Genomic DNA, 111958 nt, shown 5'->3' with positions numbered 1-111958 from the left:
TAGTTTTAACTGGGTCCCAGAGCAAGGAGCAGTTCTGCAGCAGGTTTAGGGCACTGGATTAGCAGCCCTGTCACTTGGGTTATATCTGGCAGAGGTCATGGTACTAGAGGTATCTGGGTATTTGAGGATGCTAATGGAGACTCTGGCAAACTCCTATAAGAGAATCACAGCAGAGACCCTTAGGGTTTTGAAGTGAGGCCGTGTAATCTACAGCAGAAAATTCTGAACCATTCAAAAAACAACTCCTTGGAGGGATGAGGCTATGATTGGGTCCAACAGCATTGGTTTGTGGTAGACAGAATAATGACTCCTCCAAAGATGTTCACATCCCAATCCCTGGAACCTGCAAATAGGTTATTTTACATGGCAAAAGGAGCTTTGTAGATTTGATTACATTAAGGATCTTGAGATGGGAAAATTATCCTGGATTATCTGAGTAAGCCTGATGTGATGACAAGAGCCCTTACAAGAGGGAAGCAGAGGGGTCCGAGTCAAGGAAGGAGCAGTGATGATGGAAGCGGGAGTTATAAGCAGAGAGAGAGGAGAATTGAAGATGCTACACTGCTGGCCTAAAGATGGAGAAAGTGGCCATGAACCAAGAAATGCAGGAGTCCTCTAAAGCTATAAAGGAAAGGAAATAGATCATTCTCTAGAGCCCCTGGAAGGAGTACAGGTTGGCTGTCCCTAGATTTTAGACCAGTGAAACTGATTTCTGACCTCTGGAATGATCAGTTGATACATTTGCATTGTTTTTAGCCACAAAGTATGTGGTAATTTGTTACAGCAAGAACAGGCAATGAATACAAGCCTTTCTCACCAAGGCTCGCAGACATTCAGCCTGCTGAATGTCCAACCTGTTGGTAACAGAGATTGGCACTGTGTCCATGATACAATATCAATTCTCGGTAGGAACTACCTGTCACTTGATGGCAAATTGACTGCATCTACCTGACTAGGATTATCCTGTTTTCTGAATGTAGGTTTGCTTTTACTGTCTGCAGAGTTTCATCCAGCACCATTCTCTGTGGACTCACTGACGTGTGATCTACTGAAATAAGATCCTGCATAGCACTGCCTCAGACCAAGGGTCCCATTTTATAGGAAAGGTTATCAGTGAAAACATGACTGCTGGATTCACTGTTCCTATGACATACTCCACCCTGATGGAGTGACGACATGCTCTTAAAGGAGAGGACACCTTGCAACATTGGGTGTTATGCTCCAGGATGCACTATTCTTCTTAAACCAATGGTCGCTATATGGTTGTGTCTCCAACAGATAGAATACATAGGCCCCAAAATCAAGGGCTGAAAGTAGGAGTGGCCTCAGTAATCCCCTGAATGCTTCCCATTTCTACAACTTTAGAGTCTGTGGGTCTAGAGATACTGGGTCCTAGAGGGGAGAAAATGAGTCCCACTAAACTTTAAGCTACAGCTGTTACCAAGTCACTTTAGATTCCTTATGCCAGTTAACTTGAAGGCAAATAAAAGAGTTATCATACAGACAGGAGTAGCTGGCCCTAATCATCATGGCATGAGAGAGCTACTGCAAAGTAATCATGATGCAGGTAAATATTTGGCACTCAGGTGACCTGATGGATCGTCTCTTGGTATTCTCATATCAAGGTTTAACTGTAAGTCGAAAAGAACAGCAAACACAGTCCAATAAGGGCATGGTAACCCTCAGAACCTCATACCCCTTGGTGAGGGTCTAGCCATTCTACTGGGCAACCCAGAAGGGTCAGCCTAGAATGAAGGGCTCTGGAATGGTTGGTAGAGTAGGGAGATGATGAGAATCAGCTATACAGTCTTGGGACCAAATGCATAAGTGGGGGCTGTGGCTTGTCCCACTATCCCTTTTTTTATTTATGGCTCCAGGAATTGTGACAACAGAATTCAGAAGAAACTGTATCTGAATGGAGCAAATTTAATGTGAGAACAAGTGAATCTGAGCAATGCAAGGGGTGAACTGTCATAAATACTGTGGTGCTTGCCCAGATTTGTGTCATGGGGCCATAACATCATCTCTCAGCTGCTGTAAATGTTGGCTGCTGTAGCATATGCATTCTTTCGCACTTAGCTTTTGTCCACTCATCACTCTTATGGTTATATTCTTGCATATGGTTGTAAGTAGCTGTAATGTAGTCCATTTTTTTGTTTTTACTGCTCTATAGCATTCAATTACATGAATATACCACAATTTGCTCATTCCATGCTTCTATTGATGGATCTTTGAATTGGTTACAGTTTTTGGCTGCTGCAAATAATGTTGCTATGAATATTCTTTTACCTGTATGAATACACACACATATATTTTTGTTGGGTTTCTATCTAGGAGTGAAATTATTAGATCAGAGGGCACACAAATGTTCTAGATAATAGATAATGTTAAACAGTTTTCCAAAGTAGTTTGTGTCCTGTTAGGAACTATTTCACAATTCTTCTATATTATCTTCTGTACTGTTTACCTTTTAACTTTATATCAGTAATCAATTTGGAATTAATTTTCGTGTAAGTCATGAGGCAGCAGTCAAGTTTACGTTTTTTTCCATGTGGAAATCAATTAACATTTGATTTAAAACACTATTTAAAAGATTTTCCTTTCCCCAACGTTCTCCAATATGGTATCATGCAATGTTTTGTTTGTTTGATTTTTCTCCGTAAAAGAGCTTTAGTTCTAAGCAAGTAATTAAACACTTATTTGGTTGAACCTCTTATGATATTGGTATTATTATCCACATTTTACTATGAGGAAACTGAGGCATATGGAAATTAATTTAGTGAACAGGCTCTTCTGTACAAAGATTCACCTCATAATGCCTTAAACAAGATAGACATTATTTTATTTATTTATTTTAGTGGGTAATAGGATGGAGGTAGGTGGCCCAGGGCTGCTAGATATGAAAATAAATAAAATTTAAGAGCTATTGGAATCCCCCAAACACTTTTAGCTTTGAGAGAGATATGAGTGTGATCTGAGTCAAATATGGTTACAATTTCTGCTCTTAGATTATAGATTAACTAGCTTTCTTATTTTTCTTGTTTAGTTCATTGGCTAGAGAGAATTAAACACCAAACACTTTAAGCCTCGAGAGAGACATAACTGTGATCTGAGTCAAATGTTGTTACAATTTCTGTTCTTAGATTATAGATTAACTCACTTTCTTATTTTTCTAGTTCAGTTCAATGGCTAGAGAGAATTAAACATCAGGAACAAAACCTTCTGCCTTCTTAATTAATGACTCATAATAGATTAATTTTTCTTTTGTTGTCCTGGTTTGCCTAGATCAGACGACAGAAAACCCATGGTTATTACACCATCTGTAAGAATGTGTTAAGTGTACCCTTCCCAGAAAGAAACACTGCCTATAAGCAAATTGCTATATGTGCCAACCTTGTATGAATAATGTAATTCTGCTAAAATCTCCTCTGTCTCTGCCTACAGAAATGAAATCTTAACTTCCTTATTTTCGAACACCAACTCTATTCCTTTGGAGATGGTGTTTCTGGGTGGTCCATCTTCCCATTTGGGCTTGAAGAAACTCTCTTTACGTTAGATCTTGATTATTTTAGGTTGACATAGGGAACTTCTGCCATCCTCAGTTGGTGTCCATTTCTGGATCCAGCATGGTTGCTTCAGTTCCCATGCTCATGTTCTTATCGCAGAGGGAAGAAAAGAAGATCACGAAAATGCACGCCTTTTATTTAATGAATGTTACTTGGAAATTGCACACTTCCACTCATATACTTTTGGCCAAAATCAGTTATACAGCCACACTCACATCCAGAGGAGCCTGGGAAATGGGAGTCTTTACTTTAGGTGACTAATGGTGTCTTTGGGTTCTCTATTACTAAAGAAAAAAAGGAGAGAACGGATGCTGGAACTGCTAGCCACAGGCATGTACTTGGTTGCAGCACATCAGAGATTCAAACAAAAGTCTATGAACTCCAAGCTGTACTGTACAGCCCTTGGCACCCAGCTGGACCACAACAGTTTGCCCCTTGAAAACATTCTTGGGATACATTCCTGTCAGGATTTCATTTCTAGATATCTCTCCAGGAATATAGGGGTGCATGTGTTTGTGTGTGTGTCTCCTTTTATTAGAAAACAAAATAACTTAGTGTATTTCTTTTTCTTGCTGTAGCTATCAGAAACCCTGAGCTAAATTTAAAGACATTGCTCTTGTTAGTGAAAAAGTTTCTAAACCTGTTTTACTCCTTCCTCCACTGACTTCACTTAGCAGTTTCTTTCTTTCTCTATGACCTTCTTTTCCAGACCCTTGCTTCCTTCCTCTCTCTTTCCTTCTCATGCCTCTTTGTGCCTCTCTGTCTCTTCCATTCTCAAAAGCTCTGGTGCCCTGTTGTTTCCTCTCCATATCCCCACTGCCCATATTTTGACAAAGAATAAGCCAAGGAGGGGATGGAAATAGGGTGGGGAAGAGGATGAAGACAATTAGTGAGTCAAAAATGTCCCTTTCACATATTCATTTTTTAAAACTTTTATTATTAGTTTTTATTACACAAGTAATACATGTTCATTGTAGAAAAATTAGAAAACACAGAAAAGCAAAAAGAAAAAATAATCACCCATAATCCCACTACCCATAACTACTATTAACATTTTAGTTTATGTCCTCCTAGCTTTCTTATGCATATATATACATACATAGATATATTTATATATAATTTTCTTTTTTACAAATATTGTGTCATACTATACATACTGTTTTATAACATGTGTTTTTCATTTAATATATATTGTGAACATCATTGTTTATTCCCTGAAAAATTATACAGATACTACATGCTCATTGTGGAAAAATTAGAAGTTACAGATATGCAAAAAGAAAATAAATATATTGCTCCAAATCTCACCTCCCAGAGATAAATGCTGTTACACTTTGGCAAGTATCCTTTCAGACTCTTTAATGCACACATGCATGCATATATTTTTAAAAAGGGATCGTACTATAAATATTCCTCTATAACTTCCTTTTTCATCTAACAATATATCTTGTACATTTCAATAAATACACATATGGTGCTTATTCTTAATTGGTACGCAGTATTACATTGAAAGGATGTACCATATTTAACCAACCCTATAAAGTAGGCTTATTTACATTTTTCTACTTATCCAAATAATGCTGCTATAAACATCCTTTCTTGCATATACTTTTTGAATAATGAATAAATGCATCTTAGCTCATTTTATTTTCTGACCCATTTAAAGGAGAATTTCCCTAAAGTGGAATTACTAGGCATGCAGGAAAAATACATTACCAAAATATTTTTTCAGAAAGGTGGAATCAATTTACATTCCTGTTGACTCTGTAAGATAATGTTTATTTCTATACTTCCTTTTTGTCCCTGGGAACTTTAATTCTTTATACCCTTTGCCTTTCTGACATATAAAAAGGAGTATATAATATTAACTTGCATTTTTTATTACTAGTGTATTAAAACAGTTTAACACTTTCATATTTATTATTAGTAGGTTATTTTAGTTTATTGTGCATTGCCAGTTTGTGTCCTTGGTCTAATTTTCTGGTGGAAAGTTTGATTCTCCTTGAATGAGAAAATAACATTCATTCATTCATTCATTATTCACTCATTCATTCATTATTCACTCATTCAGTAAGTATGTTTTCAGCATTTGCTTTGTGTCTGGCACTGTGTTATGTGTTATGGATGCAACAATAAGCAAAATAGACATGGTTGCTGCCTTCTTATACTTCCAATTTAATAGGGGTAAACAGGCAATTAAACAAGCAATAATGAAAACATTCAATAAGGAAAGAATGAAATGGAAACATTTGGTTGAGAAGGGAGTTGTGGATCATGGAAATGTCCCCAAAGTAGTGATGTTTAAGCTTTTAATATGTATTTGAGATCTATATTTTTTGTTGCCTATATTGTTTTCTCAATTTGGTTTGTTATTTTTCACTATATAGGAGTTTAGCAGTTTTAATAAGTCAAATTCCATTCATCCTTTCTTTCTGTTTTTTTCCTTTAGTGTCACTCAAAGAAAGACTTCTTTCACACTCAAATTATATAAATATCCACTCATGTTGCCTGCTAGTCTTGTTGTATGTTTATTTATGTGCTTGAATATGTCAACTTTTATTTCATCTGGAATTTATTTTGATAAAAATTATGAGGTATAGATCTAATATTTCTCTCAAGAAATGGCTAACCAGTTATCCCAATATAAATTAATAATCCAAACTTTTCTGATCGATCTGAAATGTCATTTTTATAATATACTCAATTCTTTTATATTCTTAGGTCTATTATGGTCTATATATTTAATTGTAATAATTTATCCTGAGGCCAATAGTATCACAGCTTTTTCTCACCCTACCTATGGTTACCTGAAAGTTGAGCATTTTGTATTTGGTGACATTCCTAAGACAAAGAAATGATAGACATTGCTTGGGTATGTGTGGGTAAGGTGGGAAGTTTGGCTGGATTATATCCATAATCCTTTCAATGTTGACACTTTCAGAGTTTTAAATTCCAGATGGGATCATTGTTAATCTGGTCCATTTGTTTGCTGTTTAAAACAAAGTAGATGCTTTTACATTCTCTGTCTTTATTTCCCCTCACTCTGAAGCGTAGCTTTCAGTAGGTGGCAGTATTGCCAAACACTCAGTATCCCAGCTGGTTTCGTAGAAGCACAGAGAAGCAAAATGGTCTGGCAATTTTAGAATTTCCCCCAAGAGCTTTAATTCATTAGAGGAGGCATCAGGACTATGCTACTTCTAAAACATTCTTTGTACCCCTGAATAATGGCATAACCAGAGGTTTTCAGTGAATCTGCTCCTAGATGCGTGCAAAACATTAGTGGACAGAATTTTTGTTGTTGTTGTTGTTGCTGTTTTTGTTTTGTTTTGTGTTTTTAAGTGACACCTTGGTTTTGTGGGCATTTCTTATCTTACCCAAAAGTGCCTTTGGGCCCAGCCACTGACTGATTTAAAACCCAGAAATGTGGTTTTAAACAATGTGCTCGTGGTGGAATTCAGGTGATTTTTATTTTCTATTTGGTAGTATTTTTCAGATTTTCCACAAAGAACATGTATTGTCTTTGTAATCTGAAAAAAAAAAAAATCAACACAGGATATTAAAGATATGGTGGGAAAATGGGTGAATGTATGCCACAAAAGTTTACATCCTTTTCTGTTTCAAGCATGTGGGTATGTGTGACAAAATGAGTTCAATGTTCTCTTCTTAACCCTAAAGATCGGCTCAGTGTTATTGCTAATCTGAAAGCAAATTACCAGCAGGAAGCCAAGACAGTAGAACTTTATCGCTTGGAACCACACCTGAGAAAATCCTTTGGTAGGTGAGAGGAGAGGGGGGCAGCTCCTAAGGGATGCATTGGCCTGTCTAATGGGAGACAGTGAATTACCTACTGTAACCATGGGCCAGTGTAGGTTACCAGGATTTTGAGCACTAAACTTAATTTTAGGGTATGTTACTGAAAGAGGGTCTTTAGATCTTGGAGTTTATCTGCGGGAACTACAAAACTGATCAAAGGCTGGAAAACAGGCACTATGAATAAAATATACGGTAGTTGAATATATTACCTTAAATATGCAAAGTCTGGCTAGGTAATTAGACAAATTCCCATCTCCATGAATAGCTACTACAGTCTTTTTAGACATGGAGGTGAGACCTGAATTTATTAACAGTCTTCAGTTGTACAAAGGACAATTGCACAGAAGGTAAGTGTTACTTTCGCACTGAGACTAAGGCGAGAATGAACACAAGTTAACCAAGCAGAAGTTATTCAGGTCAGGCATTTAGAAGAACGTGCTGAACAACAAGATTGGGCTTATCAGTTAATAGCTTTGCATGGATTAGTAGGAACTAGACTGAAGCTAGAGTTCAATATAGTTGAAGTATAGGAGAGGGGATAGGCAGGTGCTGAGAGCTGCCAAACCAGGCTACTTCAACATTTCAAAAACAATGGATCTTAAGTGAAATGCCCTTAGGTGGTGAAAATGAATTACATTCAGGAAGGGATATTAAGCTTAAATCAAGGTTTGCAGACCAGGTAAGTCTGGGTTGCTTGTTTTCCCAGGGAGTATTCACCCAAAGAGTCTTTAAATAGCTGAATTGTTTTACAAATATTTGATTCAGAAAATTGTGATTTTCTCGTATAGCTTTCCGTGGCTACTTCTTTTTTGAAGCCAGGTATACCTATAACCATGCATTAATTACTGGTTCATTGGAACACGACTCTAGATTCAAAGAATAAGGCCAAAAACCAGCTGGTATGATCTAAATAGAGACCTGTATAACGTTCTCTTCCAACCCTTTAATTCTTTCACTTTCAATCAAAAGAGCTAGAAGACAATTCCAAGTATAATTTCCACATTGGATATTAGGGTGAACTATATGAAATTGCCATTTTGTAGGTCAAAACAGTCAAATATAGGAAATTTCATATAATTCAACCTAATACAGTAATTATTACAGTAGTTCATCTGTACCTCTCTTCACATTCACTAAAGCGAAAGGCCTTAATATATTTAGTTTTTAGGTAAAAATATTGGTATACATATAAACGCCTGTGCACATAAGTATTGGGAAAGAACAGGGTTGGGATTAAAGTTGTGTCTTTAATAAACCACTTATTGACATCTAGCTCATCCTCCTATTGTACTAGACACTGGTGCCTCCTGTCTGACTTGAAGGTTTTTCAGACTATGGAAAACAAGAAAAGAAATGCAAAGACTTGATCTCTCAGCCCATGGGAAATTCTGTCTGGGAAATGGGCCAAAGGAAGAACAGGGGACGGTATAACAAAATTTGTACCATGTTACAAGTTTAGTGAAGGAAGACCACAACAAAGCTGTGAGCAGAAAAACAAAGCATGTGGCTTCCTCCTTTCTAAAATATAGTATTGCTTAATGTGTCCTGCTTTCAAGAGTCTAAGCGTAAGACAAGACACCAACTACACATTGGAAAAGTCTTATCTGCATAGTCATCTAAAATGAGACAAGCTTAGCTTAACTAAAAAACTTTATTAACAATGTAAAATGTTAAATATTTTTATGATCTGAGCTAATTCCAGCATGCCCTATAAGATTTAACACTATGCTGATGTGCAGACACCATGCTTCAGATTTCAATTAGAACAAAATGTAATAATATTTGATTTTACATTTGAGGGTAATTGTATATGTTACTACGCCATTTCCTAACTGGATTACTTCATTCTCCAAGAAGCTAAAAAAGACATCATTGGATCAAAAGGAAATTAGTTGCCCATATGCATTTGTACGAAGGTATTAGGATTATTGTGTATATACAAAATTTTAGTACTTTTCGTATGTGGTTTTTCTTGCATTGTAAATTAAGATACTTTCATGTTGAAGCTCTTAAATGCCGACAGAATGGAAGACTAAATGTAAATGAGTGCCGAGAAAGCAATAGGTGAGGTGGTATATGTTTGCTTATAATATTATTTCTAATGATATTGATAGGTTGGATTTTTGAACACAGTTTTTCAGTTTTAAATAGATTTCTATGTTTAAAGACTTCTTTCATATATGATACATTTTAACATGAGATCAGCAAGAGCTATGGATATACTATTATATGTGAAATATTTTTCCTCTGTATAATACATTTAAAAAAATCTTTAAATAATTTAAAAATCATAATTCTTGCATCTGTCATGGCATGGTTTGGAGCAGACATGCACAATGTCAGCTTTAAAATTTCCTTTTAAAAACAGCTTGCTTTTTGAATCTGTTCTTTTTTTTCTCGACGGCAGCTGCTTTCAAGTGTAAAATCATTTAAAAGGGCAAGGGGAGGCAGATAAAAGTAATAAGGAAGCATAGAAAACATAGTCAAAAACCAGTAACCGTGTGGTTCCGCTGTCTGGAGGTCCTCAGGTTTTGTGATTTTTTTTTCAGATGTTCTCAGTGGGTTTCCAGGAGGAGCCACCTAGCTTGAGACGAGACAACACAGCCCAAAGAACCTTCTCTTCCGTCTTCTCACCAGGGGGTAGGGAGTTAGATTCAGAAGGCTGCTGTCATCTGTGATGGGACATAATGTGCACATGAGTGAGGTGTAGACACAACAACCTGCTTTTTAGGAAGTGGCTTTAAAAATCCACCATCCTCCTAATCAGGATTTCTCAACCTCAGCACTGTTGGCATTTTGGACCAGGTAATTCTTGGTTGTGGGGTACTGTCCTGAGCACTGTGGGATGGTTAGTAGCATCCCTCACTTCATCAGATGCCAGTAGCACTGTATGACAATTTGTGACAACCAAAAATATCCCCAACTATGACCAAATGTTCCTTGGTGGGGGGGAGGTAAAATAGTTCAAGGCTGAGAACCACTGCTTAAAATTGAATTGAAACTACTTAAAGGCAGTCTTTCAGCTGGGAAATGTATACACCTTATTTGAAAGAACCCATGCTTATGAGTAAGGTTGACTTCTTTTCTAAACCTGCCTCGGGTATTTGCCAGTTCTGTGACTTTGAACATGTAACTGAAGCTTGCTAAGCTGTCTGTAAAATAGAGTTTAATAAAACTTAGCCCAGGTGAAGATTACATGAAATAATCTATGAAAAAGATTTAGCTATGATGAGTAGCTGACTGTCTAGCATAGAGGAAGCATTTAGTTAAAATAGCTATTATTAACTATTTTCCTTTCCATTGGATCATTATCATGCCTTCATTCATCAACTTCATGTCTTTTCATGTTTCAACTATTTCCTATTGAGTCTTTTCTCAGCACTTTCTGTAGATTTCTTTACACAAGAGCATTCAGAGAAGACTGCCAGCTGTTGAATTAATAAGTTTTGGTTTGAAATTTTTAGGATGATGACAAGTAGAGGAAGAAATAAACCAGTAAACCTAATCTGGTTTAAAGAGTTGTGTTTTTTAAAAAAGTGCAAACCAAAAGAGAAGGTGGGTAGAAATACCCTGTTGAAGCAGAACTGGCCAAGGTGGGTCCCAGAGGCAAAGGACTATGAGGGGATAATCTAGAATTTTCCAACTAGGGCAGTGCTAGGACATGTTCAGACTGGAGCTAAGAACAACAAAATGGTTGATTGACGTTGGTGACTGATATGTACCTGAGCTCTGCCAAGACTAGTTGCACTTTCCTTCCAGAGTGGGGCTAAGGAGTTCCCTCCTTTCCCCGTCCTAACCTTAAAGGGGATGGAAGCTTGGCAAAGGGCACAGAAGCAGAAGTTAGATGAAGAGAGAGCTAAAGTGAAAATGTGCCCCACCTCAATCGAACTGATTCATAGAAGGGGGCTTGTTTTTCCTGATTACTGAGCCCAGGTGCTATAAACCAAAATAAAATTGTAAGCCCCACAACCACCTGAATGGACCCCTCCTCTCAGCCAACTGCATTCCAAAGTTAACTTGAAAAACTAGTTCAGGCCATGTTGGGAAGAGGCAGTTGAACATTCTTCATTATATCATCCTCCCTTTTGGAATTCAGACAAAGCTGACTAGAGTTAACATCAACACGGAGACCTTAAGACTGATAGAACAGACTCTTTCGTTCTGATAAGAAACATTTATAATCTATTTTCACTGAAACCTGCTACCTGGAGGCTTCATCTACATGATAAAACCTTGGTCTCCACAACCCCCTATCATAATAACCGAGACATTTCTTTCTATTGATTCCAGGTCTTCAGATAATAACTCAAGCAACTGCCAATCAGAAAATCTTTGAATCTGCCTATGACTTAGAAGCCCTGCTTCCAGCTGTCCTGCGTTTCCAGACCAAACTGATATCCATCTTATGTGTATCGATTAATGTCTTATGTCTTCCTAAACCTATAAAACCAAGTTGTAGGCTGACCACCTTGGGCACATGTTCTGAGGATCTCTTGAGGCTGTGTCATAGGCATGTACCATTTCTTGGCAAATTAAATTTCTAAATTGACTGAGACTTGTCTCAGATACTTTTTGGTTTACAATGCTCAAGAAACTGTTGAGAGCAAAAATAGATCCTGGCTTTCCAGTCCTCTTACATAAAGTGTCATCTGAGTGCCTGGGCTTCTCCTCTCCTTCCCAAAGGCTCTAATGTGTCACACTTATTTGTAAATTAGTATCACCCACCAAGGTTGACAGTGTTCCTTGGAATGTTGCACTATGTTATATATTTAGATAGAGCTAGAGTAGCAAGTCCAAGCCAGAGAAGAAAACAGGCGCCCCCGCTGGGCATATCAAATGAATCAAACATAGTCCACCCTCCCAGTCTCCAGAGATTAAAATCCTCTCTTAAAGCTCGTATTCTGTTAACATGGAGAAAAACAGGACTAAATTGTCCTTTCCATAGTGAAAAATAATTTACTGTAATCCGAATGTCAACATTATGAGAGTTAAAAAGAGGGTATCTTTCTTTTAAAGTTAACTTGCTCCCAAATAGTTAAGAAACTGAAAACAATGTTAGATACTAAACATTAGCCTCAGTTTTCAGGAGAACATCTCAGAGATAAACCATGAAATATTTGGAGCAGAAAGAAATAACTAATTTTCTCATCATTTTTAGGACTCTTACTTCTTTAACCATGAATTGATCCAGGTACTTAACCTAGTTGGATATGGCAAAGATATAGCAGATTCTGAGGGGTAAAGAATTTTACCTTTCAGTACCTCTTTGGACTCTAACTCCACTTTCTGAAACTCAAATTCACCTGGAATTCAATGCTTCCCTAAAACAGAGTCACCAAAAGTATAAAGATGTTTATGGGAAAGAAAGATCTTCATAGTGCTGTTTATTTAAGAGTTGGAAGATCTGTTTTCTAAATTCTGGTATCTCCTTCCCTTTCCCCAAGTACTTACCCAATTTGGGGAGGGACTGAAATGGTCTTTATATGTTACAGTATGCAACTCTGACGTGTTTTGCTCCTCTTACATGAGGAAATGTCTACCACAATGCTGTATTTACAAAGGAAAATGTGTACGTGTATGTTGTGGTCATATATTTAGTTCCACTGTCTTGTTTTTGTATATATTAAAAGCAAGTAGGTAATATACACAGATATTATGAAATTTGTATCAAGATTGATACTTATATCTGTGATGCATTCACTACAATGGATTAAAAAACCCCAAAAACCTTTCAATAGCACAGCTTTTTGTGCTATTGAAATTCTTCTCACTCAGGCTTCTTTCTATCTATCTATCTATCTATCTATCTATCATCTATCTATCTATCTGTATTGAGATATACATATATATAGCAAATATACACATATTATGTACACATACATACACACATATACATATATATGTATGTGTACTATATATCTCTCTCACAAGGGAATAAATTGTTAGGATTGATGAGAAAGTGCTCAGACATTAAGCAAAGGGGAGGCTGCCTATTAAGGACAACTGCTGGTTTGGGTCATCTTTGCTGCACATTTGTGAGACCTTTGCCTTGCTTAGCTCTTGTCTGACCATCACCTAAGGCTGAGGTAATAGAAAAGCTAAAAAATTATTGGCAGAAATTCAGAGCAGCTTTCTACACCATGGGGAGCTGACACCTGCAGTAAATGCTGAAATTTACCAAGAAGTAAGTATTCCTGGGATGGTTTGAAGTGAATTCAGCTCCAAGGAAATGTGTCTCTCTACATTGATTGAAATCCTGTCTCTGAAGGCCTATCTCAGTAGCTCTGGGGTGGGGCCAGAGAATCAGCATTTCTCACAAGTTCCCAGACATTGCTGCTAGTCCGAAAACCACCCTTTGAGAATCACTGAGTAAACAGAAGGGCTGCAAGAATGTAAGCAAAAGGGAATGTTTCCCCAGTCATTCTAAATTTTCTGGAATAATGCACTTGAACTTGTTGGAAACTCTTTGATTTTTATTGCAAATTTTTATTTAGATGTGGCTTATAATTAAGACTTTTACAGCATTTTTTCTCCAAAGTACTCACTCTCAGAAAACTATAACCTAAGACAGTTTTAAATGTGAAAATGAAAGGTGGAAAGGGAAGCAGAGTAAGTAAAGCATAGGAGAAAGTGAAAAAAAAAAAGAGGGAGAGTAGGAAATTTGGCCACCATTAAGTTCAAACCTCAGTCATTCAATGTTTAATTATTTTAGATTTATTAAAAATTTTTATTTATTTTTGGAGAGACAGGGTTTCATTATGTTGCCCAGACTGGTCTCAAACTCTTGGCCTCAAGCAATACCCCCACCTCAGCCTCCCAAAGTGCTGGGATTATAGGAATGAGCCACCATGCCCAGCCTCAATGTTTAGTTCTTGAATGCTGCTGAAGCCAGGGACACTGCAATTCCCCCAAACCACTTCTCTATTGCTCAAATTTATTTTGCTAATAAAAGATTTCTTATATAGGTGATGAGAAATGTTTCTACTACACTGCAGTTACAAATTTCTATTCCAGGGAAAAAAAGAGAGAGACCCTCAGCTAAGCCAGTGGTTCTCAAACATTAGCTGCATCAGCATCATCTTAGGGCTTGTTAAAGCACAAATTGCTGACTTCAACTCCAGAGTTTCTCAGTCAGTAGCTCTGGGGTGGGGCCAGAGAATCAGCATTTCTTACAAGTTCCCAGATATTGCTGCTGTTCATAAGAGCACACTTTGAGAACCACTGGAATAACAGAAAGCCTGCTAAGTTCAAGGCTCTACCTTGGGTACTGAGGATAATACCAAGATGGGTCCTAATAGAAAGATAGTCCCTGGCCTCAAGGACCTTTCCTTGAGTAACAATGAGGCTTCGTGAAAAATGCCCTAAAAAAGAGTGAACAGTCCAGTCTGGCTGGAATGAAGGGTTTATGAAGGAGGAGACAGTCCAAAACAGAGCTACTTAGAATTCCCTAACGATGCTTGTAACTTTCTTTTGCCTGCTGCCTTTGCACTTGCCACCTCTCGTTTCAGAAAAGTCCTCCCTCCTTAGACAATTGGCAAGCCCTCCTTCAAAGATTAGCTTAAACATTTTTTTTTTCCTGCAGTCTTTTCTGACTGCTCCAGGCTTCTGCATTCCTTCACATTCCCATTGCTTCTATAAACAATTGCTGCAGCTCTTGGCACATCATCTGCATCCAATCCCATCTTCCCACCGCTCTGTAATAAAGTCTTAATGAATTTACCCTGGCTGCCCCAGCTCATCATCTGCCATTCACTTCCCCTCCTCCTTAGCCAGGCTTCCATGCCCAAAATTCCAAGAAAGCTGCTTGTGCCAACACCACAAGTGAACACCTTGTCATTAAATCCTGTGGACACTTCCAATTCATATTTAGCTTCACCACTGGCCATTCCTTCTTTGTAACCTTCTTTGATTTATTTAATCATGCTCTTGTAATTTTCATCTCAGTCCCCTTTGTAGACTGATCTTGTTTCCTCTCAAACCTTCCCTTTTGGTATTCCAGGACTCGTCTGTGCACACTGTTGGTAGGGCTTCAATTCCCACTACGCTGATGATGCTCAGATCTGTGTTTCAGTCCTCTCAGATCACATGTCTCACTGAGCACTGCTCCAGAAGGTTCCCCCCATGTCCAAAAGTTATTCTCTGGCTTTACTACTGCTCCTCTGCTCTAACTTGGTGACCAACATTGTCATTTGCTTCATTTTCCAAGTCTGAACTTGGGTTTCTTCCTTGATTCTGCTTCTCCTTATGCACCACATCCAATTGTCCCTGTCCTCCTTTCCAACCTCCTGACTTTAGGTGAGATCTTAAGCATTTCTCACCTGGATGACCATACCTGCCTCCTCATGGAATCCTTCCAGTGGCTCCAAACCTCTTAACATGGCCTAAGGGGGCCTTAATGATACAGCTCTTGTCTCTCTCTTAAGCCTCTTGTCTAGAGACTTTCCCAACTACTTAAGTCCTTGTAGTTATCAAAATCCTCTCCTCTTTCATCTCCCCATATGCCTTCACACATCCAGAATCTTCGGCCTAGACTATGTTTTTTCTATTTCTTTGGCTAAGTGCTACTCATCCTAAAAATTCTCAGCACAGACACCTTCTAAAAAGCAATCTCTAATAATCCCCCATTTTGAATTCAAGCCTGGGCTAGGCGAGAATCTAATATACCTTGTAGCAACCCATGTCTAACTGTTACGGCATTATTATATTGTGAGCACTAATTTCTGTGTCTTTCCAATTGTGTGTGTGTGTGTGTGTGTGTGTGTCTGTATGTCTGTCTGTCTGTCTGTCTGTCTATCTGCATATGTAATAGTTGTTTTCAGCCCAACCCTGAAGGCTCTACCAGAATCTGTGCGAGAGGAGGCATATGGCATTTGGAAAAGTTTCCTAGGTGATTCCCATCCAAGTTTTGCCTGTTGAAAGGGACAGGTTTTAGTGGAGGAGAGACATCCTCAGCACCTAGCACAGAATTTGACACATCATTGGTGACCATTATATGTTGGATGACAATGGGGACAAAGGCTGCTGGGGTGAGAGGTCTGTTCTTCCTTCAGTAGATAGTGAGTAGACATAGCTCAACGTAATAGAGTAATGCATTAAGAAATCAGATTGGTTTACATATGTCACACTGAATCTTGGACAAGAGATTGCAGAAATTGCAAAGGATATGGGGCTACTGGTAAAACTGCCCAGAATAACTTTCAGACAGCAACTAGAAACATAGAAAGTCTTTATGAGGCTCTTGGGGGAAGGACCTAAAAGGTCATCTCTATGCTAGATGGTGGCATAACTGCCCAGTGTTGTTCAGCCAGATATCTGAGAACTCTTCTGCCTCACACAGCCAGGTTCGGTTCTGGATGTGGGGGTCCTGATTGGAGGAGGATGCCATGAGTTTGGGAGAACTATCTCTAGGCCCACGTTAGTCTGGAGTAGTATTGTTCACAGGAGGGGACTCATTCTAGCCCAGGTCAATTCCTGACTTACCTACTTCCAGACTGATTCTCGTGCATGGCATCAACGACCGAATTCTATGCAAGAATGAACATACCGACACCTCCTACAGCATTCACTAAATCAGAATTTTGGAAGAGGTGAAACTGTCTTTCAGGCTTAATTTATTTCTGCTGATTTGTTTTGTTTGATAACAGCATGCATTTAGAAGATGCTTGTCCTTCACTTTCCAATCTCCTTTTAGCCTCTGTCAGTAACCTTGCAGGCTCCCCACAGGTGGTTCCATTTGTAATCCATTTGACACAGTGAGACTATCATAATTAATGAAGCTCCCTACAGCACTGCCAGTGACCTAGAATGTAGGACAGGAGGGGTGCTGAAGCAGTGGAAAGAACAGCGGGCTGAGGGCCAGGAGACCTGGCCCTTGTCTGCAGCCCACGGTGCAACTCAGCAGTGCAAGGGTGGCTTGCTCTTCTTTTGTGCATCTCTTTGCCTCCAGTCTGAAACTGGATGGATAGGAAAGAAAAGGCTGTCTAAAAATGAAGGCATAATCACTAACCATTAAAATTCCTGCCCTTGGCCACCTTCCTTTCTTCTCCACTGAAAGTTGATTTAAAGTAAACTTAAACTGTTGTGGAGCCGAGTTTTGACTGTAGTAGAAAGGGGAGAAGATATGATTAAATCTTTAAATGCTGAAATAAACATGGAACAGTTTTGGAGTTGAGGGCCGAGTTAGAGCCTAAAGAAGAGTGGACTCAGTCAGCAGCATTTTCATGTGGTCAGGGGTTGAGATAGGAAAGATGGGGACCAGGAGTGGTATCTTTTCCCTTTTTTTTTCTGATTTAAAGACCCATGTAAATGGAATGAAAAGAGAAAGGAAATAAGAAGGCAGAAAGAAAACAGATGGCTTTCTATAATGGTTTTCATCCTGTTAGAATCATGTTTTGACAATAAGGTCCTACAGAAAAGAACTGGAATACTTTTTTCCACATTTTACCCTGCACCATTTCCTGTACGTATTAGTCCTGTATAATAAATAAACCACCTGAAAAGAATTCCAGAAAGGAATTGGGGAAACCTGTATGGTCTATCTCAGTCTATGTAGCAAGAAGAATCTATATGATTTGTTCTTTAAAATGGTGCCATATGCATCTGTCAAAATGTTCCCAGAGAGACTCTTCAGGTCCCCTCTGGATCCTCCACTGGTCAGCTCAGTAGGCTGTGAGGTCATGTTAAACACATAGAGAACAGAGATGTATTGTTTCATGCTAAGGATTCCCATTTCTTCCCTCAGTGAAGAAACTCAAATTTCTCACAATCCTTTACATTAGTTATTTTTGATTATTAAAATCCTACTGCACCACCTCCTTCTGAATAAGTCCTTGTACCTCCTTTCTAGCTTTTTCCTTTTTGTTCCCCAGATAGACCCAAGGTTCAAGTCCTAAGTATAATTTATTTTGATGACTATTCCCTTTTCACTCATGTTTTCACTCACAGTATCAACCTTTGATTATTATTATTACATTTAAAAATGTAATTAAAATTAATTATTTTTGTGTATGATGATACAAAGTCACATAAAATATTTATGTGATATTCTTTATGATTATAAATGACTAAATAAAACAAAATTACTGTCTTTCTATTAACACACAGTCAAAAACTGCTGTATGAACGATCACTAAATGGGGAGGGAATGTTTAGGATGATGTGATTTAAAATATAGATTACATGGCACCCATGAAATTCAGACTGGGGGACCCTGGGCAGCCATCCTCTTGGAAAGCTGAATGTGAGGGAGGGTGAGAGGCCAGGGTGCTACTGATGAAGGAGGCTTGCCAAACCTATTAAGACACTGAGGACAGCTTCAGACATGAGCTGCGGATCTAAAGTCCTGGGGCCAGTGTTTTGAATTGCAGGCTCAAGACCAGCCTCACATGTACACTACACATGATCTGTTGCAGAGTGAGTGGTAGCAGGGATTCCTCTATTTGATGGTGATTTGGGGTTCTCTTGAGCAAAGCTGGGTTGACCAGCTTGTAAATAATATTAACAGTGACAACAACAATAATAATAACAAAGTGTTTGTCAAGTGTTTGCTCTCTAAGTTTGGTAGTAGGCCTATGACACATTGCTTCAATTAATCCCCACAACAGACTTCTAAAGGAGGTGATACTATTATCCCCTTTGCAGGGCTGAGGAAATACATTTGCAGAAGTTAAACAATTTGTTCCCAGGGTGCAAAGCTGGTAGGTGGCAGAGCCAGCATTTGAACCCAAGCCTATCCTTAATTCAAAGCCCTTGTTCTAAACACTGTGCTTATTTCTGGCAACAATCTTCCATGTAGTGGTCAGAGCAGTCTCTCATCACTACAGCATATTTGCTACTTTCTCAAAACACTACACCTGTGACTCAAGCCAGTTGGCCTTGGCGACCAGGCCCTTCAGGGTCTGTTCCGAGTTATCTGATGTGCTGGAGCCCCTGCTTCTTATTTTCTGACCTCCGCCCCTGTGCAGCTCAGGCCACACTACTCTTCAGCCTCTTCATCTGGTGTTCTCACTTCCACCCCTCCACCTTCTGCTGAGCTGCTCCTGGAGCCAAGAGGAGCCTCCAGCTCCACTGCCAAATCCTCCTCCTCCTCCTCCTCCTCCTCGCTTCAAGGCAAGCAGCACCCTGTCTTCCCTCCCATCAGGCTTTGCTCAGTGAAAACAAGAGGAGTTTCTTTCTTGCCTCCTAGAAGCCTTTCTCCACCTCTATGTACAACCCTCTGAAGTTGATACTTTAACTATGGCTGCTCCAGCCATGTATACTTAATGTAAGCCCTTATTATTGGTCCTTTGTACACATTGTCAGTCTCTGGGGCTGCAAAGGTAGGTGCAGATTTAACCAACATCGATTGTGACAGGTGTTATTCTACTATGTCCCAGGCTCCAGATACTGAGGATACAATAGTTTAAAAGGCATGCAGAGGACTTTCCTGCATTCTAGTGAACATCTCCCTCTCATTTCTGCGTTAGGGCGTATACTCCCATAGGATAGACCTGGAGACAGATTGCCTGAATTCACATCCCCGTTTTCCTACTTACAGTCTGTGTGACCTTGGCCAAGTTAGCTAACATCTCTGTGTGCCAGTTTCTAGTAAATTGGGAAACACTAATAGCATTTCCCTCAAAGTTATTTAGAATTAAATAAGTGAATATGGTTAACACATGCAAAGTATTTTGAATAGTGGCATGCTGTAAGTTCTCAATATATGTTAATTTTTTGGATTACTTTTTAAAGATAATTACGCAAGTGGATGGCAGAGATCTTCCTTTGAAGGTGTTCTTAAGTCTCTTGCTGTGCCTGGCGTGGTGCTTTCCACAGTGAGCAACAGGACCAGTGGAGGAAGAGTTTGTTTTAAGGTCAGAATGTATCTCAGGCCCCCTCAGAGCATACTGTGTTCACCAGAGAGTCTCTAGTCTCATTTTGGTATCTTCTTGAGGAAAGACAAATGAATGCTCAATGCCTTCTACTGTTTGTGTGAGACATATGCTTTAATTTCCAAGAAACGATTCCCAAGGTTATCCCATTAAAAACATCCTCTGCCTCAAAGAGAAGTGACAAGACTCACCTTGATTTTTCAGTGGTAAAGGCATAGTTTCCCTGAGTTTGCTTAAAAGGTTTTTCATTTCTCGCATGTCTCTGTAAAATTGATAAAAAGACAGAATAATCAGCTGTAAATTTTCAAAAGGAAATCTCAAACAATCTGTTCTATGAGACAACTGAAGGATGAGAGTCTGTGTCTAATTGCGCTAGCTCTAGTTTCCAGTAGGCAAATATTGAATTTATTTTGCTTTTACAAGAAAAAAAATCTGAGATAGGTTGGCTCAGGAAACAATGAGAGCTACTCTGCCAAACATTTCTACAGGGCATTCTCCTGCAGAAGCCCTTGTCTCTGCCTCCAGTTGAACCTGGCTAAGATCAGAAAAGAGCCATTGGTCATGAGGACAGTGCTTTAGATTTACAGAGAGGCCAAGGATGTACAACTGGAACAACAGGGTTACCCAGAGCAAACTTGAGGCTGGGTGATGGTGCTATCAAGACTTTATGGTCAGAGGACTATAGTGGCTGTGTACGTTCACTTGCTGTTATTTGCTTGTTTGTTAAAATTTGTATAAATGTAAGGAGTACAGGTGTAGTTTTGTTACTTTGACATATTGCACAGTGGTAAAGTCTATGCCTTTAGGGCATCCATCACCCCAATAATGTACATTTTACCCACTGAGTATTTTCTCATCCCCTACACCTTCCCACCCTTCTGAGTCTCTGATGTCTATCATTCCACACCCCATGTCCATGTGTACCCACCATTTAGCTCCCACTTATAAGTGAGAACATGCGCTATTTGGTTTTCTAAGTTGTTTCACGAAGACAATGGCCTCCAATTCCATCTTCTGCTTGGTTTTAATAGTCCCTTGTTACCATGATTGGAATTCAGTATAACTCAGGTATTAAGCATTCACCAGGGCTAACACTTATTATATTGACTTGGAATAATGAGAGAGTAACAAATTCTAAAACTTCCAGAGAAGAGCTCCTTACAATGGATGAAACAGAAAGGGGCGCAGTATGGGAACAAGAGGGAAAATAGCCCTACCTGGGGACAGCTGGACCTTCCTCTAGCACTGACCATCCTTCCACACTTCCTGACTTCAGCACACAGCATGCAATGCCACTGCATACATCAAATATCTTCCCTCATCTCAGTGCATACATGGTCATAAAACCCCAGAACTGTAAAGCAGGAAGCCATCTTAGGAGGCTTCTAGTCTAAGGTAGGGGAGAACCAATCTTTTGAAACCCTTGGGACAATGGTCCCTATACACGTCTAGGTAGTTGTGTATTGGAGAAAGTGCTCTTGAAACCCCAGGACATAGTGGCAGCTTTCATTTAAAATAGCCAGGAACATAATTTGGTACAAAAAGCAGATGTATCTTTTAATGAACTGAGGATAGGCAAGCACTGGTAGGCACCATGGGTTTAGGAAAGTTTTGTGGGGAAAGATCATCCTAAAGTTGAAGAAATTCTATCCACTTATTTTTCTTCTCTTATCTGAGGAAAGACAGTCACCATTTAATTTTAGGTATGAAACCTCTCAGTCCACTTCACAAAACACCCCTGTTCTGTTGAGCATGGTTTGAGGACCATTTTCTTAGGGTAATTCTGAAGACCTCATGGGAGCTCCTTTTCAAGTATTGACTGATAGGTGAAGAGGAACTCAAGTCTCCGTAATAATTGATTGGAAAAGGAAAGGAAAGCAACCTTGAGGATCTGCAGAAATATGCCTGTAAAAACATTCCGAATCCACTCCCATGGGTGTGAGGTGTGAGGAAGTGTCTGTGGTCTGCATGCTGATCAAGTGAGAGAGGAGGGCGGGAGAAAGGAAGCGGGGCCCCATCTCCACAAGTGCAAGGCACAGTCTGTTTTCATGTAAGATCTCAAGGACAGGTGGAATGGGTGAGAAAGGGCTAGGAATGCAACATGGGGATTGAGGCAAGGTCTCCTCTAATAAAGCACCAGTTCTCAACCTTGGTGGCTGCAGAGGAGAATCACCTTAAGCTCAGGTCTCAGCCCAAGAGAGCCTGATTCAGCTGGCTTATAGTGGGGCCCAGCCATCAGTATTTAAAAAATTCCCTCCTGATGACTTAACTGTGCAACCTAGTTTGAGACCCATGATCTCTCAAGGCAGGCAGCCGGGGAGAACGGAGTTAGCCACATCCTGGACCAGGTCCACTGTGTCTACCCCCATCTCCTTTGACCAGAATCTGGGCTTTCAGGCTAAACGGAAACATTGCCAACGTTGTGGGCCATAACTATCCTACTGTTAACTGCCATCCCTTCTTATAAGCTTATAAGGCTTGAATATAGCTGCTGTCTAAGGTTTGCAAAGGAAATGGCTTCACTGATGGTTTATGCCCTGATATGGCATTTCAGCAGATATTTTTTTCCCTGGGAACAGAGCTAAGAATTTTCTATTTTATAAATTAAGATAAATCACTCCCTCATCATTTGTCTATAGTGCTATCAAACTGTGCCAAACAGCTTTATTGTTTGAATTGTTGCATTTCCAAGCTTATACAAAATCCAAGTTTTATTAATAGCGCATAATTACCACATGCTCCAATTTTCTATAAACACAGAAATTCGGTAATTAGCTTTAGAATTATGTTACAATCTGAAAGTAGAACCACAATGGCTATAAATGCCATTGTGTGTTACATTTCTAAAAATAAAAAAAAATAAAATGTTCATTATGTTGTCAGTGACTCAACCTCATACACACAGAACACTCAGTGGAATTGCCCAGTATTCATTCAGCTACTTGGTGCCAGCTCTGGGGACATTAGTAGCAAAGGGCACAGATATCAGTGTAAAGGCAAATAAACAAGAGGCTTATCTTTCTGCCTCACAGAATGTCATTTTTAGCATCTAGATGGGACATGGTATTTATTATAATAACATTATTATTACTCCTTTTTCCTAAATAAAATAAAATCACTGTAGAGTCTCTTCTTGTCAAGAAAGAAACTGCCTCTCTAGAAGTGAGCTACTGAAGTTAAGAAAATGCATTAACTTGCTTTGACCACTGAGGGGCCATCAGCCACCTTATGGAGAGAAAGAGAAGGGGGCCCTGGGAGAAGCCTTTTGTGAACTGGACAGAATGCTCAGCCCCCAAATGGCAGCTAAGCAGGCTGTTCCATATACCTGAAACCCGAGACTTTACTGGAGGCATCTTTGTGTAATTTTGGATTTTCTCCCTTAAACAAATGAGAATTTTGGGCACCAGCCCAGTAGGTGAACTATGACAGCATGTAGACTTTCTCCCCTCCAAGGCAGCACACTGTTCTCATTTTCCACGGAGATGCAATGTGTTAGAGGGGGAGAAGCAGAGGCCTGGAGCCTGTGCCTACTGTGGGTGCTGCTAGTGTTCTTCTGCAGCATTTGGACTGCTTACCCTCTCTTGTCTTAGTTTTCTTGTCTGCAGATTAGGCAGTCTCCAGGGTCCCTGCCAGCACTATGCTCCTCTGGCAGACCAAAGAAAGCTGTTTCTGAATCTGAACTAGAAAACCTCATCTCTCTGTGGCCCCTAAGAACATTAACGGGAGGAGGATTGGCAGTCTATTCAGGGTAACTTCCCACTTACCTTTCAGTGTTCTCAATGTCTGTGGAAACCTGCCAGGAATGTTGCTGACTATCTATGGGGGATGATGAGGAGTCTTCTAGGGCAGGTGTTTCAGCACTCTCCTCAATTTTGCAATCCAAACTCTTGGTTCCCCCGCCAGGTTCCTTTCCTAAGGGAGGGAGGGTGTTGGTAAAGATAAGAGAAATAAGAAATCATAAATGCAGGCTCTATATGCAGGGGATGTCAGTGCAAAGGTTGGTTATGCTTTGAGTCAAATGTTCCATTAACCCTAATAGCTTTCTGAGTAATAAAATAATTAGATATATACATGTATGAGTGTGTGTGTTTGTGTGTATAGCATGTTTTCACAACATTCCGGGAAAGACAGCTTGAGGTCAATGGAACCTAAAGATCAAGATAAAATTAAAGCCCCTGTCTTTGATAGAGTATTGGTGTTTTATAACGCATTCTTAGTAAATTAGATTAAGTTAGCTCAGGAGGAGGGATTTAGCTTGTGAAACCTACTGGCTTTTGGTGCAGGTAAAAGGGCTGGGAGCAGGTGACACCCAGCAGAAAGAATGAGAGCTCCTGCTGTTTTCTCTGATTCTAGACACTGGCCCTCTCAGCATGCAGCAGGGATCATGCAGCTGCCTTCCAATTCCTTGGCTCTCCAGCCTCATCCAACACATCCTTCTATGAGGAGAGAGCCCGACCTTGATCCAGACTTACACCACTAAGACCATAAAGCACCATCAACTCAAATGTGAACACCATGTACTAGGTAGCCGTCCACAGCAATACACTGCCTACCCACGAAGACTTGTCTTTACCATGATTGATCTCAAGTGAATATGAAAGAGATCAAATGAAGAGACTAAGAGGCAGAAATGAAGTCCACAGGCAAACAGCCCGTAACAAATAAATCAGTACTTTCTGGAAACAAATCTCCAAATTGGTTCAGCCATAAATTTATATGAAATTAAATGGGAGGTTATGGTGTATGGCCTAGGCATAATCTCTTAATGTCTTTTATTCTTTCTTGAAAATTTGTGCCTCCACAGAGGGGTATCCTGGTACCATGGAAATGATCAATGAGGCCTGAAACTGGGTTTTAAACCTGGCTTAGTCATGTGTTCATTCATTCACTCACTCATTCATTCATTTATTTACAAATATATCTTGAGTGTCAGCTACCAGCAAAGGGATTGCTGCTAGAGATATGGAGGTGAAAGAAAACTCCAGCATTGTAAGTCTCATGGAGCTTACAGTGCTGGAGTTAAACAATGAAAACATTATACAAATAATTACAAAGCTGTTGTATAACATTATGTAGTCTGGAAAAAAGGATAGCTATTATATATAGTGTTTTTGCCTCCTTTATCCAGTTTTATTTTTATCATGTAGATATAACTCCAGACAAGTTAAGTGATTGTTACAGCCTTTATCATTGAATATTCATAAGGTAGTGGCTATATCACCTTATCTTTTAGCTCAGTTTCCCTAATCCTACTGTGATTGCTTTGCATTAACAAGAAAACTAACAAAAAACAAAACCTACAAACTTGTGAAGAGGATGCCTGCTCATGGTAAAATCTAACAGGAAGTTTTTTCCTTGGATTTCTGCTGGAGGGAAGTAGCAAAAATCTCATCCCTGAAGTTTCTAACCCATGTGGTAACAATACTAGGAGAAAGAGCGAAGCAATTTAATTGGTTGTATGCCTTTCACCAACCTACAGTAGAAATCGACCTCTGAACATTCAGCCAGAGCACATGCACACATTTACTGATGAGAAACTTTGATCTTTTCCTGTGTACTTTATGTACGTTGATCCTGGGTGATGGGACTTGCCTGAGGAATTGTTTCTCCAATTTTATGGTATGCTCTTGGGGGGAAATTAATTAAGCACATAATTTAGCACATTACCATTTCACAGTTGGAGGGCATTGACCTCTTAAAAGCATTTGCATTTTGCCTCTTGGCAGAGTGCAGCAAGTGCAGTCAGTCTACCAGCCATGTATCTCTAGGCAGGGTCAGCCTTAGGATGTTAGTCTGAGCAGGGGTAGCTGAGATGAGGGGAAGCAGCAAAATGAGGGCTCCCCCAAAAACAGGTCTCCGCTTTTCAAAATCTGAAGGCTTCTATTACACTCCTGTGTATTGGAAATGTCTTGGTGAATGGAGTATGCTTTGAGCATCAAAGAGGGGGAGGGGAAGAAGATTCATCAGAATTCTCTGGCTTATGGGCTTTGTCTAGCTTTGGGGCCATATTATTCCCTGTCCTGAGGTCCAGACTATAGAGCCTGAAGCTTTTATTCCAATGAGGAAAAGGGAGGACACCAGGAAACGTGATGTTCCTTGTTGGAGTCCTCTCTCCACCTCCCTCATATTACACCTTTTACATGCAAAGCCGTAAATGGAATTTGGTTGACAACACCTTTGATTATACTTAATACCTGTGATTATTCTGCTACTTACAAGACAAATGCCCTTCCATAACTTTTTCAAACTAAAACATCATTTTAAAGATTTCAAAGATCTTGAAACAGCCTTATGGGCTTGTAAAGGCAGGTAATAACCTACTTTTCCTATTTTTGGTGACGTTTAGGTCTAACTCTGCTAATGTAGCTGAACCAGAATGGAAACCATGAATGTTGGCCCTCACTTTAGGGCTTTCTGTCAGCTTACAAAATCCCTGCAGAAGTTTGATATAGTATCTTCTTTAGCTAACATGTCTTAAAAGACAGAAAAGATCAATATGAATTTAAGGGGTTTTCAATTCCAGAATGTATGTGGTGTCAAGTTTACTCTGCAAGTGAATTATAATTGCTCTCATTTACCTGTAGTACCGACTTTATGCTAGGATTCTTCTCCATGACAAGACATGTTGCCTTCTTAGAAAAGTCCACTATCAGAAATGATCTTGCTTATGTATTTGCTTACTAGTTTATTGTTTGCCATCCCCAGTCCCACACTCATCTCTCATCTCCAAACTTCATAGGTAAACTCTGTAAGGCCAATAATTTTATCTGTTTTCTTCAATTCTATAAGCCTACTACCGAAGACCAAGGCTTATGCATAGTAGTATCTCAATAGATATAGCATTAAAAAATGTAATTATACTATATATGTTGTTATACAACTTACTTTGCTACTGTAGTCAGGCTTAGAGATATTTTCCTGTTAGTGCATTTTAATTTATGGAATGCTTTCTAATGGATGGGCAGTATTCCATAATAAGGAAGCTAGGTTGTAATTGTTCTCTTTTTCCACAGTATGTCAATATTTATGTAAAACAGATACTTTGAGGCAGAATATTGAGACAAAGTATATGTATGCACCTTTTAAAATTTAATATATATTGCCAAATTGGCCTCTGAAAAGGCTATGCTAATTTATACTTTACGTCCACCAGTGGTAATCCAGGGGGCCCATTTCCCCACCCCTTTCCTAGCACTTCATATTATCAACATTTAATTTTTGCTAATTTAATGGGGAGAAATAGAATCTCATTTCCCTTTTGTTTTTAGTTTTCATTTCCTTTATTACTACTGAGGTTAAACTTCTTTTCTTTTTTTTGTTTTCTACTTTCTTTTTAAAAAAACTTTTAAGTTCAGGGGTATAGGTGCAGGTTTGTTACGCAGGTAAGCATTTATTTTCCTATTTTAATTGACTACTTGTGTTTCTTCCTTACATTTTCCCGTTTAAACAATGGGTTGAGTTTCTTATTGGTTTGTAGGGGTTCTCTTCATAGAATGGACATTGAACATTTGCTATATATACTGCTTATATCTTTTACTCTATTATGTCTTTGAATTTTGTTTATAATGTGTTTTGTGAAAAGTTAAATTTGTATAGTCAAAGCTGTTCATCTTTTATGTCTTTTGGTATTATGCCTTGACTATATTTTCTTCTAATACTCGCACAGTTTTGAAATATTCAGTTCTATAATTTACTTTTATATATGGTATGATATAATAATCTAAATTTTTAGCTCAAATGAAGAGCCAATTGCCCCAACAGCATCTAGTGACTTTTCTATTGACTTTGCTCTTTCTAATATATTAAGTTCCCATATAAATGTGAGTTTATTTCTGGATATACTATTTTATTTTATATTTATTTGTTTATCCTGTGGCAGTTCCATGATATCTTAATTATTATGTTTTTAGTATTCAGTACAGAAAGTTCTCCTTCATTGTACTTTTCCCACTGACATTTTTGAATTTTGAAATTTTTGAATCCACTGCAAATGAAACTATAAATTACTATCATGTAAGACTTTGACCTTTATTAAAGCGTGAATCATTGATTACTTTTTAAGTGTTGTCTAGGTTTAATGGTTTATTTAAAATTATTTCTTTTTATGTTAATTTTGATAATTCATTTGTCCTAGAAAATAATCCACTGAATACATTTTTAATAGTATAAAGTTGAATGCAGTTTTCTCTTGGAACTGTTTCATACCCTAATGCTATTTATTTATGGCTCCTGATTTCTTTGAATACCACTTTTTCTTGGATGTCAAACATGTCTTCCTCTTTTTTGAATTCAGTTTTCATTTTTGGGAGCATATCCTTGACTAATTGTTTCAGAGGAGATCTGTGGAATGCTAAATTCATTAGTTTTTACATGACCACAAATACATTTTCTTCTCTCTCTCTCTCTCTCCCTCTTGGTACTTACACTTAGATTCTAGTTGGCTGGCTATATAAATTCATGTTCAAACTAAGTTTTTCTAATAACTGGTATGACTCTGTTCTCTTCTCTTTTATCTGTACCTAGGGATGCACCAATGTTTTTAAACTTTGATTAAATATGATGCAATATAATTTGATTCTATACTATTATTTAATGTATTGTCTATATTTAAATTTCCCCAATGGTTTCAATAAATACTTTATCATTTCTCTTTAAATTGAGGGATACATTTAAGGACTATGCACTGCATTTACTTGTTGTGTTTTTTTAGTTTTCTTTTTTTTTGAGACAGGGTCTCATTCTGTTGCCCAGGCTAGAGTGCAGTGATGATAATAGCTCACTGCAGCCTTGAACTCCTGGGCTTATGTGATCCTCTCTCCTTAGCCTCCCAATAGCTGGGACTATAGGAATACAACACCATGCCTGGCTAATTTGTTTTTATTTTTTGTAGAGATGGGGTCTTACTATGTTGCCCAAACTGATCCTGACCTCAAGCACTTCTCCCACCTCAACCTCCCAAAGTGCTGGAATTACAGGCATAAGCCACTGTGCATGGCCTGTCATGTTTCTTTATTTTCTTTTAATCTAGAACAGCATCCTTGCCTTTTTCATTTTTACTGTCATGAATACTTTTGAATGAAGAGTTCAGGTCAATTGTTTTATATAGTGTCCTTCCACTTGGATTTGTCTGATGGGTCCCACATGCCTAGATTCAGAATAAACATTTTTTGGCAAGAATATTATAAGGGTGATACTGTGTCCTTAGTGCATCATACCAGAAAGAACGTGAGTCAGTTTGTCTTATTCATGATGCTAAGTATTATCAATTGTTTGTTTAATGTGGTTTCTGTCAGCTTGTACAAGGTGCATAGTAGATGCACCCCTTTTCCCCTCTGTAACTTTTTTCTTTTTTGAGACAGAGTCTGTCTCTGTTGCCCAGTCTGAAGTGCAATGTTGTGATCTCAGCTCACTGCAACCTCTGTGTCCCAGGTTCAAGCAATTCTTGTGTCTCACCCACCCAAGTAGCTGGGATTACAGGTGTGTAGCACCATGCCTGGAAAATTTTTTGTATTTGTGGGAGAAACATGATTTGGCCATGTTGGCCATGCTGGTCTGAACTCCTGGCCCTAAGTGATCCGCCCACCTTGGCCTTCCAAAGTGCTGGGATTATAGGTATGAGCCACCGTACCCACCTATCCCTCAGTAACTATTAAGTAATCTACCAAGTGATTCATTGAGATAGTCTAATATTTTAACTTTAGATATTTCTTTTTTTTTTTAGGGTTGGGGAATGGTTTTCTATTTTTCTTGATTACTGATTTCTCTCAATTCTCTCTGTTCTTTCAGAACTGCTATTTTATATTGGAGTCTCTGGCTCATCTTTCCCATTTTTTAAGTATTCTCCATACTCAGATGATCTTTTGGGCTGAATTCTGGGGAATACCTTGACTTCATCTTTCATTTCACCATTTTAGGCTCTCAGTATTTCCATTATAATAATGTTAAGAACTGTGAAAGGTCTGAGATTTTACCTTACTTGCAAATTAGCCTATTGTAGTTTCATGGATACTGGAAGAAGACATGAGATTTCTCGGTCAGATACAAAGGTAGTTTATTACTCACAGAAAGCAGTAGCCAGAGGATTAGCATTTGTGCTGGTTTTTTGAGTCCTAATTCCCACAGTGAGGAGCAAAAGGGCCAAACAGTACCTGCACACACAGTGGGCTGCGTGACAGGAGGGCAGAACCCTGAGCTCAGGGATTCTGTGTGTTTTATAAGCGTGTCTGCTCTTTGCTGAAGAGGGAAACATTTTCACTGTACTGAATAGTAAGTATGCCTTGCTCTGGAAGAAACACTGTCTCTGTTTTCCAAGGCATTTCCTAAATAAACATCCTTGAGAAGATAGGGTAAAACAAAGGGCAGTCAGTGCCCCAGTTTGCAAGATGTGCAGAATGTGAGAGACGAGTGGAGAACTGTCTCCCAACACTAATTAACCCATCTATTTTTATTTGATTGATCATATTTTTACTTCCAACAAATCTGGCTGCTTCCTTTATGTTGCAGACAAAAATTGTTTTAAGAATATGCAGACTCATAAATCTCTTTGCATATATTGATCACATATATTTTAAATTTTTTATCACTTTGAAAATGTGTTCTTCAAGTATTAGTCATTTATTGTATTTGGTATCTCCTTTTTACAGTGTTTGTTTTTCTTAAAAATCTTGCATTCCTGAATGTCTATTCAAATTTGTTTTTCAGGACCTCTGTCTGTCTGTTAATAACAGTTTCCTCCTTCTGGTGATGATGGAGAAGGGGCAGGGTGTGTGGCTGGACAATATGTGTCAAAAGCATTTCTTATGGGTGTGAGGGTTTCCCATCTCCAGTGGATACCTGGGTACCCGCCTGTTTTTGGCCCTGTGCCTGCTCTAAGTTTCCTGTTTACCACTCCTATTCCGGTGAGATATACTGAGCAATTTAGTCTGGAAAAAGCACTGTAGTCATGTGCTCACTGTCTTTTTCTTCTGCAGCTGTCCTTGTGGAGGCTCAGATTTATTTTATACTCTTTTCTGCTTTGCTGCCCAGTCCTGGCCCTCACACAAGATGTCCTCCTGGGGCAAGCACTGATGGTCTGTGCTGCTCAGTGTGGGGTAGCCCAGCTTTTCCGTAATGCGATTTTGAACATGAAATTTCCTGACAGCAGTTCCAGCAATCTTTCCCATGATTTGTATTTGTTGACTCTGAGTTTGAAGAATCTCTGGAATTGATCTCATTTTCACAGAAAATTTCTCCTGCTTGAATTTCTTCTTGAGTTTCTTATCTGCTAGGGGGTTTCCTCTGTTTTATTTTCACCAATCTAATCCCAATTGCTTTCTAGCTTTGACAGATTCCTCAAAATTTCTAGTTTGTTGAAGTCATCCTTCCTTGTTTTTCAGGGTTGTGGGAGACTGTTTTGTGTTTGTCATCCTCTATTTTCTTTTCCTCTTACTATTAGAAATGACAGAGCTATGGCCAATGGACTCTGATCAGGAGTGATGTATGCCTCTTCCAGACTGGCCCCTGAAAGTCCTCCTATAGGATCCCCCAGGTTTTCCTTGTTTTCCCCTTGACCATTTGATGAATGCAGAGAATGGAAACAGCAACACTGCTCACTCTACCCAGCTCTGGCATTGGACTATGCCATCGGTGAATAATGAATTTTTATTGCTCTAATCCATTGAGATTTGGTGTTATCTCATACAATAGTTACCCTACCCTGACAAATACAGGAACTAATATGGATTTATTCCTTTCATTACATGTTTTTCCATTATTTCAGTGGATTTTCACCAGGAAGGAAAATATATGCATAAGTTCAGCCCAACATCTCTGGATAAACTTTTCCTCTAATTATACTCTCCTTCTTTTGACAATAGACACAGAATTAAAGCAATTCATTCATTTAGTCAATAACCATTAATTGAAACTTTACTCTGCTCGAGGCACTCTGCTAAGTGCTAGGGATACAAAGGTGAACATACTTATGGTGATCAAAGTCTAGAGAGGACAATAGGGAAGAAACCAGGCAATCAACTCTCAATGTAATGTGTGCCATTATTAGAGTCATGGAAATGCTTGAGGGACACATTGAGTGGGCATTGGTCAGGCTTGGAGGGTCAGGAAAATCTTTCTGAAGAAAGTTATGGCCTTCATAAGTTATCTAAGTTAAGACCCAAAGAAAGTATAGGGATGGGCCAAGTGAAAGGGACAGGGGTAGGGTGAGGTAGGATGGGTCATATGTCCAAGGCAGAGGACAAAACTGGAAGGAACTTGCAAGTTGATGTTCCTCAAAGTAGTTCAAGATGATTCAAGTGGGTAGGGCAGGGTATAAGGGCAGGTGAGGTGGGGATTACTGGTGAGATATGAGACTGGAGAGGTTTTCAGGGTCAGTTCATAGATATTCTTCTGAGCCACATTACGGAGTCAGCAGAGCCATCCAAACCTGGAAAGTGGCCAATTTGAGTTCTTGATCCCCAGCATCACCCCCTTTGACAGGTTATCCTCAGAATTCAGTACTTGTTGTCACATATCAGGTGGGCTCCTTGCCCTCTTCCTGGAAAAGAGGTCAACATGTGTTTCCAAATGGTGACTTCAAGTCAATGTTTTGCTTTGCCCAAGGGAGTTGTTGTACATTTAAAATCATTTCTTATTATGAAATGAAAAACTCTGTCCCCTGAAAAATCAATTTCAGGCCTCAGTGAACAAATATTTGCTCAGGAGGGGATGGGGTAGGGGAGGAAGATAACCCTTAGAGCACCTTAAAATCATACATGCTGGTTACATCACTGTTTAGAACTAGGACATGAAAAACTTGGCCACTTTCCTTAGAGTCTTGAAAAGCTTTTAGCCTTCAGCTCCTTGGGGATTTCTATGTATTTTTAGCTTGTTTATGGATAATATAATAGGCATGTTTGAGGAAAAGTTAAGGGAAACCACCCATGAAGCACATAACAAATTGAAAGGCTGGTTATTCTTATATTCGTGAGAAATTGCCGGTCATTCACGAGAAACAAAAACACATCTGACTGTGGGGCAGTGTCAAGGGTGCAGTAGAGCACTCTCAGCTTTAGGAGTCCTTGGCACAGGCACCAGAGGAGTGGGCTGGGAGTCCTTTATCACACCCACTCTAGAGACCTCTTTCCTTCTCATCTCTTATTTCTCTCATCTTTTCTCCTCCACTTGTGTTTTCCCCATTCCTCTTTTCTTTCCCCCTTCCATTCCTTCTTGCTTTCCTGCCTGTCTTCAGTTTGCCAGTGACAATGGGAGGCACTGCCATAGTATCTTTTTGGATGTCCTTAGTTTGGTCTCTATTGTCCAGTAAAGTAAATTTATCCATTTGAGTAAATGTCTCCAGGAATCAAAACAAAATAAACCAGTCTTCTCTGGGATAATACTGTATCAGTGCCCTATCACTTCCTTGGTGGCAGGAGTAAATTTCCTACATGCTTTGTGCTCCTGACACATTACCTGCACACTATGCACAGAACAGGCTTGCAGGGCAGTTTTCATACTGACTGAATGTGAACAACAAAATGAACATGGCGTATATCAGATTCATGAATGCTTATGAATCCAAATAGTTATACTAACTCTCATGCATTTTCATAACTGCTAGGTGCTTGTTAACACCATGCACTGTGAAAAGGACTGGGGAAATGTAGGCTGTTTTTTAAATAATCCACTTTTACTCTCTTGTGTTTCTAAAAAGCATGGAACTTAAATGGAAATAAATTATATTAATTCAGTTAGTCATTTACCCATATGAAAAAGTAGTTTCAAAGGTTTTTCCACACTATGGTAAGAAGATATTCTTAGGGTCGTAAAACACATGGCAAAAAATAATAATTATACCATACCCGGAGCTCCATGCTTCCCATGCACTGGGAGATAAACATTTTCCAATTCAGAAGAGATACAAAACTATCCCCTTCTCCTCCTGCCCTTTGGCCTCCTCTGCGCTCCTTGTGGCACTGCTGTCCCATCATGGCCCCCAGAGTAGCAGCCTTCATGGTAGTGCCAAGTAGCTGTGTAAGAAGCACAGAGCCCCCTTGGAACACAGGAGGAGAGCAAACAATAGAAGATACATTCAAAGGATATCCTTATGGGGCTCTGACTGCTCCCTTTCCAGCCCCTAACACAGTGAGAGCAGCACAGTGTCTAAGATGTATTCACACTATAGTTAATTAATTCAGACTTTTCCATACTGGGTGTCATGGCTAACTTGTATGCCTTTTGGATCACATAAATGTTTCATTTTATTTATTTACTTTTACTGTACATAATAGTTTCTTAGAATTAAACTTTTTCACCCATGGTAATATATTTTGTAAATAAGATGATATATGGAGTTAAAATTCTCTCCAGTCTTGAAAGTACCTCTCCGAACTAAGTGTTATTTTGGTAAGAAACTAAATACACAATTTATTTTAGTTATTAAGCATGGTTTTGAAATATGCTCACTAATCATTAAATAAGATAAAATTCAGCTAACTGTGCTACTCTCCTTTATTTCTCCACTTGATACGTCTTCCTGCCCTTCTCCAATGTAGCTTAGTAAGAATGGTCTAGTGCAGTGGAACAACCACAAACTTTGTAGTGAGACAAATGTGCTATGTGGCCTCAGGCAACTTACCTCATTGAGCTTTGAGTTCCTCATGTGTAAAATGGGGAAAATATACTTGAGGATAAAATGATGCATATGCATAATGCACCTGGCGAGTAGAAGGTACACAGTAAGTGGAAGCTATGATCATTGCTATTATCCTATTCTTCAGCCAACATCTACATTGACTAAAGGTGACAAATAATGTCCTACTCACTGGTATGTGAAGACCTGGAGATAGAGTAGAAGAAGGCTTTAGATTACCCTTGGGTTTCAGAAGTAAGTTATGTTTATATTCTTCAAACAGTACATGCCTGTTCTGGTCATTTGTAACACGAATGTTCATGAAATTGTTTCCTTCTTGTCCTTCAGGTCTCAGGTTAAATTTTATCTCCTTAGAGAACTTTGATCACCCCTTCCAAAGTAGCTACCCAGTCACTTTCTATTACATCATCATCCATTCTATTTCAATTATTTTCATTGCACTTATTAGTATTTGGAACTTTTAGAAAAGTTGTTTATTTCTGTTCTTTCTTTCCCACTCCTCTCTTTCTTCTCCCCCCACCCCCACCTCTGCTCTGTCTGTCTCTCTTTCTCCTCTCTCCCTTTGCCTTAGAATATATATTTCATAAGAAACAGAAACCTCTTCAGTCTTTCACCCAGGCTGGAGTGCAGTGGCATCATCGTGGCTCACTGCAACCTCTGCCTCCTGGGCTCAAGAAGTTCTCCTGCCTCAGCATCCTGAGTAGGTGGGATTACAGGCACCCGCCACCACACCTGGCTAATTTTTGTATTTTTACTAGAGACGGGGGTTTCACCACGTTGGACAGGCTGGTCTGGAACTCCTGACCTCAAGGGATCTGCCTGCCTCGGCCTCCTAAACTACTGTGATTACAGGAGTGAGCCACTGCGCCTGGCCTACCTCTTCAGTCTTAATCATTGCAGTCTCTTACCACTCAGAACAGTGCCTTACATATGATAGATAATAAATATTTCTTCAAATAATGAACACATGTTTCCACTTAGAATTTGAATCATGTCTAAGATTTATTCAGCTTTATTTCTTCTAATCCATTGTTCTATTTTAGTATCAATTGCCTCATTCCATTAGGAAATAAGGCAGCTATATTCTATTTCTGTCTTTATGTTGCTGGCTTCTTTTGTTGAAGTGTGGATCATCTCTTTTACATTTCTTAATATGATGCTGAATACATTGGAGTTTTTACTGCTCATATTTTATTCTTGTCTTGAGTTCATCCTGTATTTTGCTGGAAGATGGCTCATTAATTTCTTATTAGTGCATCTTGAGCTCTTAGCTCCCAGCAGCTTCTGAATTGAGATTTTTCAACTTTTAACATTGCTCTATTATTTCCCTTTTGTGATTACATCTCTTCTGCATATTTTTATCTCTGTATTTACCATGGTAGCACATTTTAGGGGAAAGAACCCATCTTATCTTTGGGAGAGGAGGGAGGATGGTATACCCTCAAACGGCCTGGGGACAATTTTGCAGTAAGCTATGGCAGAGAGGACAAGCAGAGTCAAAGGGGACCACTGACAGAGCAAGGTAAAATGAGAACAAAGATAGAAAGGGCAGGTTCACATGTGGAGGGAAGCTGGACTGGAGTGTTCTGTCATTTCTGCTCTTTTCAGAATGGGGCTGTTGCCACAACTGATTGAATGGGGAAAAGAAAGCAAGAGAGAGGAAAGCCATGGTCAAAATGGCAGGATCATTCAATTCCCTTAGAAACCGGGCTCCACTTTCTGCCAATGAAGTGAATGAAACCTGCAATCTCTTTTCATCTGGTGGCAGAAAACAGGCATTAATAGTCAATGTGATACATAGACTCAGTAATGGGAAAAGATTTCCTACCTAACTAACTGTGAAGAAGTGAGAACAACTATTTTTCACCATAAACATAGAAATTAGACTTTGTCAAGTAATGCTTCAATCTACAACTTAAAGTGTTAGAATATGAAACTACAAGATGACTAAAATTATTCCCATCTGTCACCTTCTTAAAACAAACAAAGTTTTTCAGAACCACTCTCTACCTGATATAACTCAGTAGCGTTTATTATATGTAGATTTTACCTCACATTACTGTAATGTACTTTCATTTTGTTGGCCATAAAAAAAGAAAATCACTTTAGTAATGTTTTTCTTCATTTCTTTGGCAACAGGATCATCTTGCAAAGTAAAAAAGATTTCCAAGTAGATTGTACCAATCAGACTTATGAGACAGCAAAAATTCAGAAGCATGGTGCATGAAATAAACATGAAAATCCATTGACGATTTTGCTAAGGACTAGAAAGATAGTTATAAGTTGCTTAATTGGGAGAGAAGGAAAATCTTCATTACTAAATTCAGGCTCACTACAGGAGCTTTAAAGTTATTTGAGGCTTGTTTTTCCCAGAAAGAAACTATATTCTTAACCCCTGCAGTGGCCTTGTGTGCCCCTTCTCTCCAAAGAGTAAACTCATGTCATGACTACTCAATACAGTAGTACAACTAAGTGAGATACACAATTCTATCTGAACTTCTGGTGGCAGCCAGGGAGGTGGATAGACATAAAAACAAATTAAATGTATAGATAAATGTGAAACAGTTTGGTTTCAGTATCTCATTCTAATCAAAAATTGACTAGAGACTCTCATATAGAGCCAAGTTAGTGACTCAGTTGCAATCCCCCCCTTTTTTTTTCTTGATGGAAAAGAAATGCTGAAGAAGAAGGGAATGGCAAACTTTTAGTACTCACACAGAGGGAAAATAGTGTAGCTTGCATAAGGGATTAAAATACCAGTTTTTATTTTGTTTATATTTTGAGATGGGGTCTTGCTGTGTCACCTAGGCTGGTGTGCAGTGGTGTGATCTTGGCTTGCTACAGTCTCTGTGTCCCACCTCAAGCAATCCTCCCACCTCAGCCTCCCAAGTAGCTGGGATTACAGGTACGTACCAACACACCTGGCTAATTCTTGTATTTTTTGTAGAGACAGGGTCTCACCATGTTGCCCAGGCTGGTCTCAAATTCCTGGGCTCAAGTGATCCTCCTGCCTCAGCCTCCCAAAGTGCTAGGATTGCAGGTATGATCCACCACACCTGGCCTCCAGTTTCTATTATAGCATTACAAGAAACAAACCAGATAGAGATTCTATGCAGAAAGAGATTTCAAGTGTTACAGATTAGAATGTGAGCCATAATTCCCCTAAAACTCAGGGAACTTTTATTTCTCAAAGGAAGGCATTTAGTGAGGTCAGCCAGACAGACTCAATCCCTAGCCTGAGGCCACACCAGAGGTACCACTGTTTGGTTATGAGTATATTATCTTGTAAAAACTAGTCTGGCATCTTAAATCTCAGTAAAAAGTCTTCTTTCCATTGGGAAAATGGTCATTTTTGCTAAGATATGACATATAAAATTAAATAAATATATGTATATTTATATTTTATATACCTATTTATATGGATTTATATCAGTACTGGGGGAAGGGGACTAATTTCTTGATCCATGCTTTCTCCTGCTACCTCCACCACCTTGCCTGAAATTTGGAATCACCTACATCTCAATTATTAATGCACTGCTCATTTTGAGACTATACATATTTTTCCTTAATCATGCATCTTGACTCAGGGCCTTAAGTCATATTAGCATAGCCTTCCTTCCCATTCCTTCCCCATTTCTTGTTTTTATGAAGATGAAGCATTTGTCTGCCTTTCTCTCCAGTGGTAGTAAGTTTTCTCACTTCTTATTGGTAGTAAGGCTACTTGACTCCTTTCTGTCTACTTTTATGAGTAGGTGCTCCAAGCTTCAAGGGTTCCAAGATACATGTTATGTCTCTTAATTTGTCTGACTCTTCTGTTATAGTTTAATACTCTTGGGTTGTGGTCTATGGACCTATCTCTACCTCAACTCATTTCTGGCTATTCGTGGTCACTGGAACCAAGTATTCTTATTCTTTTAACCACGGCCTCCCAAAGAGTCATATACTTGTGTATTAACTAGAGGTTCCTGGGCAGACAGGTTGCTCTACAGTTTCCAATGATATCAAAGAATGAACAAAACCTAGTGGCACCAGCTGACATTTTCTGTGCCATCTTGATGGTGAGAATATGAATTAGCACACAATACAAACAAGCCAGGAGTCCAAAGTATTAAGATAGTATTAATCCCTTAGGTGTAATAAAGAGATTAATGGTGAGAAGAAATCAAAAGGATGTATCATACAAATATGTAACTAAAAAATTAAGAAATGATTTATTTAATGTAATCATCCCTCCCCCAAAGCTAATATTTTATTTGTCCTTCCAGAAATTTTCAAGAAATTTGTCTAGTGTATATTTTCATGCATATGTTTGCTAGCACTTTATTTTCTCTGGTTTAATGATATTTTCTTTCATGCTTATTGCTAGTGACTTATCTCCACCTTCAATATTTTTGTTTTGTTTTGTTTTCTTTTCTTTTCTTTTTTTGAGATGGAGTCTTGCTCTGTTGCCCAGGCTGGAGTGCAGTGGTATGGTCTCAGCTCACTGCAACCTCCACCTCCTGGGTTCAAGTGATTCTCCTGCCTCAGCCTCCTGAGTAGTTGGGATTACAGGCACACGCCACCACGCCCAGCTAATTTTTGTGTTTTTAGTAGAGATGGGGTTTCACCATGTTGGTCAGGCTGGTCTCGAGCACCTGACCTTGTGATCCGCCTGCCTCGGCCTCCCGTAGTACTGGGATTACATACGTGAGCCACTGCGCCCAGCCTTCAATATATTTCTTAAGCCTACATGTTACTATTTTCTTTACTCCTGTATTAATTGATAATTTATCACCAATAAAGCAGTCTCCTCCTCCTCATTGCCTTAACTCAACTGGTACCAAGAGAAAGGTAACGGTCTACAGGACAGCTAGTTCTTGGACTTGCCTTCTGGAAACACAAGAGATTTGCCAGGAGTGTAGGGTATATGCATACTTCCAAAAAGAGTAACGAATTATGGTTTGCTGGCTACAGATGGTGATCGAGGGCTATACACATATTCAGTTGGAGAACTACCTCAATGACTTGTTTTAGTTTTTTCCAGCAGTAAAAAAAGTAACTTTAGAGATGTTTCTGATTTGGTATGTCTGGGGTGAGGACTAAGAATTTGCAATTCTAACAAATGATTTGGACACCAATGCTGTTAGTTCAGGGGCTGCACTTTGAGAGCCACTGCCTATTTCAATGGTCACATCCCCAGTTCCTGGAGACAACGCACTGTATGAGCCATCACACAGATCACACTCATCAGGGGCACCTACCCCTTTTGTGTTTGCTTTTCATCAGCATGGGGGAGAAAGAAGAACACATAAAGCCACATTGAAAGTGCACACTTCAGGGAGTAGACAGTAGCAAAGCAGAATGGCATGGTAAGGGCTTGGAAGTTTTTCCTTTTATTCTTACGGAGGGTGGGGTGTGATTTACATTTTTTTGGTCTCAAAGGGTAGAGGAGCAGTCCTTAATCCTCTCTGTGTTTCAGAATCACCTGGAGTGCCCTCAGAGACTTCAATTCAGTAGGTCCTTGGATAGGATCCAGGCATCTGCATGTTTATTCAGCATCCTGGATAATTTTGAAGCATGTTTTCTAAGGATTACTCTTTAACTAATAATGATTTTAGAAGATAGAAATCCAAGTGGACAGTTAATCCTACATGGGGGAGAAATCAAAGATACTATCAGGTATTTTCTTTTTATGAATTGTACACGGAAGTTTAGGCACTAGAGCAGGGGGCAGCAGTTTATTTGATTATTTTTAAAAAATAGGCAGAGAAAGAAGCAGAGCAGAAACTGACAGTGAAGACAAGAGGCAGTGAAGACGGAAGGAGCTGCTCAGTTAAGAGGTGACTGCATTTCATTTGCATGAAATGACCAAATGCAACAAGAAAGCAGTCTGGATGGGGAAATCCCCTTTACTCATAAACAGAGAGCTAGCAGAGAAGAGTTGTTATTGCCTTTTCAAAAATCAGTTGTGAAAAGACAAAAAGTAGGAGTGTATGGCAGAAGGAGACCAGGTGGCAAATTGAGGAGCTACAGCAGGAGTGGGAGTAGAGATCACCGGGTGTTAAGGACATGCCGTCAGCAAGGAAGATCCCAGTGGCAACAAGGCATGAAATCCCGCAGGTGTAGCCAGTGCAGACCTGGGAATAAAACTACCTATCCTGTGTCTACTCAGTCATTAGAGAGAACGAAAATACTACTCTGTATGTGTGTCTATGTGTGAATGCATGTACATGTTTGTGTGTGTGTGTGTCAGAGAGAGACAGAGAGAGAAAGACATCAGGTCAGTGACATCAGTTTGGATGTCATGAGTGTGTCTGAGTATTCAATTTCCTGATCAGGCATTAGGAGTATCAAGGAGCTAATCTCTCATATATTAATAACAGCAGTAAAGATAGAAACCCTTGCAAAATCAGCCTTCAGAAGGCAAAAGGAGAAAGACATAATATTCACATATTGGGAAAAATGTTCTCCTGTCTCTGGAGCAATGTAGTAGGATCTTGTTTTTAGTTCACCTGTGTGCATATGTATATGTGTACACAAGATTATTATTATTTTTTTTTGAGTGTCGCTCTGTCACCTAGGGTGGAGTGCAGTGGTGGGATCTCGGCTCACTGCAAGCTCCGCCTCCTGAGTTCACGCTATTCTCCTGCCTCAGCCTCCCGAGTAGCTGGGATTACAGGCGCCGGCCACCACACTTGGCTAATTTTGTTTTTGTAGTTTTAGTAGAGACGGAGTTTCACCATGTTAGCCAGGATGGTCTTGATCTCCTGAACTCGTGATCCGCCTGCCTCGGCCTCCCAAAGTGCTGGGATCACAGGCGTGAGCCACTGCGCCCTGTCAAGATTTGGTTTTTACAAGTATTTCATCATGTCCTTTAGTTTCCTCCAAATTGCAACGCTTATTTGATTTCAAATCTTTCCTTTAATTGCTTCTTCATATGAAATATCTTTCTGTTTCCTTCCCTAACTGAACCCTAACTTCAGAACCCTAAGATTTTCCCTAAGTATTTCTAAGTTCTCTGGCCTTTTCTATCTCTGAAATTAAATCATAGGCAAGGATTACCTTCTATGCACAGCCCACCCTCTACCATTCTCCTGAGCTCAAGCACAAAAACACTGTATTCTAGAAGTTCCCAATAAATTATTGTTCAATGAATTGATGAAGAAAATACAGGTTGAATCTTCTGGTGATGGATACTTTTGACTTCCTCTGTGGCATCCTTGCCATTCCACTGTCTCCCATCACAGAATATCCACTGGTTGGGTGGGGCTGACTCCACCCCCTAGCTCCAGGAATGGTCCTTGATTGCCTTAACCAGTCAGTGGATTCCTCCCCACTGTCTACAGTGATTGGTTTAGGCATAAACCTGGTCCAAGCAGAATGAAGCTCAGAACTTTTTCTCTGTAGTTGGGAGAAGTTCTCTCTCTTAGTGGACAGTGCCAGATGTGATGACTGCAACTGTTGCAGTTTGCTAATGTGAGGGAAGCCAGCTTGAGGGTAAAGCCAATGCCCAGAAGGCAGAGCATCATTCAGAATGGGAGCTGGAAGTCTGATGAAATCATGCTGAAGCCATGACTAACCTCTGGGGGGTACAGTCCTTATTTCCTTTATGGTTTAAGCCAGAAAATGAGGTTATCTATTACTAACCTCCCTGTTATTTATGGAGTTCCCTCTATTTTTAAATCTTTGGGACACTATGTAATTTGTCTTCTTGCAACTTAATTCATTTAGGAAAATAGCACTCTTGGATAGCATTTACTCCCCTAGTAAAATCAGTATATACCTTGCTGTTTATGCTGAATCTAACAAAAGTCATGTTCACAACAGCTAAAATAATAAATTTGAGAACTGTTGCTGCCCTAATTTCTGTTCAAAACAATCAGTGTTAGTATACACTTAATGGTACTGATATAGACTTCTTACCAATTTATATAGCAAGCATTTCCTGAACATTTAAATTCATTCTAATTGCATATAGATAGGCATATGGTATATATGGACACTTTACCAAAGATTAGCTTTTGTTCAACATTCCTCAGTGTTTCCGGCAAGATTAAACGTAGATACCTTTTCGATGAAACTGAAGAGACCCCAGCAGACATATGGATTTTAGCATCTCTGTGGTATACATTTCTAAGCAGCACTGCAGCTGGATGTAAAGCCGACAGATTTCTGGATGGATCTCACCATCTTCCGGGCTGCAACAGAATGAAAGAGAAAAGCTGTGAACATTCTCAAGATTTCACTCATCAGCCATTTGTCTCAGCTCCGAGAGGGAAAAATGCTCAATAAAGATTCCTTAAAGCCTTGATTCTAAAATATAGGACTTCCTGCTTTGAAACCAATGACCAATGTGACAGTTCTTATGTAAGTCTCTTTCTGACTAACAGTTCTTAATTTTTTCCCCCTTCAGCAGCAGAGTTCTGCCGGGAGCTTAAAATCATAAATGCTTTACATAATTGAAAATATCAGACATCTTCAATTGAGCTGTTGGAACAAATTTCCAAAATATATTTAAACCATAAGAATCTCCTAGCTTGCAAGAAGAGATTAAAAACCCTTGTTTTTAGAGAAACTGACAAGAGCAATTCAATTACCAGTTGTAAGACAGCTCTTTAATATTAGGGCCCTAGTATAATATGATTACAGAGCAATTTACAAATTATTTTTATCAAGGTTTTTTGTCTCAGTCTAAAGGTTCTTCCTTTATTGTTTGCTACTGCTAATTTATGAGAGACCAAATGTTTTTAACGAAAAAATTAAAATGTCATGAAAAAGTAATAAAATTCTACTAATTATGCTTAACAATCTAAAGCTAAATAAATGCTGAACTTATGCTCTAAAGTTTATTCTAAAGTCTTGTGTCTGTCTTTATTAAATATGATAAAACATATATAAATGATAAAATATGGAGCGATCACTTTTGTTTTTAAGGGGAGAAAAACTAGTTGATAAAACAATACTCTATTTTATATGCGACTAAAATAGCACGTATTGCATAAAACAAATCAAATAAAAGGGATACAGCTTAGAGATAGATTAGAAATAAAAGAAAGCCTAAAAGTGAACTCTATCAAATGTCTTAATGAGTTAACTTTACTTCCATCCCTATTAATTTAAAATGCAATGAAATCTGATTTTTAAATATAGTATTTGAATTTGATTTCTTTGTAATGTGGGTCAGTGGCAAAATATCAGGAGGTAATTATCAGATAAAAATAATGACTTCAAGTTCTGGAATCACAGTAAAGAGAATTTGTATGTACACAGCGCTTTACAATGATAGTTAGTTTTCATTTTCAATACTTATTTAGTCGATGAGCAAGAGTTGATTTAACCATATGGCTTATGTAACACAAGGAAATGCAAAATTCTTAGCCTCAGCATCAGTGATGCCTGCACATGTCTTTACTGTGTCAGACAGAATAAAGTACCTCAAAAGATCTTTCATGCAAAATTTGGCTTTATCTGAAAATTAAAAGATGTTATTTTCTCATTGGTGTCTCATGGGTGCCGCCCTAGGCCGACATAGGAAGCAAGTGTATCTCTGGGGAAAATATTGGGTTTTTTTTTCAGAGCATCCGCCCATAGATGCCTTCCACTCTCAAGCTGTCCTCCGATTCTCCCATCTCACCCCACTCAGATATACCCAGACATACACACACCCAGACACACACACACACAGACACACATACACACCCCCCTCTGATTATTTCATATCATCTTCAGCCTTCACAGTTTCTGACTGTGTCCTGGACCTGCTAGATTCTGAACAGATAATGGGCATTAATGGTTCATGTAATAAAAACTGATCCTTGTATGTTATCTACTGATACATTTACTTTTCAGAGCAAAATCTGAAGATAATATCTTAATCTAAAAGGAGGGTAAAGGGAAAGTATTTTAAGGCAGACAGGTCTTTTCTATGCTGGTTCGTCATCCCAACATCAGCTGCCTATTTTCACCTATATATAACATTGGCCCGGTGGCTCATAGGCAGATATTTTTAAAAATTTTGTTTTTAATGGACACATAATAATTGTATATACTATGGTATATAGTGTGATGTTTTGATACATGTATATATTGTATAATGATTAAATCAGAGTAGTTGGCAGATCTATTACTTCAAATATTTATCATTTCTTTGTGGTGAGAACATTCAGAATACTCTCTTCTAGCTATTTTAAAATATAAAATACATTATGGTTAACTACAGTCATGCTACTTACCGTGCAATAGAACACCAGAACTTATTCCTTCTATCTAACTGTAACTTTGAACAATATAAAATGCTTCACAAATTTGCATGTCATCCTTGCTTAGGAGCCATGCTAATCTTTTCTGTATATTTCAATTTTAGTATATGTGATGCTGAACCCTCATATGCAGATTTTTTAAAAAAAAACTTTAAAACCTTTAAAAAATCTGTTGTATGTATTGTATATTTTATAAGTGGGACAATTAGCCAGTACAGTAGCATCCGGGCCATGGAACATTCTTATTTTCAGAAGTGCAAAATATGTGCCTAGTGGGGCTTAGCTCCAAAAATATGCAAACTTCATATATGGATGACATTTTATGTAATTTAAACAAATGACTATCATATTAACATATTTTAAGAACCAGTATATTTAGTATTATTTTACAGCTAGAAAAAGAGAGGCAAAGCAATGTATTAGGTGCTTCTGAGAAAAGGCACGTCAAAACAGATTAAAATGCCTAATTCAAAACATTTCTTTGGGTGCCATCTCCCAAATGCCTCTGTAACCCACAGAGATTCTCAAACTTGTTACAAGAAGAACTGAATAGGTGCCACCAGAAATTCAATCTGCCTAACAAAAAGTAATTGATGCTAAGGTTGCATCATAAATTTTCTGGTTAACAAAGTCACATATACACTCATATGTTGCCCTTTAATGTCTTGGGAAATTGAAATATAGAGAAAGAAAGGAACTATTTAAAGAAAAGTGGAAAAGGTATCTTTTATGTTAGAGTTTCACGATGCCTAGACTAAGTTACATTAACTTCAGGCCTTGTACAATTTATTTCTCCCTCTTTAGATCTTTAAGATTTATTACCGTTAGTGATTACTGAAAGTTCATTGAAATGCAAGTTGTCAAATGAGTTATAATACGTCTGATGTTATAAGCAGTGAACTGAAATACATTTTTGGGAAACACTAAGAGCATTTGCGTTATTTTCATAACAAATGAGTAAGAGCTGAAACACGGAGAATGAAAGAAGAGCTAAGAAAACAGCAATTTAAAAGCTTGAAACTTTCTAGGGATAAATTACAAGACCTAAGGAAACAATTACATTAAAATGAAATTGGACCTGTGTAATTCCTACGGGAACTGGAAGTAACTTAATTTAGAGGTAACTTTGCCACATGTTACTAATGTTTAGTCTAACACGATTCACTCTAATTAATCAGAGTTTAGGTCTATGAGAGTCACCCCTGAGGGTGATTCATTTAATTCAGTCAAATATGTTTTATGAGTTAGTGACTAGATTGTGATTATTTATTTATTCTATTGAGTGTAAGTCAAGAGCTTAACCATTTTGATTAATTTCAAAGCCTTAGTATTGATAGAAAAAAATCCTAAGAATTAACTTCAACAAAATTTCAGTGCTTTAGAGCTCAAGCTGAATCCAAAAACATTTAAAATAATGACCAAATTATAAACCTGCTCACAACTAACTCCTTGCAGATCAGGATTTAATGACCAAATCATATAGCTTAGGAAACCTGAACTGCTGTAGGAGGAGGATGACATGAATACAGATTTTGACAAAGTTGCCTCTTGACAATGGAAACTCTCTCTATTGTGAATATTCTTATTTTGTAGTTCAAAAAGTAATCTGACAAAGGCTTGACAGAATGGCTAACTGTAAAAAGACTCATAATGCCCAATGTTGGTGATGATGTGGAGCAAGAGAAATGCTCATACGTTGTTCATGGGAATTAAGTGATCTACAACTCCTTTCTAAAAAGTTCTGGAAGTTTCTTATAAAGCTAAACATACACCCTCCTATGACCTGGATTCCATTTCTAGGTATTTGGCCAAGAGAAATAAAAACATATTCACAAACAGAGTTCTACAAGAATATTCATGGTATTTTATTTAGATTAACCCCAAACTGGAAACAGCCCAGGTGTCTGTCAAGAGAAAAATGGTTAAATAAATTAGTACACTTCTACAATAGAATAATACTCAACAATTAAAAGAAGCTAACTCCTGATCCTCAAAACAACATAGATAGATCACAAAAGCCTTATCTTGAATGAGAAAATCCTTACACAAAAGAATAAATACTGTATTATTTCATTCATATGAGGCTCTAGAACAGCTAAAACTGATGCTAAATATTAGAACAGAGGTGGGGAATTGACTGAGAAGGGGCATAAGTGAACTTTCTGGGGTGAAGGTGATAGTCTGCGTCTAGATGGAGGTTTAGTTACACGAGTGTATACATTTGGCAAAATGTATTGAATGGCACACTTAAGATTTGCATTTGATTACATGCAAATTTTACTTAAAAAAAACAAAAGCAAATATTGAACTAAGTTAATGCTATGTATGCTGAATTGTTTATGAGTAAAGTTTACTGATATCTGCAGGTTCAGAAAAATAAAATCGATTGTTGGTTGGACAGAGGGATAAATAGACAGGTAGATATGTAATAAAGCAAGTATCGTAAAATGTTAATTGTAGAATCTAGGGAGTGGGTATTTATTTGATGACCGAGGATTTACATTTCCCTAAATAATTACATGGGATAAATTAATCAAAACCACTGGGAGGCTTTATAATTGGTAGGATCAAGTTTAGGAGTTAACACACTGGGGATTTTAGTTACGAAATGTTTTGGCCCTGTATCTGTCTGCTCTTTTGCTGAGGTTGCCAGACTTTGGAGGCCTGTGTAGCTGCTAATAGCTTTTTAAAAAAATAGCAAAATGTTTGTTATTTTAATGGTCTGTCCCTAATGTAATGATTTATGTATTTAGTTGAAGGGAGTAAGACATAATGAAAGGAAAATTGAATCCTGGAGTCAGAAAACTTAGATTTAAATATAGGTTTGCCCCTTAGAATTGCGATCTTAGGAAAACTACTTTAACTTCTCTGAGACTCAGTTTCCTCAGCTGTAAAATTGGAATAACACCTATATGAAGTATCTCAAGGTTGCTGCAAGGATCAAATGAAATCATGTGTGGGAAAACAAGTATAAAAGGCAAAGGATGGTAAGAAGTTGGCTGCAATTCCTTTTAGCATATCAAACTTTTGTTTAGTTAGCCTTCTGCTTGAATATAGTCTTTACTTATGAAAATTATCTGCTATTCTATAAAAGTCTTTATTTGCTTTACAGTTCCCTAATATGGACTTTGCTTAAAAAATATGCCGTTAGGCTGAGGAAAAAAAAGTGTGACCTCACTGACAATCACTCAGCATTTTACAGAATTTAGTGATGACAGATAAACACTCAGGGTTTGTCAGCTAGCAGAAATGGAAAGAGAACTCCCGTCACAACAAATATATCTAAGTTTCTCTTTTCGGAATCAATTCTGTTGCTGGCTATTATGCCAAGTGGCAAGGAAAGACCGAGGAAGCCAAAACAGGATGAGGGAAGGGGACAGTATCATTTGCTTTCTTTTTTAGAGCAAATAGGAAGAAAAGGGATTAAATGACTTCTCCAAAGAGAGTGAGCTCCCGGATCTCTCTTCAAATATCCCCACTGGTTCCTCTCAAATGGATTCCATTTACAAGGATACACCCTAATTCAGTGCCAACTTCAGTGACAGCTTCAGAGCTTAGTCTTCATATGGCTTCAGTGAGGGAGCTTCCTCCAGGTGGTCCCATATATCTACATAATCATTGGATAGTTGGGGGCAGGGAAGATACAAATGTGTGTGTAAACCCAGTTATTAATTTTGGTTTCAAATTCTTAAAGGTAATTACAGACTGTCATAGATACAGAACAGGTGCCAGATCCCTACTGAACAACTACACTATTTCATACCAAAATAAGTACTACAATTAAAAAAAAAGAAGCCCAGTTAATTAGAAGAATAGAAATAAGACATTTTTCAAGGCATCTATACATATTATAGTTGAGTCTTGTCTCCATTTTTCTCATAATCTTGCTCTAGTGAGTTTTGATGAAACTGGTGCTTTAGGTGGAAATGTGTGTTGTTTTTTGTTCATACAGAGCCTTAGCAAGTGTGATTCCACCAGGAGCCTTTGAAGAATAATTGCAGTAATTCCCCGCTCTTCACAGTATGTTGTTTCATGGGAACATATGGCTGGCTCTGTGACTTCCTCACCATTGAACATGAGCTGAGATCAAACTCTGCCCTGAAGCTATTCAAGTTCAGTCAGAAATAAAACTTGACTTTTAACAGGAAAGGGGAATCTGAAGTGCAATGGAATTTTCTTTTGGTGGCTACTTGGGGGACGTGTATGTAAAGCAACAGGCCTCAGAGGGGCCAGCACCTTTTACAGTTTCTAGCAATATTCTGGTGACCGTCTCCCTGTTGTCCCTTGCTTGCCCTCGGCCAGTACCTTTGCCATTTCCCCATGACCCGGTTGGGAGAGTTGATAAATAATGGGTAGCATTACTAAGCACTTTATTCACTTTTTTTCATTTAAAAAGTGAAAACCATATTTAAACGTTTAAACACTAAAAAAAAAAAAAATCAATAACCATCAGTTCCCTGACCTTCGATGCTTATAATGAAATAAGACTAAAAATATTACTATTAAATTGTAAGTCATCTTTTATTCATCTTAAATGTAACTGTTTAATGCAATACTGGGGAAAGTTGGGAATAAGCGGTGACATTTGGGGCAATTCTGAAAGGGTGGTGTAGGCATTTCTCAGGGCATTGGTGGTTGAAAGAGTTAATGGTCGATAACATCATGACTTCGTGTTTTCGTGACAGGAGTATCACTCCTAAAACTCACGCTTATTGGCAAGGAGAAAACTAACATGTACAAGGCACCATTTCTTAAATCTTTAAAATAAAGTGTCTTTATTATTCTGTCTTGGCCTCGTCTTCCACCTTCCTACCCTTTTTGGCTTGAGGGTCTCTTGACCTCTCCATTTTTCCTTTTTATTCTCTTAACATCGTCCTCTTTATGGTTTCTAGTTGGGCAGACAGCTCTTTAGGTCTTGGTCTTATAAGGTCTTGTGATTCTCAGAGCTAGCAGAGACAGGCCTGTGACTGATAGAGTCCGAGTGCTTAATTCTTCAATCTCTGCTGGGATGAAAATCAGTACCGTGGATTACATGGCTAGGACACAGCCCTTTCCCACTGAATATAGCTAGGATTAGTTTATTTTTAAAGGTATTTATTTAAGTGTATTTATATGTAAATATATATATTATAAATATAAAATATAAATATATGTTATAAATATAAAATATAAAATATAAATATATGTTATAAATATAAAATATAAATATATGTTATAAATATAAAATATAAATATATGTTATAAATATATATTTATGACATAAATATATGTTATAAATATATATTTATAGACATAAATATATATTTTAAAAATATTTATATCTATATATTATTTTAAAAGATAGCTACATATACTTGAATTAAAGATACATACAAGTTTCCACATTTTAATCTGAAAAATATTTTTGCATCTAAAATCAAGATTTTCAACCTCTGGTGCTTACTATTTTCACCTGATATCAATGATCTTCAAAGGTCAATTATCATTCAATTATCATGTGTTATACTGCAAAGAAATCAACTTAATTTTCATTATATCCAAAGTATGGGTCATTCATTGCAGCCGGCAGTTAATTTCTGCGTTTATCCATTGGAATTTTAGGGGTCAATACATTAAACTGTTGGCTTATTTAAATAGTATTTAGCTTTTTCTTCTTAATTATATCATTAAGTTAGTGATGCTGTGTTTTCCTTCAGTAAAGCTACAGGTTTTATGGAATCAGTATTGCCAAAAACAATGACACAGCTTTAAAACATCCCGAGGTAACTGGGCTATGTTTAAATTATTCAATTATTCCTGATGTCTGCAACTTCAGAAAAATAATATAGATTGCTGGTTGGACAGAGGGATAAGCAGACAGGTAGATAGGTAATAAAGCAAGTATCGTAAAATGTTAATTGTAGAATCTAGGGAGTGGGTATTTGCTTGGTGACTGAGAATTTACAAAACGGAGATTTTAATTTAAAGAAGACATTATTCTATCATCTCATTTAACTGTAATAGCACAAAATGTTGATCAATACTTTAATAATTATGACAAATAAGTTGTATAGAATACCCAATTGTTGAATCCATTGTGTTTGCCAGTTCCAAATGGCCTCCTCTTCCATGCGAGAGACTGTTTATCTAAAGTGATGGCCCACAGGGTGACAGAAAGACCATAAGGGCCCCCAAACATGGCCCACACTAGTGGTCCACACTACATACTAGTAAGCATGTTCTGCGTGGTCCTCTGGGTGCACATACACAGTAGCTGTACATGCTTGTTCATATGTTGCATGTCTCATTGGCATCTTAAATCTCCACCCAGGGGAGGTTTATTTTACTATGAAAATGAGCAAAAGATCCGTTCGAGGACTGGTAAAATTAAAGTGTACCTGCTCTCAGTAGGGGAAATTCCCTACTCAAGATAGCTTTGCTTGAGCCAGTTTATCTAAAGCGATGGGCCACAGGGTGACAGAAAGACCATAAGAGCCCCCAAACATGGCCCACACAGGCCTGAAATCCCATTTTTTAGACTCGCAAAAGGATTAAACTTGAAAGGTAGTAAAGGAAGTCACCATGCTCTCAGAACCCAGCGACCGTGGTGACCATACAGTCTACACAATAAACCCCAGCATTCCCACTGTAATTGAGCTCATTCAAGCAAAGCTATCTTGAGTAGGGAATTTTCCCTACTGAGAGCATGTATACTTCAATTTTACCTGTCCTCAAACTGACCTTTTGCTCATTTTAATAGTAAAGAAAACCTCCCCTGGGTGGAGACTTAAGATGCTAATGAGACATGCAATGTATGAACAAGCATGTACAGCTACTGCACATGTGCACCCAGAGGACCACCCAGAACATGCTTACTAGTAACATCTCGTCCCACCTCCTAATGAATAATCATGTAAGACTCCTGTCAAGCAGTCTCCCTAGTGCCAGTCTTTGCTGTCTTGCTTTAACAAGCACCCTGCCCTGAATTCTCTCTCTCTCTCAGGGTGTACTGTCTATTCTGTACCTAACTTACAAGATATTCTTTTTCTTTTGCAATAAATTACTCTATGCTGCATTTCCTTTGCTGCGTGCCCCTTGTTTAAATTATTTTAAACTAAGAAAACAAGAACCAAGGCATCACATCAGCTGTCAACAGCCCTTTGAGGAGGGTTTAGGAATAGGGTAGGAAGTTGGCATCTGTTTATCATACTACTAGTAATAATAGCAAAAACAGACAGCTTCTACTATGTGCCAGAGGCCCAGGGCTGCCAGCTTAGCTCTCTGTTTCATGCTTTAGTTGACATGATGAATTTAGAGGATAGTTAGAGCTTTCTTCCCCAGCATTTTGCAGTCTTTTTCAGCTTCAGACTCCTACCCAACACTAGAGGTTCTGTATACATTACATCTAATTGGATCCTGGAGTGTTATTGTCTTTTCATTGGCATACAATGATAATTTCCATTTTTTTGCATAATTGTCAAAAATGACACTTCGTGCCAATATGAAAATGTTTATATCTAGACAGATGTAAGAGCTATTTTTTTTTACAAAAAGGCACATGCTTTATGCAAACAGAAGAGGCCAGCATCTATATACATGGAAAATATCATCTTCCACCACGAATTTCTTCACTGGACTGTAAACTCTTTGAGTTAAAAAAAAGTTTGTCTTGTATATCTCTGTAATCCCCAACCCTTAACATGTTCTCTGGTACATATGAAATAAAACAATTCCAGGGTGGCTTAAAAAGTAGTGCCTATGTGGTGTGAGAAGTTGGAAGGCTGGGATTACAGCACTGGTTCTACCTCATCAGTTCCATTTCATCACTAGAGATTGGCTTCTTGAGGGTTTCTTTTCCTGAAGCCTTCTTCTTCTTCTTTTTTTTTTTTAAAAAAAAACTATTTTATAAAAAATAATACATAGAAACAGAACTTTTATGCAGAAAGATAAGTAGAAAGAGGAAAAGATGACTTATGCCAGAAGTAAGCATCCTAATATTTTTGTATATTTCCTTGATTAAAAAATAAGTATATAAATATATATATACACAGGCAAATATATATGTATGTGTATATATATATAGAGAGAGAGAGAGCAAGTGAGCAGCATATAATATATATATTACATTGGAGTTCGCTTTTTTACCTAACCACATACCACCCATTAGCTTAGCTTTTCTAAGTGAATTAGCCTCTCTGAGTCTTAGTTTTCTTATCTATAAATGGAGGATGACAGTGCCTATCTGACAGTGTTGTTGTGATGAGTGAAATTATTCATAATAAAGCCTCCAGTATGGTTATGCATGGAAAAAGATGAATGCATTCAGATGCTTGTCCAAGTTTCTTCTTTACTTGTAATAGTTTGATGCAGAGACTGCATACTGGTGGCATGTGGTCCAAACGTGGCCACAACCTTGTTTCATTTGGCTTGCAGTGGTCAACCTTTTGTTCATGAATTCTCACAACAATCTAGATTTCCTGTGTTTCTTAATGTCAGAAGATGATTCCACCAGGCCTGCTCTGGAATGGCGGCACTTAACTGCTTCTGAGGAATAGCCACCCTTTTAGACAAGCAGAAACTCCCTTCTCCAGAGACCCCTGCCCAGACTGCTTCACATATTGACTGTATCAGTGTGGCTTCTGCTGTATCTACATTTGTTAGTGCTGGCTTAGAGCGCAATGAATTAGGATATATAACAGTCTGCAGAGTGAGCTTACCAAACAACCACATTTTAGGAGGGAAGTCTGCAGGCAGCAAATGCTTGCATCAATTTCAGTGGAGTAGAATTTCCTCAATAAAAATGCTTTATTTGATATGAAACATAAAATTGGAGATTAAGTTGGTAATTACTTAAGGGCATATAAAAAGTTCATCACAATCTGTACCCTTCTCATAAATCATGAATTATAACTGAAAAGAATTATTAAAAAGCATCAAAAGTTCTTGAACAAACAAGAACGTTTTATTATTAAATAAGCCACATATTTGAAATATAGCAAAATAAGCCTTCTGGTCTTATTCCAAGAAGCAAAAATTCAGTTTATCACTTAACCAAGAAGTATATTAAAGAAAACCAGAAAAGAGCCTTGAAACTGTATAGTTGGCTTCAGTTGCTCTAAAAATAGAACTTTGGAAATACTTCCCCAACGGCAGTTACTGAATTAACTGCAATGTTTGTGGGTAGACTGAGGCAGAACATGACCAGTGGAAGGGTGGTATATGGAACTGTATTAAGAGTATGGTAGCACTGTGGACCAGATGACTGAAGTTTTTTCCAGGTCATTCGCTTTAAAATAACCACTTCAATCTCGGCTAACTTAATTCTCCTATTCACTGTTAAGAGATAGGGAGTTAACTCTCTTGACTACAGAGTGATGCTAACACTAACACAACAGTGAAACTGATGTTTAATACCCTTCAGGTGAAGTGCATTGATAGACTTCTCTGTGAAGGAAAAAATGGGAGAAAAACACACAATTACAAATAAAAGAAGTGCAGAAATGTTTAGACTAAAAAGACACAGGCTGTGAAGCCTAATAATCCAAGTTAATATTATCTTGAAGGATGTCAAAGAAGCACCACAGACTTATTTTTGAAACTCCAAGAATTCCTTTTAGGTTCAAAATAAACACACTTAGAAGAAAGTAAAAGTATTGTGTATTAGCTTGCTAGGGTTGCCACCACAAATTACCACAAACTAGGTGGCTTAATCAGAAATATACTGTCTCACAGCTCTGGAGGGTGGAAGCTCAAGATGAAGGTGACGGCAGGGTTGGCTCCTATTGAGGGCTGTGAGGAAGAAACTGCTCCATGCTCCTACCTAGCATCTGTTACTTTTCTGGCAATCACTGAAGTTCTCTGGCTTATAAAAGCATTCCCGTAACCTCTGCTTTCACCTACACAGAGCTTCCTCTGTGTGTGCATGTCCACATTTCCCTTTTTGATAAGGATATCAGTCATAATGGATTAGAGGCCCACTCTAGTCCAGTAAGATTTCTTCTTAATAAATTACATCAGCAATGACCTTATTTCTAAATAAAGTCACATTCTAAATAAGGGTTAAAACTTCAACATATGAATTTGGGGGACATACAATTCAATTCATAACATTGCTATTTGAAAAAGCAGTTGATGAATTTAAGAAACCCTACCAGATTGTCCAGGCTCAAAGTATAAATGGGTACAAGGATTAATTCAAAAATGAGAGATCTTTATCTATAATACAGTAGGGTTTTGAGTAGTTAACCCTACTTTCCTTTTCCACCTTTTAAAGTAATCAAGGAATGTATTGCCCTAGATTTAAAATCACAGGTGTGCCAGTGCTAGATAGACTTCCAAAGCGACTTTTCATCAGGATCCAAGGAGAGGGTGCAAGCAGGAAAAAGGAGCAGCTGGGGAGACAGGAAGGGAGTGTGAGAGGGAGGGGCAACATTCTTAGATAATGTGTTTTCTATCAGATATAGATCCTTAGATTACAATATCCCCAGGACCAGGAAGTTTTACTCAGTGTCTGGGTTTCCCCAGCACCTAGCTTACCGCCTGACTCATTAAAGGCTCTCCATCCATGTTTGTTAAAACGGATCAAACTGAACTTTCAAGGCTGACGTTGTGGAAGATGCCCAGTCCTGCTCACCCACCAGCTCACCTGGTTTCACTGCTGGAAACTGTGTTGTGCTGGATGGACCATGGATTTGGGTCCGTGTGGTACAGATACTGTTTTCAAAGGGACAAGGCTAGTAACTTCAGAGTGTTCACGTTGATGAAGGAAAGCGACAGTCCTGGGGGAGGAGAGTCCACTTGACTGTGGGAATTCACACTTCCTCAAAAAGAGGAAAGAATATTGACAGTAAGGCCACCTTCTAGCCTCCACATGAAGCACAGGTGCTCCAGAGTCAGAAAGTCCTGCCTGGGCTTCTATTTTAATTTCATTACTTACAACTGTGTGACTTTTGGCACGTTTCTTAATCTCTCAGTGCCTCAAATCAGTATATTAACTCTTCATAGCATTGTGAAAAAGATTTAAGTGAAATAATATATGGAAAATATAAGGTCATAACAAGCAGAAATGAATGGAGGATGTGTTCCAGGGAGGCAATTCTGTACATTATGTCTAGAAAACCTTATATCTTTGTTACAGGCTTTCTTCTTACTTATTGATGCAAATATTATTTATTGAGTCCCTGCTATTCAAAAAAGGATGAAATTGGGGAAAAAAAGAAAAGCATTACATTTTCTGGAGTCCTTTCCTAAGAGTTCATGAAGACTCCCATTATTATCCTACGGTGTTTTTATTTGATGATAACCTATTGTAAAGTCTCCTCTAACACAAATTGATTTTTCTGAATAGTGATAGAAAACTTGCAGTCCTTTATTTCCTTCCTTGATGTAGTATCATTTTATTGCCAACAAGTTTTCAACAAAATGGCTCCACTGTGGAGATCTACATATAATTTTTTCTTTCTTTCTTAATGATGAAGTATAACGCACCACTAGATGAAACAGAATGAAAGGACTGTGCACCGCTGCCAATGGTTAGCTCAAGAACGGAAATAACTCTTCAGGCAGACAGACATATGGGCAGGAGGAGAAAGTGATTAGCAAACGTTTAGGTCAGTCTCTCCAATAGAGACATTACTTTTGATTTTCAAAGTGGCATAAATTATGTAAGATCATTTAGTGAGGGAAAAAGGGTTGGTGAGCTTCACTGACAAAGAACTTGAGGTTAGGAACATGCTTTTATTATTTCTTGGCATTCAATTCAGCATTAGCAAAATATAATAACATTTATTGGGAGTTTACTGTGTGCCAGACACCATGCTAAGCACTTACATCCCATTTAATTCTAACAGTGAGTCTATGAGGTAGTTGCTATCCTTATCCTCAATTTACAGATTGAGGGAAATGAGGCTTAAGAGAGGTTGTGAAAGTTGCTGAAAGTCACCCAAAGAATAAACACAGTGATAGGACTCAAACCCACATTTATGATTTTAGCTGGTACATACCATCACCAGGAGAGAGTGCTCAGGAACAGAACTATATTTATATGTTTGTTTATTCATCCCAGGCATAGTTATTGAGAGAATACATTTTGTAAAATACTGTGCTAGGAATGAAATAATCATTTTGTTCTATTTTTCTTTGTTGAGCCCCTAAATTATTGTGGCTTAAAGTTGGCCCTCCTCCTAGTTCTTCGACTTTTCCTATAATAAGTATACAATGTTATTTTCTGCCTAGCTCAGAGGAACACATAACACAAAGTGGGCATACATGTCTAGCACAGGAGGACCACCAGGCTAGTGCAAGTTAGTGTATGTGGGGGTATGGGGAAAACTGCAAACAAGAACAGGGTGCTCCTGTCCCCCGGGGTCCCTGCATCTAAGCAGAGCAATGAGAATGGGAAAGGGATATGGCAACAACTGGGCATAGAATCCTCTCTAACTTTTTGTGCTCTTTTCTGCACACACAAAAATGAATGCATGGAGGAAAAAATGGGAAGGCGGCATCAACGCTGTTCATGGACTGTCATTATTCTCTCTTTTTCCCAAGGAGAAGCAAGAGTCAGGATGCAATGCAGCGGCTCCTTATCATTTTACTGGGAATGTGAGAGTTCTCTGCATAAGGGGGGAAATGAGTACTGAAAATTATTTGCAAAGCATTTTAGAAGTGAGAAGATTATTAATGCAAATATATGACATTGTTAGAGACTAATGGCTCAGTTGGATTTATAAAACAAGAGCTTTCAAATATTATGCTGAGACAAGTGGTCTTCCAACTTTGTATATCATGCATTTCTATAAGTAAAAAATTAAGCATGTACCTCTAGTGTGCAATATGTACTTGTTGATAAATTATATATATATACAATGATATTAACTATTAGACATATTTTTAAATACAAAAAATAGAAATTAGGAAAGAAGTATGTAATAAGAAAGTTATGATATTTTCTTTCAGGTCATCTTGCACAACTTCACTTTGACGTCCACAGACTCAGCTTGGAGGTTCTCAAACTTTAATGTGCATCAGAATCACTTGGAGGGTTTAAACCACAGAATGCAGGGCTCTATCCCTAGAGTTTCCAATTCAGTGGGTCGGGGTGGGACCCGATTATTTGATTTATATTAAGTTGTCAGCTGATCCAGGAACCATACCTTGAAAACCACTGGGCTAGCCTATTACAACCATACCTCTGTAAACACATTAAAACAAATTTGTTTTTAAATGCTAGATATAGAGAAAGTACTGTAAGGTTAAATTTTGATGTTATAAGTGGACATTTCATGGTTTGAGTTATTTGCATGAAACAGCCAGTGTGACATATGTAGGGCCTTATTGAATGATGAACATGTTATATAACATGGCTTAATTTAGGCAGATTAGAATTCAGGTATCCCAAATAATGATTTCCGAAACATGACAGTTACTTCCAGTAAACCTTTATCCATTCAGGGCTTCTCTAAAATGAGTGTTTTTCCAGGATTTTGCCCAACTCGTTTGAGGAGGGCCTTTCATTATATTTTTAACGGACAAGTTATTTTTTTAAAATCCCACATGTATGATTGATTTTGTAAATACCAAATAAATGCACATGTATGTCAATGGAACAACACAGTATTAGAATGAAATGTAACTATTGGAAGGATGCTCAGCATCTGGCAAATGTACTGCATTAGTAAAACTTGTTTTGCCTTTTTTCATTTCTTCCACTAGAACTTCCTCTTTCCCTTTTCTTCCTAATTTTCTTATAGTCCTCCTCCTTCCTCTCATCCCTTCCATTATTTCTGGGTCCTGTTCTGCTTTTATTTTCTGTCTATAACATCGGCTAAGGTGTTTGGCTGAAATACAACATGCCAGCAGAGATATTTACATTTAAGAAAATGTTGAAGATGAGAAGGCACCTAGCACCCCAACATCCAAAGGAAAGGAGTAATAATGTTGACATGTCAGTGGTAAGGTTGATATTTAAAGCAGGCAACCCGATAGCATTCCCCCAAATATAACATACAACCATAGAGTTAATTCCATGAACCAGAAGAGTAGTGTCAGTAAACATCCAACCACATTCCAAGACAACACATGGAGAGAAAAATGTTTTCAGATGCCATTCAGGATACACACTAGAAAAATCTTAGTAAGTAGATCCAAACACACACCTTAGCTCAAAGTTAAGCAGATGGAAGACCATGGGAGGCTCCAGGCCCACAGTGATACGGCATCCCACATGACAGGCACCCCTGAGAAGCCAAGCATTGCTTGGCAGATTATTCCAGGACGCCTCCTGGAGGGTGTGCATTCAGATTGCAAATCCTATTTGGTTTGCACTCCAGGTTTTACTGTGCAAGGTTTTATCCTAATTTTAAAAGTGTCTTGTTTGAAAAGTTTTGCTTCATTTTGGCCTTCTTTCATTTCTTGTCCTTGAACTCATGTCACAGCAGTCTTAATATGAACTGACATCTTATTACGAATCAAAGGAAAGGCAGCAACACCCACTTCACAAATTAGCATATAAGTTAACAAAGAGTCCCAAATGGTGAGATTACCAGCAAGGGGCAATGTTCTAGGCAAGGACAAGGGCAAAGTCAAAAGCGATAAACTCAGAGGCTTTCTGCCTCCTGTCCTAAATACATCACTTATAGATGTGTTCATTTAAAAGCAACTGGGAAAGGCAGGGGATACACAAAGTCACCTTCCTGCTCACACCACTAAAATTCCAGAGATCCATAACAGATATCCAATATGCCTACAGCTGATAAAAAGTGCTTGAAGGATGTCACACTGCAGCCTCCGCTGGGGCCTGAAGTCTCAGCAAAAAAGTAGAAAGACAGCTCCTGTCTTGGTTATCCTGGCTGTGCTGTCTGAACCTGCTGCAAAGAACACTTGTATCAGGATGGAAAACATCATTCATTAGAGAGTAGGAGGAAAATTAGGAAAGTTGGTTCAGGCAGAACATGAAAGAGTAATACCAAGAAAACTGGCTGACAATATGACAGAAGGAAAGGACCCATCAGGACAAATCTGCTCGGGTATGTGGGGGAGCGTAACCACATTCCTCCAGTGGAAGCTTACACATGCTGGCTGCTAACGCTGTAGTGAAACATCTTATAGAATACAGCCCATTCTGTCCCAAGAATTTAGGTGAGCAGGAAGTATTTTCCTTTTAGTTTTTACATGACAGTTTCTGTTTTGTTTGTTGTTTTAAGCAGTGCAGTTCCACTTTTTAAGAATGTCATTTATTTTCCAAGTTGACTGCTTAGAAATACAAGTATCAGTGTGGACTTAAGTTACACTTCCAAAATATGAATAGGTGAAGTCTCCAAGAGATGTGCACAAATTCATTTCTCTCTACTAAGAATTATGAAAAGCAGTCTCCTTTACAATTTAAACATGTTGTCTAATTAAAGATACAAATCTCGAAATGCCTTTCTTCTCTCAGCAGTCTATTCTTTCTACACACACATAGAGGCACACCCATACACAGATTTTGTTTTTTAGGTCAAGCACACAGTGTTCTACCAGAAAGGAATAATGTCAAATAAAAATAATAGCAGGGATAAAGAAAAATAATCACCCAGTCTACATGGAGCCAGGAGAAAGACTTAAAAACAAAGACTAGGAAGTAGTAGGGCAATTTTCCCAAACCTCAAGCAAAACTGTATTTGTTTCGCTCTTTGAAGATGAGAAAATAGTGTTATGGCGACATTAATGTCATTTTTAGATAAAAAGTAAATTTCCCCAAATATCACTATCTTAAGGTATCTAAGTTAACAATTGTAACAAATTTTCCAAACTTTAACCATCTGGACATTTTCTTTTACTCTGTTAAAATCACTGAAGGCCAATTTTGTGTGTGTGTGTGTGGGGTGGCGGGGTGGGGAAGATTGTGTGTGTGTGTGTGTGTGTGTGTGTGTGTGTTTTAACTTATCACTATATCATAAACATTTTTCCACTTTAAATCATTTCAACTACTGTGGAAAAACATAAATAGAAAACTCACAGTAAAGGAAATATGAAAGGTTAATAATGACATAAAAATACTCAGCCTCATTAGTAATCAGGAAAGTGCAAATTTAATTCAGTGAGATATATCATTTGATACCCATTAGATTAGAAAAATAAAAACACAAAAATAGCAAGTATTTAAGAGGAGGTGAAGCAATGTACCGATTGATGGGAGGGTAAATTGATACAACCATTGAGGAACAATTTAAAGTATCAAGTAGAATGGAAGCTGTGCATAGCAGCAATCCATCAACTCTACTCCTGTACCTATTCTTTAGAGCAGCACAATTCAACAGAATTTCCTGTGATGATGGAAATATTTTCCTGTGCTGAGCAATATGGTAGCTACTAGCTTCCATGTGGCTAAGGAACACTTAAAATGGGCTGGTGGACTAAGAAACTGAATTTCAAATTTAAATTATGTAAATTTAAACTTCAATGTTTCTAGCATTGTGTAGCATATGTGTACCAATTTTACCACAGAATTACCAGAACTGAATGTTTTTAAATTTTGACATTTTGTTAATTTACAATGTGTGAAATTCAATTTCTTGTTTTACCATGTGCTTTTTCAACTATTAACACAGTGGAATATTTTTCCTTGTGTTTGTTTATTTCAATTGTCTGTTCATACCCTTTGTCCATTTTCAGCTCAAGTCCTTGCTATAAATCCCAGGTAATCTTTTTCTTTTTCTCTGGCAATAGTTCCTACTTATTTTATACACTCCTTAATTTCTTTATAATTTATATCCCCTAGAATTTCAGTGCAGTTTGCCCCATTATATTTTTCAGTAAGCATTAAAACATTTTTGCCTTTTTTCTTAAAGTTTCTTGTTTGAAGGTTAAAACAACTTTAGTTAAGATCAACAGGTTCAACTATGTAAAATATAAACTACTATTGAAACTAAACAAATATGCATTGAGTAAAACAGACAAATATGTTTGTCTAAAATGTGATGAGCTCCTTTAGTTCATAAGGAAACAATCAATTGTGAAGTGTGGCAAGGTGTTCGTTGCCTGTAATCTGCCAAACATTTTATTCTGTTGTCATCTGGCTTCTATTTTTGTTGTGGAGAGACTCACTTCAAGCTTAATTGTATTGTGCTTCCTCTGTAGGTAATGTCTTTTCTCTCCTGTTGCTTTTAAGAACTTCCTTTGTCCTTGGTATTTTGTGGTATCATTCCATTGTCTATTTTCCCTTTCTGAAACTCTCATTAGAAATACGTTGGATCTTCTCATGCTGGTCTTCATGTCTTCTTAATTCCTTTTTATGTTTTCTATATCTTTACATTTCTCTATTGCATTTCCTTCAGATTCATCTTCCAGTTTACCTTTTTTAGTTGTATATAATATACGCATTAGGTTTTAATTTTATTAATCATATATTTATATATATATTCATTTTTAGAATTTATTTGAGTTATTTTCCAAGTATGCTTGTTCTTTTTACATACTCTTTTGTCTCATGTTTTCAATTCTTATCTTGTGTCTTTAATAATTTGACATATTTATTCTAAGTCATTAACAGGTAATGGTATTAACTAAAGAACTTGAAGGACTAAATCCTGCTGTTTACTTTGCATGTTCACTTTCACCTTTGCTAGATTCTTTCCTTGTGTGTTTTACAATTTAACTTGTGATCTCGTATTCAGCAGACTTTATCTGTAGATTCCTGAGATGTATTGCTTTTGGACTATAACAACAGTATAGTCATGATTCTTAGGATGCCTAGTCAAGCAAACATCCTAGTTATCTTCTTGGGCCGGTGGTACATTTTCCCTACCTCTTCACTAAGCATGTAGCCCTTTGAAAATCCTGGCTCGAATCAGAATTGTAACAGGAAACAAATGGATGATTTGAAGAGCATCTCTTTATACAGGGAGTAATTACAAAGGTATGGGTGGCAAACAGAAACCCCAAGGAATTTGAGGTTGGCTGTATGGTGCTGTCACCACTAAGGATGAGAGGAGGAAGAGGTTCCTGGCACCTGAAAGGAGAAAGAGTTATATAGTGCAGGCTTCCTTGTGTAGAACAGTGACCTGAAGTTATGGGAGACAGTTAAAAATAACCTTATAGAGAGGCAAAGGGGAGAATAAATACTCTTCTCCTTCCTTCCAATGTCCTGCCAGAGTTTCTGATTGACCAAGCCCAGCTGAAATCCAGAGAATAAGGGAGTGGGATGATATAGGGTGGAGGAGGGCAAAGAGCAGATCTGGAGGGTCAAAGAGCAGACATCCAGCAAATTACTTTATGTGTATATCTCAGTTCTAATTCCTGCTCCCACATGATCTTCCAGCTACAAGCCCCTTGTTAATGGAGTCAATGAACTCCCTCAGGGAAGCCATTGTATCAGACCATGCTGCCTTTCACCTCACTTTTTATTCCCTGTTCATTTTTGAGCCCGAAGATTTCTCTTACTTTCCTGTGAGCTTAGTTATACATTTAAAGGGTATTTGTATACGTTATACAACTTAACTATCTTGTTTGCTTTAGGGTTATCTAACCAGTGTCTTGCCAGAAATAGATACATTATCTCACTCAATCTTTCACAGACCTTATGATGTGTAGATACTATTAATATTTTAAAGATGAGGAAACTGAGACTGGGTTAATTCTCAGGGGTCATAGAACTATGAAGTCTAGGATTGGTATTCTAATCCCAAAGCCTAGGCTCTTTCTACTACACTAAACATTGGGTGCAAGCATTCTATCAGAATGGTTGCTGACATTTTGAAAAAAAAGTCATTTTGAAAGAAAAGAAAGAAAGAAGGTAGAAAAGAATAAAGGAAGAAAGGAAGGGGCTAGGCGTGGTGGCTCACACCTGTAATCCTAGCACTTTGGGAGGCTGAGGTGGCCGGATCACCTGAGGTCAGGTGTTCAAGACCAGCCTGGCCAATGTGGTGAAACCCCGTCTCTACAAAAATACAAAAATTAGCTGGGTGTAGTGGCACATGCTTGTAATCCCAGCTTGGGAGGCTGAGGCAGGAGAATTGCATGAACTCGGGAGATGGAGGTTGCAGTGAGCCAAGATTATGCCACTGCACTCCAGCCTGGGTGACAGAGCAAGACTCCGTTTCAAAAAGAAAAAAAAAAAAGAAAAAGAAAGGAAGGAAGTCCTACAGATTCAAGTTATATTAAGTCATCTGAAAGATTAACTATACAGCTCCAAAAATAAAGGACAAACAGACTAAAAAGCAAGAATACTAGAGATTCATTAATAAGGACTGACATTTAAGTATTATAGGTTGCAGGTGCAAATCTGATATTGAGTCTCCCATGGAAGCCATTAGGGAGGAAGAAAAGTAAGTCCTGATAATTTATTTTCTTTTGGTCAGCACAAGACTGTGAAACAAAAAAATCCTGATTTCCAATTATCTGGGCTTTTGCAACTGGCCCATGTTACTTCAAAACAGAATCAACTACTTGGGAGGCTGAGGCAGGAGGGTCACTCGAGCCCAGGGCTTTGAGACCAGCCTGGGCAACATAGCAAGACACTGTCTCAAACAAAACAAAACAGAATCAAAAGCCTCTAAACTGACAAAATAGTCAATAGACACCATGGAAAGAAAATAGCAACATTTACAAGTCCAGAAAGCCACAATCTAAATTCAGACCCAGGTGATAAAAGTTGATGACGCAGAGCGGAAATTCTCATTCCAGATTATGTCAAATCAGGACAAACACTTATTTCATGTATAGAGGCAATTCAAAATGAAGATATGTTAAGTATGTCAAGTCAATTATAATTCTCCTTTGTCGAGAAATTAGTACAAAGATGAAAGAAAACAAGAAAAAGAAAAGAGTTTTCTCTCAAATTCAATAAGATACCTTCTACTTCATAAGTTAAATAATTAAGAATATGTCAGAAGTAGTTAAGATAGTCTAAAAACTGACTAAGTTTTGGAAAGCTATTTAGAAAATATTACTGACTTTGGAAAACATAATCAGAATTGGGAGAAGAAAAAAGAGTAACCATTTCTGAAAATAAGAACAAAAATTTTTTCTAATAGATACATTTTAAAATACTATTTTAGGAGATGTTATTTAGGGGATAAATTTTTCTAGATTGTTTACATTAGACCACATTATCACCATTTGTGATAATCAAAAGACATATTTTATTGAATGCTGAAGGGAATACACTTTAAAATATACCTTGAAAATAAGGAAAATTAGTTATGCAAATGAAAAGTGAAGAGATGCCTTATTTTTAAAAAAATTTTGATAAAGGCACATATCCAGCTTCTAAAACAAATTCTAATCAAGTTTATAAGGTATCAGACATGTTACCTTAAGCTTTTATTAGACATGTTGTTAAGCTAACCTTGTTCTATTTTTAGTATACGGATGAACTTACTGTAAGGATGTCAGCTGAACAAATGTATTTTTAGAGGAAAGTATATATGAATCAGATGATATGTAATTGGAACAATTGAAAAATGATCTTAAAATTTAAAAAGTAAAAGATTTTAGATTAGCTATAAAGAATAGAATGCTAGGCCGGGCGCGGTGGCTCAAGCCTGTAATCAGCACTTTGGGAGGCCGAGACGGGCGGATCATGAGGTCAGGAGATCGAGACCCTCCTGGCTATACAGTGAAACCCCGTCTCTACTAAAAATACAAAAACTAGCGGGCGAGGTGGCGGGCGCCTGTAGTCCCAGCTACTCGGGAGGCTGAGGCAGGAGAATGGCGTAAACCCGGGAGGCGGAGCTTGCAGTGAGCTGAGATCCGGCCACTGCACTCCAGCCTGGGCGACAGAGCGAGACTCCGCCTCAAAAAAAAAAAAAAAAAAAAAAAGAATAGAATGCTAATATATAATGGACAAAGTAATTATTAATAACTGCTTAACACATAATAAAAGGAAAGAAAGAAATTTCAACAAAATGCAGAAAAATATACCGTATTTTCCAGACCTAAAAACGACCAGAAGCTATTTAGAATAATCCCTTTGGTCTTAATAGTCAAGTGCTGATTTGAAAGATTTTTTCTAAATACTTGATGTCTAAAGATGAATTGACGCACACTCTATAGTCTTAATATAGGCTGACTCCTGTAAAAACCCTTAAGACACACACTTTGGGAGGCTAAGGCAGGCAGATGGTTTGAGGTCAGGAGTTTGAGAACAGCCTCGCCAACATGGTGAAACCTTGTCTCTACTAAAAATACAAAAATTAGCCAGGCATCATGGTGCACACCTGTAATCCCAGCTACTTGGGAGGCTGAGGGAAGAGAATTGCTTGAATTTGGGAGGCAGAGGTTGCAGTGAGCCAAGATTGCACCACTGCACTCCAGGCTGGGAGAAAGAGCGAAACTCCATCTCAACAACAACAAAATATCCTTAAGACACAGGATGCTTCTATAGACAGTCATCTTTGTCTGTTTTAATACTGTGTTGGCAGAAGGGGGAACATTCTTGAATATGGGTGACAAATAAGCAGAAAACCCAATACAGAGAGTAGATAGAAATGACTTGCGTTTCAAGGAAATGAAACCTTAGTTGAGCCAGCATTCAATCTGGATCATTGCTGCTATGCTTGTATTGTGGTTTAAAGGCTTTAGAAAAGAATATTTATATAATTTTGAACACTTCATTTTTAATATATTTTAAAATGCATTTGTTTTACAAAGTGAGAAATATTCTACATTATGGCCTGAATGTATCTCCCCTCACCAAATTCACATGTTGAAGCTGTAACCTCAGTGTGATGATGGTATTTGGAGATGGGGTATTTAGATGAGGGTTTGATGAGGTCATATGGGTGGGGTCTTAGTCTGAGGGGTTAGAGCCTTTAGAAAAAGAGACACCAGAAAGCTTGTTCTCTCTTTTGCTCTGCCAAGTGAGAATACAGTGAGAAGGTGGCCATCTGCAAGCCAGGAAAAGAGCCCTGGCTCTCAACTATGCTGGCATCCTGATCTTGAATGTTCAGCTTTCATAACTGTGAGAAAATCAGTGTCTGTTGTTTAAGCCACCTGGTCTGTGGTATTTTGTTATGGCAGTCAGAGCAGACTGCTATAACAAATACCTAAACATGTAGAAGTGGCTTTGGAACTGGGTAATGGGTAGAGGCTGGAAGAGTTTTAATGTACATGCCAGAAACATGGAGGTTAAGAGTGGTTCTGGTAAGGTATCTGACAGAAATGAGGAACATATTTTGGAAACCGTAGGAAAGATGATCTTTGTTATAAAGTAACAAAAAAGTTGGCTGAACTGTGTTCTCGTGTTTTGTGGAAGGTAGAACTACCAACCGATGACATTGGGTATTTAGCTGAGAAGATTTCTAAGTGTTGAAGGAGTGACTTGGCTCCTCCAAGTGCTTACAGTAAAATGTAAAAGAAGAGAGATGAATTGAAGAAGGAATTGTTTAGCAAAAAGAAACCAGAACTTGAAGATTCAGAAAATTCTCACCCTGCCCATATTGTAAAAAAAAAAATGAGAAAGCTTGTTCTGAAGAGAACACCAAGAGTGTGGCTGGACCATCACTTGATAAAGTAAAGAGCTTATGGGATTATATGAGCAGAAACACCGCCAGTTTGAACAGAAGGGGATGGAGACAGGACAAAATGAAGGAAAGCTGTCAGACTTTTCAGACTTGACAGGAAGGAATGATAAAGCTATTCAGCCATGTGTGACATTCTTCAAGAAGAAGAAAAAAATGACCCTGAAGGTGATTCAGAAATTTCAAGGCCACTGCCTCAGTATCAACAGGCCAGATGGCCTGTGCCTGAAGCCTCGAGGGCAGAACTGCTTGGCAGAGCCATGGGGGCAGGACCCCCACCTGGAGCCATGAGGCTGACTCTGCCACCCAGTTGACCTGGAGGACAGAGCACTGAACCAGAGAGGATTATTCCCATGTCTTAACACCTAATGGAATTTGTTTTGCTAAACTTTGGACTTGATTGGGACCTGTCACCCCTTCCTTTCTTCCTATCTATCTCTTCCTTTTGCAATGGGAATGTCTATCCTGTGTCTGCCCCATCACTGTATTTGGAAGTACATAACTTGTCTGTTTTCACAGATACATAGCGGGCGAGGAATTCTACCTCGGGATGAATTATACCTCAACTCTCATTCATATCTGATTTAGATGTTATTTAGATGAGACCTTGTACTTTAAAATTTAGAGGTGATGCCGGAATGAGTTAAGACTTTCAGAGTTATTGGGATGGAATGTATTTTGCGTGAGAGAAGCACACACATTTTGGAAGGCCAAAAATGGAATGTGTGTGACCGAAAGCTTGTGTCCCCCGAAAAATTTGTATGTTGAAGTCCTAATCCACAATGTGCTGGTATTTAGTGATGAGGTCTTTGGGAAGTAATTAGGGTACTTAGTTAAAAAAAAAAAAAAAAAGTAAAGGGCTTTTGACTTTGCCTTTTTTTAGAAAAACAAGAACAAGGCCAGGAGTAGTGGCTCACGCTTATAATCCCACAACCTTGGGAGGCCAAGGTGGGCAGATCACTTGAGGTCAGGAGTTAGAGACCAGCCTGGCCAACATGGTGAAACCCCGTCTCTACTAAAAATACAAAAATTAGCCAGATGTGGTGGTGGACGCCTGTAATCCCAGCTGCTCGGGAGTCTGAGGCAGAAGAATACTTGAACCCAGGAGGCGGAGGTTGCAGTGAGCCAAGATTACACCACTGCATTCTAGCCTGGGCAACAGAGCGAGACTCCATCTCAAAACGTAAAAAAAAAAAAAAGAGAACAGGTCGGTTGTCCAGTAAAATATTTCAAATCTTGAATTTATGTTTCTATGTGGTATAATTTAACTTGTGTACAGAAATTTTAAATTATTATGTAGGCAAATGTGTCACACATTTTCGTTAAATTCACTGGTTTCAGTGTCACTTTTATAAAGGCCTTTCTGACTCAATTGTATAAATATGTATCTCTATTATTTTCTAGCACTTTTATTACTTCAGAATTTGTAGTTAAATCTTGTAACCTATCTTATTTTGGTGAAATGTTTAAACAGATTTCTAAATATATTTACCATGATACTTGTGAGAATTGAATAAATTATTAGATGATATTGACAAGCAATATTGTATATAATATTAACACAAATATGTATTTACTGCAACAATAAGTTATATTATTAGATAATAAGTTATATTGCTGCGGTAAATAATTATGGATAATATTATCTGAATTGTCATATATTAATTTTCTTTGTCAGGTTTTAGATATTGCATCAAACAGAAACTGCATCAAAGAGGAAAAGACCATGAATCAAAATGTAGAAGAATCAATATTCAGTTTTATGTCAATAGTTTATTTTATTATTTTCCCCCAAAACACCTATTTGCATTCTTCAAAATAAGTCTATACTTCTGATTATACTGAATGATGACTTCAAATATAGCATTAAAAATGAGAAGAGGAAACAGAACCATTACCTCTAAATTTACTACTTACATAAAATGTAAATTGGAATAGATGCATCAATGAGAAACTTCCATCATCATAGAAGCTACTTGCTTCTTTCTAATATATTAGATGATAATATTTCCTACATATTCAAATTATGGGTGAGACTATTTCTGACAGAATTTTTCTGATTGTTATGTTATAGTTAGATAACTTTAATGGATAATTAAATTACTTATTTCTCATAAAACATCCTGAATTATGTTTACATGTTTAAATATTTAAATATTTAATATTTAATATTTAAATATTAGATTTGTTTTACTGGAAAGGTGATAGCCAGTGACGGGAAATACTTAAGGTAGGAAACTTTGAAATTGTTATAAGTACCAGCTGAAAAGCTCTGGTTTACAATGTCAGAAAACCTGAATTTCAAAATGTCTGCTCACCAGAAGGCTAAAATTCAAAAGACAGACACCACCAAGCTTTGGTGAGAAGAATTTCCATACACTGCTTTAGGGAGTGCAATTGATTCTACCCCTTTGAAAACTGTTCAGCTTTATTTATTCAAGTTAAAGATACACCAACCCTATGCTCCAGAATCTTGCTTCTAGATGTTTACCCAAGAGAACTGAAAATCTTTGTCCATCAGAAGATATATGCAAGAATATTCATAGCAGCTTATTTCACAACAGCTCCAAACTGGAAACAACTGAAATGTCATTCAATAGAAAAACGAATAAATTGTAACACATATACACAATGAAATATAGTAATACAGAAAAAAACTGCTACTTGCAACACATGGATGAATCTCACAGATATGCTGAAAGATTTCTTTTACATGAAGTTTAAGAACTGGCAAAACTATGGTGATGGAAATCAGAATTCCGATTATTTACCTCTTGGGGTTGAGGTTGATGAGAAGAGGCATGAGGGAACCTTCTGCAGTGCTGGAAATACCCTACATTTTGGTCTGAATGGTGGTTACACAGGTGTATACATATGTAGGAAATAAATGAACTATATACATAGATTAGTTCATTGACTTGCTTTACTGTACATATATCCTGCTAATTTCACAAGAGACAATAAATTCTACTGCTGATGATTTTAACTGCATGAAAGTTAGAATAAATATATTCAAGTTTCTCCCATGTAAAAAAAATTCTTAATCTGTGTCCCTTCTCAGTATCTGCCTATCTTTCCTTCCCTTTACAAAGTTCTTTCAAAGTTGTCTGAGTTCACCTTCTTTGTTTCTCACTTCCCAATCTTGTTTCTACCACTGTCCTCTTTCCTTTCCTGAAATGGTCGTTTTCAGGGTCCCTAATATCCTTGTTATTAAATCTAGGGGACTATTTTCAGTTGTTTTATCACCTGTTGGGAGCATTTCACACTGTTGACCTCTCTTGCTCCTCCTTGAAAGTCTCTATTCTTTGCTTCTGTGACGCTGTCTGTCATGGTTTTACTCCTACCTCTCAGGGTGCTGCTTCTTGGTCTCCAGTGTTTTATCTCTGTTCATTAATCTTGGTGGTCTGCAGGGTTCTGCCCTAGCACTCTTCATCACACATTACACACTTTCCCTGACCACCTCATCCATTCCTAATTAATTTTTGTATTTTTAGTAGAGACGGGGTTTCACCATGTTGGTCAGGCGTTTTGTTGTTGTTGTTTGTTTGTCTGTCTGTTTTTGAGACAGAGTCTTGCTCTGTCACCAGGCTGGAGTGCAGTGGCGTAATCTTAGCTTACCACAACCTTGTCCTCCAGAGTTCAAGCAATTCTTCTGTCTGAGGCTCCTGAGTAGCTGGGACTACAGGTGCACACCACCAGGTCTGGCTAATTTTTGTATTTTTAGTAGAGATGGGGTCTCACCATATTAGTCAGGCTGGTCTCAAACCCCGTGACTTTCATTAATACTTGTAACATTTATTTCCAGCCCCGAGCACTTTACCAAGGTCCAGATCCATTTATCCAGCAGCCTATTAGGCATTTCCACTTTGATTTCTCACAAGTTCCCCAAATTCCATAATATTATCTCACCCCCAAATCTCCTTTCATAAGCCCTAGCTCAATGAATGGCATTCCCATTTACTCAGGTGACCAAGCTGGAATTTTATGAGTTATCCTGTTATCTTTAATTTATTCCCTTGTTTCTCTTCTCAGATGCAGTTAACCACTTTGAATCTACCATTTGAATTATACTTAATTCCCTCCGCTTCTTTTTACTCTTGCTAACGAAGTTCAGGTTCACATCACTGCCCACATAAATTATGTGGGGATCCTCCTGAGTTTTGCCCCCTTTCCACTTATTCTCTACAGTATAGCTAGAGTAAACTTTCTAAGATGCAAATTTAATTATATTATTGCTTTGTTTAAAACTCTTCAATGGTTCTCTATTGCCCGCAGGATAAAAGCCAACTCTTTTTTTTTTAGACATTGTCTCGCTCTGTCGCCCAGGCTGGAGTGCAGTGACATGATCTCAGCTCATTGCAACCTCCGCCTCCTGGGTTCAAGCTATTCTCCTGCCTCAGCTTCTTGAGTAGCTGGGACTATAGGTGCCCACCACCACACCCAGCTAACTGTTGTATTTTTAGTAGAGATGGAGTTTTCACCATGTTGGCCAGTACGGTCTCAATCTCTTGACCTTGTGATTCACCTGCCTTGGTCTCTCAAAGTGCTGGGATTAGAGGTATAAGCCACCACACCTGGCCAAAAGCCAACTCTTTAATGTGTCTTACAACATGGTTCCTACCTCTTCAGTCCAGTCATTTTCTTCTGCTCATTGATTACTACGGCCTTAGATTCAAACTACTTAAAGTTCTAGAATGTGCCATGATTTATTGCATCCCAGAGCCTTTGTATATGTTCTTCTTCTAGTCATCACAATTTTTTCAACTCCTTTTTCCTTACCAACTCGTATATGGTCTTTATTCTTCTTCTTAAGAGATAGGGCCTCACTTGGTTGTCCAGGCTGGAGTGCAGTTACACCGCAACCTTGAACTCCTGGGCTCAAGTGACCCTCCTGCCTCAGCCTCCCAAGTAGCTAGGACTATAGGCATGCACCACCACCCTTGGCTATTTTTTTTTTTTTTTTTCAGAGACAAGGTCTCACTATGTTGCTCATGCTGGTCTCAAACTCCTGGCCTCAAGTAATCCTCCTGCCTCAGCTTCCCAACGTGCTGGGATTACAGACAGGAGCAACAATGCCTGGCCTTCTATACATCTTCAAGTATCATCTTAGATCTCTACATCACTTTCTTTGGGAAATCCTCCCTAAAATTCCTAACCAGCATTAAGTACCATCCCTGTGAGATCCCAGTTCATCTCCTAGGATGATATGCATCATACTGTGTTTTCGCCACCTGTTTGCTTCTTTTGCTCCCACTGCAGCGTAAGCTTTATGAAGGCAAGAACTGTGTCTTGCTCACTTTTGTGCTCCAGTGCTTAATACAATGCCTGACACATTGGCTCAGTATTTGTTGAATGAATGAAGAGTAAGTTAACCATTTCTAAAGTACAATACATCAAATATCACTAGTGCACTTACACATGTAACTCTGCTATTAACAGAGATCGGTAAATCAAAAGGTGTCTAAAGCATTATCTTTTTGGCATGTCTGGAAAGGGAACCATTCAAAAGTTTTTAAAAAATGCCGAAAGTCTACCTATTGTACAGAGATGCCAGGGATTTTATTTTGGCCACAGAAACTAGACCTCAGACTCAAAAGTTAGTGATCAAAGTCTATAGTTTAATGGCCTCTGCCTTTCCCTTTTCTTTTCATTCTTTACAGAGAAGATAGAGTGGACACCCTTGCTCTTGTCCTACCCAACCTTCACTTTTGTTGGGGCACAGCAGCCCCTGGGAACATGGCTCTCCCTGCTCCACTTATGCAGCTCCCGCAACCTGTCATTTTCTTGCATGACCCTGACATCCTATCCACAGGTGATTGGTTACAGCTGGACACTGGACTTAAGCTGTGTAAATCATAATACCTGTCCCCTGCCCCTAACAGATTAGTTCAGAGATAGGCACAAATCTGTTTCTTTTCTGGGATTTTTTTTTTTTTAACTTTTTTTCTCGAGGTAGAGGGAGCTGTTTTGAGTGAGAGATAATGAACTGTCACAGAAATGAGAAACAAAGAATTCTCACGGTGTTTAAGTTCTGGATTCAGTTAGTTATGAGTTACCCATATGCCTATCCTTCCCACATTTAGTTTAAACACTTTCATGGAGTTTTTGCACCAATTAATTCTCTTTTTGGTCTAAGCCACTTCAGCATTAGTCTCTGCAACTTGCAACTAAAAGAATCTTGTCTACTTTAGAGTGAAATGTTCTACTTTTGATTCTGTCTTTGATGACATTGACAAAAGTAAGCTCCCAGTATTCAACAATCTGGCTCAGTACACAAAATATAGATAACATGGTCGTATTTTACCAGTAGAGGTCTTTTCTAACATAAATCTTCTATGAGTGTCCTCAGAGCGATTACTCCACCATTTTTCTTTTTAGATAGATACCTGCATATATCACATATACTCTCAGCACTTTTAAATATGAACTATCAATGTTGTGCCATTTTCAAGATGGAGATATGCCTCCTTTTATAGTTCAAAAAGATCATAAATATGGCATTAATGAGTCTACTTCCACATGGAAGAAAATATCTGCAACAATGTAAAGGAGTTCTCCCCAAACATTGACTTCACAGAGTCAAATGAGGCCAAAAGGAGACAATGGATATAAAAGAGACAAGCATCATGTACTTAATAACTTTGTATTTACTTATTTGCCCTTTCTTGTGATGAAAATGCTGTGCTATAAAATGCTGATGAATTCTAGACATAGAGCTCAGATTATTCAGTTCATGGTGCTGGATGAGATGTAAAATGTTTCCTTTTACTGGTAAATCAAGCCATGTCCACGTGGAAAACAAAGGGTTAACAGCAGCCCTGAGACTCCTTCCTCCCTACTTGGGGATGGTTGACCTCAACCAGGGCTCCTTGTAAACATGTTATGGCTTTTAAACTAGTGGAAAGATACCAGAGAGTCCCTATCTAAAATAATGCTTTTGGGCAGAATAGACTTGATCTGTCTAGACTACGTATTATAAATAAAGTGGTAGTTTATGGATTTATGGGGTATGGCTGGCTAGAGATCGGGAGGTAGTCCTGTAAGCATTTTAAATCTAACTAAAGGAATATAAAACTGGGAACCCCAAAACAAAAATGGCATTTTAAAAAAAACAACATGTTCGCATATTGTTCAGAACTCAGCTGTTACTCTGAACCAAAACATGTCCTAATGTAAGAGAAGGGGAATTTCTGGGGAGCTGCATCTGGTAGACTCAGGCACCTTCAGTAATTCATCCATGTCGGTTCTTGCCAGTACCTTTGTATCATTGGTAAAGTCTGGTGTTGGGTAAGACGAATGATACTGACAAGTCTACTTTAAACTTTCAACTCTTTCGTTAACACGAAGCATACATAAGGAATAAGAAGATGGCAAATGCAGCATGTCAGAACAGAGAAAGAGAGGATAGATTTTAAAAAAAATAATGCTGTGAAAATTGGTTAATATCTAGAAATACATGAATTCCTACCTCAGATTATATACTACAACAAAAAATAAGATGGAAAAATCATAAAGAAAAACTAGAATAGAAAATATCTGAAATGATTTCTGATTTTTACTTAGGGAAGCTCGTTCTAAGCAAATTAATTAATTTTAAAACATCAAAAGAAGAACCAGAGAGAGAGGATTAGTAACAAAGAACAAACTGGGGCAATGTATTTGCAATGCATTTGACAGAGGTAGATTTAGTATATTGAGTAAAAAATCACTGAAAAAAAAATTAACGCTACTGTAGGAAAATGGCAAAGGTGATAAACAAGTAATTGCCAAATGAAGAAATACAAAGTGTAAATAAGTATAAGTACAACTACATTCTAACTGAGAAAACTCAAAATAAATGTGAAAAAATGAGATGCAATTTTCTGTGTATTACATTAGCCACACTTGAGATGATGAGAGTACCCTATGATGATGACCAGGATCCTGGAATGCAGTTGTTCTCATCTCCACTGCTGGTAGGAAGTGAATGTGGCAGACATGGAGGAGAGAACCTGCTGTGCAGGGTCCGTGAGCTCACCACCTACAGCTGCTGCATTTTGGGGACCCATTGATATGGCTTGGCTTGGATGTTAGTCCCTCCAAATCTCATGTTGAAATGTGATTCCCAGTATTGGAGGTGGGATCTGGTGGGAGGCAATTGGATCATGGGAGTGGATCCCTCATAAATGGTTTAGCACCATCCCCTTGGTAATGAGTGAGTTCTCCCTCAGTTAGTTCCCATGAGATCTTGTTGTTTAAGAGCTTCTAGGACCTCCCCCTGCTCTCTCTCTTGTTCCCACTTTTATGTGGCATGCTGGCTCTCCTTTGCCTTCTGCCATGATTGTAAGCTTTCTGAGGCTGTCACCAGCAGAAGCAGAGGCTGGCACTATGCTTCATATATGACTTCCAGAACCATGAGCCAATTAAACCTCTTTTCTTTATAAATTATCCAGTCTCTTTTATCAGAGACTAGGATTGCAACCCCTGCTTTTTTTTGTTCTCCATTTGCTTGGTAGATCTTCCTCCATCCCTTTATTTTGAGCCTATGTATGTCTCTGTATGTGAGATGGGTCTCCTAAATACAGCAGACTGATGGGTCCTGACTCTTTATCCAGTTTGCCAGTCTGTGTCTTTTAATTGGACCATTTAGTCCATTTACACTTAAGTTTAATATTGTTATGTGTGAACTTGAGCCTGCCATTATGATATTTACTGGTTTTTTTGCTCGTTAGTTGATGCAGTTTCTTCCTAGCCTCGATGGTCTTTACATTTTGGCATGTTTTTGCAATGGCTGGTACTGGTTGTTCCTTTCCATGTTTAGGGCTTCCTTCAGGGTCTCTTGTAAGGCAGGCCTGGTGGTGACAAAATCTCTAAGCATTTGCTTATCTGTAAAGGATTTTCTTTCTCCTTCACTGATGAAACTTCGTTTGGCTGGATATGAAATTCTGGGATGAAAATTCTTTTCTTTAAGAACGTTGAATATTGGCCCCCACTCTCTTCTGGCTTGTAGAGTTTCTGCCGAGAGATCTGCTGTTAGTCTGATGGGCTTCCCTTTGTGGGTAACCCAACCTTTCTCTCTGGCTGCCCTTAAGATTTTTTCCTTCATTTCAACTTTGGTGAATCTGGCAATTATGTGTCTTGGAGTTGCTCTTCTGGAGGAGTATCTTTGTGGCGTTCTCTGTATTTCCTGAATTTGAATGTTGGCCTGCCCTACTAGGTTGGGGAAGTTCTCCTGGATGATATCCTGAAGAGTGTTTTCCAACTTGGTTCCATTTTCCCCCTCACTTTCAGGCACCCCAATCAGACGTAGATTTGGTCTTTTGACATAATCCCATACTTCTTGCAGGCTTTGTTCATTTCTTTTTCTTCTTTTTTCTTTAGATTTCTCTTCTCGCTTCATTTCATTCATTTGATCCTCAATTGCTGATACTCTTTATTCCAGTTGATCGAGTCAGTTACTGAAGCTTATGCACATGTACCCTAAAACTTAAAGTATAATAATAATGATAATTTAAAAAAATTATCCAGTCTCCGGTATTTCTTTATAGCGATGCAAGGATGAACTAACACACCCACCAAAGTGTTCATGCCAATGCCGACCTTTCCAGAATCACTAGCCACTGACTAAGCATGGTGATATGACTAGAACTGGGTCACTCTGTTCAATGCAGGACGCCTCTAGCAGGTCTTCTTTGCTTAGGGTCTTCCCCTTGGCCTGGTTGAGGTTTTTTTTAATGCTGCATGGCTCTTCGTAGTCCTTCCTCCTTTCTTCCTCCTGTTCTTTCACAAGTGTCAGTCCTGATGAAAGCCATCCTGTCTTCCCACTGTTTTCTCTCCCCTTCATCATTCACAAGAGTTTACACAAGAATAATCTTGCATTTCTAATTTCATCTCAGGGTCTGGTTCCCAGAGGACTTGAACTGAAGAAAACAAATTGGTATAATCTTTTTGGAGGTCAATATAGTAATACTCTCTGACTTGTATTTTACTTTTATAAATTTATACTAAGGAAAAAAGCAGATATATTTATAAAGTTTTATGTAGGATTATTTGACACATATTTATAATTGAAAAAAGTGAAAATTAATGATAAATGATTGGGTATTTTATTATAGTCCATAAAACACTACACATGGTCTATCAAGTTTAAAGATATGGAAAGTTCACTGCTGCTTGTTTGGTTGGTTAAAAAACAAAACAAATAAAGTTATGGCAAATTACTTATTACACTGTTAAATGAAAAAAGATTATAAGTGGTACATACAATATGAATTCAATCTTAGTAAAATATGTATGTAGACAAAAGAACAAATTACATACTTGATGTAATTTTAATTTTCTTCTTTGTGTTTTCCCTGTAATTTATAAACTTTTTGCAATAAATACATTATTTTTTACAGTAAAAATGTGTATTATTTAACTATAAAGGAATTAAAAAATCAACTATAGAAAATATCAAAATATAATCAATTGCTATTCTTTGGGAGATAATATTATAAGTAATATTTTTCTGCTTTATTCTCTTTAAGTTTAAAAATATTCTAAAATCAAAAAGAATCTTCATTAAAACTAGATTTTACTGATTTATAAAATTATGCAAATCAGTTGAATGAAGAACAGATAACCTGAACAACAAATAATACTGAAACATTGGGCATTCATATTTTAAAATATGAACTTAACCTGTACATCATACTTAGTTCACAAATTAGCTCAAAATGGTTCACAAACCCAAATGTAAAGTATAAAACTGTAAACTTTTAAATTGTTTTTAAACAGGATTTCACTGTGTTGCCCAGAGTGGAATGCAGTGGCTATTCACAGGTGCAATTCCATTAGTGATCAGCGCAGGAGTTCTGACCTGCTGCATTTATAACCTAGGCTGTTTCACCCCTCCTTAAGCAACCTGGTGGTCCCCAGGTCCCGGGAGGTCACCATATTGATGTCAAACTTAGTACAGACACCTGATAGGCATAGTTAACTGCAGCCCAGAAATGGGCTCAGGCAATCTTTCTGCCTCAGCCTCCTGGGTAGCTGGAACTATAGGCCAGCACCACTGCACCTGGAAAAACTATAAAACTTCTAAAAGAAAACATAAGAGAAAGTCTTTGTAGCCTTAGATTAGACAAAGAGATCTTAAATAAGATACCAGAAGCACAATTCATAATAGACAAAAATTGGTAAATTTTAGTTTACCAAAATTTTTAAAAATTTGCTCTGTGAAAAACACTGATAAGAAAATGAAAATACAAACCTCAAACTGGGAAAAAATATTAAATTATATATCTGACAAAGGACTCATATCCAGAATATATAAAGAACTCTCAAAACTCAATAGTAAGAAAACAAACAAACCAACGAATAATAAGCCAAAGACTTAAACAGATACTTCGCTAAGGAAGGTGTATGAATGGCAAATAGCACATAAGCAGACTCTTCACATCTGGAGTCATTAGGGGAATGCAAATTAAAAACAAGAGATACTTCTCTACACTTTTAAAATGGGCAAAGCAAACAAAAGCTAACAATATGTAGTACTGAAGATGTCATCAAAACTGGAAACAACTGACAGTGAATGGATAAACAAACTGGGGCACATCTGCACAAGAGAATGCTACAGAACGAATAAAAAGGAATGTGCATTCAACAATGTGGATGCATCTCAAGTAGAATCAAGTGGAATCTCAAATGAATTAGGCTAGTGAAAGAAGCTAGACTCAAAGGCTACACGTTGCCTGTAATTCCAGCACTTTGGGAGGCCAACAAAGGTGGGTGGATCACTTGAGGTCAGGAGTTTAAGACCAGCCTGGCCAACATGGCGAAACCTCATCTCTGCTAAGAAGGCAAAGATTAGCTGGGCGTGGTGCGGGTGCCTGTAATTCCGGCTACTCGGGAGGCTGAGATAGGAGAATCTCTTGAACCCAGGAGGCAGAGGTTGCAGTGAGCTGAGATTGTGCCACTGCACTCCAGCCTGGGTGACAGAGCAGGAGTCTGTCTCAAAACCAACCAACCAACCAACAGACAAACAAAACAACGACAACACCCAGCTACATGCTATATGATTTAGCTTAGATGGTATTTTGACAAAGACAAAACAAAGGCAAAACAAAGACAAAATAGTAGGAACAAAAAACAGATCAGAGTTTGCCAGGGGCTGTGCAAAGGGGAAGGGATTGACTATGAAGGGGCAAGATGAGAGAGTGTTTTGGGGGTGATGGAACTCTTCTGTATCTTGATGTTGGTAGTGATTATACAACTTCACACATTTGTCAAAACTCATAGAAATGTACAACAAAAAATGAATTTTATTGTGTGTAAGTTAAGCCAATTTTAGAAGATTTAAAAAATTAGAAAAAAGTTAAAAATTAAGTTTTATAAAAACATTGATATCTTTGATAATAATATTAATTAAAATTAGCTATATATATGGTTTCAGCTAAGTAGGTAAAATAATGCATATTTATTAGGTTTATCAACTTTAAAATTCATAAATTCATAAGAAAACAGGTTAAAGAAGAGGTTAAAAAAAGAGCTTTCTATTTACTTGGTTGAAACATTAGTTCTGTCCAGGGTTATGAGTTCTCTCCTCTTTCTTTCCTGTCTTTCCACTCTTCCCAGTGTTCCCATGTGGCTGCCTGCAGATTTTTAGCACTGAGAGAAGTTTGTCATGTGGATCTTCAAGTATCAGGCTTTGAATAGTGTAATGGAATGCTTTTAGCAGCATAGCAGAGCAGGCAAAGATATTCTTCATATGACAGACTCTTTCCTGGATCATCAGTGAAAGTCAAGAGTCTAACACTAAAATCATGTATCTGTGAAGGAATTTCTAACATAATCTAAAGCAAAATGGTCCATGATGTAGCTTTCTGGGGCTCTGTCTTGACCCAGGAACAGAACTTAGGGAAACTCATATTCCTAGGCTCTTTCTCTCGAATATCATGATTTTAGCCAAGCTTCTGGGGAGAGGTAAAGCTTGGAGAGCCCAAAATGAACATCCCTAGCAGGTACAGTAAAAACTCTCCTACCCAGTTTACCAAGACTGGTAATTGGGTGGTTAAAAAGTCAACTCTAACTATATATCTTAAACTTATTTTAGATTGAGACGCATAAGTGTACATTGACCAACCAGTCTTCTGGTGACAGCCTAAAGCAAGCTTGTAACCCATGGCCCAAGGGCTACCTGTGGCCCAGGACGGCTTTGAATGTGGCCCAACACAAATTTGTAAACTTTCTTAAAACATTATGAGATTTATTTTTGTGATTTTTATTTTGAGCTCATCAGCTATCATTAGTGTTAGTATTTTGTGTGTGGCCCAAGACAATTCTTCTTCCAACGTAGATCAGGGAAGGCAAAATGTTGGACACCCCTGGACTAAGGTCTTCTTTTTGAGTATGAATCCATTGATTGGAGTCTGGCAAGAACCATACCCATTATACATTATCTCCACTTGATCTTAGCCAAAAGGCTGATAAGTGACACATAAAACATCATCTCCAATTTCCAGTTTCAATTTCTTTAAAGTCTAAAAGAAACTTGAAGATACTTGTGATGCACACCCAGTGCAGAATCCTTCTGGAATGTTATGATTATTTGTTACAGTCTTTTATAGTTATCTTGGCCACACCAAATTTGATAGCATTTTTTTCTTACTAGCTCACCAAATTAATTTTTATGTTAACAGCTCTTTTTGCCCTCCTATTTCACCAAATCACCTAATCAAAATATGGCAAAAACAGGTTTGGAAACCAGCATAACTGACTCTTGATAAGCATACAACTCAATGGGTGGGTCAGAAGTCCATATCTGGTACTAGAAGTAGCTTGATAACCAGGGCATTAGTCAATAGGTTTCACAGAGGGAATAGAAAGTTTCCCTTAATCCGGTGACTTAGGTAAGTGAAGGTCAGTTAAAAGAATACCTATAGCACCTGAAATGTAGGTATTCTATGTTATTGATACATTCTGTTTTGAAAGTAAAGTCTGTGACTTGCACTGAATTGCAAGGATACATGTAAATAGGATGAAGATTTTCATCCTATAAGAACAACTACTACTGTTAATAAAGGTATTTGGATTTTTTTATTGTGAATGTCTGTGGTAATAAACACCATAAGGAACATAATCACCCTAGTTAACATAATTTCTTTTTGTCCATGCTTCCCGAACTGAGATATCTGATGCTCGTTGGACTTCTCACATAGTCCCTCTCAGAATTTCCTATATGCTCTCCACTTCCTCACTGTACTCACAAGCTCTTGCTCCCAATTGAAGTTTATCTGCAGAAATCAGAAATATCTTCCCTTTACTGCTACGGCTATGGGCTTCTGTCTTCAAACTCAGCCCTGTCCCGATATCATGAGCTACTTTTTGGCTGTTCCTTGATGTTTAATGAGGATATTACCTACCCAAAGACACTTCTGGACTTCAGTTCTGAAAGCCCTGCTACACAGGGTAAGACTACTGTATTTTGACTTTGAGAGTTACAAATTATCCTTCTCTGCAAAATACAGACTTAAATTGGCACCTGTAGAGTAATTTATTTCCATCACAATTGTACCCCCAAGGGCTTGTCTACATAGACACCCCAGACAACTAAGTATTTTCAAGACTTTTTGTGTTCCCATTTTGAATCCCAAGACTCTCTTCCAATAAAGTAGATTTTTTGCCGTTTTCAAAGCTGATATTAAGCTGCACCTTTGACAATAACTGGCCAAACATTCCGTTGCTTCTTGAGGTCATAATCTAAAAGATATTGGCAGGACCATTTAATCTCCATAAAGGAGGATGTATGTCTTCCTCTCTGCTATGGAAGGAGAGTGAAAATCTCGTTCAGCTAAAAGCTATGTGAATTTATTCAGGTTTTAAGTTGAAAAGAATAGGAATATGAGAAAGTCTTACTTTGTGCTATTTAAAATTGAAGCTCTCTATGTTGGATAACCTTTCCTGTCATTTAATAATCAACCTTTCTTTCTTTCTTTCTAGGCATTTTAAGGGAATCATATATTTTGCTCTTTGATTATGATGGTTAGTTGAAGCGGTGGGGCTGGGAGGGAGCATCTTTCCAGAAGTTATTCCTGCATGGTGTGAGAACAGAGCTAATCCTCTCCTCAGCATTCATTCAAGTTTCAAGTTCTTGTAGCCATTATGTCAAACAGGGGATGCACTGAGTATATTTAAGCTGAGATCAGGCATCTAGTATACACACTTGTTCTTTAACAAGAAAAATGTGCACACTTTAATAGATCTGTATATTCAGAGGTCTAGATCAGGATAGGGAATAAGTACTTGTTTCCATGAAGAGCAGAACTTCTTGGTAGATGGGCCAATAGCCATCGCCTCCATTTCCTCACATCTCACTTTCTCTTCAGCCCTCAAATCCAGACTTCTGTTCCCAGTGCTCCTCTGGCTGCTCATGTCAAGGACACCAAGAACCTCTCTCACAAAATCCACTGGTCCCTCTGTCCTCATCTTATTGGAAATTTCAGCAGCATTGGTAAAACTGTCACACCTTCCATCTGAGACAGTTTTCCTCTTGACATCCAGGGCTCTATCACCCTAAATACCTGGACCCTACTCAGTTGCCTTTGCTGGATCTTCCTTTTCTTCCTAGGCTTTAAGAGTCCCTCAGTGCCCAGCCCCTAGCTCTCCTTTGTTTTCTTTCTACATCATCTCACTACATGAACTCATCCAGTCCCAAAGTTTTAAATACCACCTCCATGCCAGTGTCTTCCAAATTTAAATTTACAACCCTGACCTTTCTTTTGAGCTCCAGATTTATCCTAATGGACATTATCTTTTAATGGATATTAATGGATGCTGAAAGGAATCACCAAGTTATTATCTTCAAACACAGCTTTTGGTTTTTTGCTCTCTCATCTGCCAAAGGCCACCTCACCTAGACCTCCCTGTTTCATGGCATAGCACCACCATCAAATCCGTTACTCAGACCAAACGCTTGTTTCTGATTCTCCCCTTTCCCTCATTCTCATCACTCCCCCTCCAACCTGCAACACTTCTGCAAATTCTGCTGGTCTTACCTCTAAACAGTTGCTTACCTCTAAAATAAGCAACTATTACCCGAGGGACGAATTCCTCTGTTGCCCTGCACAGTCTATTCTTACACATTTTAAAAACATAAATCTCATCCTCCAGTGGCTTTTCACTGCATTTTAAATCAAATCCACTCTTTCTTGTGACCTAGCGAGGCCCTGCCAGGCTGGTTGCTAACTCCTTCCTGACCTTGTCTTGTCCTGCTTTCCTGCCTCTCACCACACTCCAGTCTGTCAGGTTCTGGAACTAGCCAAGTTTGTTCCTGCCTCAGGGTCTTCACATTCACTCCTCCTTCTGCCTGGCATGCTCTGCCCCAGATCTTCGCATGACTGGCTCCTTTACCATTCAGATCTCACCTCAAATGTCATCTTCCCAAAAAGGACTTTCCTGGGTACCTGAATCAGCTGCTCTTTTCCTCCGCCCACAGATGCAGCACACTCGTTCTCATATTATCCTTTTTCTATTACTGTCCTTATCCACATCCCACTTTTGTAATAATCTTGTTTATTGATTTGCTTTCTTATTTATCATATGTGCCCTCTGGCAGATATAAATTTCACAAGTGTAAGTCATGTCTGCTTTATTTCCTGGGGTATCCCCAGTGCCTGGTACATAGTAGGTGCTCAATACATCTTTGTTAAATGAATAATTGTAGAATAAATAGTTGTAGCTTAGAAATAGACATGAGGTGGGGAGGGAGAAGTTTGGCGTAACGTTTAAACTTCTAACAGAGTTTTACTTCACTGTGTCAAAATACAAAGAGGCATAAAGCTTTGAATGTATGTGAAATTGTTGTTAAAATCTGGGTCTCTTGCACATTATTTATGGAAGAAAAATATGAGTTGATGATCTTTATGTTTAATTCCTCATCGTGACACTTTCTAGGGCAGGGGTTCTCAACTTTTTTTGTCCATTGGGATCACCTCAGGGGCAGGACTTGGGTCCCATCCCCCAGGTGATCCCCATTGATGTGGGTGGTGGCCTGAGCATTAGGCGTTTTAAAGCTTTACAGGTGATTTTAATATGCAGCCAAACTGAAGAACTTCTGTTCTAGAAGATATTTATGGAACTCATGAAATATGCTTTCCAAAGCTCATGGAGTCTGGGAAATAGAGCCATTTACCTGAAAATCTACTATTAGAGTCTCCAAAGCTTCTTATTCATTAATATAGACCGGGTTGACAGGGCCTAACTCATTCTGGCTGAGTTTGAGTATCACCAACCACATCAGTCTCTCTCAGCTCTAGATGTTTCAGGAGCAATGAGAAGAGAATTTCTGAATGCACGTGGAGGATGAAGGTCCATTCAAGAGGAAAGAAATGAAGGGACTACCTAAGTGGTGCAATTGAGAAGCTGGTATGGTCATCACCTGGGCCATAGCAAGAGGAAAGAGTTCTCAGGGATGGCATCCAGAAGCTGTTTGGCAGAAAGGCACATGGACTGGTAACAACAGCCTGGTGTGAGCAATGCCCTGGGAAATGAAGGCACAAGAGTGGCAGCCCAGATTCCAATCAGTGTGTGTATATTGATGAGGCTGTGAGGTAAATGGGCCAGAGACACAGAGCTGCAAACAATACTGAAGGGGCAGTGTGGTAACACTAGGGATTCAGGCTGCAGCATGGGCTGACTCAGCAGTGAATGTGGGAGGGGCCCTCCGTTACCCAAATACACTAGAGAAGAATGGCCTGAAAAGGCGGTTGGGAGTGTGTGGGGGCAACAGACTTCACAAATAAGATGAGAGGAGGGCTCAAGTCATTTTACTTGGGTACTAAATATAAGGGTAGCTTCCGAGAACTGAAGAATTTAGAAAAACTTTTGTTTCATTATTTATAGAGGTTTTTAGCAGCTGATGCTCTTACTTTCACTGGGAAGTAGAAAACTAGACAACATTCTTTTTACTTATTGTTTTTAAATGGAAATGGCTTTCCAAATACCTAAAAAAGCAAACATAGGTGCTCGTACCTTCAACTTTCAGAAACAAAAGGTTATTATTTTGACACTTGAAATGGTATTTACACAATTTCTTCTAAGAATAAATGCTGTTTCTAAAGCCCATTCTACCTCTCTACGCTTTGCAGATGAAGCCTCATTGTTCTACGGGGCTCTTCTGTTTGGGTTTATGAAAACAGACACTGGACTGATACAACCCAGGTTTGGCTCCGGGAAAAAAAAAAAAAAAAGGATATTACAACAAATTGTGGTGGTGCTTGCACTATTTAGAAAAATATTTAAACAATGATAACATCAAGTCATTGTTTAGCTCTTCCCATATACAGCTCCAGTTCAGTTTTTATCATCCAAATTAGTCCAACTTTAAGTATAAATCTGTCTTTGGTGAGCTCCTTCTTTTTCATTTTCTGAAAGACAGTAAGCATGCCAAAAAGGCTTATGAAATGAAATCTTTCAAGACCTAAGATTCTGTCTAAAAATAGCACTTCCCGATAAGCAATGAACAATTTTTATTCTTTACTTGTGCTTGTATGCATATAGCAAAAGAGAGAGAGGGGGAAAAAAACCCTAGCAGGTAGGAAACTAAAGGATAGAGCAGAAGGGGAATTTCCAAGATGATGAAAAAATTTAACAATACTTAAACAGGCCGGGCGCGGTGGCTCAAGCCTGTGATCCCGGCACTTTGGGAGGCCGAGACGGGCGAATCACGAGGTCAGGAGATCGAGACCATCCTGGCTAACACGGTGAAACCCCGTCTCTACTAAAAAATACAAAAAAACTAGCCGGGCGAGGTGGTGGGCGCCTGTAGTCCCAGCTACTCCGGAGGCTGAGGCAGGAGAATAGCGTGAACCCAGGAGGCGGAGCTTGCAGTGAGCTGAGATCTGGCCACTGCACTCCAGCCTGGGCGACTGAGCGAGACTCCGTCTCAAAAAAAAAAAAAATACTTAAACATATTAGTAAATAGGCTACTCCAATGTTATTAATAAAGGAGTTCTCTAGATTACCTAAATACCCTATGTTGTTTGAAAAATTAAATTATCTCTAATTCTTGCATAGCAACATACACTCCAAATCATGTGAGAACAAGCCTACCATACATATACACAAACAAGACTTTTTTTTCAGGATCTATGAATTTTTATCTTCATTTTCTCAGAAGCAGGTGCTGGAAACCTCAGTGCCTAGGACACAGAAAAGTGCATAATAAATGTAGGCTGAACGAATGAATGAATGAATAAATGAATAAGGAGCAAGTTTCCACACTCTGCCCTAGAATGGCTGTGACCTTATTGCATGGGGTGACTTCTTCACAGACTGGAGCTGGATTAGAAAATGAATGAGTGTAATCCCACAGACCTCCTAATTTGGAAGATGTCGAATAACAAACTCCCCAGGTTCAAGTTTTGTATTTCTTTTTCTCAGTGTGCAAATTGATTGTGTCTCCAATGACTTTGTTATCTACCACAGATTTTTAAAATTAAGAGTGAATAAAGTATTCTTTTTAAAATAGCTTGTAATTTTCCTTGGAAGCCTCTCTTACAAGATTTTCTAATACTGCAGAAAAATAGAAGGATATGGACATATAGTTTTGAACTACTGTCCTGCAGGAGACATTGTTTTGGTTGTCTTACATTCAATCCTTCTTCCTATTGAGGGACTCCCCATTATTGATGGTTGGAGGGTGTACAATGTCCACTATAGAAGTTTCCTTCCATGGGACAGTCTTTCCTCTCCTACTCCCTGCAACCAGGATGCTGCACATGACCAATTGGGTGTTTGTACCAGAGCTTTGAAGCTGGAGTGTTTGACCCAAGAGGAAGGGATAGTTAGGATTCATTTAGGGCAGCAGCATCCATCAGTGGTGTTGGCTAGGGCAAAACATCCTGGCCAGCTTGTCTCAGCTATGTAGCCTGTGCATTCTCCTTGGTTCGTGTCCATTTTCCAATCCCTTTTCTCTCATTTCCCCATGTGATTGCAATGATTCCCTTTGCATTGTTTGTAATAATGATTCCAATAAATTATTCTACCTAATAAATATATCTAAAGCCACCTGCTCTTGCTTGCAAAAAAATAAAAAACTCTATTGACACATCTCCTCAATTACTGATTAATAACAGAGCTAAGTCTATTCTTGGCAGTTATAAGTAAAATGAAATGAAAAGCAAAAATTATAAATAACCTAATAAATTTGAACCACATTTAGACACGATTTGTACTTCCAGTCATGGCACAGTGGAAAGTATAGTGGCCTTTGAATCAGGGGGATGTAAGTTCAAGCACTGACACTAGCATTTATTGCCTATGTGACCTTGAGCAAGACACTTAATCTTTGTGAGCCTTCATTTCCTCATCTATTACACAAGAATAAAAATATCACACAGGTATGTTCCAAGGACAATGTGAGATTATTTTTATCATGAAAGCACTTTTAAATCTTGAAGCTATTTTTGTCATTCTAGGCCAATAATATATCTTCTATATAATCTCATTTTGAATGCAATCTACATTCATTACATATTTCCTAGTTTCTTTTTCAAATAAACCTGGGAGATGAAATACTTCTGGCTTCAAATTCTAGTTTTTAAAAGGCCTCCTATATCACTTCCAATGTGAGCAATACAGTAAAAGCATATTGTAAAGATGAGTAGATACTTTTTTTTTTCTTCTCAATTTGTAAGCTAAGTTTACATCTGACCCGACTATCTCACTCTCCTAATGACAGGTGCATGCACACAGAACAGTTCAGACCACAGCTCCTGGCCTGGTGATCCTTCAAAGATACCATCTGAACACTTTGGCTTCTACCAAAAATTAATGTGGTTGAAACATATTTTCCTGGTTTATTTATGTCACCTGGCATAGAAATGGTATAGAAGTCCTGAAGTATAGAAGTATAGAATTGGTATAAAAGACCTGCCCATGGAGGTTCTTAAGTAGCCATAAATGGAAGTTTTCTGGCCATGTGATACAGAAACACAACTAAAGGAAGGCTGTGAAAACTGAAGCAGAGATGCAGAGAATGGGAGATGACATGACGCTAGAACAGCAAGGATCCAGAATCTGGTCACTTGCCTTGGTGAAAGAGGAAGGGAGACAGCCCTTCCCGGGGGCTATACTTGTTCAAATAGATCCCTTGTCTATGCCTGTGGTTCTCAAACTTGTCTGCATATCAGAAACACCTGGAGGTATTTTAAAAATTCTGGAACCCAGGCCATGCTCCAGACCAAGTAAATCAGAATCTCTGAGGGTGGGACACAGACACTGGCATTTTTTTAGGCTCCCCAGGCGTTTCCAATGGGCATCACAAGCTTGGTAACCACTGGTTTATATTGTTCTCATAACCTATTTAATTCAGTAAAGCCTGTGATCTGAAACCAACAATATCTTAGAGTTTCTTTTCCCCCATTCCTGTACCCAGTCCTGGTTCTCTTGAATCTTGAGCCTGACAAAAAGTCAAGATACATTCATTATATGAGGTGAGTATACTATATCATTTTGAAAACATTTCTAAAGGCCTAATCACTTTTATAACAGAAAAATACTTGCCTTAAACCAAAAGTCATTTCTAGTGTAATTTCCTTTATCGGCAGCACATCATTTCTCTAAGGCATTCTTTCTGAAATGAAATATTCTATTTTTGGTGTCAGACCTTAGAGGGACTATTTTTAAACACTTGAAATAATTCTTTTTTTTTGGTATTAAAATGGCAAAAAGTACATTTTTCTAATCAAAATATAACCTCCCAAACTATTTTTATCATTCCATGCCAGAATGTTAAAGCTGTAATCTTAAGTTTTTATAATTCTCTTTCTCTGGATTACAATAACAGTGTTATCAATGCCACAAGTATTTTTGGTTAAGGAATACTGGAATATGTTGTGATAATAATAATAGCTGGCCTGTATTAAATACTTCTTATGTGCTCTATGTTTTGCTTTGTGCTTTATCTATATCACATCATTTAATTCTCATGGCAATCCAGTGAAATTGGTGCCATTATTATCCTCCCTCCCACTTTTTTTTTTTTTTTTTGAGATATAGTCTCGCTCTGTCGCCCAGGCTGGAGTGCAATGGTGTGATCTCGGCTCACTGCAACTTCCGCCTCCCAGGTTCAAGCAATTCTCCTGCCGCAGCCTCCTGAGTAGCTGGGATTACAGGCTCACATCACCACACCCAGCTAATTTTTGTATTTTTAATTAAGACGGGGTTTCACCATGTTGGCCAGGCTGGTCTCGAACACCTGACCTCAGGTGATCTGCCCACCTCGGCCTCCCAAAGTGCTGGGATTACAGGCCTGAGCCACCGCACCCAGCCTATCCTCCCCTTTTTAGGGTTGGAAACTCAGGCTCAGAAGGGATAATTATCTGAAGTTACATGTTTGTTAAGTAGCCGTTAAGGCATGTGTGAGTGAATGAAAATTTATTGAACAATTGTGTGCTTAAATGTGACCTAATCTTTTTCACTGATGTCTCTTATTTTATCTTCATAACCACCAATACACCAGGCAAAAAATATCACAGGATGCTCTAGGGAAGACAAACAGATCAAGAGCCTTCTCTCCTGGCTCCCTGGTCTCCTGACTTTCTCACTTCTGCTTCCTCTCTCATTATTCTCTCCAATGAAATGAGGGCAGCCCCGCCAGGACCCAGAACAAATACTGCAGGAGAAATGCCTTCTCCATCTTCTCCCTAGATCTTTGGCCTTCAAATCAGGAAGATGAACAAGTCTAAGGTTAGTACATTTTTGTAGGTAACCTAGAGGACGAGCAAAGCAGCCAGTTTTTGCATATATCTTCCTAACAAATATAAAAGCTAAGGCACTACCTATAGAGATATAATTATTTTTGAGATTTTCTACAACTATATTTGACTGATATTCAAGGTTTGACATGTGTGGATAGATTTTTCCTCTTAGTATTTACCACAGAATATTTAGAAAACAGACATGTAAAAAGAACAAAATGGAAGTCATTCATCAGGAAAGGAAAAACTAAAGATTTTGCTATATATCCTTGCAACCATATACATATCTATATAATTTTTTCATTTGGTTTCAAAAATGAGGTCATAGAGTAAAACTATTTTATAATCTGCTGTTTCACTTAATGTCGTTTTATATGTTTGCACTGTATTCTAGCCCCTGGGTATGCGTGATTTATTTAATTAATCCTCTATTGGATATTTAGAACATTCCTCTTTTTTTTTTTTTTTACTGTTATAAGCAATGCTGTAATGTACATACAAATTTTTGTGCCTAAAAGAAACTTAGAAATGATATGAAAACCACAACCAAGAGTGCTCAGGGAATTGACCAAAATTACCCAGCTGAAATCTTGGCAGAAACTAAGTGGGGTCTTCTGATTATCAGTCCTGGCCTCTTTCTTCCATACCAGTAGTTCTCAATCCCTACTGCAGATTCTCAAATCACCTGCTCAGATTTAAAAATATATCATGTCCTCGCTTCACCTCCAGACATTCTGAATAAATTTATCTGGGGTGAAGCCCAGGTAGCAGTATTTTTAAAAAAACTCCCCTGGGGGCTCTAATGTGCTGCAGGATTAGGAGCCATTGCTCTATACCAGGCAGCTGCTGGAATCAAGACTTCACGGAGAGCAGTCCTGGAACCCTCTCAGCATTAGCTTCTGCAAGTTAAACAGGGAATGGTATAATAGAGGCTCTCAAAACATCCTATAATTATTCTTTCTCAAGCTAACTGGACCCGAGTATGTTACTCTGGTAACTTCTTGGTCCATTTTCGTGGGGTCTTTGGTCTTGAAAGAGAAATTTCAAGTGTGTATTCAGGAGAATACATCGGAGGAGAAGTGCTTCTTCTCCTGTAACTGCTCAGGTTTTAAGAGAGCTTTGATAGTCTGCTTTACAGGTGGTACAGGGGAAGGGCTGGAGAGCAAATGAGGAGCTGCAGCTTGAGTATCTCAGGCTTTTCCCATTTGTACTCACAGCCACAGAGCCTGTTAGCATTACTCGCACACAGATCTCCATGGCTCTGAGTCCCTCCTGCTTGGCTGCAGCCAGCCTCTTTAGGCATCTCCAGGAACTCCAGGGTTGAATTTCTGTAAAATACTGGTAGGTGTCTAAATGGTTCCATTAGTTGCTCACTGTCGTGGTAAGCTGGCCTGAGCATCTGCAGCCTCAGGCCCTAACTGTCCTACAGACGTATCAATCAGACTAGAACTTGTCCATCACTACCATTCATTGTGCCTTTTTGGTTGCAGGGAAGTTGGAAATAGCTTGCAAGCTGAGGCTAGGGAAAATGGTGCTCACCCACCATGTTTTCAGACCAGAGATTGCAAATTAGGAGAAGACTGCCTTCTGTGTTTTCCAGTTATTTAGACAAGTGTCTGGAGGGAAAGTTAATTGGCCCACAAAGCTCTAGGATTTAGTGATTCAGCAGTTCAATTCATACCCACAGGTTCCCACTCCAGGGCCTGAGCTGAGGAGTATGGGGCCATGATATACCATACCCAGCGCACCACTCTCTCAGTGAAACTGGCCCAATTTTCCAACAAGCCAGATGCCAATAGAATTGAAGCAAATTTACATTTGTACAATGAAACACACCTGCTGCCTGCTGACCAACTCCTTTTCCTTGCCCCTCCTGTTTTCCTTTCTGGCTATATAAACCTGTAACTTTAGTCAGGAAGAAGGAATGGATTTGAGATCTGGCTCTCGTGTCTCTGGCTGATGTCACCGGCAATATAATAAAGCCTTCTTCCCGTGTCAATACTCATCATCTCAGTGATTGGCTTTTTGTGCGGTGAGCAACAGGACCTAGCCTGGACCCCTGGTGTTCAGAAACATTAGAAACTACAGCAAAGTGCTAGATTCCCTTCTCCCTTAGGGTGGATTTGCTCCTGGGGCCTTCCTGCTGCCCTTCCTGTGATCTGCATGCTTCAGGTCTGTATAATACATCAGAACACCAATTGAAGATAAATGATGAAATAAAAATGGAGGAGATGGGTGTCCATTTACAAGTAATAGAAGAAGCTGCTTGATCCTAGCTCTGGTTACTCAGAAATTCCTTCACAATAAACAACAAGATGGCTGGAGAGGGGCACCTGTGGGGTAGTGGGCAAGATCGTGGGCTAGAGGTCAGGAGATCTGGCTGCTCATTCCAACTCAGTAGCTCACATGCTGTGTGACTGAGACAAGTCACCTCACCTCTCAGGGCTTCGGTTTCCTCATATGTAAAACAGGGATAAATAATTCCCAGCACATAGAGGTGCAGAAAGGATTAAATGTCATAATTGTAGTGGAAGCACGTTACATCTTGTAAATCACTGGAATATCTACAGTCAGAGTGGGGTCCACCCATTCAGTAAAGGGTAAGTGTGCCTCTTGGGAGCCTCTCAGGCTTCAAGATATGGAGTAGGATGCAGCACTCCTTTAGCTCTAAAGTTGAAGTCTAAAACAACAACATCATCAACAACAACAACAAAAGCCCTGTAAGGGACTTCACAAGACACCTAGGAAGGAATACAGTCCCAATAGCTGTTCTTTCTGTTACTCCTTGGCTTAGATTGCTGAGCTAGGGTGGAGATGCTCCCACATCAAGAACACCTCCCTTATCACTTGCTCTGTTCCCATCTCTACCTCCATCACCAGTATTTGAATATGCCGATCTGCTTGGGGGCATCTCTTTTATCCCTGGAGGAGGGTGGAAGTTGAAATGGGTGGGAAATAGACCTAGAAAAAGGCAGAGGATGATGGCAGGTTGAGTGGTACATTTACCACCTTGATGGCGGGTTGAGTGGTATGTTTACCACTTGGACCCTAGAATAAACTCAAACCTTGATGAGATGGAGTGAGGTAGAAGTGACAAGAAATACATGAACAGTTTATGAGTGGCACTTTCTCAAGCCCCAGGCCACCGAGTATGGCACAGAATTGGTGGAGAGGCCAACTCACATTTCAGTATATAACCCACTCACTCTGGGGACTGCAAGCTTTCAGAGCATCTCAAGACAACCCCCTTACCTGGATTTTTCAGAGTGATGGCAAGGAAGTTGTGCTAAGGGGCCTCGTGGGCAGTGGGCATGGACAAGGGATAGCTGAAGCAGGAGAGGGAGAGGAGTGTTGAAACTGCTGTGTGATGCCTGTGGTTGCAGACTGATTGGTGGGCTCATGTGCACTATCTCTTTGGGGACTAATACAAAAATACAATTTTTTTTTTTTTTTTTTGAAACGGAGTCTCGCTCTGCCGCCCAGGCTGGAGTGCAGAGGCCGGATCTCAGCTCACTGCAAGCTCCGCCTTCCGGGTTCACGCCATTCTCCTGCCTCAGCCTCCCGAGTGGCTGGGACTACAGGCGCCCGCCACGTCGCCTGGCTAGTTTTTTGTGTTTTTAGTATAAAATTTTTAAAGAACATGAAAGTTTTGGAGTTAGGGATTCAATTGTCCTCAAAAGCCCCAGAAAAATGCAATTGCATTAGCAATATAATAGTGATGTTTAAAATGTTGATGTTGAATCTAATTAGAATAAATTATTGAGGAAAAAATTAAATTATAGAAATCCCAGATCTCAGAGTTTTAATGAACTTCTGTGTTAGTCATATGATCCAGTTTCCCTTCAAATGTACAAATTTCTTCCCTAGACATCACTCCGCAGGTAATACCTATGTTTCTCGATGCCTAATCTCCTTCACTTCAGTTCCCTTTCACTCGGCTACTTTGTTGGAGGAGGGAAAGGAAAGAGCAGGAGAAAAATGGATGGGCTACATTAAATCTCAAGCCTTAGAATAAGGACAAATTAAGTTTTGAAAAGGAAATGTTTGATGTAGGTTCCACACTTGTAAGCAAAAAAAGCTGATCATAGAATGAACACTGTGCTGGGAATTCAGAAATAGTTGTCTAGAAATGGCCATAATTCTTTTGTGTAGATTGACATCTGTCAATATTTCACATACAGTGTTCCCTTGGAGTTAAAGCCTACCAGCTACTAAATCATATAAATAACAAGAAAGTAGGTTAAGAAGTTTTTTTCCCTTTAGGGTCTCATTTAGGTAAAGTTAAATATGTATGCCGAATATTTAGCATGCATGCAGACCTCAGACTCTGTTATATACCTGACAGGCTGTTTGTCTTGATCTTAATTATAATAAGATTGATGGTTCCTGTTTGATGTAAGAGAGTAATATGTGAGCCATATGATAATTTGCATTTGTCTTCTCGGCAAAAGAGAGGGTCTTTAAAGCAATTTGACTTCAGAACAAATTAACAAATATGATAATTTCTTTATGTTCAATTCCAGAAAGGTTTAACATGTTCCTAAGGCTAATTAAAAAGATTTGGTCTTCATTAATAAATCAAAGCCAAATATATTTCCTTTTTTCTCAATATTTGGCGCATTATTTTTATTTTAATTATGTAACAGGTATTGACAAGTTTTAACACTCAACAATGTGCCATTCTGAAAGCAGCAAAGAAAGAAGGTGATAAAGGTCACAGTTACTAATATAAACTCAAAGTGATAAAACACTCAGGCATTTCTTTAATTGTTCACACCCAACAATCCACAAATATTCTGAACAAACAAGCAGGTGATAATTAACAGAGGTAGACACTAATGGCTGAGAGCCACTTTTAGTCAGCAGACTTTTTCTATGGGCCAACAACATATAAAAATCGTGATATTTCACACGTAAACTTGAATTCATCAGTTCTCTTAAGAAAAAGTCACACACACAAAAGGGCACATTTGGCCGATATTTCCCCATGGGACTCAGCACTAACAGTGAAGCCTGGGTGGCAGCTGCCTGCTTCAGATCCAGGGGCACATGCTCGCCCCGACAGCACTGCCCCACTGTGTCCACTTTTTCTCTTCACCTACCCAGGGTCCTGCTGGACCTGGGTTTGGAGACCTTGAATTGCACACTCCCTCCAATCACCAACTCTGCGACTGAAGAGTCCCTTTTATTTGCCTTCAACTACATTCCTTTATCTCCTGGCAGTACCCACTCCTTAGTCAGCATAGTTCCCAAAGAACTGGTTCGGCCCTCCTTCCCCATTTTCTCTTTTCTTTTCCAGCTGAATCATTCTCCTTCCCTGCCTCTTTCCCCCTCACATCCCACAGAATTTCCTTCTCAGAAGATGGAGAATGCCTTTATAATGCTGACACGTGAAGCAAGACTTTCCCGGAATGAACTGTGTGATCACATATATCTTCTGGAAAGATTACACCTAAATAGATATCTGAACTCGCTTCACATTTTCATTAGATCTACAATGGCGCTGTGTAATAACCTAATACTAAAATTTAGAGAAGAATTTAAACCTCTCTGAGCTTGAACAGATTTGGTAGCTTAAAACATATTTCATCCTCAGAAAACAAAAGATTGAATCTATGAATATAGAAACAGTTGATATGGCTTGTTTTATAGAAGGAACATTTGCCAAGTGATTTTGCATTATGGTGCATGCTGTGGCCTAAAATAATCCTCATTATTCAATGATGGTACAGTACTCAAACAGATGCAACCATTCGAGCTCAAACTTCAGATAGTAAGAAAATGTGACTTATGGTGGAAAGACATGCATGGGAGTCACCCAGTTTGGAAGAGACAGCAATCTCCTTCAAATTGTGTTCTTCCCTATGTAGAGAGTCTTCAGTGAGGGCTGAACCATGTTCTGCTTCCTGACTGTGTGCTGACTGGCAGGGGTCATCTCTCTGTGCACACAGATAAGGCTTCTCAAATGTCCACAGGTGACTACCCCACAGCTACACTCTTTCAAAATGATGACAACTGGGGCCTTTGGCCATCTGCTATAGTCAAGGGAAATGACCCAGCTGGGGAGAGACCTTCCATTCAGCCTTCAGTAGGGTGAGTATTTCTCTCTTCCAGGCAGAGGACAGCTGTATTCATTGGAACTGGACATTACCAAATTATGGTCACAAAAAGATTCTGACCATTTATATTGGCCTCACCTAGCTCACTTGAGGACAGAGAATCTGTTGTAGTCCTCACAGGGAAGGTCTTTCTACACTGGCCACTATTTTTGAGCAGGACCCAGCTAAGTATTATTACAACACCAAATAGATTTTTGTAAAAGTTAATAAAGTGCTTGCAAGAACAGGAACAAGAGTCTGAAGGTGATTGATCTTTGACTTGCTTTCCAGTTACTTTTTACTCTGTGGAAATGTATCCATTTCCTCCCATCCACATTTTGTTACAGCAGGATAGGACAGAATGGAGTAGAATCATTTATTAGAAAAAAAATTACACAAACCCAAAATGTTTCTGATGCACAATTCAAGAAACATTAAGTGCTTATTATATATCAGGGACCATTTTAGCAATAAATTTGTATTGCTACCTAAATTTTTCCTACCTCAGCAATATTTTGGTGAGGATAAGGGAAAATAATTTATTCTTTAATTCTAAAATAAATAGGACTGTTCATGGTAGTGAAAAAATAGGAATATGATATAAAAGATAAAAACTCAGAAAATGTCTGTTTACTGACAATATGTAAAAGAGACAAAAGGCCAGGTGCAGTGGCTCACGCCTGTAATTCCAGCACTTTGGGAGGCTGAGGTGGGAAGATCACCCGAGGTCAGGAATTTGAGACCAGCCTGGCCAACATGGTGGAACCCTATCTCTACTAAGAATACAAAAATTAGCCGAGCGTGGTGGCTCATGCCTGTAGTCCCAGCTATTCAGGAGGCTGAGGCAGGAGAATCCTTGAACCTGGGAGACAGAGGTTGCAGTGAGCCAAGGCTGTGGCACTGCACTCCAGACTGGGTGAGAGAGCAAGACTCTGTCTCAAAAAATAAATAAGAAAGAATTTTAAAAACCCCATCAGGTTCCCAGATTTCCTCAGCTTAATGAGTGGATGGCAAGACTGGAAATAAGAATTCCATGCCAAAATGGAACAGTTCAAAATGAGACCCACTAAGGGAATAAAAGAGTCTAAAACACAGAGCCTGAAGCCCTAACAATCAGTCATTTTGGCTGGAAACTAGAAATCTCATGAGGGAGGCAATTTAGATAATTACTGTGATGATGTTAACGCCATTTGTGGGAGAATAGGAGCTCTTGTGGATTTATTGACAAGCGATTTCAGTATTTTAAGAAGTAGTGTTGCTCAAGCCTGTAATCCCAGCACTTTGGGAGGCCGAGACGGGCGGATCACGAGGTCAGGAGATCGAGACCATCCTGGCTAACATGGTGAAACCCCGTCTCTACTAAAAATACAAAAAACTAGCCGGGCGAGGTGGCGGCGCCTGTAGTCCCAGCTACTCGGGAGGCTGAAGCAGGAGAATGGCGTGAACCCGGGAGGCGGAGCTTGCAGTGAGCTGAGATCTGGCCACTGCACTCCAGCCTGGGTGACAGAGCGAGTCTCCATCTCAAAAAAAAAAAAAAAAAAAAAAAAAAGAAGTAGTGTTTTTGAGATTGGTCTGATAATCTCTTCCGGATCTCATTTCCTATGACTTCTTCCCATCTTTTCTCCCAGCCTCAGTGTTACTTTCTTAGGAGTGTCCCTGTCACCCCAGGGGGAGGCTGTCTCTCCTTCAAACCCTTCCAGCACTTCCTACCATGCCCCATCCTCACCCCCTGTGCTCAATGATGTCCTGGAGTGGAGGTGGTGGCCAATGCCATTGTTGTGATGGGGAGTCCTGCCCCTGCTAACATGTCCTCCCCTGGGAAAAAGTAGGTCGATTCTTGAAACACCCAGAATTCAGCCCACCCAGACCTGGGTCAGAGTCTGATCCCATAGGGTCATGTCTAGGACTTGCATAGTCAAACAACCAGAAAAGAAGGTGCACCCAAATGAAGCAATGTGAGTAAATATGGTATAGGAAAAGAAAGACTGAAAAATTAGGGGTCCAGAGAAAAGTGCTGAGGCCTCAAGAATGCAGAGCCAAGATCCATTAACATTCCAATGGCGGCTTCAGTAAGGCCATAATTTTGTTATTTTTTTCCTTCCTGCCTGTTTTCCTCCTCTCAGTAGCTGAGGAAATCTTAAAAACCCTCAAATTGGCCGTGTGCTGGCTGAAGAGATCCTTGTTCTGAAGTGTGTCCGGGGGAAGAGAGGCTCTGAGTGGAAATAATAGTTTGCGGCAGTAGAAAAGAAGGAAAGCAATCCTGTGGCCAGTCCAAGAAAGAAGAGTGTCAGGAAACAGCACAATATGGTGGCAAGAATAAAGACTCTCGCACCAGAGAGACCAGTGTTCAAACTCCAGCTCCACCAAACATCTTGACCAAATATCTCAACTTTTCAGAACCCCAGTTCACTATAAAATGGAGATTTAAAAAATACCTAACATTTTGAGTTCTCTAGAAAGTTTCCAAGTGAGCTTCACCAAAAATCCAGAGACAGCTTTGGAATCTATTTGCTCTGGACAGGACCAACATCTTGGAACCATAGGGAACAGGCAAAAGAATCATGAGGATCTCAGTCCTGACATTCTTGAGCTGGTGAAATAATCTCAGCTCCCACCCAAATACACTGCTGGCTCTATGATGAGGCCAATCTGTGAACAGGTTGGTCTCTGTTATTTGCAGGTAAATGTGCTTCCCAATCAACATACCAGCCTTTAAAAACAGTATCTTCCCAGGTTGTAGGTAAACGTTATTTCAGATGAATCATATTCATTTCATTATGAATATGATTTAATCATGAATTATACGTGCAAAGGGAACAGCACATAGTAGGCTCTTAGCACATTTAAACTCCTAGTTCTGTTTCCCCATGCTTCAAAACAGACAAATAGTGTCTTCTGAGGCTTACCTATGGCAGGAGGCCTATGACTGCATAACTAAAAGAGAGAGGACATTGCTGTTTGCTCTTCAAAGTTCAGCCCAAGTGACATCATTCCCTTTATGAAGTTGTTTTCCCTGGCTACACCCAGTCAGGCAGAGCTGATTACTCTTCCTCTACTGTATCCTCTGCCTATTTCTGTTGCAGAGTTGATTCCATTGTTCTGCAATGATTTGTTTAATGTCTATCTCTATACAGAGGCTGGGTGATAAGCTCCTCAGGGGCAAGGGCCATGTTGATTCATCTTTATGCTTCTGGAGGCTCTCACAATGTCTGGCCCATAATACGTGTTCCATGTTTAATGAAAGGAACAAATGCACTAAGAGGAAAATGAGCAGGAAGGAGAGGTTAATGCTGATGGATCTACCTTTACTTCTTTCTCCCACTCCAGCACCCCTTTTCCTCACTCCTCACATCCAAGCTCCATACTCTTCCAGTCTCCCCAGTCTTGCTAGAGATCCTGCCCTAGGCCTCAGGAAGCATGACTTTGGCTTATAGATTAGGAACTTTGTGTTCTCAGCAGACAGCTGGTATGGAGAGAGATGTATGCAAATCAGATCATGAAACTCGCAGTCAGGGAAATTACATGACACCGCCCTGGCTGCTGGGACATTCAGGAAGTTGCTGTGTGAGGCTTCTGAGAAGCTCTTTTAAGAAGGGCCACATTTAATAGGCTTATGTCTGTGCTCTCTGCCCTTTCTACTTGCCTGGAACATGGATACAATTTCTGAAGCTGCAACATCAATCTTGGGACCTTGAGGAAAAGCCCCAGAGAACTACAGAAATCTCAGTCATGATGTTCTTCAATCATGAACCAATGTTTGCGATCCATACCCCTTTAGGTGTTTAATTATGTGAGAAAAAGCCACCTTTATATGTTTAAGTCATTGATGTCTGGCCTATGTTACTGGCAGCTGAAGATAATTCCAAACTGATAATGCAGTCTTCAAGGACCTTTACCTTGCTGTTGGCTGCTGCCTCAAATGCTTTTCTCTACAATTATCGTAGGACTGGTCCCTTCTCAAAGTCAGATATTCAGTTTGAATGTTACCTTCTCAGAGGCACCTTTTTGACCACCCTATCAGAAGATAACTACCCACACTGCATATATCATTCCTTCACCATATCATCTTGTTTTCTTTTCCTCACTGCATGTATCACTATCTGAAATGCTCTCTTTTGTTTGTTTCTTCTTAATCGCCAGCCCCACCCCCGCCGCCACCACCACACACACCATGAACATAAGGACTTTATTTTGTTCAAAGCTGTTGTATAGGTTCCCAGAAAGAAAGATGACTTTTGGAGTTGGGCATGAATCTATTTTCCCATAGAAAATACAGTTATATATGATGAAAAGGGTTATAATTTAGGAAATTATGGGTTAAATACTGTTTATGACCTAAGTACTATGTATAACATTGTTTATATGGGATAATGAGTTCCAAGTCCAATTTCCCTTAATGAGCTCATTATGATCTTGACCATAGATCATCTTGTAGTTTATCCCCATCTCTAGAAAACCCTTCCTGCTTCCTTGAGTTTTCTAGCTGCTTCCCACCTTTTATTCATAACAGTTTATCAGATTTTAACTCCTTGATGAAATTTTTTTCTTTGATTTATTTATGGAGGTTTAAAAATTTTTTTAAAAGAGTCTCAATCTCTTGTAGATGTTTTAAAAAATTGATTTCTTGAGTGTTACTACCTATACTCCTTGCAGGCTCTATCCCATTTCACATCCTGTCTTGTGAAAATTATACGTAAGTCCTTTCAAAGCCAACTCACCTAACTTCCTGCCCTCCCAGTGGTTTCTAAACTGCATATCTTTTCTATGAGTTCATTTAAAAGCAGCAAAATCTTTTTTTCAGTCATTTCTGGACCCTTTCCCCTGTTCTGCTTTTCAGTGTGAGGAGCATGGCAGACTCTAATGAGAGTGCAGGTAAGACCTTGACATGCAGGGGAGTGAAGTTTTTCTTTTACTGGCTAACGAGTATGGATTTATGTATAGAAACTATATATGTAGATGAATAGAATAGGGTCACTCTGTTACACACACTTAAGGAATAAAAACTAGACCAGTATGAGGAAGTGGAGTGTTTAAAAGTTAAGTGGTAAAACATCCAGGAATATAAGTTGGGTACTGTGACAGAGGTCGTTAGTTGTTTCCCAATACCCATTCTTTCCGTTTTCCTTAGCAATGAAATCCTTTTTATTTAAGGTGGCAATGAAAAAAGACTGTATTCCCCATTCTTGCTTGCAATTAGGTGTGACCATATGGTACAGTTCTGGAAGTTTTGTTTGAAACTGATTAGGGAGTGCTGACCCATCTGGACATGGTGGCCTTTTGCCCTTCCTCTTTCCTTCCTCCTTCTGTGCTGGAACATGGACGAATGGCTGAACTTCTGTGCTCATCTTGCCTCATAAAGCAAGGTTGAGGACAGAAACCATAAACAAAGAATGGGCGCAGAACCATCTGGTTTCATGGAACCACTGTACCAGTTCCGAATTGCCCAACCTAGGACTTTTTATTTTTTCGGGGCAAGAATAAACCCTGGTGTCTTTAGCAATTGCTACTTTGAATTTTCTGTTAAATATAGCCAAGTATAATCTTTTTTGATACAGATGCACACTTGGGAAGCTTTTAAAAATACCCCAATGCCCAGGCAGTATCCCAAACCAATTATATCAGAAACTCTAGGGATGGCACTAAAGCATGAGCAAATTTTTAAAGCTTCCCAGGTGATTCCTATGTGCAGCCCAGGTTGATAATCGCTGTTCTAGGCAGATAGGCCTCATATGTTGCATGTTCAACAATCTCCTGGGAGATGCAGTGGTGTTTGTTAAAAATTTGGATTTCCTATCCTTACCTCCCCAGAGGTTTTGGTTCTTCAGGTCTGAGGGCATGCCACCCACGTGATTCTGATACAGGAAATCTAGTTTCAAATGTGAAGAAACACTGCTTTAGGCAATAGAAAATCTTTAGAAGTTTTAAAGCAAAGAAGTGACAAGATCAGAGGAGCATTTTAGGAGGAGGATTAGCCTGGATCTAGTGAATAAATTGAAGAGAAGAGGTGAGAGATTGAACTCAAGGAGACCAATTGGGAGGTACTACAACAGCTGATGGCCAGAGGGGATACATTTGTGAACTAAGAGGTGGCCACAGAAATGGGGGAAAAAAAAAAGAAGGCACACAATAGACATTGAAAAAGATAAAACACTACAGGACTTGGTACCTTATGGGATAAGGGTGGGGGCACTTCAAGATATTCTCAGTGACTGAAGAATACATGAGGGCTTTGGCTTCTTCCGGGTTAGTATATATTTCCCCTTGTGCTCAAACTTAGATTGGTGTAGTTTATTAGTTTTCTATATATCTGCAGCTGCAAATGTTAAATTGACTTTTGTTAACCTGATTGTATCTAGAGTCTTCTATTAGGTTGAAAACATATATTTAGGTCGAGAGTGGTGAGTCACACTTATAATCCTGGCACTTTGGGAGGCTGAGCTGGGAGTGTTGCTTGAGGCCTGAAGTTCAGGACAAGCTTTGGCAACATAGCAAGACCCCAGTCTCTGTAATAAGTTTTTAAAAAATTAGCTGTGTCTCGTGGTGCATGCCTGTAGTTCCAGCTACTCAGGAGGCTGATGCACAAGGATTGCTTGAGCCTAGGAGTTCAAGATCAGCCTAGGCAACAGAGTGAGACCCCATCTCTAAAAATAAATAATCATAATAATTATTATTCACTAAATTAGTTCTATTTAAAGGCTCAGATACTTGATCCTAACCAGAATCAATCTCACAAATAAGTTTACTCTGTGTATGTGTATTATATATGTGTGTGTGTGTATATATATATATGTTTGTGTGTGTGTGTGTATGTATGCATATAGGCAAGTAATTACATGTTTTTCATGAAGTTTTACCTTTTTTAAAGTCATGTTTTGTAAAGCAAAGGAAATAAACAGGCAGTATAAATACTGCTCTGGAGCTGTGCTTTCTATAGGTGTTGTTCTGGGATAAGACACAGCTAAACTCTCAGGGCCTAGAATTTTAAAGAACAGTTCAAAAAGGTGATCTCAATGGTAACTGATTAATTAACTATTCAATATAAAGTGTCCACTAAGCAGAGAGATGTTATGGTACTATTTTATCAAATAACATAAATTAAATATAATTACTTTATGAGCAATTCTAAAATACACAATGCCCGCTGATTTGTCATAATAATGAACACCTATGCCTCAGAAATGGCTCTTAGGTATGCTCTTCGAGTCCTCTGTTATTTAAAAACCAACATATTGGTTTTAGAATTATATTAAAAAATAGTTAAATGTAATAAGATGTAAACTAATGTAATCTCTCAATTCTTACTAAAGTCTGTATCAAGACCCGGCTTCTTTTAAGAATAGATTTTAAAATACCAAGTAAACTTAATGAACAGAGAAGACAAATATATCATCACTGAGCTTACCACTCAGGGTGCAAAGATGAGTGAAACAGCCTTGCTCTCTTGCACTTCAGAGTACACATAATAAAGTGACGGTGAATTTTTCCAAAGTTAGTTTTAGATTTAATTTTCTCTCTAATTGGAACATCTATTAAGAAGACTCTAACAAGGTGAAAGTCATTAACTCTGTTCAAAACATAAAACGGCTAAACTTCAATAGGCAATGGGGGAACACTTGTCTAGATGCATCTCACAAAAAGACAGAGTGGGTGGCCTGGCATGCCTGCCAACCACAGGTCCCTTTTACTAACGGCAGAGGCTGTCACTGCCCACATAAGGCCTCCTCCACTGTGTGGATCAAAGAAGGCTGAGAACTGCTTCCATGGTCACCAAGCTCTTCTTCCATACTCTGTCACCACACATCATTGCTGCTGGCTCAGCCAAAGTGTTAAAAGGACTATTGCTAAGCTGCAATACTTTATTCTCCCTTATCTCACTCTCTCATTTCCTAACTTCCTAACAAACAGAACAAGGGTAGGAACAGGAAACCAACTATAAGTGGGACTGAAAAAATCAGGGCCAAAAATTAAATGCAAATCAAAAGCAAAACGGCCCACCCCAACCCCCCCAAAAAAAGGCAGGAGGAGGAGAAGGAAGAGAAGGAAAGAACATGAGGAAAGAGAAGGAGAAAAAGAGAGAAACATAGGTCTGGTTGGTCAGGAAAATCATTGCTGGAGGGAAAAACCTGAAATAGGAAATTAAGATTCTTCTTGTGAATGTACTATGTTTGGATCTCAACAAATTATTTCTGGAATTCAATCATCAAACTTCTTGCATGATATTTATTTTTTCATAGCTCAGTTCTACAAACAAGGTCCATGTGATTCTCTATGAATTAACGTAGAATAATGGGATGAGGAAGCCAGGAGATTCAGAAGTCATCCAATGTAACACTCTCATTTTGGCCTGCAGGAAATTTAACAGACTTGTCCAATGTCATATAGCCTATACTAGAACTAGGCCAAAAGATTTTGTAAATATTATTTGATATATGAAGAATCTAGGCTGATTTATATAAAAAATTTATAAACTTAACTACTTATGAATCTTCACATCTCCATATAATTTTTATGGTATCCCAGAACAGGCTTTTTGATAGCCATCTGGGAAACTTCAACCTAGAAAATGTCTCAGAATATAAGAAACCAAGGTAAGCAAAGATTTATTCCAGCCGAAGTACTCATTTGGAAAATATTTGATGGATTAACACTTTGTATATAAATATATCTTGACAATCTGAATTTTTAAATGTTGTATTATATTACCACTAACTTGCACTGAATAGCATTTACTATATGCTTGTAGTCTCCTAACTTCTTGATCCTCACAATGCCACACACTCTGGTCCCATTATTCATTAACTCCATTTTGCTGTTGAGGAAACCGAAGCAGAGAGGGAGAGACAATATCTTTGCCTGACTTCATACTACGTGTGAATAGCAGCACAGCCAGACTGCGAGTCTGGCCCCAAAGTCTATGTACTTAACCATGGTACCAGACTACCACTAACCACTCTGTGAATCAATCTGCATACAAATTCACACATGTCCTTAGCAAGTGGTAAAGCCTTATCTAATCTGATTTAGAATCAGTGCTCTTTCCCATCACACTCTACTGTCTCTCATGCTGTCATACTTAAACTTAAGATCTGGAGTAAATCCTTCTACATTTAGATTCTCTTGAGAACCATTAATCAAAAGTAGCAGTGTGAGAAAGATTTAGTCCAACACAGACACTGCAGAAGCACAGCAGCACAAAGAGAATCCTGACCACCAGCGCCCCAGCCATAGCAGTAACTCCCGAGGTGTGCTGGAGGATGTTGGCTCCTGGGGCCACTCATACTTTGTATGCTGTGCTCATCTCTCCTCATTCTCAGGTGTGGTTGATGCAATAGGTACTAGACCAGGGAGCAGGAGATCCAGGTCCCAGTCTTAGAGCAGCCTCTGACTGGCAGTGCCATTGACAGGCTGGACATGTGGTCCCTGCTTCACATACCTAGCTCACTTAACTCTCTCAAGTACCCCACGAGCGGGCATGACACTAGTTTACAGATGAAGGAATTGTGACTCAGAGAGTTAAGCATTCCATCAAGGTCATAAAAGATGATACTCAGTCCAGGTCTGCCTGACTTCAAAGTCTTCACGTATTCTTTGTCAAGTTGCCTCAAAAGTCACTTAAATCCTCTGAATCTTAGACTCCTCAAATATAAAGTGCCATGGAGCCCTAGGGATTCTATGAAGTGTCTAGAAGTCACTTTGGGTAGGAAGTCCAAAAGGCAGGACCCGGCCTACTCCTGATATGCGCATGGACACACACACACACCCCAAGCAGTGCAGAGTAATGCCGCTATGACTGTCTTTATAAATGTGGCTTTCTACATTTAGATTGAAGGGAGGATTTGCTGCTAAAAAAGTTTGAGGCCCATTCTTGCAAGTGATCTTTAAGGCCCCTCTTAGCTTTAATGTCTGGGAAAGGGTCAGAGTTGTAAAGATATCATAACTTTAGTAAATCAAGACAGTCAGAGGAGACTTTGTATTCACCTGGCTAGGTCCGTCAAGAATGCAGGTATCTGATACCTTTGAAAGAAAAGGCTGTGTCTGAACTCTGCTGATCTAAACACAATTTGAGAAACTGTGTTGATTGTATTTTGAAGATGGCCTTCTTATACAGGGCCAGTTACAAAAAACAGAGTCTGAGTTTTCTTCTCCTGTGAGCTCGACCATTCCTTGAGGGTTTCAGTTGGTCAGGGATGAAAGGTATGTAGCATTAGTGGCTTGTTTAACGCTAACTCCTTGTTTTCCCTCTTCCTCTCTATCTTGCCTCATCTTCTTTTTACCCTGTCCACCTTCAATCCTGTCTACCTCCTGTGGCCCCAAAGCCAGCTGGCAGACCAGGAAGTGGGGGTCTGTATTGGTAGAAAATGAATAAATTCACTTACTCATTCAAGTCCTGCCTTTCCCAACTTGTATTCCCACACAGAGCAAAGCATTGGTGCTTAAACAATAGCCATGAGGCAGGTGTCTTGAGAAATGTGTGGGGAGCCAAGTATTACTTTTCCTCCACCCTATAGCTCATACCCCTTCATTAAAAGCTACATATGTAGAAAATAATAAAGTTGACAAAAAAAAAACTAGTGTTAATGATGGTGATGATGATAATACCTTTCTAAAAAACAATTATTGAGGTATACTTTGTATGCCATAAAATTCACTCGTTATTAGTTACAATTCAATGACTTTTAGTAAGTATGCGGTATTGTACAACCATCACCATAATCCAATTCTGGAACATTTCCATCATCCCAAAAAGATTCCTCGAGCACATCTGTAGTCTCTACCTGCTCTCGCCTCCAGTTCTAGGTAACCACTAATCTACTTTCTGTCTCTATAGATTTGCTTTTCCTGGGCATTTCACATGAATGGAATCATATGATATGTGGTATTTTGTGACTTGCTTTTTCAGTTAGCATACTCTTTTTAAGATTCATTTATATTTTATCGTGTATCCTTTACACATAGCACCTTTTTGAATGGCAGCATTATATAGAGGAAAAAGCATGAATATCAGAAGCATGCAAACATGGGGCAGAATCAAAGCTGTGTCACTTCTTAACTGTGTAACTTTGGGCAAGTTCCTCAATCTCTCTAGACCTATTTGTAGAATAAGAATAATAATCCCTCCCTCAGCTGAAAGGAAATAGCTGGGTTATGATGACAAATAGTGGGTGCTCAAGAAATCCAGTTCTTCTCTCTAAATTTCACCAAAAACCTTAGCTTTTCTCATCCCTGCTTCAAACTTTAAAGTGACTCCTACAGCCTCCCTACCAGCCTTCACATCAAGCTTGAAACAAGAACCCACATAACAAGTGATATCAGAAACGGAATTCCGCCAAAGGGAATCACATCCTTCATTAATGGAGCCCAGATGGTGAGGAACTAAAGGGATTTCCTTCAATTATATTGCTGTCATTTTTTATAACGAATATCAAATTGCATTTAATTATTATTGTAAGGGGGGAAATGTGTCAAATTCTATCCTAGAATATTTTACGGAGTTAGTTTTCCTTTGGCAAGGCTCTAAGAACCTTAATTTACTATGAATTCTTATAAAACTGCGCCCATTAACATCAACACTGAGATAACATGCAAGCAAGTAGCAAAGAGCTAAAAACACCAGAGTAAATAAAATCCACCTCATGCCAGGTGCCATGGTGCATTCTTATAGTCCCAGCTACTCTGGAGGCTAAGGCGGGAGGATTGAGTGCAGGAGTTTAAGACCAGCCGGGGTAACATAACTAGAATACCTCTGAAAGAAAAAAAAAATCCATCTGAAATCCTCCAAACTCAACTTTTAGCCAATTGTTTCAGACCTTTTCTTTCCTGAACATTTAGAAGACCCTGAATTTTGTGTGTGTAGCAAAATAGATTGAGTCAAACTCCTTGTTCATTCCTCCAGCCCACCTTCTCTGATTAGAACATGTTCTCATTTTGAGTTCCAATTCAAAGGGATCCTAAATGCAATCCCATCCTGTAATCTAGGACACAAAGTTTACAGAGTTGCTACTCCTTAGCTCTGAGAGAAAATTTCCTGTCCTAAATCTGCTTTTCATTTGGAATTATTGTTTATCTGTGCCTTTAAATTTACCAGTGCTCCTTCACATTTCTGATTTTTTTTCTCTCTCTCCTTGTCTGGGATTTATCACAGCTGCATTTCTTCCCCAAACTCCCGAACCACTTAATTCCCCTCCATTACCTAGATTTACTTCTTGTTAAGAATAGTATAAGAGTTAAAACAGAAAAGGATAAGGCTTCTCAATATTTTTACTAAATAAAATAGGGTTATAGCATATTTTGTTTATCCCTCTCTTCAAGGAGATGAGTACAGCATATCATTTTTCATGATATAAAATGCCTGTGGTCAAATGTAAACTAATTATTAAGAGAGGCAATATATGGCTTTCCAGTCTTTATAAACTAGTATTAGTCACTATATATATTACTGGAATTAAAGATGGCAAACAGTGATTCTTTCAAATAAGTAAATTAGATATAATTCCTACAAGTGATCAATTTGTAACATTATCAGGTGAGTCTGACCAATTTGAACTGCTGTGATAAAGATATACTCACATAGATAAACAGATAAATGCTATATCCAGTTTGAACCAAGCACTTAAATTAAGGTATCGATGTATTTGTATAAAGATTCCCATGTTTCCTTGCTCTAAGTACTTATCTTGAAAATAGGAACTGTTAACAAAATCCATGGCTAACTTTTTTCCCAATATTAAGAGATGAAAGAAGGAGTAGGTAGGATCCAAAGAGAGAAGTTTTCACATACCGAGTTATCTCCTAATACAGGCTTGAAAAACCATAAATCTGATGAAAATAAATAAAAATTTGGGGGACAAAGTCATCTTCGTTTTACTGAGATTGTGAACGTCCCCAATCTTTAAAAACTGTTCTTATGCTAAAACTCACCCCTTCATATCACCACAGTGAAGAGTAATTTATATCTAAGACCTTATTTTAGGGATTTTATTTTAGGCGGTATCATAGGAATTTATCTCATGGTATAAATAGTTTAGTAAATCTGGGATTTGGGAAAGATTTTTCTCTATAGCACAGGCCTTTTGTTCAGCAGCAGATGACAAAATAATTTTGAGGCATGATGATTTAACTTCAGTTTGATGCCCAACCATCCACCCCAAATCTTATGCTCCAAATTCCAGTATGTGGCCAGAGTATTGAAAATTAAGTTTTAAAAAAGTCACTTGATCCAAATCTTCTAAATATATGTACATATATACAAGAATGACATAGCCTTCAAATTATGGTTTGGCCTATAGTTTGTGTATAGCTCTCTAAGAGAATTTCGATCTCAAGATTAAAATCTCAACTATGTGGAAATCATCTCTGAGGCCTTGGCTACCATAAAATTCTGTCAGCATCCATGCATCATGTATATGAATGACCAAATAATGCCGAGTCTCCTACCCTGAGATGGCAGCCAATTTTTGGTGTGCCTGACGGGCCATTTCACAGCCTTTGGTTCTTGTCTTGTGCATTTCCGCCCGGAGTGAGGGGCAGCTGACCGAGACATCCCCAATAGAAATGACCAGCTCTCGGTACAGGGCCACTTGTGTGTTGAACTCTTGGACAAGCTGGAAAAGAAGTGAGTTTTGTTTTGTTTTTTTTACCAAACATTTCTCATCAGAAAGTTTCCTATTTTAGAGTACATAAACAGGGGCCTTCACTGACCCCTGAGTCAGCTCCCCAGATCTCCAGCTAAGGAACCTAGGAATGGTTTAAAGCAGAAGCACCAAAATGGTAAGTCTCTTTGTCCAAGGCAAGTGTTTATTTTCATAGGCAAGCCTGGCCATGGAAGCTCTAATTCCAGATCTACTTCCCCTCACCCTTTCAGACTCAGTTTATGAAGAGCAAGAAAGCATATTTGGAGGGCTACCATGCCACTCCCAGGCCAACAGAGAATGATGCTGAGGACTGCTACACAGACGCTCCCCTCTGCTACTGTTAGGACATGGCTTTTAAGTTGCATGGCGGGAGGGGCGGGGGAGGCCACAGGTAGGGTGTAATAGGCAAACCGTTCACCTCTTGCTGGGCCACTGAACCTCTCGGCCTGACGGCCTGACGGGAAGACCAGCCACAGCCTCTGCGCTGGAACCTTCGACCCCTCGGCAGCGCCCCGTGCGCTGTATTTGGGTTTGTTTGCTACTCTCTCCCCAGAAAGCAACATCCCCACCTCCTCATCTCTCCCTCCCCGGTGAGCGAGCCAGTTCACTGTGTCTTTCGCATCCACCATTCTTCGAGGGGGTAGAGGCACAACCTACAGTCACTGATCCACAAGACCCTTGCTGTGACACTTCTCTCTGCAGGGCCATTACGACCGGGGTGTCACCCTGAATTTGGGGGACTGCAGATTTAAAAATAGTGCATGCGCCACGTGATCGGCATTGAGGCGCTGAGGGTGGGGGAGTGGCTGGCACTCAGGCAAATGATTAACATACATGACTCCCCCCACCCCCTCTCAATTAAAAAAAAAAAAAAAAGAGGCGCAGTTTTCACCCACCATCTTGCAGTCGTCCAGGGCTCGTTGGGTTTTGTGGGCGCTCTCGGAGCCGCTGCCCCTGCGCTCCCAATCTGCGCTCTGCAGCGGGGGCTTGCTGATCTGGAAGATCGAGGAGCGGGTGGACCGGCTGGGGCGCTTTTTGCGCCCATTCGGTGCAGAACTCATGCATACACATCCACCAAGCCGAAGCCGCTGGTGCAGTGCGCCCCGGCGCGGGCGGCCGGGTTGTTGCCCTGGGCGCAGCAGCCAAGCAGCCGGAACCTGGACCTGAGGCGCGCAGCTCACAGTGCTGGGGCTGGCTGCACGGGTCGGTAACCTTCAGCTTGAAGGAGAGCCGAGGAAGCGCTGGCTGTGCCGTGCAGCATCGCTTCCACTAGCAGCGAGGAAGGGGCGCGATCAAGTTCTGCTCAGCAGCATTGCCGACCCTGTCCCGGGAGCTGGGCGCTGGTGCGGGCTCGCACTGCCTTCCTCTCGGCATGGATTGCAAGGCTGGGCGAGAAGGAACGCGCCGCCCGGCGGTTCCGAGTTTCCATTCAGGTGGGGGAGCAGCTTTCAAAGCCTGCGCTGCAAGGTGGGGGGCGGAAAGGGGTGTCGCTCTTGCTTCAGTGTCTTCCCGCAGCGGCACTCGGTTGTCTTTCCCCTCCCTCCACTGTCGCCAGGCCTGGAAGGACTGGCTGTCCCCAAAGCAAGCAATTGGTTCTAATCGGCTGCCTTGATCCCTCGTCTCTAAGGGCTCGTCTGTTTGAAGATCCCAGATGAATCTGTGGCGGGACTGGCAGACGCAGAGAATCGGTCCGGCTGACGTTGTTCGCGGGCCCGCACATTGATAGGACGGGAATACTAATGTGATCTGTCCATGCAACCCCCTTCCCCCTCCACACTTTATGCACTTATCCAATCAAATCCCCGGGAACATCAATTGCAATATTACTTCATCTGCTCTATTATTAGAAACGAAAAGTGTCATCAGAGTGGAGCACATGCCACATGCTGGGACCTAAACATGGATTTCAAATAAGCCAGTG

At 39.0% G+C, this 111958-nt stretch overlaps 1 protein-coding gene and 1 non-coding gene across 3 annotated transcripts; both read right to left on the bottom strand.

Annotated features, from left to right (window-relative positions):
* Window positions 1-5385: 5385 nt before the first annotated feature.
* On the bottom strand, window positions 5386-111707 carry RGS7BP (regulator of G protein signaling 7 binding protein). Of its 2 annotated transcripts, XM_033179681.1 has the most exons (6): window positions 110934-111707; window positions 109841-110007; window positions 42921-43051; window positions 24013-24160; window positions 20440-20510; window positions 5386-10051 (listed from the first exon to the last, which is right to left on the bottom strand). In XM_033179681.1, the coding sequence occupies exons 1-6, from the start codon at window positions 111096-111098 to the stop codon at window positions 9960-9962; spliced, it is 774 nt and encodes a 257-aa protein (XP_033035572.1). In that variant the 5' UTR covers window positions 111099-111707; the 3' UTR covers window positions 5386-9959. The 2 variants fall into 2 exon arrangements, with proteins under 2 accessions (XP_033035572.1, XP_033035573.1); XM_033179682.1 differs by lacking the exon at window positions 5386-10051 and having other exon boundaries at window positions 20436-20508; window positions 110934-111197.
* On the bottom strand, window positions 45135-45237 carry LOC117066185. The gene has a single exon (XR_004430179.1). It is a non-coding gene; the product is annotated as a U6 spliceosomal RNA (small nuclear RNA).
* Window positions 111708-111958: the final 251 nt, after the last annotated feature.

Source organism: Trachypithecus francoisi, unplaced genomic scaffold (genome assembly GCF_009764315.1).
Source record: "Trachypithecus francoisi isolate TF-2019V2 unplaced genomic scaffold, Tfra_2.0 Lachesis_group2, whole genome shotgun sequence".
Classification (NCBI taxonomy): domain Eukaryota; kingdom Metazoa; phylum Chordata; class Mammalia; order Primates; family Cercopithecidae; genus Trachypithecus; species Trachypithecus francoisi.
Note: the sequence above shows the minus strand (reverse complement) of the source record. Positions and strands in the feature narration are given on the sequence as shown.

Coding starts and splice junctions, on each gene's coding strand:
- RGS7BP (XM_033179681.1), bottom strand. CDS start 111,098: ATGAGTTCTGCACCGAATGGGCGCAAAAAGCGCCCCAGCCGGTCCACC. Junction 43,052..109,840: donor AAATTGGCTGCCATCTCAGG/GTAGGAGACTCG, acceptor ATTCTGTTGCAG/CCCGGAAGATGGTGAGATCC. Junction 10,052..20,439: donor TTTACCACTGAAAAATCAAG/GTGAGTCTTGTC, acceptor GTCCCATCACAG/ATGACAGCAGCCTTCTGAAT.